Genomic DNA, 103,396 nt, shown 5'->3' with positions numbered 1-103,396 from the left:
GTCTTCACTTCGGAAGGACTAAAACCTGACCCATTGAAGGCTGCCGCAATCACCGAGATGCCGGCCCCCGCCGACGTGCTCGGTCTACAACGGTTCCTGGGTATGGTGAACTACCTAGGGAAATTTATACCCAATCTCAGCGAGCTGAGCTCGTCCCTGCGGCAACTGACCAGAAAGGACACCGCTTGGTCCTGGTTCCCGCAACACCAGCAGGCGTTTGACTGTCTGAAGTCCAAGTTGATCAGCACCCCGCACTAAGGTTTTCGACCTACGGCGCCCGATTACCGTCACCTGCGACGCCTCCAGGTTCTGGCTCGGTGCGGCCTGCCTACAGTCCTCTGATGATGGATCGTTGTATCCTGTCTCGTACGCCTCCCGCACCATGACCGACACCGAACAACGGTATGCCCAGATCGAGAAAGAGCTGCTCGCGGTTGTGTTTGCCTGCTCTAAATTTAAGGACTTCCTTTTTGGCACCGTTTTACGGTCGGGACCGACCACCAGCCACTGGTGACCATTTTAAACAAGCCGATCCATGTCGCTCCTGCCAGGCTGCAGCGGATGATGTTGCAGCTACAGCGCTTTGACTTTAAACTGGTCTACAAGAAGGGCATGGAGATGCACGTTGCCGACACTCTCTCTCACGCCCCACGAGCTTCCTGCGACCGCCACGCCTGCGAACAAGAGGATCTACTTGTGCTCGGCGTTAACTTTGCCCCACTAAGCAGCTCCAGTGCCTGGCCGAGCACACTGCGGCGGATCCCGCTCTGCAGCGACTTTCTTCCGTGATCAAACGTGGCTGGCCAAGCAAGCGCGCCAGTGCACCGGCTGAGGCTCAACCCTTCTTCCTGGTCCGCGACAAGCTGGTGATCCAGGATGGCATCATAGTTAAGGGCCACAAGGTCGTGATCCCTTCCTCCCTGTATGACCAGCACTTCAACGTGGATGGGCACCCTGGAGCTGATGCGACGATTGCCCACGCTCAGTGCCAATTCTACTGGCCTGGCATGGCCAAGTACATCCGCATCTCGTCCTGCTCTACCTGCAACAACCTTGTGCCCCACCAGCAACGTCAGCCACTTCTACAGCAACCTGCACCTGCCATGGCCTGGACTTCGCTGGCCGCTGACATCTTCGAACGGCGTGGCAAGCATTATCTCGTCCTGGCCGACTCATACTCGAACTGGTTCGAGGTGGACCTTCTTACTTCCCTCACGTCCGAGATGGTTATCCGCAAGCTGCGAAGACATTTCTCCACTTTCGGCTCCCCGGTCCGTTTGCAGACCGACAACGGCAGGCAGTTCACAAGCAACGAGTTCAAGGCATTCGCCAGCAAATGGAACTTCCACCATTTCACCAGTAGCCTGGTGTACCCACAGAGCAACGGTCTTGCGGAGCGGGCGGTCCGAAGTGCAAAACTTTTAATGGAGCAATCGCGCCTGCCAAACTCCGATTTTTACCTAGACCTCCTGAACCTGAGAAATATCTCCAGAGACCCGACCATGGGTTCACCTGCCCAGCGCCTGATGTCCAGGACAACCAGGCCACCGATCCCGATTGCTCAACACAAGCTGCTGCCTCCAGTGTTGGAGCCTGCCTCCGTCCAGAAGCGCATACAGGAAAGACATGACGTCCAACGGCGATCCCACGACAGGTCATGCAAACCTCTTAAGCCTTTGCTGCCAGGACAGATCATTCGGCTGCAGACTGCCAGCGGTTATTCCCGTCTCGCAACAATGGTTGGCGTGGCCGAGTCTCCCCACTCCTACCTGGTTGACTTTGAAGGAACTATTTATCGCAGGAGTCGTCAGCATCTGCTTGCCGTGAACGAGCCGAGACCGCCGCCCGAGGGTCCATATGCTCCGCCGCTGCTGTTCCAGCTACCGACAGCCGTCCCAGTTGCTGACCCCTGCATGCCCCAGACCCCTCGCGTGCCGCGATCTCCGCGTGGGTCGCCCTGTGCTGGCCGCGTTTCAACCCCTCCTGCATGTCGGTCCCCCCTACCGTTCTCGGTCTCCCCTGCGGCCTCGCCGTCTCCAGCTCCCGCTGATTCCTCTGTTCTTTCCGGTGAAGGGGGGAAGGCATGGTCCGTATGCACTCGGGTCGGGTTGTTAAGCCGCCTGTTCGTTACGGCGATTTTGTTTAATTTTGTTTAACTCTGTTGCCATGGTTCCGTGCCATGCTTGGTTTTCTAAGGGGAAGGATGTAGATGGTTTATGCATGCAACCAATAATATAGCTACCTCAATACCACTAACCACGCCTTAGTTACCAATTATAATAACGCCGCCTTCTCCTTCTGCGTAGTACAGTAGCAGACTGGAGACAGTGACTGCTGATGTGTGTTTAACCCTGTGTTCTCATTAAAGACTAGTGTAAAGTACAAGTGTGTTTGATCACCCATTTACAGATAGGTAAATAAATAACAATTTCTATCAATAGACCAAGTCTTTATGGAGAGGATCAGTTGCTAGCTGGTACATTGGCATATCATAATCAGTAGCATCATCATACTCCTCAGATTGTAACCAATAAGTAACTCTGTACACCTTGTTTTTCCTCAACTTTTCAATTGGGGGGACCAAGGACAATGGGGACCCGGCATGGAGGAACTGTTGGGGGAACAAAAGGAGGAGCCGGCATGCTTTGTAACTTTGTCAGCGCCGTAGGTGGCTGCTATTTGTATACATTGTGTATGCAAGCAAACAATCTCACTGTGCCTAGTCACATGTGACAATAAAGTATTCCTATTCCTATTAAAGCATTAATGCCCTCTATTCTCTGATATTTCCCACCTAGGAAAAGATTCTGACTAATCTATGTCCCTCAGAAATAGATATACTTGTGTCAGGTCTCTCCTCACCCTCCAATGTTCCAGAGGAAAAAAAAATAAATTTGTCCCACCTCTACTTACAGCTAAGGTAGACACAAAATGCTGGAGTAATGCCCCTGTCCCACTTAGGAAACCTGAACGGAAACCTCTGGAGACCTTGCGCCCACTCAAGATTTCCATGAGTCGCTAGGGGTTTTAGTCACTTGCCTGGAAAGCCTCGACCGAAGCGTGAGCTGCATCTACTGACCAAATATTCTACAGCATCTTTGCTACCGACCGCACACACACACAAACACATCGCGAAGGTGGGGGCCAGGGACAGCGGACGTGCGCTGTCTGCGCGATGAAGAGGAAGGCAAACGGCTGCCACAGAGCACGGTAAGTCCTTTAGAGAGCACGGGAGGGAGGGAGAGAAGGGGAAGAGCAGGGGAGAGAAGGGGAGAGAAGAGGAGAGAGAAGGGGACAGCAGGGGTGGGAGAAGGAGTGGAGACAGTTTTAAGAAGTTTAAAAAAGTTAGTGGAAATTTTACCTTCTGGCGGATCTTCTAGGTCCTGAAAACCAAAGATCCTACATGATTCCAAGTCTGAATATGGCATGACTGACAAATTCTATAGCCTTCCAGAATATAGGAAAAGTTGTTTGCAAAGTCATTCAGACTTGGCACCGAGCTCTTTCATTCCCTCGTTTTTATCAAACATGATAACATTCACATTCCTCGGTAGGTACAGACAATGGTTGAAAGCATTAGAGCAATGAATAGCAGAATAATAGAGCCATAATATATCACAGTACCCTAAAGTCCACCAAACCAAAGGTATGGATACCAGTTCAATAGTACCCCTAAGTCCATCAAACCAATGGTATGACAACCAGTTCTCACTCTTCATTGACAACCATCCTGATGAAGCTTGTTTAGGGTCGATGGATCAGGTGCCACCTGTAGGCGGTATAATCCTTTCAGCCGATATTGGGGTTGTGCCATAAAGTTCGCACCTGTCCGAGGGTGTTGCCAGTCTCTTCGGAGAGCGTTGCACAGGTGTTCCCCCTCCCCTCTCGGCCTGTGGTGGCATTCACCACCTTGAGTGAGACGCTAGAGTATCCATTGGTTTGGACAGCTTCTCCTCCCAGTAGGTTTTAGGTGGCCTGCTTGCACATCACCACGTAGATGCGGCTGCTGGACTGGAAGCCAAAGACAAAGCCAGCGTAGATTGTGGTCTGTGTTGACGTAGAAGGTGCCACTGAAGTTGATGGCGTTTAACTCCTCGAATTCGACAGCAAGGCCAGTGTCAGAGTTGGTGGTCTGCAGTAACTCCCTGCCCTTGTTGCGCACTACCCAATTAGGAACGATCTGCTCAGGTCAGTTTCAGTAATGGCGCTGTTCTCGGGGCACATGTCATAGATATCTGGGATGTTGTCAAAGTCGTCCTTGCAGGTGTGTCCTCTGCTGTCATCATTGGCATCGATCTGGTCAGGGTTGGGAACAAAACTACATCGGAGATGCCATCATTGCCATCCTCATCAATGTCCTGATTGTCATCACACTGATTACCCACCAGGTCTAAGTCATTGTCTTCCTGGATAGGGTTATGCATAATCTCTTTCAAGACGTCCATCTGTTTCAAAATGTTCAGCTTCTCTCGCTCTAGACCCTTGGTCATACGATAGAGCTCAAAATGCTTCAAGATTGTTGATCAAATGTGGTTTGTCTTTCCGAAGTTGTGACCAAAGGCTTTGCACTTCATCCTGATCTGTAAAGATGTTCTTTCTTCTGTATGGATCAGATTTACATGACACTGCAGATAGCGATCAATCAGAAACACCTTGTTACATCCTGGGCGGGGCCAAGGTCTTTCACGCACCTCTTCATGCTGCTCTTTTATGTGTTTCTTAAGTCCGTCAACTCCTCTGTAAACAGCACAGCAACCCTTATATTGACATCGATACATGGTATGGAAGTCTTCCCTTTCTAAGTTTGACTTTGGTTTCCGGCCACGTTTTTGTTCGGATTGTTTCTTCACATCCTTAATATTGCACTTCTTAACTGGTAACATACTCTTCTTCTTCCAATATGGTTGAAAAGACTCATCTGAAGAGCCATTCCTAACTTTCATTTCTCTGTCATCTTCACTTGATAAATACCTTTCAGAAAGGTCACTGGACTCCAATCCATCCACAACATCATTTCTTATAGAACAAGATGCTTCATTGCAATTAACTTTTTTTCACATTTCAAGTCAAGTCAAGTCAAGTTGATTTGTCACATACACATACGAGATGTGCAGTGAAATGAAAGAGGCAATGCTCGCGGACTTTTGTGCAAAAGACAAACAACAAAACAACCAAACAAATTATAAACACAATCATAACGCACATATTCTTTTACATAATAAATAATGGAAGGAAAAACGTTCAGTAGAGTTAGTCCCTGGTGAGATAGGCGTTTACAGTCCGAATTGCCTCTGGGAAGAAACTCCTTCTCAACCTCTCCGTTCTCACCGCATGGCAACGGAGGCATTTGCCTGACCGTAGCAGCTGGAACAGTCCGTTGCAGGGGTGGAAGGGGTCTCATGATTTTATTTGCTCTGGAGTTGCACCTCCTGTTGTATAGTTCCTGCAGGGGGGCGAGTGAAGTTCCCATAGTGCGTTCGGCTGAACGCACTACTCTCTGCAGAGCCTTCTTGTCCTTGGCAGAGCAATTCCCAAACCAGATGGTAATGTTCCTGGACAAGATGCTTTCCACCGCCGCTGCATAGAAGCACTGGAGGATCCTCGGAGACACTCTGAATTTCCTCAATTGCCTGAGGTGGTAAAGGCGCTGCCTTGCCTTACTCACGAGTGCTGAGGCGTGTGATGCCCATGTCATATCCTCGGAGATGTGGACTCCCAGATATTTAAAACAGTTCACCCTATCCACAGGATCCCCATTTATCCTCAATGGAGTGTACGTCCTCGGATGATGTGACCTCCTAAAGTCCATGATCAGCTCCTTCATTTAATGGTTGAGTTGCATCTTATACCTAAACTTTTTCCCAAGAGCACTGTATATTCAGGATCTGAGGACAAGAACATATCCTCTTCAATGGGGATTCCGAATTGTCCACATCCACCGACCGCAAAGTGGCTCCACTGTATGTACAAGGCTGAAAGTGTTAACACTGGGACAGTTTGATGCTTCACAATATTATCACCCTCACCATTTTCAGTCACTGTTCCATTCCGAGGTGAAACTCCCTCAGTAACTCCCTGCCCTTGTTGCGCACTACCCAATTAGGAACGATCTGCATCGTCCCCTTTGGAACTTCCTCAGGTCAGTTTCAGTAATGGCGCTGTTCTCGGGGCACATGTCATAGATATCTGGGATGTTGTCAAAGTCGTTCTTGCAGGTGTATCCTCTGCTGGTAACATGGACAAAAGGCTAGCAGATGTGTTGCAGCAATTGAACCATCCAGAACTTCCTCCATCAAGTCCTTATTTCTACTGGATGGGCACTGTCCCTCATTCAAAACAACGCTGCGATTTGAATATATGTCCAGGATGTAACTGTGGCCCTCTGGACACCCCCACGCAGCACCGACTACTCCTCGATACTCTGCTGTTAAAACACTCTGTACATGTGGCTGAGAACCGCAGCTACTACCATGATGGTGAGCCCAGGTGAGCAAAATCTGTAGACCCTGTGGGCTTGCAACCAAGAAACCGTCGTTTAACATCTGCTTAAAGTCATCAGACACAGAATTGCTTAATGGGGATGTTTCATTTGCTGCAACACATCTGCTAGCCTTTTGTCCATGTTGTACTGCAGCTACTGGTGAAGTATTTACTTTTTGAATTAAGTTTTTCAAGATAGTCCAACACTTATAAAACTGAGCGTGACAGTTCCTACAGATATACTGTGGCAAAGTGGAATCCTGCCTCACCACAACACCAACTAGCTTCTTCCCCTCTGTTATCAGAGTTCTGAACAGTCCTTCCAATTTGCTAGGATTCTGCCTGATTCACCTCTACCCCATTGCAGACATTGGACTTTGTCTCTGGAACTGGTGTGCTACAATGCTCAGAACTATATTCTCCACACTAACCTTTCCTTTGCTCTACCTTTTTTAGATGAGCATGGATTGATTGCATTTATTCATGTCAATCCGTTGTGTCTTGCTGACACTGAAAAAGGGTGCAAGATTCTTTAGACTCATTATTTAGCTGTTGAATAACTATTAACTGGGTTCCTGCTTAATTAATGTTTCTATACTTAGCTGACTTGATTCAATTTCAGTAGGTTTTTTTTTATATCTGTATTCTGGGTCAAGGGATGAACCATGGACATATGAACATTCAAATTGTGAGCCTTCTAGAACCGTTTCTCACATTGATCTCAAGCAAATTGAAGTTCAGCTTCTGCCTTGTGCCTGGTCATATGGTATTTCAAGGACGCTCTTTGCCTGCACTGGAAACCACAAACTTCACACTGCAAAGGTTTTGCTCCAGTATGGCGCATTTGGTGAACTGACAGGTGTTTCTGCTGTTTGAAAGTCTGTCCACATTCATCACAAATGTAGTTTATTTTCACAAATGTAGTCGTTCTTTCTCCCAAGTTGACCATCAGCGTGTGAAACCAGTATTCTTCTTCCTTCTCCATCAATGCAAACTGTCTGTCTGATCCATCCCAACTCAGCTCCTCACTTTGATCCCAGCTGGGATTTACCTCAATTCAGTTCTGTAACTGAGTTGCACTCCAAAATCAAGGCTTTTCAAACTCCACAACCTGATTGCTCTGCTTCAGCTGCTGTGTGTTGGAAGCGAGATGGTCATTTTCAGACTGGGCATTGGTGAGCACTGTTTCAGCTTGGTCTGTAGTTCCGGGATAAGCTGCCACATTTTTCTGGTTACTTCAAGAACCTGTGGAAATGGATCCATCTTGGGAAGTGTTATAAACGTCTTGGTGCAGGGGTTGTTCCCCAAGTCCAGCCCATCTGGGCCAACCTCAGGATAAAAATGAGGGTCAATAGCCCCATTGTTGTTTCTTGGTTCTCCTCCATTTACAGTCAATCGTATCAGATTTCTCCAACGGGGGTAATCTTCAATCTTCACGGCGGTTGGTGTCGTAGTAGCACCTGGTACAGTCCCCTCCAACATAGTCCAAATTTTGTCCGATCCCAGTACCTTACGTAGTCTCTCAGTAGTATGGACTGCGTCTGTGTTCAACTGGCAGTGGCTTCTGCGTTTTCAACCCCTGTGAATGCAAGACTGACAAGATTGTGCTTAATTGCTGTGTGTATGTAATTAATTCATCGCTGAGGGCCTGTAGGTCATAACTAACTTCCACACTCTTTAGTATCCTATTCATTCCCTCCACTAATCCAGAATTCTACGGGTGGTGGGGGGTGTGAGATCACTCTTTAACTACTTACAAGGCAGACCCTTTAAAAATAGGTCATTATTTAAAAAAAAAAAACAATTTAAAAATATTCCCAATTGTTCCAATCTATCTCCCCAAATTTACAATTTCAAATTAACAGATTTTGTTCTGAGATAAAGGCATCTCCAATCTAACTCCTACCTGGATGCCACGTGGCCATCGTGGAATTCAGGTCTCTATTTGAACCCAATTCAAAAGGTAAGAAATAGGAAGAAAATAAACTTAAAGTTAAGAGAAAACAAAGAATAAACAATTAATTTTCATAGATTGCAATCTCATTCAATGACATCCTATTTCATCGGACACGGACTATTTCATCAAAAGGGGCATATATATGAATATATAAATGTAGCCTGCAACTGGATGTCAAGTATCCCGATAGGCTTTGGGAGAAATGAAACAGACAGAGCGATATTCTGAACATAGAACTGCAAGTATTCGGCAGCTTGGCCTTGAAAAGAACAGTGAGCTCTCTAGTCTGATATGGGACAGAACTTGGATGAGTGACAACTCAAAAGAATATGAAGATCTATCAAGTCTGATAAGGCACAGAACTTGGATGAGTGACAACTTGAAAGAATATCCTAGAATATTTTGAGGGGTTTAGAACAAATACTTCCCTTCGAACTTTAAAGAAACATTAAACAAAAAGAAAACGTACAAAATACGGACAAAACATACATCAGGTACACAAATTTATCCGAGAGGAGTTAGCCAAAGTGGTGCAGCCCTCTCGTTTCCAAAAAAATCATGTGGCACATTGGAGACGTCTCTCTGTATTAACTTTACATTCCCCTCCCTTGTCTGATGAAGCCGTTCTGTTTAACAGAATCTTTGTTTTTGTGGGGACCAATTTGTAGAATTCACAAGCTAGGGCATTCCCCTGGGAGACTTTGTGAACTGGGACTGGGAGGGCTTGCAAAAGTTGTCTTCTTGTTGGAGTGAGAATTTAAAATGAACAAAGGGAGTAGTTTATTCTAATGGTGTGCGGGCTAATGTTCAAAATGGGAGTGGTCCGAGCTATGATTGGACAGTGATCCAGATTGTCATTGGCCACTTCCCCCTTCTTCTATAGACAGGGTCGCCATGCCCTCATATGGTCTATTGAGGTCTGACCGGTACTGGGTTTGTTCTCCGAACTCTTATCAGCGCTTTCTTTCTGTGCCTTAGCCCTTATCTCCTATTCCTCTGCCCACTGGCATTCCATCTGAAGTACTTTCCATCCTTAATAGTTCCGTCTTTATTCCTCAATTCAATCCCTCTTTTACAGACGTAATCCATCCGACTCCTATCTCGCGTCTCCACCCAATTCTTTTCTGCCTCAGTCTCTCTCTCTCTGCCTTCAATATTCTCCACATTCCATATTTCTCCTACTGGCCAATCTCCAAATCACTACTTACTTAGTACATAAATTGTAACAAACTTTTTCAGCCTGTTATGCCCAATCATTTATATTAGCAACAAACCTTTGCAGTCTGCAATGCCCAAATCCTGGCCACTCTCTGGTAGCAAAGCCACAACAGTCTTTTCAAAACACTGTCTCTTCAAGACACATTGGCTTTTCAGTACAATTCCTTTCAAGACACCTTGTCTTTCCAACACACATTTGTGACAAAACACAAATCCGGTCAACTGCACCCTCTTACTCAGTCATCTGTTGCTGGTCCCAGCGAGATCCCTGCCAACTACAGCCAAATGTCTTAAAAAGCAGATGGCAACAACATTGTTAAAGGAAAACCATGGCAATCTTTAATTGATTCATCAGACGGGAGTGGCAATATCTACAATGAGCACAAACGTTGCTCAGTGCTTCTCGGGCTCCACTCAAAGAACAAAGGAAAGTTAGCACAATTATACATTTTTCTTATGTAAAACACTCCCACCAAGTCTGAATATGGCATGACTGAAAGGTTCTATAGCCTTTCAGAATATAAGAAAAACTGGGTCCAAATCAAGCTCATCCAATAACAAGTTATTACTTATCTCTGGAGCGTCAGCTATTTTTTTCCATCTTGGCTTCTTTATGGCCTTGAAAGAGCACATGTTATTAAGCATCTTAATGTCTTTATTAAAAAGACAACCTGTCCTCCATATTATGTTACATATAATTTGCAAAGTCATTCAGACTTGGCACAGAACCATTCTTTTGTTCTTCTAGACCATGTTTTTGTCGAAGAACGACTCCATTTTTGATTTGACTATTAGCTCTTTCAAGGGTACCTTCTGCCACAAGTTTTCCGCATATTTTTCCCTTGCCAGGATACACTGAAGTGGCTGAAGCTTAAACTCTGGAACATCAACTCGAGTTGAGGTTCCTTGAGCTGAGGCATTCAACTGGAGATTACACCAGTTTTGTCTTAGTTTAGTTTAGAGATACAAAGTGGAAACAGACCCTTCGGCCCACCGTCCATGCCGACCATCAATCACCCATACACTAGTTCAATGTTAACACAGTTTTGCATCCTACACACTAGGGGCAATTTACAGAAGCCAATTTACCTACAAACCTGCACGTCATGGAATGTAGGAGGAAATGCACCTGCAGAAAACCCATGTGGTCACAGGGAGAATGTACAAACTACAGATAGCACCCCTGGTCAGGATTCAACCCAGATGCTCTGACGCTGTAAAGAATCTGAATCTGAGATCTCTGACGCTGTAAAGCAGTATCTCTACCACTGTGCCACTATTATCTGATCTGATTATTGGATAGCATGCAAAACTAAACTTTTCACTGTACCTCAGAACATGTGGCAACAATCAACCTAAATGTATTGTGGCTTCCTCAACTCCCATAAGCTATAGCCAGATAACATTACCTGCATGGTAATTAGTAATTACGATTTTGATTTATCATTTATAATTTTAAATTAATATTTGGCCTTTCATAATCTAGTTCTATTGTACCAGAATTACTGGTCTTTATTGTATTTAGTACTGAATCTAATATAAAGCAGCTGTACTAAAAAATCATCAATTAGCTCCTCTAAGCTACTTCTTCTCTCCAGAATATTTGATCATGAGATTAAAAGCACAATCCCATTGATGACTGGATTTAAATTCTGATGCTTTATCAATATGCCGGGCTAGCAATCCTCCTTTTAGAAATCTGGTGACATTTCCTCAGCTACTCAATTCCTCCATTCAACCAGTGTATTCCCTCTGGATGCCAATTTTTTGAATTCCTTGTACTTTTAATTTAAAACTATAATCACGGAATGTCAGTGATTCTATCCAAGCTTTCTTTTGAATAAACAACACCCTTCTAAATTCTCTCAGCCTTTACATTCTGTCCTAATTCATATCATGCTCCATTCACTTTTGTGACATTTTCTTCAGCCATCCAATTCCCCCATTTAGCTAGTATTTTCCCTCTTCATTACATTTTATTTTACATTTCTTCTAACATTAACTCCTTAAATAACATTTAACATCAAACATTGTTATTGTTAGATGCAAGTTGTGATGTTTGTGCTGAGACAATCTCTTGGATGTAGCAAGGATCTCTTGGCATTCCTCTGAATAACACATCATTTACCTGTACATACTCATCAAATTTCTTGTGGACATTCCATGTTCAGCTTTCTGACTCTGGGTGCTCTGATCACACTCTGTGAGAAACATGTAATACAAATCAATACAATACATTAAGTTTTATCACTACGTTTGTAAAACTGGGTACTTCAGGTTTCTCAGTGCATTTTTTTCTTTCTGCTGTGGATTTAAAGTGACAAGAATCTGTTGATTTTCTTTTTGACATTTTTATTTACAGGTATATAGTAGATTGTACAAATAATCAACCAATTTAAGCCTCTTGGTTGATTTGTAATGGTTGATATACATTGAAATAGGATTTTGCTATGGCAACATGAACAGTGCAATTATGAAAAAAAAGCATATTGATCTCTTAGAACTGTGAATGACTTATTACAAGGCATGGTGAAACAAAATATATTATTTGAACAGAAGAACTGCTTACACAAAGATTTTCTTAGCAAGTAATTAATGGAAGTATTCTGTTTTTCTTAATAGCTAGAATTCATGTGTTTTTGTTTTAGAAATTAAAAATGCAATCAAGCCAATAAAAAGAACCAACCACATTTTATTGGACACTTAAAAAAACTGTGTATTTCAAAGTATGCAAATTTGAAATCACCACACTGAACACTTTTCAATGGGATTCATTGGGGCTCCTTTCGGACAATGGAACACTCTTCCAAATTCATCAAGTTGGGAAACACTTCCAATAACCCTGTTAAAATAAAAAAGGAAAGTAACTACTTGTGCAAATATAACAGATTTTTCTAAATTTGTGCTTTTGCCAACTCCATGTTTATAAACAACAACAAACAAGATAGATACAAAGTACTGGATTAACTCAGCGGGTCAGCAGCATCACTGGAGAAAAAGGATGGGTGACATTTTGGGTCGAGACCCTTCTTCAGGCTTTAAAGACTCTAAAAAGTAGTCTGAAGAAAGGTCCTGACCCGAAACATCACCCATCCTTTTTCTCCAGAGATGCAGCCTAACCCACTGAGGTACCCCAGCATTTGTCTATTTTTGGTATAAACCAGCATCTGCAGTTATTTATTTCAACACACATACGTAGTTGAACAATGGAAACAAGAGAGGTTTCATCCTGATCTCTTTTGGTTGATAGGAGACGCATTACAATGGACCAAAGGAGGCAAAAGGCACAGCTTCCCAGTTCCCAGTGTTATTTAGTGACCTCTGATATAAGAGCTTATTATGTGGGAAGACGGTTGAGCTTGTGTGTCTTCCCCAGTCTGCTGACATGCAGACCTGTGTTGTGCTAACTGATAGCCAACAGGGCACCGGTGTTCAGTTAAACATGTCTCACCACATCCCAAATCACCACAAATGCATGGTGAAGAGCAAAGTTCTGAATCAAGCTGGAGGTCAGATACAAGCTCATATAGATCACTGAATTCACCATAGTTTTCACATACTTCATCTTTAATTGGTTAACCATTTGCATATTAATTATGCTCTACTGCCTGATCGTTTAGCCCCTTTGTAAAGTTTGCATGCTCCGATGAGATACTTCATTGTGTTTCAGACTGCTTAAGAAAAACAGATGGGGGGCAGCAGCAATGAAAATAAACTTGGGAAATATAAAATTCTTACAAAGTATAAATTGGTTATAGTTAAGTAATCTACTTCATGTTTTATTGTTGCAGGCATCAGTTTCAGGTTTCCCTGCTGTTAACGGGGGAAATTGGAATTCATAAAAAATTGGAGCGAAAAATTTACCTGAAATTTTGCACTGATTTTGTAATCTAAGACCGATTTTTTAAATTATAGGAGAATTAAAGTGAAGAAGCAGGTCACTTTTTCTTTCTTAATCTCAAACTGCCATCGTATATTAATATTGTCTAATGTCCTCTATGTTCTCCTTGGTGAAAACAGATGTAAAGTATTTGTTTAGTACCTCACCTACATTCCCTGACTCCAAGCACAAATTCCCTCCTTTAAACTTGAATGGGCCTACCTTCTCCCTGGTTCCCCTCTTGTTTTCAATGAAGATATAAAAAGCCTCAGGATTTTCTTTAATCCAATTTGCCAAATCCATTTCATGGCCCCTCCTTCTAATCACCTGCTTGTGTTGTTTCCTCCTTTCTTTATATTCCTCAAAGGACCTGTCTGATTCCATCCTTTTAAATCTTGCATTCGCTCTTTTTTCTTTTTGACTAAATTTACAACCTCTTTGGTCATCCAAGATTCCCTTCTCCATACTGGAACATGCCATGGAAAGTCCTGAACTTTGATCAACTGGCCTTTAAATGACTCCCAAATGTCAACTGTGAACTTACCCAATAACAACTGGTCACAGTATACTCTCCTGAGCTCCTGCCAAATAACATTGTAATTTGCCTTACGCCAATTTAGTACCTTCTCACAAGGAAGGTACTAAAGCCTTCTTACTATTCAAAACAATCTTAAAACCTGTGGCGTTCAGATCATTATCCCCAAAAGGCTCTTCCTCGGTCATCTGGCCAAGCTTATTTCCAAACACAAGGTTCAGCATGTTCCCTTTTCGGGTTGGACTATCCATGTACTGTTTCAAGGAACCCACATCACATGTGAGGCTGCATCTCCTTCCTGATCCATGATAATTCGAGGAGTTCAGAATCTGCCATTAGATTACATGAAGATGTTTTGTGTATTCGATGAAATGGTCAAATATATAATGACTGATACCTGTATTGTTCTGGGGCATGTTTGTCAGTGAGTAGCTGTAGGTAGATGGATGGTGATCGCCTCTTAATGCACCAATTCTAGAGAGACAATGAAACAATTTAAAACACAATCAAGATGTAATTGTGTAGCCTACATTAAATGCCATAATATCAATTAAGGAACAAAACAAATTCAAATAAGTTATTTCTGCATAAGATAATTATCAGTTGTATATTTACAGGCCCTCACCTGGTTATTAATGTTTAATTTATGGACATTATATTTACACGTCCTCACCGGTTTACCCATGCCCAGTGGACACCCCATACGTACAAGCAAGTGTTTGGCAGACTGGTGGGATGGATGGGGATAGATTTGCCAGCTGATGTGGGGCAGAAAAGCATCTTCTGCCGTGTGGGAATGGCACTTTCACTTACCTTTCCTTCCCAACTTAACCCCTTGAACTTCAACAGTTGGGGGCTGCGTGGGGCCGAGCAACGCAAGGAGTTCTGGTCAGACTCGCTCCTCACTCAATGAGTAAGGCCGATGACAGCTGCTCTTCCCACATCTGCTCACTCTCTCGACACTGATGTGTCTGTGATCCTCCCCACACACTGTTTTTATTAATTTCCCACTTATCAACAGTTGCAGTTATGAACAGTTCACAGGAACGGAACCTTTCGTAATAGAACCTTCACTTTAATGGGTAAAATAAATTGCATATTTCTGTACGCTCAGGTACTCCAGCACCACATGGTTGAGAGTATTACTGAAGCAGGTGGGATGAAGCATGGAATAGCTTGTCCTGCACTGTATTGTGCAATCTTATTTCAGGTAGTGTCTTATGATGGCCGTTCCTGGGTCAACCTAGTGAGGTTCTGATATTGCTCTGGATGTAGCAATGCGCCAGGAATGTGTTGGAAGGAACTGCAGATGTTGGTTTACACTGAAGAGAGACACAAAATGCTGGAGTAACTCTGAGGGACAGGCTGTATTTCTGGAGAGAAGGAATGGGTGCTGTTTTGGGTCGAGACCCTTCGTGGGACTCAAGAAGTCTGAAGAAGGGTGTGGACCCAAAAGATCACTCATTCCATCTCTACAGAGATGCTGCCTGTCCCGCTGAGTGCCCCAGGAATGATCATTTGCTACAACTATCAGACTGGAAAGTGCCCATCTATACTTCTGGAATGAAGTGAAGCAAGCTGGAAATTGTCATTAATGCGTCTCACTTGGTGATCGGTATACTTTCAATTACAAAGCACTTAAGTAAATGTCACTGTATGACCTCAGTTCTAGGCACATGATTGCACCTTCCAGATTTAACTTTTAAAGAGAACAAATCTAATCAATTTGTTGATATTCAGAGCTAAACAATGCTCGTTGGAATCAGTCATGTGGTGTTCTCTGTCTGGTCTGTACAGTGAATCTACTAGGCTAAAACTGGGCAAACGTTGCAAGATAAATAATAATGTTAAGTGCTTTACATCAAAAGTCAGTCTTCTTCTTTGTCAGCTGGAATTTCATACTTGTTTGATTTCTGAGAAGCCTATTACAGTTTAATTTCCTTTTACTATTCTAAATACCTTTGATAATCAAATTTATACAGATGGTATAGGACAACTAAATAAAAACAAAGATAAATGCAAAAAGCTGGATTAATTCAGCAGGATCTCTGGAGAGAAGGAATGGGTGACGTTTCGGGTCGAGATGGCTGCCTCACCAAGTCTGTCTCTCCCTTCCTTCTTCGTTGTTTTTTTAGTATGTGTTAAATGTATGTATTTAGTGTTCTTTAGCTTGTTTTATGTTGGGGGTGGGGGAGGGAGTTGGGGGAAACTTTTTCTAACCTCTTACCTCGACAGAGATGTGATTTTTTTTCCGTAACGTGTTTCCGCCCACACTGTGACCTAACATTGAGGAGTTAGCAGCCTTTGCTGGAGTCCGACTTTGAGAGCTCCACCACTAGAGCTTGCGGGACTTTAACATCGCGGAGCTCGCGGTCCCTTTGCCAAGGATCGACCTCTGAGCTCTACCGCGGGAGCCTGCAGAATTTAACATCATGGAGCTTGCTGTCCCCGGTTAGAGACCGACTTCGGGAACCAAGCCGCAGGAGCATCGATTGCCCCGATTCGGGAGCTTCGATCACCCCAACACAGGGGCTTCGGCTGCCAGCTGCGGGAGTTTCAATCCCCCTGACGGTGAGGGGCTTCGACCACCGGCTGTGGGAGCTTCAATCGCCCTGATGGATGGTTCGACTGCCCCAACCGCGGGAGAAAAATGAGGGAGGAAGATGAGACTTTATTGCCTTCCATCACAGTGAGGAATGTGGGCAATGCACTGTAGTGGATGTTTATGTTAACTTTTATGTAGTTGTGTGTCTTGTTGCTTTTTTAGTATGGCTGTATGGTAATTCGCATATCACTGTACCTTAATTGGCACACGTGACAATAAAAGACCTTTGAAACATTCGGCCCGAAACGTCACCCATTCCTTCTCTCCAGAGATGCTGCCTGTCCTTCTGACTTACTCCAGCATTTTGTGTCTATCTTCGGTTTAAACCAGCATCTGCAGTTCCTTCTTACACATAAATAAAAACAAAGCTCTGTTTGGATCACAAGTGTGTCATATAACAGGTTCCTCTCATTGCTCTGATGGGCCAACCCTTCTTGAACAGGGACTTCAAACATAAGTTAAAAAAAGGAAAAAGTTGTGTCCATCAGCCGACATTGCGCAACTTATCTCACAATGTGATTGGTTTTGTGTGCAGACATGCAGAGGTTCAGGGTAAAAATAATACCTGAAAATGTCAGAGCTACGGTAATAAAAGTTTAGCAGAAAACACATAATGCGAAAGACAAGAGAAACATACATAACAACATAGGCAAAGTGATGGACCAGTGTGGTCGCATGTGGACTGATGTCTGATCTTAGCTGCGATGTTGGTGGAAAGAATGGAGGAAGGTGTGAAGGGGAGACCAGGTGCTTCCTGGATGGAACATTTAGTGAGTCACCAATCATTGCTTTGACTCACCTCTCTGAATAGCCATTAATATTGAGAGGAGCGGGAGTGGGCTGCAAACAGATTGTCTGTTCCTGGGGGAGGGACACAATTACTTTTGCAGGTTTCTGCAGAATTTTGGTAAAAGGAGAACACAGAAGGATTTAGACTTGAATAAACATAGCTGCTACTAGTTTCCATTCATTTGAGGTTTTGTCCATGTTTTTCCTGGGAATTTGCATTTCCATGATCCTCCTAAGACCACTTAGCAAGGGCAGATTTTTTCATTTAAGGGCCAACCTCCTGTCTCTTGGCTAGGCAAAGGTGGAGAAATATTAAGATCTGAATAAAGGAAACTTAGACAATTTCTGCCAATCCTTTCACTGGATGAAGTCCTAAAACTGACTAACCTCAGTTCAATGATTGTACAGCATGCTCTTCTACCAAAAACGACAGCTGTAGATTTGCTATTGTGTCTAACAGTAGGACACAAGGGGTGTTTAGTTAAACATTGTACCTGTATGTCACTATACTCATGCATAGGATAATTAGGGTGGCAGAGTGGTGCAGCTGGTAGCCGCTGCCTCACAGTGCCAGAGATCCAGGTTCGATCCTGACCTCAAATGCTGTATGTGTGGTGTTTGTACATTCTCTCTGTGATGGCGTGAGTTACCTCCGGTTTCCTCCCACATCTCAAAGATTGACTCTAGTGAGGAACATTGGAAACCCCAGCAGTACATCTGCACTGCTGGTGTTAACTATATTCAAGGCTGTTTGAGTGTAAAGGAACTAAAGAGTATGTGGGTAAAGTGGAATTTAAACCAATCAACATTGCCTTGCTGGATGGAATAGCATGTTGAGGGGCTCTATCCCTAACTCTGTCCTTGGTTCTTCAAATTTTGTATCCAGAATTTCTCGAGGGGCAATTATTAGTTTCCTGACTTTCATTTTCCATCATATGACTACAATTGGCAACATGCAATGAGCACTCAACAGGTAATTCTGGTACTTTTTTAATCAGTCCTGGAAAAGTTTTTCACTGATTATTTTTTGTCTCCATGTGCGGACATTATGCCAGAAAGGATTTAATAATTTGAAAGAAAATTTGACTAAGACCTTGGTAAAAAAGCTGCCTTCTTTTATTGATGTAAGAGTCAGGGTCATTTCATAGGGCAGGCAGCATAGAGGCATAGCTAGTAGAGCTGCTGCCTCACAGCGCCGGAGATCCAGTTTTAATCTTAACCTCGGGTATTGTCAATGTGAAGTTTGTACGTTCTCCCTGTGATTGCGAGGAATTCCTCTTGGTTGAGCAGTTTCCTCCCACTTGCTAAACATCTTAACTGGACACTGTGATTTGCTCTTATTGTGTAGGTGAATGGTAGAATCTGGGGATCTGTAAAATATGTGGGGAGAATAAAAGAAAGTTAATGTAGGATTAATGTACAATGGATGGTTGATGGTGGGTGTGGGCTCGATGGACTGAAGAGACTGGTCCAAAGCTGAATCTATGACTCATAATTACCACCATTATGTTGATCAACTGGCCTAAAAGAAACTAATTCACAAAACTAGAAGAACTTCTGCTAGTTAAAAAACACCTTGGTCCAATGTCATCTGCTCCAAATAAGCACATGAAATGATGAAATGATTATGGGAAATATGAGGATTCTAGGTTTGTCAAACAAACTTTAATAGGTTTATCTCAAGAACCACGGTTGTTAAAATGAATGCAGATGGTTATGTGAAATGAACAATCCACAAGTCAGCTGAAAAATATATTCCACTTATTTTGCTATAAATACTGGAGTAGGCAGTACAAAAAATTACCAGGTTGCTGATAGTGAAGAAGAAAGCCATATACAATAACTGAAATTGGCAAAGAGCATGAGGCAATTTCTTTATGAAGGGGAAGTGAACACAGAAAAGGAATGTACTGTCAATGATTGGATACATAAATATATATACATTAAATGGGTGGTATTGTAGGTAGTTGCCATAAATTGCGGCAGGATCTTCATCAATTGGGCAGGTGGAGTGTGGATTGGTTTATCGAGTTTAATACAGAGAAGTGCAACGCGTTGCATTTTGAAAAGTCTAACCAGGGCAGGACCTACACAGTAAATGGTAGGGCTCTGGGAAGTGTTGTAGAGCAGAGGGATCTAAGAGTGCAGATACATATGTGCTTGAAAGTGGCATTACAAGTAGAAAGGATGATCAAGAGGTTTTTGGCACATTTCTCTTCAACCGTCATAGTATTGAGTAGACTGGAGGCCATGTTACAGTTGTATAAGACATTGGTGAGGCCACATTGTGTTGTGTTCAGTTTTGGTCACCCTGTTCATAAAGTCATAATGAATAGGAGTAGAATCCATAATTCATATAAAGGAAAGCAAAGAAAGAAAGACTTACATTTACACAAAGGCCTTCACACTATTTCTTGTTCCCCGAAGCAGATTATAAGATCATAAGTGATGGTAGTAGAATTAGGTCATTCGGCCCATCAAGCCTGCTCCACCAATCAATCATGACAGATCCATCTCTCCCTCCTAACCCCATTCTCCTGCCTTCTGCCCATAACCTCTGTCACCTGTACTAATCAAGAATCACAGAAGGCAGAAGAGGCCAATTCATTGGATGAATTTAAAAGAGAGTTAGAGCTCTAGGGGCTAGCGGAATCAAGGGATATGGGGAGAAGGCAGGCACGGGTTGCTGATTGTGAATGATCAGCCATGATCACAATGAAAAGCGGTGCTGGCTCGAAGGACAAAATGGCCTCCTGCACCTATTTTCTATGCTTCCATGTAATCTATCTATCTCTGCCTTAAAAAATATCCACTGACAGCCTCCACAGCCTTCTGAGGCAACGAATTCCACAGATTCTCATCCTTCTGACTAAAGAGATTTCTCCTCATCTCCTACTTAAAGGAAAAAGAGGGAGATCTACAATAATTATAGGCAGCATGGAGTAAATGAGGTGCTTGAGGAGTATAAAGAATGTAAAAAGAATCTTAAGAAATAAATTAGAAAAGCTCAAAGAAGATATGAGGTTGCTTTGGCAAGTAAGGTAAAAGTAAATCCGAAGGGTTTCTACCGCTATATTAATAGCAAAAGGATAACGAGGGATAAAATTGGTCCATTAGAGAGTCAGAGTGGACAACTATCTGCAGAGCCAAAAGAGATGGGGGAGATATTGAACAGTTTCTTTTCTTCGGTATTCACCAAGGAGAAGGATATTGAATTATGTGAGGTAAGGGAAACAAGTAGAGTAGCTATGGAAACTATGAGGATCAAAGAAGAGGAAGTACTGACACTTTTGAGAAATATAAAAGTGGATAAGTCTCCAGGTCCGGACAGGATATTCCTTAGGACATTGAGGGAAGTTAGTGTAGAAATAGCAGGGGCTATGGCAGAAATATTTCAAATGTCATTAGAAACGGGAATAGTGCCGGAGGATTGGCGTACTGCGCATGTTGTTCCATTGTTTAAAAAGGGGTCTAAGAGTAAACCTAGCAATTATAGACCTGTTAGTTTGACGTCAGTGGTGGGCAAATTAATGGAAAGAATACTTAGAGATAATATATATAAGCATCTGGATAAACAGGGTCTGATTAGAAACAGTCAACATGGATTTGTGCCTGGAAGGTCATGTTTAACTAATCTTCTTGAATTTTTTGAAGATGTTACTCGGGAAATTGATGAGGGTAAAGCAGTGGATGTTGTGTATATGGACTTCAGTAAGGCCTTTGACAAGGTTCCTCATGGAAGGTTGGTTAAGAAGGTTCAATGGTTGGGTATTAATGGTGGAGTAGCAAGATGGATTCAACAGTGGCTGAATGGGAGATGCCAGAGAGTAATGGTGGATGGTTGTTTATCAGGTTGGAGGCCAGTGACGAGTGGGGTGCCACAGGGATCTGTGTTGGGTCCACTGTTGTTTGTCATGTACATCAATGATCTGGATGATGGTGTGGTAAATTGGATTAGTAAGTATGCAGATGATACTAAGATAGGTGGGGTTGCGGGTAATGAAGTAGAGTTTCAAAGTCTACAGAGAGATTTATGCCAGTTGGAAGAGTGGGCTGAAAGATGGCAGATGGAGTTTAATGCTGATAAGTGTGAGGTGCTGCATCTTGGCAGGACAAATCAAAATAGGACGTACATGGTAAATGGTAGGGAATTGAAGAATGTAGGTGAACAGAGGGATCTGGGAATAACTGTGCACAGTTCCCTGAAAGTGGAATCTCATGTAGATAGGGTGGTAAAGAAAGCTTTTGGTGTGCTGGCCTTTATAAATCAGGGCATTGAGTATAGAAGTTGGGATGTAATGTTAAAATTGTACAAGGCATTGGTGAGGCCAATTCTGGAGTATGGTGTACAATTTTGGTCGCCTAATTATAGGAAGGATGTCAACAAAATAGAGAGAGTACAGAGGAGATTTACTAGAATGTTGCCTGGGTTTCAGCAACTAAGTTACAGAGAAAGGTTGAACAAGTTAGGGCTTTATTCTTTGGAGCGCAGAAGGTTAAGGGGGGACTTGATAGAGGTTTTTTAAAATGATGAGAGGGATGGACAGAGTTGACGTGGAAAAGCTTTTCCCACTGAGAGTAGGGAAGATTCAAACAAGGGGACATGACTTGAGAATTAAGGGACGGAAGTTTAGGGGTAACATGAGGGGGAACTTACTCAGAGAGTGGTAGCTGTGTGGAATGAGCTTCCAGTGAAGGTGGTGGAGGCAGGTTCGTTTTTATCATTTAAAAATAAATTGGATAGTTATATAGATGGGAAGGGAATGGAGGGTTATGGTCTGAGCGCAGGTATATGGGACTAGGGGAGATTATGTGTTCGGCACGGACTAGAATGGTCGAGATGGCCTGTTTCCGTGCTGTAATTGTTATATGGTTATATGGTAATATTGCTCACAAAATTCCAAATGCGGCCTTATACATTATAGAGCCTCAACATTACATCCCTGTTTTTGTATACAAACCATCTTGAAATAAATGCTAGCATTGAGTTTGTTTTCTTTACTACCAACATGACTTGCAGATTAACTTTTTGGGAATCCTGCAATGGCAGTCCCACGTCCGTTCACACCTTCGTTTCTGGATTCTCTCCCCATTTAGAAAATAATCTACGCTTTTATTCCTACTACCAAAATGCATGACTCCACAATTTGCTACACTATATTCCATCTGCCACTTCTCTGCCCACTCTCCCAACCTGTCCAAGTCCTTCAGCAGAGTCCCTGCTTTCTCTACACTACCTACCCCTCCACCTATTTTCGTATCACCCACAAACGTTGCCACAAAGCCTTCTATCCTCTCGTCCAAATCATTAATATACATCGTGAAGTGTAGCGGCCCCCAGCACCGACCCTTGCCGAACTCCATTATTATAGGGAAGATTATGTTAAACTGGAAAGGGTGCAGAAAAGATTGAAAAAAACCATTTTAAACAGGTACATGAATAGGATGGATTTAGAGAGATATGGCCAAATGCAGGCAGTTGGGACAGTGTAAATGGGACATGTTGGTCGGTGTGGGTAAGTTGGGCCGATGGGCCTGTTTCCACATTGTATGACACTATGACGATGATGATGATGCGGGAATGATTAGGTGGACATTCTCTTGTAATTCTAGTATCTGGTTATTGGTGATAGCCTGGACCCACTGTCTGAGGTTGTGGAGGCAGAACCATAGTTAACAGGTACTGAGGTACATGCACAACTTTAAACATACTGTGTTCTGGAGGGTAAGCGATGTATCTTTTAAATTATTGTGCATTAGATCACCTCAGTTTCTCCATATTAAGTGTGATGGTCATGGGGCATTAGGTGCAGTCCCATGGTGTGCATGGCCCTGGGAATATATGATGGTACAGAAGCTAAAAAGTGATATTAAGCTGAATGCCTCCTTTTTTTACCCAACACAGACAAGATAAATTCAAATGGTAACTCATCGGGTCAGACAGAGCATGAAGAAGGATCCCAACCCTAAACGTCAACTATCCATGTTCTCCAGAGATGCTGCCTGACCCACTGAATTACTCCAGCGCTTTGTGTCCTTTTTACTAAACTAGCACCTGCAGTTCCTTGTTTCTAAATTCAAATGGTACCTTTTGTGTAAAGATTTCCACAATTCCCCAAGTGTGTTCACTTGAATACAATGGGATATGACTTACCTCGCCTTGCCTGATGAATGGACCAGATCAATTCATATTATAAGTAACCTTCTGAACTTTTTGAAAATGCTCCTCTTGAATCCCCTAAAATCCTTTTTATTGATTCAATCAATAACACTCAGAACAATTCGGACATGATTCTATTAATCCATAGAGATGTAAACAATTTCTTAGCAATGCTTTTCATCCTCAAGGCATTTTTATTAATTCAACAAAAATAACCTTTTTTTTTACCTGAGCAAATGCAATAAAGAGAAGTTGGTTGTGGTTGTATTTAAGGCCTGGAAGAGGGCGTTCAGGACCATGATCTCGAATCCATTTCTGATAAGCCTGGAGTGCAAAGGAGAAGGCTGTTGGCTTGGGATTACACATTTAACAAAATTACCGCTTTGTACAGAGACTGCAACTGTACTTACATAGTAGGCAAGTTTAAGGCCTCCCATGTCAGCGATGTTTTCTCCAAGTGTGAGTTGGCCATTGACCTGCAGAGGGAGACAAAGAGTGCTGAAGAAAATAGACCCAGGAACATCCTATAATGTACAATTATTCCCTTTCAAATCCAAATAGATTTTTCAAAGATGGTACATGTATCCTGTAACTGTGTGTGTGGGAGACAGTTATTTAATGTTGACTCAAATTCCTAGTTGTGCATGATCATTTCCTTCTGTTATGAAGAAAGCTAGCAGATGATATAGGTGTAGGAAACATAGAAAGTAGGTGCAGGAATAGGCCATTCGGCCCTTCAAGCCATTCAACCTGATCATGGCTGATCATCCAAAATCAGTACCCCATTCTGCTTTTTCCCCATTATCCCTGGAAGGAACTGCAGATGCTGGTTATTGCAGAGTAACTGCAGTGTTATTCCAGCATCTATCTTTCTTTAGCAGGTGATAGAGATGGCTTTAGAGATTGTGGAGGTTCTGAAAAAGGTGGTTTAGAGATTGTGGAGGCATTAGCAGTGATCTTTTGGGGATCACTAGAGTCAGGAATAGTTCAAGAGAATTGGAAAATTGCAAATGCTACTCCACTATTCAAGAAAGGAGCAAAGCAAAAGAGGGGAAACTAAAGGCAGGTTAGCCTGACTTCAGTAGATGGTGAATCCATCATTAGGGATGAGATTTCAGAGTACAAGAAGCACAAAATGAAATAGGCCAAAGTCAGCGTGGTTTTGGGAAGCAGAGAATTTGCCCGCGAATCTATTGGAATTCTTTGAGAAAGTAAATACCAGGATAGACAAGAGAGTCAGTGGATGTTGTTTACCTGAATTTTCTGAAGGCTATGGATGCCAAGTCATTGGGAATGTTTAAGGTGGAGATCGATAGATTCTTGATTAATGGTTCTTGGGAGAAGGTAGGAGAATAGGTTTGGGAGGAAAAAGATGGATCAGCCATGATTGAATAGCAGAGTAGACGTGATGGTTTGAATGTCCTAATTCTGCTCCATGACGTATGAATTTATGATAGAATTTATGATTAGTATTTCATCGCATTGTTAAATTGTAATTAGCACACGCTTTCTGAATGAACTACCCCTACAATCATCTTAACTTACTCAGCAACCTAAAATACACAAGGAAGATTCATGGAAGTGATTCTAAAGAGATCAGCATGCTTCCGATTCAAGAGTGAATCAGGTAGGAATATGGATCCTGATACCCAGTGAAGCTCATACACGTTTCTTTTCAGCTCACATTCTTCTATAGGTGTTCGGTAGAGAGCATACTGGCTGATCACAACCTGGTTTGGTAAGCTGAACACCCAAGAATGAAAGAGGCTGAAGAAAGTGGTAGACATGCCCAGTTCATCACTGGTACTGACGTCCCATCCATCAAAGGGATCTACAGGTGGCACTGCTTCAAAAACGCAGCTAGTATCATCAAAGACCCACACCACCCTGACCATGCTCTCATCTTGCTGCTACCATCAGGAAGATGGTACAGGAGTCTGAACAGCTACTTCCCATCAACCATCAGACTCTTGACCACTGCATAACACTAACCACTACCTCAGTAATGATCTACTATAGAATGTTTACAGGTTACAATTCGTATTTCAGCTGTTATCTCGTATAATTGATAATTTATTATTCATTGCATACTTATTTGTTGTGTTGTTGCATTAAAGATGCTGCAAGTAACAATTTAATTATTCCAGTCCTGGGGCAGATGACAAACACCTGACTTTTTACATTATTGTTAAAAATAAACGATGAACAAATTCTATTGAAACTTTGTGACATCTGTATTCGATTATGTTTAATGTAAACAGAATACTGAGAAATTGGGCAATAATATTGTTTTACATTGAACTGTTTAAAAATCTGATATATGTGCCTTTTTTGGGTTAGGTAATAAATTGAGGCCCCACCCAATCTCTCGAGTGGATGCAAAGATCCCATAGATCTATTTCAGGGAAGAGCAGATGAGCGATCATCAGTGTCCTTGTCAATATTTAACCTTTAACCAAAACAGATTATTTGTTCATTTTCAGGTTGTTATTTGTGGGAATTCTCTCCTTACACTCAGACTCCCATATTTACAACAATTGTGAATAGACCTCCAGAAGCACTTCATAATCTGCTTTGGAGAACACGAAGGCCTCTGTATAGATGTAAGTCTTCCTTTCTTTGCTTTCCTTTATGTAAATGATGGATTCAGAATGTAAGCTCAGATAATGAAAACAATGCAATGAAGCATAGATTCCCTAATGTGCACTAGGACATGTATGGTGTTGATTCCAGGGTCATCTACCCACACTGGCCACACTAGACAATATATCAGGGAGCTAACAAAGTTCAGCTGAGATTAATGGGTTTGGTCATGGATGTAATGGATCCGCCTCAGAGAGAATATTATCATGACTATTATGATTTATTTATTTTTATGTATGATCTAAATCTTTGTGTTCTACCTCACTCTCCGTAGGTTGTGAGGTTGTGGTGAGGACTGTACGTTGGGGATAAGGTTGACTGCACATATCTCAGTAAAACTGACGTCCTTGACAGTGTCTTGTTGGTTGTTTGCCTTATGCCTGCAACATACAGGCCAGAAATGTTTTTTTACTGGTTTTGGAGGGATAACATTGTCATCCATGCCATGCTGGGTATGTACACATTTGAGTTAATAATCTGCAATACATGAAATTAAATTTTTCTAACCAAAATCCTGAAAACATTTAATTTGCACAACCTAATCCATGGAAGCCATCATAACGACCACACCTAAAAAGGCAATTGCCTTAGAACCTGTTCTTGAGACTATATTTATCTCTTGGGCATCCTAGATATCTCAGCATTTGTCGCTTACTTTACCCTTGGATGAAAATTGTACGACACATGGTACAAATATATGTTTGTTTTTTAAGAGTAGCCTCTGTAAAATGCATGGGGTTAATAGACAAGAAGAATTTATGATTCACATGAAATAAACATCATACCCTTTGGTCATAGACAGTAAAGCTTTCATAGAGATTGGCAATGCAAAGTGCTCGTTTTATAAATCTCTCGTATGATTCTTCTGTCCACCATTTTTTCAGATTGCCATATTTATCATAATGACTACCTGAAATCAAAGATTTGTAATGTTACATCTTTACAACGCATGTTCCATTTTATTACTTGCAAATTTATCATTAGGAGCTCCTTACCACCATTTCAGTTACCCCACCCACCCTCTGTAAAGTTTACTGCCCCAATCAAAGTATCTATTTAATATTTTATGTTTAACCAACAAAACTGTCACAGCTAAAGTTCATGGAATGGCAATTAGATCCAGAATCATTCAGGAGACAGTTATATTATGGCTTGATTAATTTACAAGATACATTTATTTGTCACATGTGCCAGTTGGCACAGTGAAATGTGATCACCATACAGCCATACAATAAAAATAAAGAACACAACACACGATAGAGTCAAACATAAAACATCCCCACACAGTAGAATCAAACGTTTCCCACTGTGAGGGAAGGCACCAAAGTCAGTCATCTTCCTCTAATGTTCCTGATGTTCACCCGTGGTCGGGGGCCCCCTGATCCATCCGCAGTCGCTGCTACGGGCGGCCCAATGTTCAGGCCCGCTCGCCGGGGTGATGGAACTTCGATGTCGGGACTGGAGGACCTCCTCAGCAGCCTGGACATCCGAGTCGGGCACCTTCTACCGGAGTCCACGGCTCCCAAAGACCGGAGATGCAACGCTGGCGGCCCTCGGCAAAGGGTCTCAGGTCTCTGCGATGTTTTTCAGCGCCACCCACACTGGAAGCTCTCCCAAAGCACAGCTCAGTGATGTTGGAGCAGCGGCCCAACGCTCCGGAGCTCCAAACGGCGATCCAGGTAGGTAACGCCCGCTCCGCGGTGAATCCAGCACTGCGCCGCCGCTGTTGTAGCTCAGGTCCGGTTCCCGGTCCCAGGCAGGAAATGCTGCGCCAAACCAGGTGGTAGGCCTCGAGGAGGAGGATGAGGACGCGACTCGGAGAATAGTCGCGTCCCCACCAGGAAGCGACTGGGAGACAGTTTCCCCCTTAACGTTCCCCCTCCCCCACATAGACAAGTTAAAGATTCTCCCAAAATAGACTTTAAACTGACTAATTTTTTTTTTTAAAGATTGAAAAACAAACGGGCTGTAGGCAGAGGCTGCCATCAATGTGGCAAATGACGCCCAAGTGGTGACCGATTAGGAAAAGGGGAGATGCAACGAGACCTGGGTGTCATGGTACACCAGTCATTGAAAGTAGGCATGCAGGTGCAGCAGGCAGTGAAGAAAGCGAATGGTATGTTAGCATTCATAGCAAAAGGATTTGAGTATTGGAGCAGGGAGGTTCTACTGCAGTTGTAATGGGTCTTGGTGAGACCACACCTGGAGTATTGCGTACAGTTTTGGTCTCCAAATCTGAGGAAAGACATTCTTGCCATAGAGGGGGTACAGAGAAGGTTCACCAGACTGATTCCTGGGATGTCAGGGCTTTCATATGAAGAAAAACAATCTTCTAAATTATAGCGAGTAGAAGCCGAGTCTATCCAGACTCGGTTTGTACTCGCTATAATTTAGAAGCTTGAGGAGGGATCTTATAGAAACTTACAAAATTCTTAAGGGATTGGACAGACTAGATGCAGGAAGATTGTTCCCGATGTTGGGGTAGTCCAGAAAAAGGGGTCACAGTTTAAGGATAAGGGGGAAATCTTTTAGGACCGAGATGAGAAAAACATTTTTCACATAGAGAGTGGTGAATCTCTGGAATTCTCTGCCACAGAAGGTAGTTGAGGCCAGTTCATTGGCTATATTTAAGACGGAGTTAGATGTGGCCCTTGTGGCTAAAGGGATCAGGGGGTATGGAGAGAAGGCAGTTACAGGATACCGAGTTGGATGATCAGCCATGATCATATTGAATGGCGGTGCAGGCTCGAAAGGCTGAATGGCCTACTCCTGCACCTATTTTCTATGTTTCTAAAGTGGGACAGGCCCTTAAGAAAGTGCATTAACTCGGTTTCAGATTAGAGACTGTTAACAGAATGCTATTGGTTTATTATTGTCATGTGTTCAGAGATACAGTGAGAAACTTTTGTTTGCATGCTATCCAGTCAAATCAGATCATACACACATGAATACACAAAATACCAGAGTGCAGAACATAGTGTCATAGCATTGTAGTGTTACAGTTACGGAAAAATAATCCAACGTCTACAATGAGGTTGGTTGGAAGATCACAGATATTCTCTTTATAATATTAATCCCTACCTTCTCTGCAATTTTCACATTGAATGACAGGGCTCTGGGAGGTGTTGCAGAGCAGAGGGATTTAGGAGTGCAGGTAGATAGTTTCCTGTAAGTGGTGTCACAGGCAGATAGGGCAGTCAAGAAGAATTTCAGTACACTGATCATATCAGTCAGGGTATTGAGTACAAAAGTTTGGATGTAATGTTGCAGTTGTACAATATGTTGGCGAGGTCGCATTTGGAGTATTGTGTTCAGTTTTAGTCACCCTGTTATAGGAAGGATGTCATTAAACTGGAAACACTGCTGAGATGATTTATGAGAATGCTGCCAGGACTCAAGAGAGAGGTTGACGCAGTCTAGGACTTTATTCCTTGGAGCACAAGGAATTAGAGCATACCTTACACTTGAGAGAACAAATCAACTCCTACCTCGACAAAAACCTGGACCCACTGCAGTTCGCTAACCGCCACAACAGATCAACGGTGGATGCGATCTCGCTGGCCCACCACTCCGCTCTGGACCACTTGGACAACAAAAACTCATATGTCAGACTGTTATTCATCGATTACAGTTCGGCATTTAACACAATCATCCCCTCCAAGCTGGTTACCAAACTCGATGAACTGGGTCTCTGCGCATCGCTCTGCAATTGGATCCTCGACTTCCTCATTCATAGACTACAGTCTGTTCATATTGGTGGAAATGTGTCAGCCTCTATAACAATCAGCACGGGAGCACCTCAAGGCTGCGTGCTCAGTCCCCTGCTGTACTTGCTCTATACTCATGACTGCGTAGCCGGTCACAGTGCAAACTCCATCATCAAGTTCGCTGACGACCACTGTTGTGGGACGTATCACTGATGGGGATGAGTCAGAGTATAGAAGAGAGATCGAGCAACTGTCCATATGGTGCCAGCACAATAACCTGGCCCTCAACACCAGCAAAACCAAGGAACTGATTGTGGACTTTGGAAGGAGTAGGATGGGGACCCACAGCCCTGTTTATATCATGGTTGAAAGGGTCAAGAGCTTCAAATTCCTGGGCGTGCACATCTCTGAAGATCTTTCCTGGTCCAAGAACACTAATGCAATTATCAAAAAAGCTCATCAGTGCCTCTACTTCCTGAGAAGACTACAGAGAGTCGGTTTGTCAAGGAGGACTGTCTCTAACTTCTACAGAGAGCATGCTGACCGGTTGCATCATGGCTTGGTTCGGCAACTTGAGCGCCCTAGAAAGGAAAAGACTACAAAAAGTAGTAAACACTGCCCAGTCCATCATTGGCTCTGACTTTCCTTCCATCGAGGGGATTTATCGCAGTCGCTGCCTCAAAAAGGCTGGCAGTATCATCAAAGACCCACAACATCCTGGCCACAGGTAGAAGGTACAGGGGCCTGAAGACTGCAACCAGGTTCAGGAATAGCTACTTCCCCACAGCCATCGGGCTATTAAACCTGGCTCAGACAAAACTTTGATTACTAATAACCAATTATCTGTTCTTTGCACTTTATCATTTTATTTATTCATGTGTGTATATATTTATATTATAGATTATGGACACATTGATCTGTTTTGTAGTAAATGCCTACTATGTTCTGTGTGCTGAAGCAAAGCAAGAATTTCATTGTCCTATCAGGGACACATGACAATAAACTCACTTGAACTTGAACTTGAACTTGAACACTCATTTAATTTATGCAAACTCTCCTAATAATTTAATCCTATCAATGGTTTGGTAATTTTTTGTTGTACATCTCCAAGAAGAATATATCTTTCTTGAGCTGCTTTGCACATAACTACTTGTTTCTACAAGTCTAACTAGTGTTCTGTAACACTTACCCTGTTGTACTGCAGATCCCTTGAGATAAAGACGAAGCTTCTGATAGTTTTAAAACTTACTAGACCAAGCTGTTCCCCCAACGCGTATTTGGACGGGGCGGCATGTGGCGTCACACACACTAACCACCCCCACACACACATTAATTTTCTCCTTTTACCCTTGATCTTTCTGTGCCTTTTGGGTGGCGAATGTACCTCGTGGAAAACTGCGCATGCGCATTGACAGCAGCTGCATTAATCCACAGCTTCGTGGGGCGGGGCCAGGAGGCAGGTGAGCCTCGATTGGTGGACATGTGGGCATTGTGACGTCAGCAGCTGGCAAGCGGCGATTATTTTTTACAAATTGAGATTTGTGAACAACTTTATTCAAAATCTGGGGAAATAATTGACCGAATTTAGAGAGAAGTTGATTCATAAGTTAAATCCCTACCGAAATAAGTAAAAATCTCCGCGTTTTTGCAACTGGTTTTCAAGGAAATACGTTTCAAAGGCAAAATGACACACACACACACACACACACACACACGCACACACGCACACACACACACACACACACACACACACACACACACACACACACACACACACACACACACACACACACACACACACACACACACACACACACACACAGTTTTAAAAGTATATAGATTTTGTCATTTTGCCATGAACCTTCAGTGATATTCTGATAGGTAAACAGTAGTCATAGAGTGATAGTGTGGAAACAGGCCCTTCGACTCAACTTGCCCACACCAGCTAACATGTCCCAGCTACACGAGTCCCACCTGCAACCATTTGGTTCATATCCCTCCAAACCTGTCCTGTCCATGTACCTTTCCAACTGTTTTTTTAAATGTTGGGATAGTCCCTGCCTCAACTACTTCCTCTGGCAGCTTGTTCCATACACTCTTTCAAATTCAGTCAACGGCTTCTGTTTTCCAGATCCATATTTTTGATCTTGTATTGCTGGAGTGCTCGAGTATTTTCATTCATTCTCCGTTCCAGTTTTTCAATCTTCAAATCTCCTTCCTGGCCCGGGAGAGAGATCAATTTGTTCCTTCTGTTCACGAGATTCATCATTAACACAATCAACTTTTCTTGAACTTCCTTCAATTTGCTCGAAACTCCTTTCATCATTTCTTCCAAACTGCAAAATCTTGTTTTCATTTCATTTTTCAGTTCATCGTTCATTTTCAATATTGCTTCTAAAATACTGGGGTCGGAAGCTGTGGCTGTGGCTGTGGCTTTCCCACGTTCCTTCCTTGGGGAGCCTCCTTTCCCTCATGTCTCCATCCTTTTCACGATTAAGGTGTATAAAAGTGTTATCAACACTTTATGAAAGATTAGACTGTGCCTTGAAGTCAAGTAATAATAAGTAACATTGAAAGAGTGGTAAGTGAAGGTTAAAAGTTAACGTAGCAAATGAATTTGCAACCTTTACAGCATGCTGCCACTAGGAGATATTCACTGTCAACCTTGGCATTTCATCACAGCACCACCATGTACATTGTCATCTTGCTTATGTGCAAAAATGCGACTATAGTCAACAAAGGATTTAATGATCATGCATTCCCAGAATCTTACAAAAGAAGTGGACGTTACTTGATCCAATCATACATCTCAGAAAGACAATGCAAGATGCTACTAAAACTTACCCCAGTCATCATAGCCGTGGGTCAGCTCATGCCCAATGATAGTCCCGATACCTCCATAGTTAAGGGACCTGTAAACAGATTTGTTGGATATAAAGCAACTTGAACATATTTTAGATGATTATGAAAATTAATGTATACTGTATTTATACTGGAAATGTTTTGAACTTGTCATACTTACTGAGGAAATTCAGGATCATAAAGCGGAGGCTGCAAAATTCCAGCTGGAAATACTAGGAAAGAGAATACACATTCTGACTGCATCAGCATATTACATCTTGGCATCTTGGTTCTTGATAAATTTTACTTCTGTCACTAGAATTAAGTTACTTTCCATTTTGTCAGTATGCCCGCAGCAAGTGTGTTCCCAGGATAAATACACTCAAAGGGAAGTAGATTGGAGAAAGAAGAATATGAAGATGTCCTATTTTTGTCTTATTCTGCATTGGAGCAAATATTTAGTTGCACCAAGATGGAATCACCACAATGTAAAGGTTCATTGTTGAAAACAATAGCTGTTCTATAAAATAATGGCAATTTAGAACAATGAAATGTTCGCGTGTGTTTGTGTCAAGTAATACGGAAGCAGAACCCTGATAAATGTAAGAAACAAATAAGAAACAAACAAATAAGAAACAAAATCCGTACTTAAAAACATTTTTTATTCTATGTGAAAATCAAAAGACTGAAGCAGTTGGTAGTTTGAAATAAATCAGAAAATACTCGACGAGTCAGACAGCATCTGTGGAAAGAGGAAGTGAGCTATGTTTCAGGTCCAAAACACTACATCTCAACTGGGAATGTAAGAATGCAAGTAGTTTTAACTTACAGAGAGGGTGGGGAAGGATGGAGAGACTCAGGGATTCTCTCATGGGGTGAAGCCAGCTTTGTCAGATTATTCCAATATATATATATGGAGCTGTTAATAACTTAATGAAGGAAGTCAGAAAGGGAGAAAACAAATGTAAAAACTGTGGAATACAGATTTGAGATGAAGATGAAGTCTGAAATCGAAAGGAGAAATCAGGTAGTGGAGAAGATAACCTAGAATATAACACAATTAGCCACTTCTGATACAAACAGAAGAAGCAAGTTACTGATCTAAAACAAAGCACAAAGTGCTGGAGGAACTCAGCGGGTCAGGCAGCATCTACGGAGAGAATAGACCGATAAGGTTTTTGATCGGGGCCCTTCAGACTGATGTTACCTGATCTTTTTGAATTAGATATTGTCCATACCTTCTTGAAGACATGCTGTGTTCTTTAAGCTTACATCGGGTATCTAGAACAGAACTGGATGCCACGGGGAGCTAGGTCAGAGTGGGATGAAGAATTAAAGTGATGGGCGAATTGTCGTTCAGATGTCCTGCAGAGCATCGCCCAATTTGCATTTAGTTTCTCGAGTGTAAGGGAGACCACTCCGTGAATTCCAAATGAAACACTAAAAGAGTGCATTGCAAGGGAATCACTGCCTCACCCGAAAAGACTATTTGAGATTTGGGATGGAGGGAAGGCACAGGGTTAGTGTGGCATTTCCTGCAACAATGAGGCCAAGTACCATGAGAGGGAGACTGGTTGGTGGAGATACAAGGTAGACATAAAGGGAATGGTCCTTTTGCAATGCACAAAGGAAAAGGAGATGTGTCTAGCGGTGGAACCTCTGAAAGTGATGAAAATGATAAAGGATGATTGATTGTAAAACGTGTGGTAAAAGGCGAGGACCAGATGAACCCTCTCCTTGCATTTATTCTATTTTCTTATCATCTGAGAAGAAACAACAGGAATGTGTGTGGAGAAAAGAATGCAAATTTCATCTGTGTAACAATAGCTGGTGATCAACTGCCAATATAACAAATGCTGTCTGAACAATTGTCATGTAATTTATCGGAGGCAGTGACAACCCTGTGTGGCTGTGGTGTGTACTTTGATGTTCATTGGGCACGATAAATTTCCACATAAAGTTTCTTGATAATCTTAAATCTGTGATATTTAGGAAATGTAAGGGCTTGGGAATTATTATTAATGAAACGGTTTAAATGAGATCAATGTCTTCTTAAATGTGCTCTGAATTAACTGCTTCATGTTGTGTGGATGAACTGCTCCTTGAGAATTGATGCATTTGAAAGATTTCAGTTAATAAAAAGATTGATCCAAGAAGAGGTAACAGCGATATGCATCCAATACAAATAATAAAGAAATTGAAATGATTTACAGTATTTCACAAAACAATAAAGGTAGAGGCACAGATCAACCATGTATATCGACTCACAAATATAGTACAAACTAAATCTTTATTCATTACCAGTACAATGAAATATTGATCTGTTTTCACTCACCCATTTGATTTTGTGTCGACAAGTAATAAGCATTTAGAGTTTGAGGAGGAAGCAGCCATCTATAAGCAAAGTTATATTGGATTATAAATGTTACAATTCTGCACAGAACTATTTCAGTGACGTTATGATCTTGAGAAATGAATACAACACAAAATGTTACAATTATTATACCCAGACATTAGGATTGTAAAGTGTGGCATCTGGTTTACTCAGTACTTCTCCACCTTCTCCAAAGATTGATGGGATTCAAATATCAATTTCCTTGCATCACTATAGACGGCACCACCACGACTCTCCCAGCAGTGTGGCTTTTATTACGCAATGTTTGAAAAAGTAAATGAGTTGAATACTCACGCAGTTTTGTCCACTCGCTGCCGGACCTTTCTTACTGAGAGTTGGATGTTGTACTTTATGCTGTTAAGCACATTTTTAAAATAGGTTTTCTCATGCACTTCAAACTAAAACAAAAGAAGAAAAGTTGGGATTTATATAGGACTGAAACTCTTTATCTTAATTTTAAAGTCACTTTTTAATGAACATATGGCTGACAGGACTCCGGGAGTGTTGTAGAGTTGAGGGATCTAGGAGTTCAGGTGATTCCTTGAAAGTGGCATCACAGGTAGATATATGATCATAAAGGTTTTTGGTAAACAATATAACCATATAACAACTACAGCATGGACATAAACATAGAAACATAGAAAATAGCTGCAGGAGGAGGCCATTCGGTCCTTCGAGCCAGCACCGCCATTCATTGTGATCATGGCTGATCGTCCCCAATCAATAACTCGTGCCTGCCTTCTCACCATATCCCTTTATTCCAGTAGCCCCTAGAGTTCTAACTAAAGGCCCTGTCCCACTTACTTGTCCTTGGCACGCAAATTAAGCGACCTCATCGTCGCGTTGAGGCGCATGAGCATCGTGTGGCCGCGCAGGGCCGGTCCCACTTACAAGCGCAGAAGGGTATGGAGTTGTGTACAGTATCGCACGATGTTCCGGGATTTTTTTGCCGAACAAAATCTTTGCGCGCCACCGGCCTGTCGCGAAACAGACAGGCCCAAGACCCTGGTGCGACACAACATCTCACCTCGAACAGCAGCAGAAGCAGGCAAACAATCGCCTGGGGCTCACGGCCGTTGCGGATCCGGATCTGTCCCCACTTCTACTCCCAGAGTGGGGCCAAAGGGCTGCTCCTCAAGTTTTGGCTACATTTTAGTCCAACGCTATTAATTTATGGGCACCCGTACAGAGGGGGGGGGGGGGGGGGGATGGATGGGAGGAGGAGGGGTCTCCCTGTCGGTCTGCTCATGGGCCTGGCCAAGATGGCCATTCGCGGGTCCAGGCAGCGGGCAGTCGATGGCCGCACAGCGGTCGCCTGCCTGCCCCTTTTCCGGGGTTACGTCCGAGCTCGCGTGTCCCTGGAAAAGGAACATGCGGCGTCCATGGGGACTGTGAAGGCCTTCTGTGAACGCTGGTCACCACAGGAGGTTGAATATATTACAGGTGCACAACCTTTTATCCGAAGTTCCAAATAACGAAAAGCTCCGAATAGCGGACATTTTTTCGGTCCTTGAAGAAAGGTCCTTGAAGACGTTCACCGAGGGCGGCCCGCAGAGGTGACAGCGGATCCTCCGGTCAGTCCTCGAAGAAAGGGGAACTAAATCCCCATTCCTAAAAGAGAAGGTGAGGGTATATTGCGCGGGAGGGTTAATAATTGACAATCTGCTGCTGCCTGCCCGCTGAGTTAAAAAGTTCCCACGGTAGACTCACGATACACAGTGTATCGTGAGTCTTGCGTGGGAACTTTTTAAAGTCAGCGGGCAGGCAGCAGCAGATTGTCGCTCCCTTCAGTTTCTCCCCACCTACACCCCTCTGCTTCCCGGCCATGTGTGTGACCCCTTCCCTCCCCTCTCCAGCTCCCCGCCCATTGCACCGGCGCGGGGGCTTTGCACTGTCTTCACGTCGGCGATGCCAGCAGGTCACTGCCAGTCACCGGAGACGTCAGGACCAACGGGACACCAACCCCCAGGCCCACTGCAAGCACGGAGATCCCAGAGACCCACAGCCAGCAGCAGCCCAGCCCCATTCCAATTCCAGAGGAACACGCTGTAGGGACAGAAGCTGATGGTGTGCAAGGTACGTCTTGGTCTTGGGGTTGCGGATGAGGCGGCGCAGCTCGGGCTGTGACGTCTCCGGCCACTCCCCTGTACAGGAGCTGAGACTGGGAACTGTGGGGTGTTTGCAGTTGCAGAGGGAGGGGGGCAAGGGCGGTACAGTTCTCAGTCTCAGCTCCAGTCCAGGGGGGTGGCTGGAGACGTCAGGACCAGCGGGACACCGACTGCAAGCACGAAGATCCCAGAGACTCACAGCCAGCAGCAACTCTAGCCCAGCCCCGCTCCAACTCCAGAGGAACCCGGCTTGCGGATGAGGGGGCGCAGCTCGGGCTGTGGGCGAACTGCCACTTGTCGCTGTAGCGGCTCATCGGGGAGCGGGTTCCTGTTGGTCCTGACATCTCTGGTCACCCCCCTGGACAGGAGCTGAGAGACGTCAGGGCCACCAGAAGCCGCTTCCCGATGGGCCGCTACGGCGACGTGGCAGTTCGCCCACAGCCCGAGCTGTGCCCCCTCATCGGGACACCGACCCCCAGGCCCACTGCAAGCACGGAGATTCCAGATCAGCAACTCCAGCCCAGCCCCGCTCCAACTCCAGAGGAACACGCTCCCCGTAGGGGCAGAAGCTGATGGTGTGCAAGGTACGTCGTGTTCTTGGGGTGGCGCAGCTCGGGCTGTGGGCGAACTGCCACTTGTCGCTGTAGCGGCCCATCGGGGAGCGGATTCCTCTGGAGTTGGAGGAACAGGGAGACACAGCGGCTTTTGAGAATGGTGGGCAATCACTTCCAAAGTTCTGCCCACACAGTCAGTACACCTCTCCTACACTTGTCTCCCGCACTAAGATCATCTCCCAGAGAATGATCCCAGCCTAACCCTCCTTATTCTCTCCTATTCTGCAAGAAAAAACTACATTGAAGACTCAAGCTCGCGATTGAGTAACTGCCGGGATCTAGGCGCAAACTCACGATCTTGCGGATATGAGCCGAGCACTCTACCACTGAGCCAGCCGTTAAAATCTACGGTAAAAATCTTCCATTCCGAAAGCCGAAAAATTCTGAATTATGAGAAGTGTCTGGTCCCAAGGCTTTCGGATAAAAGGTTGTGCACCTGTATAGATAAAAATGTTAATATTTTAATTTGATAATTTTGTTTAAATTGCTTGAGCTTTTTCCGGGTCTACGTCCGTGCCCGCCTGTCCCTGGAGAGGGAACACGCGGTGTCCGTGGGGACTTTGGAGGCCTCCGTGAATGCTGGTCGCCGTTGGAGGTCGAGTGTTTTGTTGATAAAGTTGACGTTATATTAATTTGATGATCGTTTGTTTGTAGACTGTCAGTCTTTGATTGTGTTAATACTTTATGTTTATTTTTATTTTTTGAATAAATTTAGTTTCATAATAAAAAAATAAATTAAAAAAAACAGTAATCAGAACACTGGCAGTGAATTGTCTTTTAAGAACACAATTCATTGCCAGTGGCCATTGAAATTTATAATAATTGCTTCCATTGACACTTGTGCAATGATACTCTGTCAAACAATGTCGCATACAGCCTTTAGTATTTTTAGCTTGCAGTAACAAAAATAATTTGTTGCTAAATAAAAATATATTTATTTTTGAAAATCCTTGAAGAGAAAAAAAAAGAGTGGGGCCAAGAAAATTGAAGATGGACACAAAATGCAGGAGTAACTCAGCGGGACCGGCAGCATCTCTGGAGAGAAGGAATGGATGATGTTTCGGGTCAAGACCCTTCTTTCAGACTGAAGAAGAGTCTTGACCCGAAACATCAACCATTGCTTCTCTCCAGAGATGCTGCTGGTCCCGCTCAGTTACTCTTGCATTTTGTGTCCATCTTCAAATGACGTCACGCTCTCCAGACGGCTGTGCGGGCGCATGATGACGCGCGCGACTCTCGCGGGACCGTTGTGCCTCAACGCGACGACGAGGTCGCGTAATTAGCATGCCAAGAATACGTAAGTGGGACAGGGGCTTAACTCTCTCTTAAATCCATCCAGTGATTTGGCCTCCACTGCCCTCTGTGGCAGGGAATTCCACAAATTCACAACTCTCTGGGTGAAAAAGTTTTTTCTCACCGCAGTCTTAAATGGCCTACCCTTTACTCGTAAGACTGTGGCCCCAGGTTCTGGACTAGCCCAACATTGGGAACATTTTTCCTGCATCTAGCTTGTTCAGTCCTTTTATAATTTTATATGTTTCCATAAGAGACCCCCTCATCCTTCTAAACTCCAGTGAATTACAAGCCTACTTTTTTCAATCTTGGCTTTTCAATCACTCAGTCTATTGAGTATAGAAGTTGGGATATTATGTTACAGTTGTTCAAGGCGTTGGGAAGGCCAGTTTTGGTCACCATGCTGTAGGAAGGGTGTTGTTAAGCTGGAAAATTGGAGTGCAGAGAAGGTTTACGAGGATGTTGCAGAACGTTAGGACCAGAACAATAGGGAGAGGTCAGGCAGGCTAGGACTTTATTCCTTACAGCACAAGAGGCAGAGGGGTGAACTAATAGTGGTGTATACAATTTTCAGCCAGCTATTTAAATGTCACCACCTCCCAATGCTGAGTGCAAGCACAGGATCATAGGGCTTTGATCCATTGTTTGAGACATTAAGGAGATCTGCCAATGACATTCTTTAGTCTGAAGAAAGGTCTCGCCTCAAAACATCACCCATTCCTTCTCTCCAAAGATGCTGCCTGTCCAGCTCAATTTCTCCAGCATTTTGTGTCTACCTTCTGTAAATAACATTCTACATGTTGTAATCTCACACAGATGGCATTGTTGTTTAGCTGCTCAATGCTGATCTGCTATGCTCTTCCGAAAACCTTACTGAACCACAGTGGTGGTTTGGCCTCACAGTTATACAGCACCGAAACAGGCCCCGTGGCCCAACTTGTCCATGACGACCAATATGCCCCATTTCCACCAGTCCCACCAGCCCACATTGATCCATATCCCTCAAACTTTCCTAACCATGTACTATAAATATTGTTATAGTATCTGGTGTTATAGTACTTGCTCTGGAGGCTTGTTCCATGCACCCACCACCCTCTGTGTGAGAAAGTTGCCCCTCAGGTTCCCACTAAATCTCCCCTCTATCTATGTAGCAATGTTACAACATTTTGAGATTTAAAAAAATCAAGTCTGCAATTTATCCCATCAGATAAAGCATAAAAATAAGTTTAATTTGACACCTAATTCACTTTCATATCTCAAGTAATAAAAAAGTTATGGCCATTTTCATACTCGGAAATTAGCATCTTGTTCCCTATTGATTTTCTATGGACATAACAAAAAAGCTGTGATCATGGACAGTCAAAAGCCCATAACCTTCTTAAAAATTAAGAGAACTGAATGAAATTCTCAGTTATCATAGATTGAACCATTCTGAAACAAATATAAAATAATCTTACTTGGATGACCTGAAATTAAAGCATATAATTAGTTAGTTACCCAATTGTAGCTAATTTCAAACTTCAATTACTAGATCTAAACATCTATCCATTTCTTAATAAATGATTAACATTTTTAAATAGCCTAAGTATCCAAATAATATTCACAAATAATTCACAATAAAACATGATTTTTAAATCTCATTTACATCAATTTATAGGCCAAATGGAAGGAATTTAGTGTTCAATTGCTGTAAATTAAAGTCCATTTTAAATCGGCTTTCTAGTGGGTTCCTGTGAACGCGCTGGTTTAGAACGTTCACATTGCGCTGGATTTGTGCCCTCAAATGCCCAGAAAACTACTGCGGGATATAAAGAGCCCAAAATGAACTACTCGCTATAGAAAACTTTAATTACAGGGTTCTTAAGAAGCCCCTTTTAATGTAAAAATAAGGTACATACCTTTAATTGTTTGCTTTATAAAACCCTGGGGCTGCGAGAGGTTGCGGGTTGAGAGAGTGATTTTTAAACTACTATAACTATTATACAAGGCCATAAAAACTAATAATACCTTTTGCGACGGGGTCTTTCAGCGATTTTTCGTTAATGATTTACTAGGCTGAACATTTTCGATTTCAACAGCCTAGTAAAAATTGCGTTTTAAACCCGCCCCCTCTAAACAGCGCCAAAATCGCGCACGCAGCCTGGGGCAGATTCTCAATGACGATTCAGGTAGGTTTTGTAACATACCTAATCTATGTCCACTGGTTCATAATTCCTCTACTCTGGGTAAAAGACCCTATGCACAGAGCCTTTACCCAGTGCACGGGAATCAAGAACTAGAGGACATAAGTATAAGGTAAGACAGGCCCATAATCTCCACCCTCCACGATGCAGAGAGCACATGGTCTGACTCTGCTACAGAGCGACCTCGCAGGGCCGATGACCGTCCGCTGCGCCTCTCGCCTCTTCCATTGGCTGTCATTTGCCACCCTCGGCATGAAATTATTCTGCCGCCCACTAGTGGCGGGTGGGTACCGCCCAGGTTGAAGAGCACTGGGTTCATATTTGCATGATTAGGCTTGCTTTTTTATTATTATCACTAGGGTGAAATGTGCCATTTCTAATCATTTAATGCGCCACTTTTGGAGCAATGCGCCATAGGTTGGTCATCCCTGGTTTAAAGGGATATGGGCTGGCAGGTGAGATTAGTGTAGATGGGGAATGTTGGTTGGCATGGGCAAGTTGGGTAGAAGGGCCTGCTTCGGTACTCTATGACATTGCCGGCTGCGTTTCCCACATAATTACAAAGATTACACATCAAAAGTGCTTTATGTGCTGCATGTGTCTTGGGATCATGTATGAAAGGTGATTTAATTATCAATTCTTTAATTTTTATCTATAATTCCAAATCCAAATCATATTTAACATTGACATTATTGATTGCCATTACATGCAGGTTTGAAGATAGTTCCAATTGTTAAAGATATCCTATCAATGATGCAAGCTTAACTTTCCAAAGGAAGACCAACCACATATTCTGTCTATCCTTACAAAAATTAATGTCAAAATATAATGATTTCTTGGGGAATGTACTCCAGTATTACTTTCCTTCAAATAATGTAAAATGTCATCACATATTGTACTTGACATTACTTTTAATCATCTCAATCCTTAATCTTGTACATTTCATTGAGGTCAACTTGGAGTTGTGGAACTTTAACAAACCCTAATGAAGTAAAAATTAAAATAACATGAGACCGTCTGGAAACAGCGGACATCAATGAAGAAATTAACGATAGCTTTCCAAATCTTTGGTCCATTGTGGACAAGGATATTTGAAGGTAGAGATCTCTGGCAGAAGATTCCTAAACTGGGCGGCAGTGACACCTGCTTGCCTGTAAACCTCTGAGATCTGCTGTACCTGCAGAAGGTAACATGAGGCATTGGTAGGATAAGTGAAGCAATGTTACTGTCCTCTCCCTGACCCCTGGAGTACTAATTACAGTCAATTGGCCATTCTGTTTCCATGCTTGTCATTGGCCTCCCGAGCAAACAATTTACTTTGAGGTCGGTCTTGGGGAGAGGTTACCGGCTGGATATAAGAAAAGATTCAAGGATATGCTCAAAATCTCCTCGAAAAAATGTAACGTTCCCACCGATTCTGGGCCATGACTGCTCAAAGTGAAGAAGGAGATTTGGAATGGTCTGGGAAGCTCAAGAACATGCATGAACAACACACAGATGCCCTTCAGAATTAGCAGAGAAAATCTCCCCTCAGAAAATTGAGATGCCTTATTAACCACCTCAGTTCCCACAGAACTGATTCTCCATAACAACAGGCTGCTCAGAGAATAACATGGTTAATATGACATATTTATCTAACTAGAAAAAATACATTCATGTTAAATCAACTTGTTTTTCTTTGAAATTCTTAAGGAAAATGTTTCAGTACTTACACCATACTCACTATCAACAGCATTAGTAACGAGCAGGAAGTCTGGGTAGCCTATCATGACCATCATATATCGCAGCTGCAGGCAAAAAGGGAGATAGTAAAAACAGCCAGGCTCGCAAACTTTCCCGTCTCAAGCAAGGAAATAGATCCTAATAAATATTTTCCAAGGATTTAATTGCAGAAACCTTCCATCAGCTGCAAACTATCCTCATGGGTCGGAGCCCAGGCCAGAGCCCCTGGGTCGACGGAGCCCGTGGCCGGGACCTGAGTCAAAGGGGCCCACGACTGGGGCCTGTGTCAATGGGGCCCGCGACTGGGGCCTGGGTCAATGGGGCCCGCGACTGGGGCCTGGGTCAATCGGGCCCGCGACTGGGGCCTGGGTCGACGGGGCCCTCAGCCGGGGCCTGGGTCAATGGGGCCCGCGACTGGGGCCTGGGACAATGGGGCCCGCGACTGGGGCCTGGGACAATGGGGCCCCGGCCAGGGCCTAGGTCAATGGGGCCTGGGTCAAAGGGGCCCACGGCTGGGGCCTAGGTCGACGGGGCCCTCAGCCGGGGCCTGGGTCGACGGCATGGAGGCATCAGGAGGGGACCTGGTGGCGATAGTGGAGAGGTTGGTACGACGGTCGATGAGGGCGCAGACTGACGGACGAGGACGGACACACGAGAGTGAGGGGGAAGGAACAAAGGAGAACCCGGTGTGGAGGGACCACGGGACAAAAGGGGGGGGTGGGGAGTGGGAGGGAGAACAAAAGTGGTCCTGGCACACGATACTTTGTAAGCGCCCTTGATGTAGTAACTATTGCATACCTTGGGTAGGCAAGCAAAGTCTTTCACTGCGACTTGTCACGTAACAATAAGCATTTATTAATTCATTCATTATTACCCACTCTGCCAAAAGCCTAAGTCGTATTTACTGCACAAAGATACTCTGAAGAATATACTAACTATAATCATATGACATGTGACTCTGCTCCATTGATCAACCATTGAAGGACCAATCTCTGCATGTTAGATGTGAATAAAGAATACAAAATGCTGTAAATATTCAGCAGGTCAGGTACAACCTTCGGGGCTTGTCATCTTGGTTGACATTTTGCAACTTCTATGTCCCCACTTTAAATTAACCTGCGTTTGAATGGACATTCAGAGCCAAAACCATTTGTCACTGCAATAGTGTTTAATTCTGTCTGCTTTACCAATGGTATTAATAAGCATAATGTGTTATCCTAGCACTGAGCTAGGGTAGGCTGATAGGTGTCCCCCTCTTTTCTTCTCCCCTCTCTCCCTCCTCCCCTTACTCTCCTCCAATGGATGTCCTCCTCTCTCCTCCACCTCTTCTCCTCCTCCCCCTTCCCAACGTTTCCTTCTTCCCCCTCCCCCCCCCCCCCCCCCCTATTTTCTCCTTCCCTTTTCTCCTCGGTTGTTAACAGAATACGTGCTGAAGAAATTATTGTTGGTAAAGATAGAGAGTGCAAGCAAACCATTTCTCTGTCAGGACAGGTATAAGTAGCAGCTGTACATGTGACATGGTAAGGATGATGACCATTGAGACGGACGTTCAGAGAGCCGAGACCACTTGTCACTGCAACAGTGTTTAACTCTCTCTGCTTTGCCATGGTAAACATATTGTGTTATCACCTAGTACGGAGCATATATGTGTAACATTGAAGGTTTTGCTCATATCCAGACATATTGATCTTTACATGAGCAATAGCACGTCCTACTCTTACTAATAAGATGTCAAATTGAATCATTAAGTGATACCCCTCATATCTCAAAGTAATGTCAGATGCCGAATACTCTGGCACCGACCTGCTCTTGTAACCACACATCTATGCAGTTGTGCAGAGAGGTTTCTGAATCACGATGGCCCGCAATTGCCTCACCTCCTCAGGGTTAGCAAAGAGTATAGTAAAAGGGATACTGTTGAATGTCATGGAGAGATGATTACACTAATTGTTGGTGGAGACCGATATGGCCTGGTACCTGTGGATACATGTTGCATACATACATATAATGGGATACAATTTATTCCTAACTGTTAACATCCCATCACCCACTAGAGAGCGGTTGTGAGCTACCATCTACCTCATTGGAGACCCTCAGAGTATCTTTAATCGGATGTTACTGGACTATCTCGGACTAAACTTTATTCACTTTACCCTGTATCTGTACACTGTGGATGGCTTGATTGTAATCATGTATAGTCATTCTGCTGGCTGTATAGCACGCAACAAAAAAGGTTTTCACTGTACCTCGGTACACATGACGATAAACCAAACTAAACTAAATATTGGCATAAATGCTAATGCCATGTATCATATTAAATATGCTATTGTCATGCATCACATTAAGCCTGAATGTTAACAGATTTTGCCCCAATTAGTCTTGATCTGCTTTATTATATGAGCTGCCTGTGGAATCATGCAATCATCAGCCAACAACTGCTGGGATCTAATGAACTTGGAAAGTCCAGGAAGAACCCACTGAAGAGACTTGGGTCTTGGATGCTGTCTGACAAATTTCCAGTGATTTTTTGGAGAGACTGCGGTTTAGCCTTCCACAACAGTCATCTTTGTTCTGTATTTAACTATGACTGATGACTAACCAGTGGAAAGCCTTGGCATTGAAACCCAGTAGCTTAAGTTTTACCAGGGTTCCTTGATACCACAGTCTGTCAGCTGTGACTTTAAAGTCAAGGACACCTCAGCTCTGGAATTCAGCTCTATCTAAGTCTGAAGACTTGTTGCGAGAGCCAAGTGGTGCTGGCAGGAACCCAAATTGAGCATCAGTAATGAGTTTATGGGAGAGTTAAGTATTGACACATCTTCCATCAAAGCTGAGGACACGTCGATGGATGGAGTGATAATTAGATAGATTAAACAGAATGTACCTGGACAATTTTCTACATTGCAAACAGATCTCATTGTTGCAGCTGGTCAGGACGTTTGGCTAGTCCTTGCCTCAACTACCACCTCTGGCAGCTTGTTCCATAAACCCACCACCCTTTGTTACCCCTCAGATTCCTATTAAATCTTTTCCCATTCACCCTAAACTAATGCCCTCTGGTCCTCGGTTCCCCTACTCTGGGCAAGAGACTCTGTATCTAAACGATCTATTCCTCTCATGATTTTATGCACCTCAATAAGATCACCCCTCAACCTTCTGCGCTCCAAGGAATAGTCCCAGCCTACTCAACCTCTCCCAATAGCTCAGACCCTCTAGCCCTGGCAACATCCTTGTAAATCTTTTCTGTACCTTTTCCAGCTTGACAACATGTTTTGTACAACATGGTGCCCAGAACTGAACACTAAATGCGGCCTCACTAACGTCTTATACAACTGCAACGTGACCTCCCAACTTCTATGTTCAATACACTGACTGATGAAGACCAATGTGCCAAAGCCTTTTTGACAACCCTATCCACCTGCGACTCCACCTTCAAGGAACCATGCACCAGTACTCCTAGATCCCTCTGCTCTACAGCACTCCCCAGAGACCTACCATTCACTGTGTAGGTCCTTAGGTAGTTAGACTTCCTAAAATGCAACACCTCACATTTCTCTGTATTAAATTCCATCAACTATTCCTCTGCCCACCTGGCCAATCGATCAAGATCCAGCTGCAATTTTTCACAACCGTCTTCACTACCTGATCCCTATTTGATTTGATCCATCTATATTACTAAAACTCTGTTCTTGACCGGTTTTGGCGATCTGTGTTGCGATTTCCGAGAGAACGCCGCCACCTACGGCCGTCATTTTTGGCCACCTCGCTCAGGGCCCCCCTCCGCCGTATGTGTGCCGAGGATTTTTCCCGTCGATGAAATATGACAGAGATATTAATGATTTTACAAAATTCTCCATTCTCTCTGCTGCCCCCCGCTGGCAGCAGGGGGGAGGGACTATAAAACCAGGAAGTGGTGTGCCTCAATCAGTCTCTGCAAGTGCTGTGCCACAATCAGAGCTCTGAATGACACTGACAAATGTCTACAGCACTGTGAGTACCCTTAATTTGGTTTGAAAATGAAAATATGGTTAGAGGTAAAAAAGCACTGCCTGCAAATGCTTGTTTGGCTTTGGCTTTGGGTTGAAGTAAAAAGGCACTCTCACTCTCTCTCCCTTCCTCTCTCTCCCTATCCTTCTCTCTTTCTCTCTCCCCCGTCTCTCTCGCTTTCTCTCTCTCCCCTCCTTTCTCCCTCTCTCCTCTCTCCCCCCCCCTCCTCCCCCCCCCCTCCCCTCCCCCCCTCTCCTCTTCCCCCTCTCTCTCCCCCTCCTCTCCCTCTTTTTCTCACCCTCCTCCCATCCATCCCCTCCCCTAAACCCCCCTCCCCTCCACACACCCCCAACCTCCACCCTCCCTGCCTCCCGTCTCCTCCCCCCTCCCCTCTCTCTCTCCGTCTGTCTCTCCCTCTCTCCCTCTCTCACTCCCTCCCCCTCCCTCTCCCCCTCGCTCCCCCTCTCTCCCCTCTCTCGCCCCCTCCTCCCCCCTCTCCCCTCCTCTCCCCTCCCCCCCCCCCTCTTCTCCTCCCCCCCCCCCTCCCCCCCTCCCCCCCCCTCCCCCCCCCTCTCCTCCCCCCCCCCTCCTCTCCCCCCCTCTCCTCTCCTCCCCCCCCCCTCCCTCTCCCCCCTCTCCTCTCCTCTCCCACTCCCCCTCTCTCTCTTTTTCTCCCCCTCCATCCGCTCCCCCACCGTCCCTCCCCTAAACCCCCCTCCCCTCCACACACCCCTACCCCTTCCCTCCACCCTCCACCCTCTCCCCCTCCCTGCTCCCCCACCTCTCCCCCTCCTCTCACCTCACCCCCCTCTCGGCACACACCCTCTCCTCCCCCTCCTGTCCTCAAATCCCTCCTCTCCCCCGCTCTCCTCTCCCCCTCCTCTCCCCCCCCCTCTCTCTCTCTCCCCTTTTTCTCCCACTCCTCCCCTCCATCCCCTCCCCCACAGTCCCTCTGCTAAACCCCCCTCCCCTCCACACACCCCCCCTACCCCCCCTTACCTCCACCCCCCCCCTCACCCCCTCCCTTCACCTCTCCCCCCCCCTCTCTCCCCCCTCTCTCCCCCTCACTCTCACCCTCTCTCTCTCCTCCCCTTCACTCCCACCTTTCCCCTCTCACCCACCATCCCTCTTCTCCTCCTCGCCACCCCCTCTCCCTCATGCCCCTCTCTCTGTGTCTCTGCCCCTTCTCTCTCTGCCCCTCACTCTCTACCCCCCCCCCCCCCCCCCCCCCTCTCTCTAGGTGTGACTGCAAGTTGGGGGCTATGCGTCAGTAGATAGGGTGGTTATGGGGTAAAAGGAGCAAATTAATATTAATATAATATCAAGGGGGGTAATTAGCGTGAGTGCGGGGGGGGGAGATAGTTAGTGTGTGTGACGCTGCATGCCGCCTCCCCCCCCCCCCCCCCCCCCCCCACAACCGCATGTTGGGGGAACAGACCCAACGGGTCTGCACTTGGTCTAGTATTCCTCTAAAACTTTCCTAACCATGTATCTGTCCAAAGGTTTTTCAAATATTGCTATTGGACCCGTCTCAACTGCTTCCTCTGTCAGCTTGTTCCATACACTGTGTAAAAAAGTTGCCCTCAGATTTCGATTAAATATTTATTTTCTCATCTTAAACTAATGTTCTCTGGTTCTTGATTCCCTACCCTGGGTAAAATACTGTGCATTCATGGTATTGACAGAATGAATGGTGCGCTCAGTGAAGAGTTACAATGTACAAACAAGTATAATTTCACTGTTGATGGTGGGTAGTACTTCACAGAAGCTCTATCTGAAGCTGTTAGATACAAACCTAACTTGTGTCATATATTGATGATGCCACATCAAATGATGTAGTATCCTCACAGAACACTCAACGATCCTGTAAGTCTTTATCGAGCTGTTTAGTTTAATGCGTGTTGGCTAGCTTCCCAATAGCTGGCACAAGACTGCTAGGATAGTGGAGGAGAGTGCAGAATTGATTGGGCTGGGTGTGATGCTGTTTTGTTGAGTCTGAGGCCAAGATCAATGCTTGGTGATGCATTCAGCCTATTCTAATTATTATTTGTAACAATGTTTTTTCTGGATTGGATGTTCAGAGAGTACTTGTAGTGCATCTGGGATACTACATAGGCAGATAGGATTTCTTCTCCTGAGAGAACGAGATGGGATCTTATATGCCCTGTTTATTTTTCTAGATGGTTCTATCTTGTTTTACATTCCAGACAGATGCTCATAATAAGTCTCTTGATTCAAAGTCAAGACCTCTGAACTAAGGAACTGGAGATGCTGGAATCTTATGTAGAAGTAATTCCATGGGTCAAGCAGCATCTCTGGAGGGCATGAACAGGCAACATTGCAGGTCGAGACCCTTCTTCGGATTGACAGATGGAAGATAACTGGCAGAAAAGGGTGGGCACCCTTCTTCCCTAACCAGGCTGAAGGAAGGTCTCGACCTGAAACGTCACCCAGAGATGCTGCCTGTCCTGCTGAGTTACTCCAGCTTTTTGTGTCTATCTTCGGTTTAAACCAGCATCTGCAGTTCTTCCTTACACATGGATAAGACAGGTTTGGATGGATACGGGCCAAACGTGAACAGGTGGGACTAGTGTAATTGGGACATGTTGGCCGGTGTGGGCCAGTTGGGCCGAAGGGCCTGTTTCCACGCTGTATCACTCTGTGACTCTATGACTCTAACTATGCCATATTTCTTCATTCTTGCCACTTGTTATTAAAAAACAATTTTTATGCAATTTTTTTTTCAATGTCATAGGAAAGGCAGAACTCAACAAACTGATATTGTGTTTACAATATTGAGATCTGCTCTAGTAGAAAGTGAAGTTGTCTCTGTGTAACAATGGTACATGCACAATGTAACTCGTATGTGGGAAGCACCATAGACTATACAACAATGAGCTCTTTCTTCTTCACATGCAAATAAGTTGTAATCTAATTATAGACACAGACCGGAACTGATGTTTTGTCATAGATCTTCCGCTGTGTTTCATGTCAAAGCTAATTAGATGATTTAAAATCCAATATAAAAACCCAATATTATTTAGTGCTGCTTAATGATATTTCAGATAGATTTCTGGAACAGACCTTTGCTCTTGCTGCTTCTTTTGTCTCTTCATCCATCCAATCTAATTCATCTAGCCGATGATCAAATGCATGTTTAATGTCTTCAACCAGTTGTTGAACCTTATCAGAATAAAAATAATAATCGTTTTACAAGCTGATGGCTTATTTGCATGATAATTCAAATAATATTGAATTAATCTGCTGTTAGAATCTTAATGGAAAATACTTACTTTCATTTTGCTGGAAGATGAAAAGTATTCCTCAACAAAAAGAGCTCCCAGTGCCATTCCAAACTGCTTGTTGGCTTGGTCCAAGCACATCTTACCCAGATCAAGCTGCTTCTCGGTACCATCCAATTCTTTTGAGAAGTTATGAATTGCATCTCTGAATGGTGTGGACAGATGCTCACTCAGGGCAACCACGATACGCCAAATCATATAATTATGCAGCACCCTGAAATCACAGATAGATGATCGCAGGTGTCACGTTACACATTCTTGAATTAATTCTGCACTTTATTTACTTCTGTTGTTAATATTTTTACATGAACACAATGAACCATTCAGAGCCATACAGAACTGTTCGACATACCTGGTGAAATTTCGACACATTTAACACCAGCTTTACTTTCTTCTTTGGGAAATGAATCCTTCAAGTTACTTTCAAATAATAGGATTTATACTAGGATTACTTCTTGCATATTCGTTCGTGGATCTCTCTTCATCTCAGGGAGTCAAAATCTTCTGCAAATCTACAGACTCTCCCCCCCCCCCACCTCCACTGCATCTTTTCCCACTCTGTCTCTTGTAAGGTTGCCAACCATTACTCTCAGTTTCTCCATCCCACCCACATCAGGATGACGTTTTCTACACTCGGACTGCCAAAATGTCCTCCATCAGGTAACATGGCTTTTTACCTGCCGTTGTTAGTGGAGCCCTCACACACATTGTCTTGGTTTCCCTCACATTTGCTCTCCCAACCACGTATCCAGACAGAACAGAGATAGAGGTCCTCTGTCATCTCCTTTCACCTCACCACTTTGCATCTAGCAGATCATCCATCATCACTTTCACCTGCTCCAATTGGATCTTGGGACATAAACAGCTTTGCAGGTGAGGCGGAGATTTGTATGCACCTATGTCGAAGGGACCAAGCACAAACCAAGCCACTGTATTACAGAGCACTTGTGTGCTGTGAGGCCAAACACCAACTGGAACAGTACCTCATATTCCATAGACTACGAGGTACTGTCTCGTATTCTATCAAGCTAGAATACGAGGTAGTGTATTCTTGGGTAGCCTACAACCCGATCTATAAACTTTTCAATTTCAGGTAACCCACTCCCACTGGCTCATCAGGTTCTCTTCCCTGTGCTCATCTTTTCTATTCCTTCCACTCTCCCACTCCCACCCTTCACTCTCATCACCAAGACTCATTGTGCTCCCTACCTGGTTCCATCTCCCCATCACCCACATACCCTTCTGCTGGTCTTTTCCCCTTGCACCATCTTTCCTATTGCCTCGCCCCCTCTGTTGGTTCCAACTGTCACCCACCAGCCTCTGTCTCACCTCTTCTCACTTATTTGTACCAGCTTTCTATCTTCTACAAATACCAAAACAATAACCACCTCTTTGCCCATAGATGCCGCTTGACCTGCTGAATTCTTCTTGGTGATGCATTTATGATGCAGTTTATTTTTTGCAGTAGGATCCCTAAGTTTAGAAACATAGAAAAATAGATGCAGTAGGCCATTCGGCCCTTTGAGCCAGCAGCGCTGTTCAATATGATAATGACTGATCATCTAAAATCAGTAACCCGTTCCTGCTTTTCCCCCATATCCCTTGATTCCTTTAGCCCTAAGAGCTAAATCTAACTTTCTCTTGAAAACATTCAGTGAATTGGCCTCCACTACCTTCTGTGGCAGAGAATTCCATAGATTCACCACTCTCTGGGTGAAAACATTTTTCCTCATCTCAGTCATAAATGGCTTACCCCTTATTCTTAAACTGTGACCTCCTGGTTCTGGACTCCCCCCAACAGCGGGATATTTTTCCTGCATCTAGCCTGTCCAATCCTTTAAGAATTTTATTAATTTTTATAAGATTCTCTCTCATCCTTCTAAATTCCAGTGAATACGTTAACTATGGCTTCTTCAAGCTCAGCAGAACTCTCGAAGTGTTGATTGAGATTTCCCAGGGAGGTGACTCACCAAGGTACCTCTGGGTTAGCCTGGACAAACTCTAGCTCTCACCCTTGTAGCCAGATATAATGGAAGAGACTGCCAAGAGTTATTGCAGAGAGTTGTGCATGTAGCCCAGTCCATCATTCATCACACTGACCAGCCTCCCCACCACCAACTCCAGCTACACTTCACACCACCTCCGGAAAGCAGGCAATATAAATAAGGACCTTTGTCATTCCCACTTCCATCGGGCAGCTTGAAAGCATGCACCACCAGATTCAGGAACAGCTTCTTCTCCACTATAATCAGACTACTGAATGGTCCTCCTACAAGCTACGGTGTAGTCTCCATCTTCCAACCTACCTCATTGTGGACGGTGGACTTTTTACTTTGTAACTGTAATGCTACATTCTGCACTTTGATGTTTTTCTCTTCTAGTATGATCTGGTCTGACTGGATAATGTACAAACACAGCTTTTCACTGTACCACGGTACATGCACAATATACCAATACATGCTGGGATACAAAGTGCTGGAGTAACTCAGCGGGTCACACAAAGTGCTGGAGTAAATCCAACACTTTGTGTCCTTGTGTGAAACCAGATCTGCCGTTCCTTGTTTCTACCAATACAGGCTCATTAAGGTGTGAGAGAAGGTGTCCCACCGAATGTCCCTGTCTTGGACAGTGGATATCAGTGTGGTGAAACCCAGCATTATACTCCCACTCATAGACATCTGCAGTTCCTTACTACAACTCCCCTGCCTTTTAATCAGAGCTTTGACCTGATGTTTTTAATCAGTCTCGGAGATCTTGACACGCCCTCTGTCCCCTTGTGCCAGAGCGACTCTATGAGAAGATGCAAACACACTTGTTTTTATTTAATAAGTCATGCCCGAATATTTTCTGCTGGTTTGCCTTTTACTCAACAATCAGATTTAAGAATCGGTCATAGACGCAAGTAACAAGTGCTGGAGTAAGTCAGCGGGTCAGGCAGCATCTCTGGAGAAAAGGAAGAGGTTGTAGCGGGGACTCTCAGGAATCCAGTCAAAAACCAAGCGGAACACAAGTTGTGTGTACGAGACATATTTTATTCTCTCCAATACAGCTCCCTACTCCTCCCTGGTCACGGGCATTGCCTGGCCTTAAATACCTACTCGGGTAAAAACCCTGTGACTAGCGCCTCCCACACCGAGACGCCTCCCTCTAGAGCAGAGGGTTCGTTGCGCCCGTGGCTTGCCACCAGGTGCTGCCGCAAGGTGACGTTTCAGGTCAAGACCTTTCTTCAAACTCGGTCTATTGCTTCACCGAAGAAAAACTTTTGCTCTTAAAACTAACACATCCACCTGTGAAGCCAAAACTCTGCTGGCAACAAAATGGTAAATGGGTCAAACGCGAGTTAACGTCTGCTTTAAGTGAATCAACTGCGAGTGAATCTGTAATGTGTTTAAACCACTTGTGTATTCCGAGGTTCTGTTTGAGTGCAAACATTTGGAATGATCATTGATGGCCTGTCATGGGGTGTGAGAAAACAAATATAACGCTTCACTGTCGGCTGTCAGGATACAAGCTGTGTAAATAAACATTATTACATTACGACAGTGTTCATAAACCCCCTTATGTTTACCATTGTTTAATGTCATTTGTTTAGTTATGTTCACTCACCATCAAAGCTTTCCTTTCTGCTTTTGATTCTGGAGGCAGGCAGGAAGCCTCTACCATGAGAGGCGGCTTCTAACACAGTCTCTAATGGGAATCGTGCCCAAGGCACAGGCAATGCACACGGGTTCTTTGGACAGTGACAGTCGGAAAAATAATGGGCATTATGGAAAATGAATCCAAAAAACGTCCTCAGGGATATTCACCCGTAAATTTATACTGGGAATGCAAAAGATAACTACTATGAGTCATAGGACTCCATTAAATTAACATCAGAACATCCAGCCATCACAAGCCAGTGGAGTTGGAGGCTGGGTTTAAATGTAAAAATATTAATTATTTTAAAATATGTCAATTTCTGGTACAATCAGAGCAATGTTTAGGATTCAGTATGAAACTGGTTCTGGAGATACTAATTTACTCCAATGTGCCAACGAGGTCATGTGCCTTCAACTCAAACACATTATTGGCCATAGGAACTGCATGCGCAGTTTCCCAAATTTCTGGAAAACTCTGCAATTAAAGTGAAGCAGGAAGGCAGAGTTTATCCCTGGGTCTGTGCAAAACAATACCAACTTGCATCATTCATTTAATCCACAGCACAAACTCTTCAATCGTCCAACCATCCGGGCATCCCATAATTTTCCACAGGTGCGGCTGCATTCTGTCCCTCAGCATCACTCCAAATATATGGGAACCATCACCTCTTCCACTTCCCAAAAGGACAAGCAGTAAAACGGATGAAAGGTCACAATCTGAAAAGTTCAATCTGTTTCTTCCTGCATGGATATGGTCTAATCTCACGAATATCTCCGGTCATAACCTCGACTTCCAGTCCAACCTCATATTAACCAACATTAATAAAGTTTAAAAAAAAAGTAAAAATATACTTGTAGTGAGATGCGATGTGAGACAATTTATCAATTCTGAAGGCAGTGCCCAGAACTACAAATGCTCCTCCCATCCAATGTGGCAAGTTATGTTTCCTTTCATCTGATGTCGTCTGCTCCTACATGAAGGCAGCTACTGAATGCTCCATCCTATCCACAAGCCAGACCTTGACCTGTATTAACCCCCTCCTTCAACCCCATTCTGCCATTGTTTTCCCAGTAATGTTCTGTCCAACTGCACCCGCAGGTTTTGGATATGTATTTGGACAGGTGCATGGATAGGAGAGGTTTGGATAGCTATGGGTCAAGTGTAGGCAAGTAGGATTAGCTCAGTTGGGTGACATTATGGTGCCCTGAAATGGGGGGCATTATGTATAAACACAGCTGTAATTTCACACAGAGAGTGGTGAATCTCTGGAACTCTCTGCCACAGAAGGTAGTTGAGGCCAGTTCATTGGCTATATTTAAGAGGGAGTTAGATGTGGCCCTTGTGGCTAAAGGGATCATGGGGCATGGAGAGAAGGCAGGTACGGGATACTGAGTTGGATGATCAGCCATGATCATATTGAATGGCGGTGCAGACTCGAAGGGCCGAATGGCCTACTCCTGCACCTATTTTCTATGTTTCCATGTTTCTAAAAAGTGATACCAAAATGTATAAAAATACCCTTTAATAAAATTTGACAATGTGCACTTTAACCACACGTGATTTTTTCTATTACAAATCTCAAATTGTGGAGTACAGAGGCAAATAAATAAATGATGAGTCTTTGTCCCAAACATTATGGAGGGCAGTGTACACCATGCTTTGCCATAAAAGACGGAGTATTTCTGGCATGGCACCAATGTAGGGGATCGGGTATTAGAGTTCCTGATGCTGCTTCTTGATGTCTAGTCCTGGAATGAAATTCCCATTTGAGTCATAATTTCTTCAGATATTTAAACAATCTTAATTTTTTAAGTGATTTTATTTTTATAGGTTTTAGCATAATTCAGTTTCTCCCTTAACTTTACTTCCTGATGTGTGAACGATTTCATGTTGTGCTGCTGCTGGGATGTTTCACCTGTGTGGACTCAGCTCACTGGATGCCCTCTGGCAAATCTACAGAGTTAAAGGTGAATTGGTTAGTGTTTGCGATAAAGGTCTGTCTTAAACCTCCAGTCAGTGCAATCGTTCTGAATCTACACTGTCTATTTTCTGTTTTTGCATGCCCAACAAAGTTTCTCACTGTATCTCAGTACATGTGACTATAATAACAAACTAAATTAAACCAAGATCTTTGACAGTATATACTGAATTGAGAAACATCTGCCACAGAGCTGCTACTGAAAACAGAATCATTCGTATTTGGAACAAATGATTGAAATCCCTATACTGAAAGCAGATTATAATTTTAAAATGGAATGCAATCACGGCTGAATTTTACATAAATGATGCCATTTTATAAAATGAATCCCAGTTGTCATTTTATAGAGGGGCTGTGAGACCTAAACTCTGCACAGAGCTCTGGGGCACAGAGGACAAGGCTCTGTGCAGATGCTTCGGTGCAAATCCTCTTGCAGTGAAGTCTAACATATCATCTGTAAACGTGGACTCATGACATGCAGTTCCCTCAGCTGATTCAGGGCCACGACGGCATGGTTCCCTACCTCGCTGGTCAGTGGTGGCCAATGGGAAATGACCACTTCATTGCAACTCTTCTTTTCCCTGTCAACCAAGTCTTACTCTGCACAGCTTATTATTTACCAAGCCGAGATGCTTTCATTTTGAACATTAACCTCTCCCACGGGATTTCATCAAAAGCGTTTGAAAGTTGAAATGTGCCACATCTGCTGGTTCTTCCTTATCTATTCTATGCATTACATCTTCACAAAGCCTCCAACAGATTTGTTAAGCATGATTTTCCTTTCATAAATTGAAGCTGACTTTGTCCAATCCAATTAATGTTTTCCAAGTGTTGTGTTATTACATCTTCTCTTACTGACAGGATGTTTGGAGGGGGAGGGGGGGAGTGCTGAGGACACGCGGTATTACCCTGCAGAATTAATGTATACACACAATCCTGGTACAATGTTGCAGAGTCTGTTACCCTGCAGAGTGAATGAGCACACAGCCCTGACTTCTTCCACGACCAAATGTTGATTCAACAATCTATGTCACAAGAATCTCAAATTAAATTGCATAAAATATATACTTTCTGTGCAATCCCTCCAGCCCCAAAGCCCCAGACTGAACAAATAACTGTAGTTGTACAGGAATGGCAAAACCTCTGCAGAGCCTGGAACGTTGCACCAGGGAGCCCCACTGATACAGAGGATGGGGTGGGTGGGTGCTCTCTGGTTGCCAGCAGCTCACTGTAGGTCTGGTGGGAGAGTGAGAGACCCAGGAGAGGCAAGAAGATTCAGAGGAGTCGTATTGTTCAGGGACCACTCCATGGCTGGTAAACCCAGCTATCGTTCTAGAGAGCAACACTTAAAGTTGTTACCAAAAACTGAAAGTTTGAGAAATGATGCAAACGGCTACCTTCTGTGGTCATAAAGACAGCAAGTTTCAAGGATGAGATTGAAGCAGTGAAAGAAATTCTCTGAGTTTCAGTAAAATGTCAACATTTTGTGTTTTGTCTTGAATGCTTTTCTTTAATGAGTTATCTGTAGAGATAATGCCATTTATTTGGAATGGATATCAAACTGCTGTGAAATCTTTACTTCCTGTGAATTTGTAAACTCTGACAGATAGTAAGGGTTTTATGGTTTATTTTTTATCTTTGTAAATCTAATGCAAACAGCTCGACATAATGAGCTAACCAGGAGAGAAATATCCGAGCAGCCTGCTGGTTCACAGTGTCAGTGCAACTATCACTTTCCGTGTGTGGTGCATCAGGATAACTGAAATCTGGAGTGTTCTTCCATTCAGTGTCGGTGCTGTTTCAGGGCAGTCCGCGGTGCCGGACACCTCACCACACACCCCACACCCCCACACCCTCTCACCCCCTCATCCCCACACTCCACCTCCCTCACCCCTGGCCCCCACACTTGCGGCCCCACACCCGTGGTTCGACATCTCACACCCCTCACATACTCCTCACCCTATGCCACTTACCACACCTCTCCCCACCTCCATCACCCCACCCCTTGCCCCCACCCCACCTCCCTCACCCCACCCTCCCTCACCCCTCGCCCCACACCCCTACCTCTGAACTTCTACATCTGAGGTGTAATCCTTAAATAAAATGCTCCTTAAATTAACCTCCTTGCGAACTAAACTCAGACTTAATCTACACAAATATAGCAAGAGGAGAGGTCTACTGGATTGGGAAGTATCAAAAAATTCTGCTCAAATTCTATGGTTTTACATCATGTGTCAAAAATTCAACTCTCACTGAAAGAGGACATACCCAGTGGAAGTCAGCAGAATGTCACATTCAATTTGGAAAAAAGAACTCATCAATGAATCTCATTGTAACTCATTTTCACCTCTCACACAGTTAACAATAACCTGTTTCCTTTATCATTGTTTTTGCATATCTTCCATTCAATTGTTCCATATCTCTCTCTATCATCATCAATATCTCTTGTTTCCCTTTCCCCTGACTCTCAGTCTCAAGAAGGGTCTCGTCCCAAAACGTCATACACTCCTTCTCTCCACAGATGCTGCCTGACCCACTGAGTTACTCCAGCCATTTGTGTCTATCTTCGGTTTAAACCAACATCTGCAGTTCCTTCTTATACAATTTGTTAATTGATTTGATTTGTATCCCAGTTTCTACAAGCTATATTGACCATAATTTAATCCACAAAGCACAGTTTAGTAAATATACTGAGAATAACAAGAGAAGCATGGGAATTAGGTTACATAAAATTATATAGATTTCATATTTAAGAAACAGTTTACCTTGGAGAAGACTTTGATATGAGTTCTGAAACTTTATGCATGTACTCAGTGGCAAATACGACAATTTCTTCATCCTCTGAAAGATTATCGTGAAATATTCGGTCCAGTAAATACTTCCATTGAACCTGTGAAATTAAATTAAAGATAATTCCCAGTTAACAAATTTGATATAAAGGTGAGTAGATTATCTCTACCTTTCACAAACAAGCGAGCGGCTACTCACGGCGGGGGCTGTCCGCTGCAACTCCCTGATGGTCACCTTGTTGTACACGCTGTTGATGTCTCTTCTCACAGAATCAGACTCAGACATTGTTATCTTCAGCCACGTTTTTGAGGAAAAACACAGTTAGACAATGTGAATGGTTGCAAGATATTTTACTTAAAGTGACCTGTTACTCACATTGAAACATTGAAGAAAACAAGGTGACAAATCACTGCTGACTGGCACTGGAGATCTTGACAAAGTAGTAACGACAAAAACTAAACGCCTAATGAAGCAATTATTCTTACAATCCAGGTGTAATCTACCAACTGTGTTGTTCAACCTGTTAGGTCTTGCATGGAAAACATCAAAACAAAGGTACAAGATTGTGGCAGTGTCCCCAACATGACTACTTTGATTTGTGGAAGTTTTAATGCTTACAACACACATTTAAATTAAATGCTACACGGAAGAAAGGATTCAGAGTGCTGGAGTAACTCAGCGGGTCAGGCAACATCTGTGGAGAACATGGATAGGTGACATTTCACAGTGCTGGAGTAACTCAGCAGGTCAGGCAGCATCTGTGGAGAACATGGATAGGTGACATTTCACAATGCTGGAGTAACTCAGCGGGTCAGGCAGCATCTCTGAGAACATGGATAGGTGATGTTTCAGGTCGGGACCCTTCATTGAGATGCTGCCTGATCTGCTGAGCTACTTTGAGCTAGCAGCGCCATTCAATATGATCATGGCTGATCATCCAAAATCAGTACCCCATTCTGGCTTTTCCCCCCATATCCCTTGATTCCCTTAGACCTAAGAGCTAAATCTAACTCTCTCTTGAAAACATCCAGTGAACATCGACTGCCTACTGTGGCAGAGAATTCCACGAATTCACAATTCTGTGGGTGAAACAGTTGTTCCTCATCTCAGTCCTAAATGGCCTACCCCTTATTCTTAAACTGTGACTCTTGGTTCTGGACACCCTCATCGGGAACATTGTTCAATCCCTTAAGAATTTTATATGTTTCTATAAGATACCCTCTCATCCTTCTAAATTCCAATGAAAGCAAGCCCAGTCGACCTATTCTTTCATCAAACTTCAGTCCTGCCAACCCGGGAATTAAACTGGTGAACATACGCTGCACTCCCTCAATAGCAATAATATCCTTAATTAGGAGACCAAAATTGCACACAATACTCCAGGGCGGTCTCACCAGGGCCCTCTACAACTGCAGTCGAACCTCCTTGTTCCTAAACTCAAATCCTCTCGCAATGAAGGCCAACATGCCATTGGCTTTCTTCACTGCCTCCTGTACCTGCATGTGTACTTTCAGTGCACAAGCACACCCAGGTCCCCTTGCACCTCCCATTCTCCTAATCTGACACCATTCAGATAATAATCTGTCCTATTCTTGCCACCAAAGTGGATAACCTCACATTTATCCATATTATACTGCATCTGCGATGCTTCTGTCCACTCATCCAAGTCACCCTGCAGCCTCATAGCATCCTCCTCGCAGCTCACACTGCCACCCAGCTTTGTGTCATCCGCAAACTTAGAGATGTTACATTTAATTCCCTCGTCTAAATCTCTGCTGCGGTGCTCCGGACGCAGAGCCACCGCATTGTAGCCGGGGATAGAAGTAGCTCGGGTGGCTGTGAGCGGCCGCTGGGCTGGACAGCGGAACTGGTCGCCACCTCAGCGCCTTCTCCTGACCCCGCTCACCTCTGGCAGCTATCCGTCTAAAAACCTCTCTCCTGCCGCTCGCTGGCCTCACTCATGTCAGCTGCATCCCGCAAATCCTTAAATTCCAACAGCGCGATTAAGGTTACTGTGACATCCAGACCAGACCATCCAACACATCGTGAGTGACTGTTCCCTGGGGGCATCAAAGCCATCCACCCAGTAACTGATGCTTTCCTGGCCTGGATGTCTACCCTTGTTCTACAACTTTAGGCTGTGCACGCCATACGCAAGAAGAAGTCTGATAAAAACCTCATCTCATGCACATTCCTCCTTCACAGATCTCAGGAAACTTCAGCCATATTTCACTGATCTTTGAAAACATTGCTATCGTTATCTGTATTAATTATATTCTCAATTTGATCCCAAGAAAATTCCACAGTTTCACAACTCTCTGGGTGAAAAAGTTTTTCCTCATCTCCATTTGAAATGGCCTACCCTTTATTCTTAAACTGTGGCCTCTGGTTCTGACTCCCCCAACATTGAGAACATGTTTCCTGCCTCTAGCTTGTCCAAATCCTTAATAATCTTATATGTTTCAATAAGATCTCCTCTTATCCTTCTAAACTCCAGTGTACACAAGCCCAGCCGCTCCATTCTCTCAGCGTATGCCAGTCCCGCCATCCCGGGAATTAACGTTGTAAACCTACACTGGGCTCCCTCAATAGCAAGAATGTCCTTCTTCAAATTTGGAGACCAAAACTGCACGCAATACTCCAGGTGTGGTCTCACTAGGGCCCTGTACAACTGCAGAAGGACCTATTTGTTCCTATACTCAACTCCTCTTGTTATGAAGGCCAATATGCCATTCGCTTTCTTCACTGCCTGCTGTACCTGCATGCTTACTTTCAGTGACTGATGAACAAGGACCCCCAGATCTTGTTGTACTTCCTCTTTTCTCAACTTGACACTATTTAGATAGTAATTTCTAATGATTGTGATTAGAAGTAAAACAGGCAGAATAAATCTTAACCAGTTTGGCAGTTAGTTTGGTGCTTTACTTACATTTGCTAACTGTATTTCAAACTGTAATATCTCTTCCGTCTTCTTTTTGGCATTCTGTCCTCCAAGGAGACTTATTAATTTCTCCATCAGGTCTTTATATGCAATTAAAATCTGTGCAATGTAAAATATAAATTGACAAGAAATGAGTTGAGTTTGTTGTTATCAAATCATAATATTTAGCTAATTTTATAAGTTTCATGCCGCTTCCAAAAAAGAAGAGGTAATGACAAATGCCAAAGGGGAATTATTGAGATTTAAATTGATTTTCCTTCTCGAAAGGTTCTCTGACAAATCAATAAAAAGACATTGGTATGCTGCCACATCTGGAAATCGCTAATAGGAAAGCAGACACAAATTGACTGAAATGGCCATGGTGTTAAACAGACTGTTGGAGAAGTCAAACTATTTCCTTCAAAACACAGCAAAGAAGCCAACATTTATTTATTGTAGCTTTATTGTTTTACACAAAAATCGGTTACTTGAATCTATCAAATGGCAACATCTGAAAAGGGAGGCAGGAAAATGACGGATTTATATTATTTTCAGTAACAGCACAATAAATTAAACAGCACCTGAGTTTGAAGGCAGACTGTTTTTTAAAACAGCAGATGAACCGTTCTTTTGACCGATATTTGTAAAAAGTGTAGTAAAACTGGACATTCTAAAATGACTCGTGATTTGCAAAGAAACCTCAGGTAATGACATTCAGGCAAGAGACCTGCAATGACATTGCTTTACAATAGATTGCACTCTCCACTTCAGCTGGTGCCTCCACTACTGAGGAAGCCTGGCTGGAGGTTTGGAACTCACATTCACCCACAGGCAAACGGTGAACGAACCTTTTACCTTCAGCCATGGGCGGAAATCGCTTTTAAAACATGGGAGAGACACAATTTCCTGGCGGCCCGATAACAAGTGTGCATGACAACTAACAATTTTATCTCCTCCCATTGCCCCCCCCCCCACCTTGAGGGCTCCGCTCGCAGAGCCTGTGGACTTACCATCACGGAGTGCACAAACTAACAAGAAACTTTTGATAAATTAATAAAAATAAACATACATTAAGGGATGTTATATGAAGTATGTTTATTTTTGTTAGTTTATCGAAAGTTTCTTGTTAGTTTGTGAAAAGTTTATGTGTGTTTTCTATCTCTCTCTCTTCTCCAAAGTTAGTTCTGTTTGCCTTTATTTGCTTCATCGTTTTATCAAGTGTTGTCTATCACGTTTTAGCTTTTGAAAGATTTAAACAGGTATTGGACAGTCATTAAGGGCTCCAGACTGCGAGCACAGGCTTCCTGGCATGCAGGTACAGTCCCTTATTCACCCACGTTATGTAGTAATTTTTACCCATCATTTAGGGGTATTATATGAATTTTAAACATTAAGTATGTTTATTTTTGTTAGTTTATCAAAAGTTGCTTCATGTATGTTTTGTTACTTCGTGAAAAGTTTATGTGTGTTGTTTTCTCTCTTTGTCTCCCTCTCTCTCTCTCTCTCTCTCTCACACACACTCTCTACCAAGGTTAGTTCTTCTGTTTGCCTTTATTTGCTTCAGTTTTATTAAGGACAGTGGTGGGTAAAAATTACTAAATAATGTGGGTGAATGAGGGACTGTACCTGCACGCCAGGAAGCCCGTGGTCGCGGTCCGGAGCCCTTAATGACCGTCCGATATCCCGTTTAACTTTCAAAAGCTACAACGTTATAAATGAAACTAAATGAAACTGAAGCAAATAAAGGCAAACAGAAGAACTAACCTTGAGAGAGAGAGAGAGAGAGAGAGAAAACAACACACATAAACTTTTCACAAACTTACAAAAACATACATAAAGAAACTTTTAATAAACTAACAAAAATAAACATCCTTTTTAAAAATTCATATAACATTCCTGATGGGTAAAAATTACTACATAACTTGGGTGAATGAGGGACTGTACATGCACGCCAGGAAGCCCGTGGTCGCGTTCCGGAGCTCTTAATGACCGTCCGATACTCGTTTACATCTTTCCCATGACATCCACCAATACATCCAAAGTTAAAATGTTAATTGTAACCACATCAGGTGAGTTTTAAGAATTTCGCCCGTGAATTCTATTCAAAGGAATGCAGCGTCAGTAATATTGAAGGTCAAAACACAATTATATTTACTGAGGAATGCATATCGATGTATTGGTGACACATCATACAACAGTGTAAATACGATGTTAACTACTGGCAATTAACAAGCGCTAACAGTGGCAGTTCTGCAGTACTCAAGACCTTTTAAAGAATTTAGAATTACAAGGCAGTTTTGCTGCAACATGTTTCACAAAACATGGGGGGATTGTCCCGTTCCTCTCAAAACATTGGGGGGGACAGGTCCCCGTCCCCCCAGGATTTCCACCCATGCCTTCAGCTGGAGATCAGGCAGAAGCTGATAAAAAATTATAATGAGTCTACGTTATTTATTTCTGAAATTCCAGCTGACATTGGCAGATTGTCACCCATTGCACCTTCCATTATATAAAAACTTTAATCCAATTATGTGATACAACAAACGCTAGATCATTTTTGATCCATTGTCAGTTTCAGATAGTGAGATCATACACTGGAGGGAAACTGAAAAGTACACAACACATCCGAAATGTCCTCATTCTTTAGGGAATGGGGGGATTCCCCTCTTCAGGCACAGATGAGGCCCTCACGTGTCTCCTCGGTACCTCGCTGCTCAGCGCTTGCTTGCCCACCCCCGAGTCACAACAGGAACAGAGTCCCCCTAGTCCTTATCTTTCACCCCATCAGCCATTGATGATACAACTGCTGATGGTCGTAACATAATGAATTCTGAAGTGTATAGACACATCCTATCTGCTCAAGTTGAAACAAATGCCTCAAAACTCATTGGCTGGCAGTTCATTCTACAGCAAAACAATGCTCCCAAGGATATATAAAAAGCATGCTCAATTGGGTTCAGATAGGGTGATTGATTTGGCCACTCAAGAAATGACCAATTTTATTCAAAGCTAAAAATTGGTCATTTGTTGAGTGGCCACATCAATCACCCGATCTGATCCCAATTGAGCATGCCTTTTATATGTTGAAGAGAAAACTGAAGGGGATTAGCCCCCAAAACAAGCATAAGCAAAAGATGGCTGCAATACAAGCCTGGCAGAGCATCACCAGAGAAGACACCCAGCAACTGGTGATGTCCATGAATCGCAGACTTCAAGCAGTCATTGCATGCAAAAGATATGCAACAAAATACTAAACATGACTACTTTCATTTACATGACATTGCTGTGTCCCAAACATTATGGTGCCCTGAAATGGGGAGGACTATGTATAAACACTGCTGTAATTTCTACCTGGTGAAACCAAAATGTAGAAAAATGGCCTTTATTAAAATCTGACAATGTGCACTTTAACCACATGTTTTTTTTGTCTATTACAAATGTCAAATTGTGGAGTATAGAGGCAAATAAATAAATGACAGGTCTTTGTCCTAAACATTATGGAGGGCACTGTGTAGCTCTCATTCCCCTTGCCCCTGATTCTCGGTCTGATGAAGGGTCTCAACCCGAACATCATTTATTCCTTTTCTCCAGAGACCCGCTGAATTACTCCAGCATTTTGAGTATCTTCAAAATAAAATAATGATTTTCCACATTTATCCTAGAAAATACTCAACGGAAGGGAGAAGGGCCAATTCTCAATGCAATGCATCCATGCCAATCTTACCTCCAAACCCAATTATTCCAATGCTTTCTGGGATGGTCTTCTGTAAGGAACATAAAAAAGTTCAGAAGTAGGTGTAGGAGTCTGGGCTAAGACCCGATCCTTTGATCAACATGATCATGGCTAACATCAACATGATCTTTGGTTTTTTTCCTGCCCAAGCCAAATCATTTTTTTTTTCTTCAGCATCTATAAATCTTTGATATGAATGCAATCAATGACTGATTCTCCACAACCCTTAGGGGTAGAAAATTCTAAAGATGTGTCACTGTTTGAGTAAAGACATTTCTCCTCACCTCAGTCATCAATGGCCAACCCATTATTTTGAGTTTGTGACCTTAGCTCCAAATTTCTCAGCCTTTGTTACATCTACTTGGTTAAACCCGAAGAATCTTGTTTGTTTCAACCAGATCGCCACTCACTCTTCTTGTCAGAGACTAATAGATCATTGGATCATTAGACTAATAGATCATTAGATACTGAATAAACCAAGAGTTGAATTGCTACACTTTCTCCAATCATCATGTAGGCCACCCATGATAGTTTATCTGGGTTCTCACCAGAGCCTGGTGTAATTGTGCACAAGATTACCCTGAACTCGCATCCTGTGGCAACAAAGGCTAATGTATTGCCTTCCTCTTTGACTGCCGTTCTACCTGCTTGGTATTTTTCAGTGATGTGTACACACGGATACCTGATCCCTTTGACTGGTGACACTACTCAGGTCTCACCTTTTAAAATAAACCTCTGCATCCTCATCACCTCTCACAGTTCCACTTTGTATATTTGGTTCCATCACACAAATCACTGATAGATACCATGAACAGCTGATGTCTGAGCATTGAACCTTGCAGAATTCCACTATTAAACCTCTCACCCTGCAAAATATAAGTTATCCCGACGCCTTATTTTTTCACCTGTTATCGATCTCTCAATGCATGTTGCTCTATAACTTTCAATGCTAAGTTCTCTAACCTTGTACACCAACCTGGTACAGTTTCTACCATTCATGCCCCGGTAAATCCCCGGTAAATCCATTAGCCCTGTGCCTCTGGTCTGCTCCCTCTCCAGACCATCAGTGCTTCAAATAGGAAGTTCTCATTCTTATTTTCAAGCCCCATCTTTGGAAATTTCTGCAGCTCCATGCCTCTTTCAAAACTCTTCACTCCCCTTTTCTGCGTTACACCTCTGCAGCTTGCCAGGACAAAATTGAAGAATAGATTAGATGGGCATTGAACAAAAGAGGGATGAAGTGATGTGGGAACACAGCACATTTTATTATGTGGAGACACTTTCACCAGAAGGACAGCAGAGATTGAGGAAAGCTTCCCAAGAGAAGGTAAGGATTGGTGACAAATATCAGCTTGCTCGGTGAAGCCGACATCCTATAAATAAAACAGTGGTGGAGGACCACTAATGCAGACTGGCAGTTGCAATAAATGGCCTGTTTCTTTGCTGTTATTTCTAACATTCCAATTAATTCCAAGTTGTCTGTTACTCAAGCATGCTAGAGTATTATTTCCTGTGGGTTGACATTTAAAAATACAACCGCTGGTTGATGGAAGCCTCCCTTTCCTACAGATCACGAGAATTAAATCAAAATTGGAAATAAAACAGGGAATGCTAGAAATACTCAGAGGGTTGGGCAACATAAGTACATAAACTATGTTCATCTTTAATGTCAATGACCTTTCGTCAGGAAATGTTAGAGACCAATCATGTTTCAAGTTGCAGGGATGGGAGCAAACTAGGGGACGGACTGTCTGTGTAAAGGTAGAGAGCACAAAGCTGACTGACCGTTGTCCCTGGGGCTGACTGAGGGAGGGTGAAGGCCTGTTAATGGCAGCAGACCGTCAAAGGGAAGTGAGAATAGGAGATAAATGAGAATGTTCTCGTTAAGAGTGCATGTATTCATGAATCCCTTTAAGAATCAGTCATATCTACAAGCAGCGTAATTGGAGTCATAGAATCGTACAGCACAGAAACAGGCCCGTTGGCCCAACTCGCCCGTGCTGACCGAGATGCCCCATCTATACTAGTCCCACCTGCCTGCATTTGGCATGTATCTATCTAAACATTCCCTATCCATCCATAACATGAAAAAGATTAGAAGATGAATTTCCTCTCCAAGGAGCGTGTGAGCATTGGGACAATCGCCTCTTGTCCTTCCCGCGGCATGAAGAAACCTGTGCGTTAGGCAAAATGCTTCAAAAATGATTCCTCATATTCTACTTCAGTAGTCAATGCCCATAGAATGGACACTGAATCCTCCAGTTTCAGGTACCTCTTACTTCCTGTGTTCCCCCTCGCTCTCCTTTTACAGTAATAGAGTGATACAGTGTGGAAACCGGCCCTTCTGCCCAATTTGCCAACAATGTCCCAGCCACACTGGTCCCACCTGCCTGCGCTTGGTTCATATCCCTCCAAATCTGTCCTATCCATATACCTGTCTAACTGTTTCTTACCCCTTGGGATAATTCCAGCCTCAACTATCTCATCTGGCAGCTTGTTCCATACACCCACCAGCCTACTCAACCTCTCCCTATAGCTCACACCCTCTAGTCTTGGCAACATCCTCAGAAATTTTCTCTCAACCCTTTCAAGCTTGACAATTTCTTTTCTGTAACATGATGCCCAGAACTGAACACAATATCCTAAATGCGGTCTCACCAACGTCTTATACAACTGCTACATGATCTCCCAATTGTATACTCTATACTCTGATTGATGAAGGTCAATGTGCCAAAAGCTTTTTGATCTACCTGTGACTCGACCTTCAAGGACCCATGCATCTGCACTCCTAGATCCCTCTGCTCTACAACAGGCACTGTGCAGGTCCTGCCCTTGTTAACGTCCCAAAATGCAACACCTTCTCTGTATTAAATTCCATCAATGATTCCTCCGTCCACCTGGCCAATCGATTCAGATCCTGCTGCAATCTTTCACAACCATCCTCACTATCTGCAAAACCACTCACTATTTTATCATCAACAAACTTGTTAATCTTCATCTTCAGCATCTGCAGTTCCCTCTGAAGAAGGGTTTCAGCCCGAAACGTTGCCTATTTCCTTCGCTCCATAGATGCTGCTGCACCCGCTGAGTTTCTCCAGCTTTTCTGTGTAACCTTCGATTCTCCAGCATCTGCAGTTCCCTCTTAAACAACTTGTTAATCTTGCCTTGTATGTTCTCATCCTAATCATTGATGTAGAGGCCAAACAGTAACGGGCCCAGCACCGAACCTTGAGGCACACCACTAGTCACAGGTTCCAGTCCGAGAAGCTACCTTCCACCATCACCCTCTGCTTCCTTCCATGGAACCAATTTGCTATCCATTCAGCTATCTCTCCTTGAATCCCATGCGATCTAACCTTCCAGAACAGCCTACCATACGGAACCTTGTCAAATGACTTACTGAAATCCATGTCTACAACATCTGCAGCTCTGCCCTTTTCGGCCTTTTTGGTCACGTCTTCAAAAAAATCTATTGGATTTGTGAGACACGACCTTCCACATAGAAAACCATGCCGACTGTCCCTAATCAGCCCTTGCCCATCCAAATGCCTGTATAATTTATCCCTCCGAATACTATCTAGTAACTTTCCAACTACATATGTTAAGCTCACCGACCTATAGTTCCCAGCATTTTCCCTGCAGCCCTTCTTGAAAAGAGGTACAACATTTGCCACTCCAGTCTTCCAGCACTTCAAAGTCTAAGTATCCTTTATTGTAATTCAAACCTTTTGGTCTGAACAAAATTTTGTTGCCTTGCAGTCATACATATAATAAAATAACAAAGCACACAATAAACAGAAATTTAACATCCACCACAGTGAGTTCACCAGGCACCTCCTCATTGTGATGGAAGGCAAAAGTCTTAAAGTCTTTGTCTCATCCCTCCTTGTTCTCCCTCTGTGCTGAGGCGATCCAGGCCTCCGATGTTGTGACCCCACCGGGTGATGGTAAGTCCCGCGGCTCAACCATGCTCCGCGAACGGGCCGGTTCCAACTCCGTGGCCCGGGGTGGTCGAAGCTGCCGAAGCTGCCGCCCTCCAGTCCAGCGGACGAAGCTGTTGCCGTGGGAGCTCCGGAAAAACAGGTCACCAACCTGTGACCTGATAGCTCCACGATGATGTCGTCCACTGGGCCCGCAGCCGAGCCTCCGAGGCTACGAAGTCGGGTCGCCTCCACCGCCGGAACGCCTCTCCTGTATGTATGGACGACTCGTATGTTTCAACCAGGGCTCTCGCAGTTTCCTCTCTGGTTTACCACAATGTCCTCGGATATATCTGATCAGGCCCCGGAGATTTGTCTACCTTCATACATGATAGTACCTTCAGTAGTTCTTTGACGGTAACTCTGACTGCTCTCAAGACACTTCCATTGACTGCCCCAAGTTCCTCCGTCCTACTGTCTCTCTCCTCGGTAAATACAGAGGAGAAATACTTCTCATTCTTGTTCTCTTTCCCATTCTTCCCATCCCAGCCCTCTGTATTTTCCAGCCGGTTCCATCCGCATGCAACACAAACACAACCATCCCGACCCTTCCCACCTGGTCCCCTCTGCCCTGTGTCTCTACTTTAATGGTTTCCATTGTCACCTTATAGCAGATTACCAACTGAGACTCTGTGTCTTTATTTATCTCCTTACTCCACAATCCCCCTCCCTCACCTTGCTCCTTCTACCTATCACCCCTTACCCCTCCTCAGTTCACCCATCGGCTATCAGTCCCTGCCTCACCCCCTCCACCTCTCCTCTTTCTCGGCTATCTTCCCTCTCCACTCCCAGTCTTGAGGCAGTTTTTATCTCCTGCAGATGCTGCTTGACCTGCTAAGTTCCACAACCTCATTCAGTATGCCCTTCCTCCAGAGAGCCAAGCACCAATCAGAAAGAGATTGCCCCCTTCAATGTTGACCTACTAAAGGCATGGTCACCTTTCAACATTAGACCCCTGTTAACTGGAGCTGCAGAAAGCTTCAAGACAAACAAAGTAATTGCTCTGCAGTATGGGGGTCGGATCAAATCAATAGCAGCTTAAGGAATTGCTGGAATCTAAAAACAGGTTACTTTTGAGAAATCTTTAATTTAGCAGCAAATTCATCAGAACACAAGGACAAAGCAAGGAAGGATTATATGCTCCAGCTAGCTCTGAAATATTCAGATTCTTGCCCAGAAGCTGATGTAATCGTCCATTTGAAGAAGTAATTTACCTGTCTCTTGACAAATCCTCTTTGTCCACTGAATATGATTACCTCCTCTACATATCAGTGGAGGATTTACATCAGCTGGTTCCATAAATCAGTGGTGAAGGTTAAACTAATAGCTTGCTTAGTTAATGACCACGTTCCATTGTGCTTTTACATGAAGTACCTTGATATATCAAGTTATCTGTTGCCCTGAATACTGGAAGAAATTGAGTCATATCAACCTTAATCATTTTCGTAATGGAATAGGTTTAAATTGCTTTTATATAAAATGTGGAATATTTTGTGGCTCTTCTGAATCATTTCCACTCAATATTATCTTTATGTATGAAATCATACCTTGACACAATACTCATCTCTAGCTTTTCTAATCTTTTATAAAATGTCAGAATCACTTCTTTACATTTATATTCCGTGGAGACGTTGGATAACAGGTTGTGTTATTTTTCTTTGCAGCTGCTGTCATACATTTTACCGATATCTATCAACTCATATTTTTGACATTAAATGCCATTTGCACTCCAAGTGATGCAGGTTTCAGGATTGAACTCTGGAACACTGCTGACCAGAGCCAGATGACCACTACTGACCAGTGGTGGCCAATTAGAATTACTATCTTTGGTTTACAATTATGAACTCAGTTTATTATTCAACTTGCAATATTCTCCTTTATTGTAAGAACTTTCATTTTAACCACATCTCGAATGGGATAAAGAACTGAATTTTCAGGAGGCAATTGATAACATTTCCTTTCATCAGTTCTTGTTCATTATCTCCAGCAGTCTGCATTTTGTAACTGCCATGGATGTACAGCTGTAATGCGTTAATTTAATGTTAATCATCAATTCATCTTCAAGATTGTGGTGCATTGGATTTTGCCTTCAGTGCTGGCTGAACACATTTAAATAATCAGAGAGAAGTCGGCCCAATGTTCACCCTTCACCTTAAGGTCAGCATATCCTGAGAATACATTCAACCACCAAAAGTTCACAAAGCAATATTTTCATGTATGCCATGCAGGGGAGGCTATTGTATCTATCCAGCTCAAGGAGAAGACCTTAAAAGTGGCATCACGGATGGATAGGGTGATCGAGAAGGCTTTCAGCACATTGACCTTCATTAATCAGAGCATTGAGTATAGATGGTACACAAAAATGCTGCAGAAACTCAGCGGGTGCAGCAGCATCTATGGAGCGAAGGAAATAGGCAACGTTTCGGGACGAAACCCTTCTTCAGACTGATGGGGGGTGGTGTGGAGAAGAAAGGAAAAAGGAGGAGGAGTCCGATGGCTGAGGAAGGGGAGGAGACAGCAAGGGCTAACAAAATTGGGGGAATTCAATGTTCAAAACATTGAGTATAGATGTTGTGAGGTCAGGTTTCAATTATATAAGACATTGCCAAGGTCACATTAGAGTATTGTGTTCAGTTTTGGTCACCATGTTATCTGAAATATGTTGTCAAGCTGGAAAGGGTGCAAAGAATATTTACAAGGATGTTGCCAGGACATGAGGGCCTGAGATATAGGGAGAGGTTGAGCAGGCTAGGACTTTATTCCTTGGAGCGCAGGAAGATGAGGGGTGATCTTAAAGAGGTTTATATGATCATGACAATAGACAATAGGTGCAGGAGTAGGCCATTTGACCCTTCGAGCCAGCACCACCATTCAATGTGATCATGGCTGATCATCCCCAATCAGTACCCCGTTCCTGCCTTCTCCCCATATCCCCTGACTCCGCTATCTTTAAGAGCCCTATCTAGCTCTCTCTTGAAAGTATCCAGAGAACCGGCCTCCAGCGCCCTCTGAGGCAGAGAATTCCACAGACCCACAACTCTCTGTGAGAAAAAGTGTTTCCTTGTCTCCGTTCTAAATGACTTACCCCTTATTCTTAAACTGTGGCCTCTGGTTCTGGACTCCCCCAACATCGGAAACATGTTTCCTGCCTCTAGCGTGTCCAAACCCTAAATAATCTTATATGTTTCAATAAGATCCCCTCTCATCCTACTAAACTCCAGAGTATACAAGTCCAGCCGTTCCATTCTCTCAGCATATGACAGTCCCGCCATCCCGGGAATTAACCTTGTAAACCTACGCTGCATTTCCTCAATGGACATCCGTGATCCCAGGCCAGTTATTAATAGCTGTGACATGTGTATTGAGAAGGAGGCAGCCTTATAAAGCTCACGTGTTTAGGTCTGAACAGGGGAAAGGGAGCTGAATAATGTCCGTTTTTTGGACCCAGTTTTTAATGTGAACTCCATGAGAGACACGGGTTCCCAGCTTTGGAATTAAGATTACTCAGGGCTGTATTAAAGTACGCACAACCAGCTGGGGGTCCTACACGTGGCATGTTGCTACTTGATGGGCGCAGAATGCCATATTAACAGTTCCATAGCATCCTTCCTTAAAGCTTCTTGTTTTGATAAAAAATATCCATGTATGCTTTTGTTGAGTTCTGTCACATATGCTGATTGGAGTCAATATATGACTCTCGGGAAATCTGAAAAGGGATCATAAAATTCGGTTTATGATCTAAGTTGACAGGGTGTTTCCAGTGTCAGCTTAACTTACTGCTAGAGAGATGTGGGAGACTTTACCCCAAAACATCAAGAATGTACACAAACAACCTTTAGCCTGGGAATGATTAAGTGACACATGGGTTTCGGAGCAGGCACAAATGCAGGCAGAGCAGATGAAAGCAGCCGAGAACATTGCTATTGCTACTCTCAAGATGACATTTTCATGCGGGTGCTTCCAACATGGTTTCTGCACCTTACCAAATCAGATATTCCTTGAAGATGCACAGGGGATATTAAATGAAGATTGATTTCACTCATAATATCTAAATTTAAACTTGGATCCCAGCAGCGGCAGTGGAATGCTATAAACCAGTGTAGCATACTTTCCCAAATTAAGTTAGTTCTTTAAGATGTGCACTGCAGTATTCTGATTCATCAGTTCTGTAAAATTGAACCCGTTATCGTGTGCATATGTACAGAGCCCAATTGAACCAGCACAGGCAGTTTCCTTCCAATTATTTTGTTATGTTAATTTCGCAGCAAAAATTATTTAAGAGGTTTAGGATGACATTACCTTTTCACTTTCTTCATCCTCACCAAAATAAAGTGTACGCTCTGGCAGAGTGAGTCCATCTTGATCAATCTATAAAATATGGCAAGAGATTAATTCCATTTTTAAAGTGTTTGTGAACTGAAATGTTACATGGATTGTCTTCAGAAAGACACAAGCCCCAGTTAATCGCTTTTGAAACAAATGTTGCTGCAGACTCGGGGCATTTACACTGAATATTGAAATGACTACAATGGTTTGATTCAAATGTTTGGATTTATCTGTGATTTCTTTTCTGACAATTGACAATAGACAATAGGTGCAGGAGTAGGCCATTCGGCCCTTCAAGCTAGCAGCGCTCTAATTGTCGCTGAATTGTTGCTGGATTGTCATAAACGGGGCTGCTGAGGAATGAATAAGGTTTTTAATTTTTTTAGTTAAGAGATACAGTGTGGGCTCTTTGGCCCACCGAGTCCGCGCCGACCAGCTATCACCCCGTACAGTAATATCATCCTACACACGCCAGGGACGATTTTACCTACAAACCTGCACGTCTTAGGAGTGTGGAAGGAAACAGAAGATCTCGGAGAAAACCCTTGCAGGTCACGGTAAGAATGTATAAACTCCGTACAGACAGCGCCCGTAGTGGGGATCGAACCTTGGTCTGTGGCGCTGCATTCGCTGCAAGGCAGCAACTCCAAGGCAGCAACTCTACCGCTGTGCCAGGTATCGTGTGTATGTTTGGATTTACAATGTTACGGTAGCACGACACAGGGCTGAGAATACATGAACAATAACAGCATGACAAAGATCATATCTTTCGTCTTCAAGCTGCTGAAAATAAGAACTAACATCTAACACCAACTATAAACCTATCTGATGAAAATCTCATTGCTGCTCACTAGCTCAGAGTGGTCAGAGTGGTGCAGGAATGTCTTGTTCATTGTGGGTCCCTCTGATAACATTACAGTACAAATATAATCAGATAACAAGAAGATTCAGATTCAGATTCAGATTCAACTTTAATTCGGAGATGTTGACCCCCAGGAACCTGAAGCTGGAAACACGTTCCACCTCCGTCCCGTTGATGTGAATGGGGGTGTGCGTGCCGCCCCTAGACTTCCTGAAGTCTACAATGAGCTCCTTGGTCTTCTTGGAGTTAAGGGCCAGGTTGTTGTCAGCGCACCATGCTGCTAGGAGCTGGACCTCCTCCCTATAGGCCGACTCAACGTTGTTGCTGATGAGGCCAATCAACGTTGTATCATCTGCATACTTGATGATGGTGTTAGTACCATGTACAGGTGTGCAGTCGTAGGTGAAGAGGGAGTAGAGGAGGGGGCTCAGCACACAGCCCTGTGGAACGCCAGGTGTTCAGGGTGAGGGTTGAAGAGGTGTGCTTGTCTAACCTAACAGACTGGGGTCTGTTGGTTAGAAAGTCCAGTATCCAGTTACAGAGGGAGGGGTCGATGCCCAGGTTACCGAGTTTGGTGATCAGTTTAGAGGGTATAATGGTGTTGAATGCTGAGCTGTAATCGATGAACAGCATTCTTACGTAAGTGTCTCTGTTGTCGAGGTGGGAGAGGGCGGAGTGAAGTGCCATTGAGATGGCATCCTCCGTACTCCTGTTCTTGGGGTAGGCAAACTGATAAGGATCCAATGTGGGGGGTAGGCAGCCTTTGAGGACCAGGACCAGCCTCTCGAAGCACTTGGTGATGATGGGAGTAAGTGCAACTGGGCGGAAGAACTAAAGCATCTCAATAGTGTCAAAAGAGAACATTCTCTGTGAAGACCAAACTATGCCTAAATATTTAAATAAATATTTAGGCATAGTTTGGTCTTCACAGAGAATGTTCTCTTTTTACATTTTATTGTGTGTTAATCAAATGGAAATCGCTGAGTGCTTGTTTCTGACAGGTTAAAGAAATACGAATCTGGTGCTTCACTGGTAAAACCTGGTCAATGACAAAGCACCTGCAATTAGACAACTTTCACCTTCATCAGCAGCCCATTAGTTGCTTAATAGCTCTCAGACCACTGTGTGATGGAGTCTTTCACCAAACTAAGTCGCTGAAACTTCAGGCTGAGCATCTGGAGATTGTGATGTCCTGTCTGATCGGTGGCTGCTGCAGAGATGGCCAGTGACCACTTTGCTTCCCTTTCCACCAACAATAACAGCAGGGAAGGGTGGGGGGGCGGTGATCAGATATTGTGGTTAAAAAGGAAGGTTAAATATTACACATAATAAACACAAATGAGAGGATAGATTAAGTTTAACCTCTTAAAAAGTAAATACATTGCCTGGTCTGGGTATATAATATTTCAGGCAAACATGGGACAAAATAGTATGACATTGTACAAAATAATTGAACACTACTGTTGTGAAAGGGTTGTATAAAATGGCAGAATATTGATCCATGACATTTGCTTGGCATGATGTTCAGCAGACATTGTGAGCCAAAGAGCCTGTTACTGCACTGTTTGTTCTATGTTCTAAGTACTTGATCCAAGCCTCACCATGCTGTGTTCTTATAAACGAAACCTCCAACACTGGTTCATTAGTCAAACACGTCTCACTCACAAATTAATAGCATTTGTACGTGATGTTCATGACATCATAGTATTGGAAAATGGTTAATAGATAATGAATACATTTATAATTGAAGTCACTAGAAAACAAGACGTGATAGCACTTCCCACACTCACATTCACACAGGGAGCAGTGTGAGAATGGCAAGAAATGTTGTAATGCTTCAGTAATGTTGATGGAGAGGTAAATATGAAATATAGAAAGGTACAATAAAGGAACAGACTCTTCAGCCCACAATCAGCTATCAGTTTAGTTTATTGGCACGTGTACAGAGGAACAGTGAAAAGGTTTTGTTGCGTGCTAACCAGACAGCAGAATGCTTATGCCAAACATGAAGCCAATTGAACTGAAATCATCTGCCTGTGCATGATCCATGTCCTTCTGTTTGCCCATCCAAAAACCTCTTAAATGCCACAATCATATCTGCCTCTACCACCAATCACAGCAGCCCCCACCTTTCTCAGTGTACAAAATTTAACCTGCACATCCCCATTAAACTTTGCTCCTCTTACCTTATACAGTAGTTATGCCCTCTAACTATTGGACATTTCCACCTTGGAAAATGGTTCTGACGATCTATGCCTCTCATTATTTTATATACTTCTATCAAGTCTCCCCTCAACCTCCAACATTCCAGAGAAAACAATCCACGCTAAAGAATATTAGCCAGGCCTTTTCATGGTCAAAGTAATATTGATATTCAACTAAGATAGAACACTGAGCTTCACTTTAACATAGAAACATAGAACATAGGTGCAGGAGGAGGCCATTCGGCCCTTCGAGCCAGCACCGCCATTCATTGCGATCATGGCTGATCGTTCCCAATCAATAACCCGTGCCTGCCTTCTCACCATATCCCTTGTTTCCACTAGCGCCTAGAGCTCTATCTAACTCTCTTAAATCCATCCAGTGATTTGGCCTCCACTGCCCTCTGTAGCAGGGAATTCCACAAATTCACAACTCTTTGGGTGAAAAGGTTTTTTCTCACAGTCTTAAATGGCCTCCCCTTTATTCTAAGACTGTGGCCCCTGGTTCTGGACTCGCCCAACATTGGGAACATTTTTTCTGCATCTAGCTTGTCCAGTCCTTTTATAATGTTACATGTTTCTATAAGATCCCCCCTTATCCTTCTAAACTCCAGTGAATACAAGCCTAGTCTTTTCAATCTTTCCTCATATGACAGTCCTGCCATCCCAGGGCTCAATCTCGTGAACCTACGCTGCACTGCCTCAATCACAAGGATGTCCTTCCTCAAATTAGACCAAAACTCAAGTCAAGTCAAGTCAAGTCAAGTTTATTTGTCACATACACATACGAGATGTGCAGTGAAATGAAAGTGGCAATGCTCGCGGACTTTTGTGCAAAAGACAAACAACAAAACAATCAAACAAATTATAAACACAATCATAACACACATATTCTTTTACATAATAAATAATAGAAGGAAAAACATTCTGTAGAGTTAGCTGATTAAGTACGCAATGTGTACGCACTGTACGCAATACTCTAGATGTGGTCTTACCAGAGCCCTATACAACTGCAGAAGAACCTCTCTACTCCTATACTGAAATCCTCTTGTTATGAAGGCCAACATTCCATTAGCTTTCTCCACTGCATGCTGTACCTGCATGGCAACTTTCAGTGACCAGTGTACAAGGACACCCTGGTCTTGCTGTACCTCCCCCTTATCTAACCTAACCCCATTGAGATAATAATCTGCCCTCTTGTTTTTCCCACGAAAGTGGATAACCTCACATTTATCTATATTATACTACATCTGCCACGCATCTGCCCACTCACTCAACCTGGCCAGGTCACTCTGCAACCTCCTAACATCTTCTTCATAGTTCACACTGCCACCCAGCTTTGTGTCATCTGCAAACTTGCTAGTGTTGCTCCTAATTCCTAATTCCCTCTTCCAAATCATTAATATATATGGTAAACAGTTAATATATATGGCCCCATTAATTAATATATATGGCCCTAACACCGAGCCTTGCGGCACTCCACTCGCCACTGCCTGCCATTCTGAAAAAGGACCCGTTCACTCCTACTCTTTGCTTCCTGTCTGCAAACCAATTTTCTATTCACGTCAACACCAATACCATGTGCTCTAATTTTAGTCACCAGTCTCCTGTGCGGGACCTTATCAAAGGCTTTCTGAAAGTCTAGATACACTACATCCACTGGCTCCCCTTTGTCCATTTTACTTGTCACGTCCTCAAAAAATTCCAGAAGATTAGTCAAGCATGATTTTCCTTTCATAAATCCATGCTGACTTGGACTAATCCTTTTACTGCTATTCAAATGCCCTATTATTACCTCTTTAATAATTGACTCCAGCATCTTTTCCACCACCGGTCAGGCTAACTGGTCTGTAACTCCCCGTTTACTCTCTCGCTCCTTTCTTGAAAAGTGGGATACATTAGCTGTCCTCCAATCCACAGGAACTGATCCTGAATCTATTGAACATCGGAAAATGATCACCAATGCATCCACTATTTCTAGAGCCACCTCCCTGAGGACCCATGGATGCAGCCCATCAGGCCCCGGGGATTTATCATCCTTCAGTTCCATTAGCCTACCCAATACTATTTCTCGCCTAATGAAAATTTATTTCAGTTCCTCAACCCCCTTAGATCCTCTGTCCTCCAGTATTTCTGGGAGATTGTATGTGTCTTCCTTAGTGAAGACAGATCCGAAGCTCAAGCCCATCTACTTTACTTCTTATACTTCGCCCATTCAAATACAGTACTTAATTCCTTACGCATCTCACCATTCACATCGATCCCTACTACATTTGGCCATACTCTCCTATCCCTTTGTGAGCTTTCTTTCCCATTAATTCTGGGGTCATTAACTACCCCTTTACTCCCTTTCCCTTTAACTCCGTCCTTGACTATCCCATTTGACACCCCCCCCCTTATTTAGTTTAAAACCACCTGTGTCGCAGTGACAAAACTGTATGCCAGAATGCCGGTCCTCCACCTGTTAAGGTGCAATCCGTCCCTTTTGTACAGTTCTCCCTTACTCCAAAACAGATCCCAGTGGTTTAAGAATCTAAATCCTTGCCCCCTGCACCTGTTCCCCAGGCAAACATTCAGGTCCTGTATCTCCCTGTTCCTGCTCTTGCCAGCATGAAGAACTGGAAGCAAACCGGAGATAACCACCCTGGAGGTCCTGCTTTTCAGCACTTTTCCGAACTCTCTAAAGTCACGCTTCAGAATATTCATTCCCTTCTTTCCGACATCGTTTGTGCCAACATGCTGATTCAGAAGTCAATATTATGATGACATTTTGGAAATAAATTCAATTAGTAAATTTATTTTTATTATTGAGTGATTCCGAAACTGCTGCAGGTTTCCTGGAAAATATTCTTGCTTCCTGAAAAAAATTGGAAACAGCAGTCAGAGAAAAGGAATTTAAATTCAACAACCTGCCTCAAGACACGCCAGTCAAGCTGCCGCGAGGAACGGCGCATGTTTGTTAGGAAAAGAGTGTAGGGAGTGAGGTGATGGCGTGTGACAGCGGTGGCGTGTGAGGTGAGGTTAGGGTGGTGGGAGAGGCTACACTTGTGAATCATGGTATTATTTCAGATAAACCCAAAACATGCCCTTTAATATCAACCCTGACAAAGGTTTCAGGGGGTTGACCAAGTTCTGCTTGACCAACTGCCTTGAATCATTTATGGGGGTGACTTTCTGAGGAAGCTGACCAGAACGTACACGGGTTTACGTTGAGACTTTCAAACAGCATTTGGCAACACTTGCACAGAAATCATATCCTTAATCTTAAAAATGTTTAGAAATATGACATATTTGCATGTGAATTTTGCAGAATGATTTTGTTAATACGTTTTGAGAATCAGTATTATTTGAATGCTGACCCCCCACCCCCCACCAGGCACTCCCTGTTCTAACTGACCACACCTTGGGCATTCCCTGTCATGGTGACGTCATTGACATTCAGCGGCCGTTGGTTACTTGCTGCCTGAAGGTTGTTACATACGACAGTTGCAATAAGCAACAGGTATTTCAACTGCGTATACCCACGTCATAGGTCACTCGAGATAAACATTCTCGGCAGAAGACATGTCATTCCGTCTGGTCAATGGAAGACTGGTCATTCCGCCTGCTATCCTTGGTGGAGAAGGTAGATAAGTCAGTCACTCAAGCCTGAACAGTGCGATCTTAAACCACCTGCAGATGTGGAGGGAACCTCCAGAAATGAAGACTCCTTCAACACGTCTGATTAATCGGACTGGATTTTGTATTAAATTGGAATGGGATTTCATCCATAACCTGATTCCAAGGTAACCAATTCACCAATTCACCTGAGCTGGTGCAAAGCAACAAAATCAACAATTCAAATAAAATAAAAAGAAGAAAGCACTAAACCTGGCATTAAAAATAGAATTGCAATAAATGCCCTGCAGGTGAGTTAAAAAATGCAAATAAAAATGAACGCTTTCAGCAAAGATTACAGTTGGAAATCTCAGAACCTGCCCTTTCTATTTCGGGATGTTATTCGGTCGGCCGTGCATTTCCAGCAATTTCCATTTTGATTTAAGCAAATAAAATAGCAGATCAAACAGTCAGAAGCATAAATACAAGGCAGGGGTGGTGCATAGATCTATGCAAGAAAGGGAATAACACAGTTTCAACATAAAATATATGAAGGACTGGAAGCAAAGAGCTTGGATTTGTTTAATAAACTATCATCATGTGCAAGCTGGTGAATTATCAGTCTAAGTCTGCCCAAATGTGTTTTTTTCTGATCTAAGTTGTATTATCTTATTTTAGTCTGAAATAGTTAACATAAGCAGAGTTAGTTGGACTAATTCATTTGGTACAAAATTATGTTACTGTACACAAACCTTGACTTAAATCTTTCCATTACCACACTGCCTGTGAAGTTCAAGTTATTGTCTTCCACCTCCTTCTCTCTTCCACATATCTTTCCTTGTCCACTACTGTTATGTTTGGATCAGTTATAAAAAAAAAATATTTTTGCCAATATTCTCCCTGCACAATCTCCATTGTTCTGTTGAAGAGTGTTACCCCAACATATGTCCAGGAAGATGTACCAGAACTCACCCAGCCTCCTATTAAGAAAGATACATCACTGAAAATCTGACAAATGTTGACTGCTGCTGCTTATTAAATAAATATCTCTCCACCAAACACAGCTCATTACACTGCACCTAAACATCACCGTCTTAGATCTGAGCCGTTCCAAGTGTATCTTTAACAGCGCAATCCCTGGGACACCAGCCTCATAGATTTGACAGAATACAAAAGATAAAGCACAGACCTGATATAGCTCTAATTTTAAATCTAGAGTAAAATGCAGGATTCAGTTCAGTCCTGTGCTAAGTTGGCACTGGGATGAACACTTGTGGAGACCTTCTCACTAAGTGTCCAGGAAAACTCAGGATACCTGAGAAAAACAGAATCTGCCATAAATATATTCTTGTGTTCAGTGGCACTAACACAATTTAGTAATAGTAATTTGGGTGTCCTGATCCTTGGAGGTAATTCATATTGTTTTTATAAAATGATGCACCTCAGAGGATTGCATATATGTATCTGCTGGCATCTGCATTTCCGCAGTTATCCAAAGTTGAGACATTTGGCAGATGAAGCCAGATACAAATAACAAGGCATGTATTTCAGAGGAGGATGAACCAGAGAAATAACGGTTGTGTTCAAATTCATTTAATTAGGACTGAATGACTTAATTGAATGTGATCATGTAAAAAATATAATAATGTCAAACATGTCAAATGCGTAAAGTGGATTATTGGCATGGTTCCTGGACCATGATACTGAGACGTGAACTCAAATGCCACCAAATCTGCAGAATTTAAATTCAAATAATTAAATCAATCTGGAATTAAAGCTGGTCTCAGTGACAATACCAAGGAAACTGGTTCACTAATGAGCTGAGGAAAGTCATCCACAAGAAACCCACCAAATGGTTTGCCCTTAACTCCTCGATTTAGGGGCAAGTTGGAAAGGGCAACAAGTACTAGGATTGGCAACAACATCCACAACTTACAATGGATAAAGAGAAAAGTTCTTCCCTGTGTCGGCAAATTGTCTTATATGACTGACACAAACAAACCTGGCCACAGACTTCCTTACTGATTCTTTTTAGTCTTTTGCTGCAAGATAAATCTGTAACATGCTGCATCTAAAATTCTGTTTGATTATCTGTCTCCATATGTGTTGAATGTGGATGTTCACAGTGGAAGTGGTTATTAATTACTGAGCGTTTTGTTTACAATCCACAAGGAAAAAAAAAATTCTTTAGCAGCTTAATCTTTCATGATCGCTATCTAGCTTCTTTAAGACATTGTATGAGACACTTTCAAAGAACAATTTTTTTTTAAATCATACCTTTTCCCCAAATCCTCTCAATAAAATAATTAAAAAATGTAAAATGTGACACATGTTTAAAATAAAACATACAATTTAAGTAATGTTTGGATATATGATGTTAGAAAAGGAACCAGTCAGAGAATTCCATATGGGGTAGATGGAACGGAGGTAGAATGAGGAAAGAGGTTCTGCGAAAGGAATTTGCGCAGCTAGGTACCAAATTGAAAAGCAGCACCAGGGAGGGAGTAATCTCTCGGTTGCTACCTGAGCCGTGTGCAAATTGGCAGAAGTTTGAGGAGATTGGAGAATTCAACGCGTGGCTCAAAGACTGGTGTGGAAGAAGCGGTTTTGAGTTTGTGGGACATTGGCACTAGTATTGGGGCAGGAGGGAACTGTAAAATGTGTGCAGGATAGTTTTTGCAGCAATACATAGAGGTGCCTACTAGAGAAGGGGTGGTGCTGGACCTCCTGTTAGGAAATGAGACAGGTCAGGTGGCAGAGGTATGTGTTGGGGAACAGTTCGGGTCCAGTGATCACAATACCATTAGTTTCAATATAATTATGGAGAGGGTCAGAACTGGACCTAGGGTTGAGATTTTTGATTAGAGAAAGGCTAACTTTGAGGAGATGTGAAAGGATTTAAAAGGAGTGAATTGGGACATTTTGTTTTATGGGAAAGATGTGGAAGAGAAATGGAGGACATTTCAAGGTGAAATTTTAAGAGTACAGAATCTTTATGTCCCTGTTCGGTTGAAAGGAAATAGTAAAAATTGGAAAGAGCCATGGTTTTCAAGAGAAATTGAACACTTTGTTCGGAAAACGAGAGAGATCTACAATAATTATAGGCAGCATGGAGTAAATGAGGTGCTTGAGGAGTATAAAGAATGTAAAAAGAATCTTAAGAAAGAAATTAGAAAAGCTAAAAGAAGATATGAGGTTGCTTTGGCAAGTAAGGTGAAAGTAAATCCAAAGGCAATACAACAGCAATATTAATAGCAAAAGGATAACGAGGGATAAAATTGGTCCATTAGAGAATCAGAGTGGACAGCTATCTGCAGAGCCAAAAGAGATGGGGGAGATATTGAACAATTTCTTGTCTTTGGTATTCACCAAGGAGAAGGATGTTGAATTATGTGAGGTAAGGGAAACAAGTAGAGTAGCTATGGAAACTATGAGATTCAAAGAAGAGGAAGTACTGACACTTTTGAAAAATATAAAAGTGGATAAGTCTCCAGGTCCGGACAGGATATTCCCTAGGACATTGAGGGAAGTTAGTGTAGAAATAGCAGGGGCTATGACAGAAATATTTCAAATGTCATTAGAAATGGGAATAGTGCCGGAGGATTGGCGTACTGCGCATGTTGTTCCATTGTTTAACAAGGGTTCTAAGAGTAAACCTAGCAATTATAGTTAGTTTGACGTCAGTGGTGGGCAAATTAATGGAAAGGATACTTAGAGATAATATATATAAGCATCTGGATAAACAGGGTCTGATTAGGAACAGTCAACATGGATTTGTGCCTGGAAGGTCATGTTTGACTAATCTTCTTGAATTTTTTGAAGAGGTTACTCGGGAAATTGATGAGGGTAAAGCAGCGGATATTGTATATATGGACTTCAGTAAGGCCTTTGACAAGGTTCATCATGGAAGGTTGGTTAAGAAGGTTCAATTGTTGGGTATTAATGGTGGAGTAGCAAGATGGATTCAACAGTGGCTGAATGGGAGATGCCAGAGAGTAATGGTTGATGGCTGTTTGTCAGGTTGGAGGCCAGTGACTAGTGGGGTGCCACAGGGATCTGTGTTGGGTCCACTGTTGTTTGTCATGTACATCAATGATCTGGATGATGGTGTGGTAAATTGGATTAGTAAGCATGCAGATGATACTAAGATAGGTGGTGTTGTGGATAATGGAGTAGATTTTCAAAGTCTACAGAGAGATTTAGGCCAGTTGGAAGAGTGGGCTGAAAGATGGCAGATGGAGTTTAATGCTGATAAGTGTGAGGTGCGACATCTTGGCAGGACAAATCAAAATAGGACGTACATGGCAAATGGTAGGGAATTGAGGAATGCAGTTGAACAGAGGGATCTAGGAATAACTGTGCACAGTTCCCTGAAGGTGGAATCTCATGTAGATAGGTTGGTAAAGAAAGCTTTTGGTGTGCTGGCCTTTATAAATAAGAGCATTGAGTATAGAAGTTGGGATGTAATGTTAAAATTGTACAAGGCATTGGTGAGGCCAATTCTGGAGTATGGTGTACAATTTTGGTCGCCTAATTATAGGAAGGATGTCAACAAAATAGAGAGAGTACAGAGGAGATTTACTAGAGTGTTGCCTGGGTTTCAGCAACTAAGTTACAGAGAAAGGTTGAATAAGTTAGGTCTTTATTCTTTGGAGCTCAGAATGTTAAGGGGGGGACTTGATAGAGGTCTTTAAAATGATGAGAGGGATAGACAGAGTTGACGTTGATAAGCTTTTCCCACAGAGAGTAGGGAAGATTCAAACAAGAGGACATGACTTGAGAATTAAGGGACAGAAGTTTAGGGGTAACATGAGGGGGAACATCTTTACTCAGAGAGTGGTAGCTGTGTGGAATGAGCTTCCAGTGGAGGTGGTGGAGGCAGGTTCGATTTTATAATTTAAAAATAAATTGGATGGTTATATGGACGGGAAAGGAATGGAGGGTTATGGTCTGGGTGCAGGTAGATGGGACTAGGGGAGAAAACAGGCCATCTCAGCACGGACTTGTAGGGCCGAGATGGCCTGTTTCCGTGCTGTAATTGTTATATGGTTATATGGTTCCAACGGGTCGGCCTACACTTGAACCCGATTGGAACCAGACTCCTGGCAAACCGTATAACCAGGGACGTAGATCGAGTTTTAAACTAAATAGTGGGGGGGGGGTCAACAAATTGGAAGTGTAATGGTGGAGTTAAAGGGAAAGAGAGTGCAGGAAAAGTAACAAAAGTCTCCCAAATCAATGGGACAGAAAGTTGAAGAAGGGGTAAGAGAGTGCGGTCAGGCAAAATGGGGACCAGTGTGAGAAGGGAGGTGGATACCGATTTAAATATGTTGTATTTGAATGCGTGTAGTATGAGAAACAAAGTGGATGAGCTTGTAGCACAGTTAGACATTGGTAGGTATGACCTTGTGGGAATTACAGAGACGTGGCTGCAAGAGGATCGGAGCTGAGAGCTGAATATTCAGGGTTATACGTCATATAGGAATGACAGGAAGGTGGGCAGAGGGGGTGGGGTAACGCTGTTGGTTAGGAATGAAATTCAGTCCTTAGTGAGGGGTGACATGGGATCAGAAGATGTAATTGTGGATGGAGCTGAGATTTATAAGGGTAAAAAGACCCTAATGGGATTTATTTACAGGCCCCTAAACAGTAGCCAGGATATAGGGTACAATTTACATCGGGAGATAAAATTGGCATGTAAAAAAGACAATGCTATGGTGGTCAAGGGAGATTTCAATATGCAGGTAGACTGGGAAAATCAGGTTGGCACTGGACCCCAAGAAAGGGAATTTGTAGAGTCCCTCAAGATGGATTCTTAGAGCAGCTTGTAGTGGAGCCTACCAGGGAGAAGGCAATTTTGGATTTAACGTTATGTAATGAACCGGATTTGATAAAGGAACTCAAGGTACAGGAACTATTAGGAGGTATCGACCACAACATGATAAGTTTTAATCTGCAATTTGAGAGGGAGAAGGTGATATCGGATGTGACGGTATTGCAGCGAGCAAAGGGGACTATAGAGGCATGAGGGAGGAGTTGGCCAAAGTTGTACTGAGCTGAACGAAGTGCAGTTTTGGTCTCCTAATTTAAAGAAGGACATTCTTGCTATGGAGGGAATGCAGTGTGGGTTCATCAGGTTAATTCCCGGGAAGGGGGCATGACATATGATGAAAGAATGAATAGACTGGGCTTATATTATATTCACTGGAATTTACAAGGATGCGAGGGGATCTTATAGAAAAATATAAAATTCTTAAATGATTGGACAAGCTAGATGCAGGAAAAATATACTTGATGTTGGGGAAGTCCAGAACCAGGGGACACAGTTTAAGAATAAGGGGTAGGCCATTTAAGATTGAGATGAGGAAAAACCTTTTCACCCAGAGAGTTGTGAATCTGCGGAATTCTCTGCCACAGAAGGCAGTGGAGGCCAATTCACTGGATGTATTCAAGAGAGAGTTAGATATAGCTCTTAGGGCTAACAGAATCAAGGGATATGGGGAAAAAGCAGGATATTATTAATGATAAGCCATAATGATCAGCAGGGTCATTCCGGATTATTCCCAGAAATTCCTGCCATTGCTGACAGTGGAACAGCAATGGCAGGAATTTCTGGGAATAATCCGGAAGATGTAGGATCTTTTCATTCCAAAGAGGAAGAAAGATTCTAGGGGGAGAAAGAAGGCGACCGTGGCTGACAAGGGATGTCAAGGACAGTATAAAACTAAAAGAGAAGGCGTATAACATAACAAAGATTAGTGGCAAACCAGAGGATTGGGAAGTTTTTAAAGAACAACAGAAGGTAACTAAAAATAAAATATGGGGAGAAAAGATGAAATATGATGAGAAGCTATCCAATAACATAAAAGAGGATAGCAAGAGTTTCTTCAGTTATATAAAGAGCAAGACGGGATGTTGGACTGCTGGAGAATGATGCAGGAGCAGTGATAATGGGGAATAAAGAAATGACAGAGGAGTTGAATAACTTTTTTGCATCGGTCTTCACAGTCGAAGACACCAACAACGTGGCAGAAATTCACGAGAGTCAGGGGTGGAAGTTAGTGGAGTGGCTATTACTAGGGAGAAGGTGCTTGGGAAGCTGAAAGGGCTGAAGGTGGATAAGTCACCTGGGCCAGATGGACTGCACCCTAGGGTTCTGAAAGAGGTGGTTTTAGAGATTGTGGAGGCATTGATAGTGATATTTCAAGAATCACTAGAGTCAGGAGTGTTCCAGATGATTGGAAATTTGCAAATATTACCCCGCTGCACAAGAAGGGAGCAAGGCAGAATAGTAAGAACTATAGGCCGGTTAGTCTGACTTCGGTGGTTGGTAAGATTTTAGAGTCCATTATAAAGGATGAGGTTACGGAGTTCATGATAAAATAGGATAAAAGTCAGCGAGGTCGCAAGGTCAGCAAGGTTGAAACGTCGCCTATTTCCTTTGCTCCATAGATGCTGCTGCACCCGCTGAGTTTCTTCAGCATTTTTGTGTACCCTCTGTCAATTTATGTTCATTCACGATCTATGTTCATTCACCGTCTATGTTAATTCATGGTCCATGCTCATTCACCGTCTATGTTCAATCATTTAACACCTTACTGCATGGCATTCATTTCTCAGCCACACCACCTGCAGCCAGTTCCATTCACTGTTTCTTCACTCACCTTTCCACACACCCACACTTGGGGAAACATCTAATTAGAGAGCTTTATCTTTTAAATATAAAGTTAACCTGATGTCCATGGCACACAGTGATAAAGAGAAGATGCCCCTTGGCCAATAATTACCCTTCAATCAGCAAATCTCTCAGCAGAAACAATGCTTTGGGGCTCAACACCTCCCTGTGTGCCTGGGTCCTGGACTTTCTCACCGCCAGGCCCCAGGTAGTCAAGATGGGAGGGAATACATCGAAGTCCCTCACCCTGAGCACAGGATCGCCCCAGGGTTGCGTCCTCAGCCCCCTATTGTACTTCCTGTACACACATGACTGTGTGGCTAGGTTCAGCTCCAATTCAATAATTAAGTTTGCTGATGACACTGTGGTGGTGGGCCTGATCTCAGACAATGATGAGAGGGCCTACCGGGAGGAGGTGGCTGATCTAGCACTCTGGTGCCAGGAGAACAGCCTCCTCTTGAACATCACAAAAACGAAGGAGCTGATCATGGACTTTAGGAGGGCACATCATCCGAGGACGTACACTCCATTGAGTATAAATGGGGATCCTGTGGATAGGGTGAACTGTTTTAAATATCTGGGAGTCCACATCTCTGAGGATATGACATGGTCATCACACGCCTCAGCACTGGTGAGTAAGGCAAGGCAGCGCCTTTACCACCTCAGGCAATTGAGGAAATTCAGAGTGTCTCCGAGGATCCCCAGTGCTTCTACGCAGCGGCGGTGCAAATCATCTTGTCCGGGAACATTACCATCTGGTTCGGGAATTGCTCTGCCAAGGACAAGAAGGCTCTGCAGAGAGTAGTGCGTTCGGCCGAACGCACTATGGGAACTTCACTCACCCCCCTGCAGGAACTATACACAACAGGAGGTGCAACTCCAGAGCAAACAAAATCATGAGAGACCTCTTCCACCCCTGCAACAGACTGTTCCAGCCGCTACGGTCAGGCAAACGCCTTCGTTGCCATGCAGTGAGAACGGAGAAGTTGAGAGGTTGAGAAGGAGTTTCTTCCCAGAGGCAATTCGGACTGTAAACGCCTTTCTCGCCAGGGACTAACTGTACAGAACGTTTTTCCTTCTATTATTTATTATGTAAAATAATATGTGTGTTATGATTGTGTTTATAATTTGTTTGGTTTTGTTGTTCCGCGAGCATTGCCACTTTCATTTCACTGCACATCTCGTATGTGTATGTGACAAATAAACTTGACTTGACTTGACTTGACTTGGCTTTGCGTTTATGGAACGCAATCTTGTAAACGGCTGCTGCATTTAGTGTAAAAAATCAGGAACACATTTCAGAAATAATGAACTGCTGTAAAGTAGCTTGGCTTTGTCTCAGAATATAAAATCATAAGAAATAGGGGGAGAATTAGGTCATTCGGCCCATCAAGTCCACTCCGCCATTTAATCATGGCTGATCTATCTCTCCCTCCTAACCCCATTCTCCTACCTCCTCCCCATAACCTCTGATCAAGAATCTATCTATCTCTGCCTTAAAAATATCCGCTGACTTGGCCTCCACAGCCTTCTGTGGCAAAGAATTCCACAGATTTACCACTAAAGAAATTTCTCCTCAGCTTCTTCCTAAAATAACGTTCTTTAATTCTTATGAGGCTATGACCTCTTAATGAGGCTATGACCTCTAGTCCTACTCTCCCACTAGTAGAAACATCCTCTCTACATTCACTCTATCCAAGCCTTTCACTATTCTGCTTCAATGAGGCCCCCCCTCATTCTTCTAAACTCTAGCGAGTACAGGCCCAGTGCCGACAAACGCTCATCATGGGTTAACCTACTCATTCTCCATACTCAATACCCTGACTGATGACCGCCAAATTGCCAAAAGCCTTTTTGACCATCTTATCTACCTATGACTCGACCTTCAAGGAACCATGCACCTGTACTCCTAGATCCCTCTGCTCTACAGCACTACCCAGAGGCCTACCATTTACTGTGTAGGTCCTGCCCTTGTTTGACGTCCCAAAATGCAACACCTCACACTTCTCTGTATTAAAGCCCATCAACCATTCCTCCGCCCACCTGGCCAATCGATCCAGATCCTGCTGCAATCGTTCACAACCATCTTCACTATCTGCAAAACCACTAACTTGTGTATCATCAGCAAACTTGCAAATCTTGCCCTGCATGTTCTCATCCAAATCATTGATGCAGATGACAAACAGTAACGGGCCCAGCACCAAACCCTGTGGCACACCACTAGTCACAGGTCCCCATTCTGAGAAGCAACCTTCCACCATCACCCTCTGCTTCCTTCCATGGAGCCAATTTGCTATCCATTCAGCTATCTCTCCTTGGATCCCATGCGATCGAACCTTCCAGAGCAGCCTACCATGCAGTACCTTGTCGAACACATTACTACACATCATCTACAGCTCTGCCTTCATCAACTTTTTTGCTCATGTCTTCAAAATAATCAATCAGATTTGTGAGACAGGACCTCCACGTACAAAACCATGCTGACTGTCCCGAATCAGCCCTTTCCCATCCAAATGTCTGTATATCCTATCCTTCAGAATACTCTCCAGTAACTTTCCAAATACAGATGTTAAGCTCACCGGCCTATAGTTCCAGGCATTTTCCCTGCAGCCCTCTTAAAAAGAGGCACAACATTTGACACCTTCCAATCCTCTGGCACCTCTCCTATATTTAAGGACGACTCATAAATTTCAACCAGGGCTCCCGCAATTTCCTGTCTAGTTTCCCGCAATGTCATCGGATATATCTGATCAGGCCCCGGACATTTGTCTATCTTCAAAAACGACAATACCTTCAGTACTTCTTTGACAGTACCACTGACTGCTCAAATGACACTTCCAGTGACTGCCCCTATTTCCTCCAGCCTACTGTCTTTCTCCTCGGAAAATACAGAGGAGAAATACTCATTGAGGACCTTGCCCATCTCCTGTGGCTCCACACAGAGGTGACCGCTTTGATTCCTGAGAGGTCCCACTCTCACCCTAGTTACCCTTCTCCCCCTAATGTATTTATAAAATCTTTTGGGATTGTCTATGTTTCTATGTTTTGGGATTGTCTTTTATGCTACCTGCCAGAGCTATCTCCTGGCCCCCTTTTGCCATTCTGATCTTTTTTAGTTTGCTCCTTAGTTTGCTCCCGAAACTCCTCCAGGTTGCACTTGAACACAGCTGCCTATACCTGTCCCATGCATCTTTCTTGTTTTTGACTAATGTCTCAATTTCCCTTGTTAGCCAAGCTTCCTTACGTTTGCCTGCTTTGCCCTTCACTCTAACGGGGATGTGCACATTCTGAGTTCTCTTCAGTACACTTTTAACAACATCCCACTTGGCCAATGTTAATTTCCTCTCAAATAACCTGCTCCAGTTAACTTGAGCGAGACCTTCTCTCATACCCTCAAAGTTGGCCTTACCCCAGTTGAGCATTTTAACATGTGGACCCTCTCCGTCCTGATCCATAACTATCTTAAACCTAATCGAACTGTGGTCACTGGACCCAAAAGGCTCCTCCACATACACTTCATTAATTTGCCCTTCTCAATTTCCCAATACTAGACCCAGCGTTGCCTTCTCACGTGTGGGGGCCTCGACATACTGTTTAAGAAAACTCTCCTGAACACTTTTGAGGAATTGCACCTCATCTAAACCCATCACGCTATGATTTTCCCAGTCTTTATTGGGAAAGTTGAAATCCCCTACTACAACAACCCTATTTGACCTGCAGCTGTCTGTAATCTCCCGGCACATTTGCTCTTTTAATTCCCGTTGACTATTCGGGGGTCTGTAGTACACCCCCAACACAGCAATTCGTTCTTCCCCCGCACAATTAAAGCATGGAATAATCTCCACCCAACTATAGTTACCCAACCAGATGCAACTAAATTTAAAGTAGCTCTTTCTTCCCAATAACCCTTTCTGGCTTAAGCCCCCCCTCCACCACCTCCAGTTTAAATTCCATTTGGAATATTTTGGAGGACCAAGAAACCAAGAACCAAGGTGATCATCCCTTTCTTGTTCCTCAGCTCCCCCCATATAGCCTCACTAGACGAACCATCCGTAATATCACCTCTGAACACAGCCGTGACATCCTCCTTAACCAACAATGCAACTCCCCCTCCTCTTTTTTCCTCACCCCTGTCTCTCCTGAAGCTCCTGTACCCCAGAACATTGAGCTGCCAGTCCTGCCCCTCCTGTAACCAAGTTTCAGTCATGGCTACAACATCCCAGTGTGTGTCCAAGGGTCTGTTCTTGTGTTGTGCTGGTCTACATTCGAGTCATATTAATACCAAGAGCCAATTCTTATTTTATTATATAAAGAATCACTGGACTTAGACCTCTCCTTCCAACTGGGACCTGCGCCCTTTCCATCCATCCTACAGCAGGGCAAGCAGAACAGCACACATTGCTTAATAAAGACCTCAGTGTCTTTGAGCTATGCTTGGAGACCTTTTAGGAGTTTATATACTTATGAAGGGCATGGAGAGGGTGGACAGTCAGAAGCTTTTCCCAGGGTAGAAATGCTAGAGGGCATAGCTGTTATGTGATCAGAAAAAAATATAAAGGAGATGCGCATGGCAAGTTGTTTTTTACACAGAAGTTGGTGAGTGCCTGGAGCACGCAGCTAGTGAGTGAGTGAGTGTGTGAGTGAGTGAGTGTGAGTGTGTGGGGGGTGGGGGGAGGGGGGGGGAGAGACAGTTGCGATTGTGCGATTTTGGTGATTAAGAAGCTTTTGGTGTGGAAGAAATGAAGAGATGAGAATTATGTGCAGGCAGATAAAATGTAGTCTTGGTATCATGTTCGGCAAAGACATTGTGGCCAAAGAGCCTGTTCTTGTGTAGGAAGGAACTTCAGATGCTGATTTCAACCGAAGATAGACATAAAAAACTGCAGTAACTCAGCGGGACAGGCAGCATCTCTGGAGAGAAGGAATGAGTGATGATTCAGGTCAAGACCCTTCTTCAGGCTGAGAGTCACGGTATGAAGAAGGGTCTCGACCCGGAACGTCACCCATCTTTATTCTCCACAGATGCTGCCAGACCAGCTGAGTTACTCCAGCACTCTGTGAAACATCACCTATCCATGTTCTCCACAGATGTTGCCTGACCTGCTGAGTCACTCCAGTATTTTGAGCCTGTTCTTGTGTTGTAATGTTATATGTTCATTTAAAACAAATCTATTTTATTTCAAAATTGTTTGTCAGCATAACAATCTTTCAAAACTTTAAACTTCAGAGATACAGCGTAGAAACAGACCCTGCGGCTCACCGCGTTGCGCCAACCAGCGATCACCCCATAGGGGGGTTGCACGCAAGGTCACTGGAACATAGGGCTTGATGCACAGAGCCGCTCAATCCATCTGGAGGACATCCGTAACTTCCGGTATATGTTATTAATGCAAGAAACGCATACTTTCCTACCTGTTAAAAACCGCCAAAATGTTTAATTTTTGCGCTGAAAAAAATTGTGGAAGTCAGGGTAAGTGTGAGAGACATGTACCCAACTTCAGAATTCCAAAAGTGAAGCGAAATGAAGGTAAAGAGAAGCAGAGCTGAAGGGACCACAGCAGATAAAGTGCTTGGCGAACATTGGCTGTGCAGATATCGGAATTGAAATATTGGGAATTATCGCGTTTGCTCACTGCTTTTCATCAACAGTAAGGCATTATTTGTGTTTTTTTCTTGATTCCTTTGGAATCTAAAAAGTCTCAGAAGTGATCAATCTGGCTGTAATTTTTTCTTCAGATGCGTTTTCATTTTGTATGTAAAAACCCACTTGAGAACCATGGCCGATTTTTAAAAAATTGCAGCCAGATTTATCACTTCTGAAACTTTTTAGATGCCAAAGGAATCAAGAAAAACCACAAATAATGCCTTAGTTGATGAAATGCAGTGAGCAAACGGCCAACGTTCGCCAAGCACTCTGGTTGTTGTTGTCCCTTCAGCTCTCGTTTCTATCTACCGTCATTTCTCCTCACTTTTGGAATTCTGAAGTAGGCTAAATGTCTCTCACGCTTATCCCGATTTCCATAATTATTTACAGCGCAAAAATGGACAATTTCAGCGGGTTTTAACGGGCCCGCTACGCTGGAAACAATGGTAAGTGCCTACCTGCAGTTCATCGCGTGTACTCCACTTGGAGTAACGTAGCAACAGTACGGGTCATGGGTCGTGACCCGACTGCCGTGAAACCTCCCTATACACTAAAACCATCCTACACATTAGGGACAATTTTACCGAAGCCAGTCAAACTACAAACCTGTACGTCTTTGAAGTGTGGGTGGAAACCAGAGAACCCGGTTAAAACCCACACGGTCACAGGAAGAACGTATATAGACAGCACCCGTAGTCAGAATGGAACCCGGGTCCCTGCAGGCAGCAACTCGAACCGCTGTCCTACCAATGAAGGCGACAACTTGCTCGTTGTCCCTGGTTGGCGGCGAGGATGGCAAGGCCAGCGCCTGATGGCCATCACTATTTGTGGCCATGTGATGCAGCAGCGTGGATGTGGACAGCCATGGTCGCCGGAGATCTGCCGCCCGGCAACCCATGGCGTGGGATAGCTTCGCGGCCACCACTCCCGAGAGGTAGCCTCGTATTCCAGAATGTATAGGATGGCTAATTCAGTAGCTGGCGCAATGGGATTGAAGCCCATCTTCCCAGTCACACTGTTAGTCCGACATGAATAACTCATCTGCCGAAGGCAACGGATTTCATATCAAATCAATTACAATCTACTCTTCAGTTTAGCTAACACTTTTATGTTGTGATTTATTTTCCTGTTTATTCGCTTTTCATACTTGAGTATATTTTATTTCGGCATTAGCGCGTTTAAAATAAAGTGCCCAGTGATTCACTTCACCGGCGGTGAGTGGTGGCGGTTATAAATTATTTTTAAAGGCTTGTCTTCCGTAAGTGGCAACATGAAGCTAGATATTTATGAGATAGGAATAAAGAAGAAATAGCGGGGAAAGGTTTAGTCGGATGCGGAACATGTTCCGAGGTGCGAGCCCGGTGATTTGTGGAGAGTTTATCCTTCAGCCTGGCGGAGCCGGGACAGCGACACCGAGATGGGCTCGGTCTAGAGCCATAGAGAGTCAAAGGGTCACTGGTCATTCTACAGAGGGTGCGGGAAAAGGTGCAAGGAGGGACCACAACAGGGTCACCAATGGTCAAAGAGAAGAACAGACAACTCGGGACAAGTGATGAGTCGCTCCCGGGGCGGAGCAGGTTGTTGCCGTGACGGGGGGGGAGACTATTTCATCCACGACATTTGTACCTGGCAGAGTTGGTATCTTGCAACCGAGGGATGTGCCACGGGTGGGGAACGTCAGTCAAATGAAAAGCCCAGCGTCTGTGAAGAATCTTCGGCATAAATGACAAATTAAAAAACAGAGCACAATAAAGAGAGGAATATGATTTGTTGCAAACACCTCGGCCGATATTCTGTTGGCGGAAAAGATCACCATATCCAATATCTGGTAGTGTTTCTAAAAGCGGGAAAGAAATCACAAAGCCGAAATTTATTTACTTTAAACTGTGCGTCAATTCCACACAGATCCGTGTCATACCGCTTGTGAACTATTTTGTTACACTTATTTATAGGAGCAACGAGAGCCTTCTGCAGTTGTACAGGGCCCTGGTGAGACCATACCTGGAGTATTGTGTGCAATTTTGGTCTCATAATATGAGGAAGGACATTATTGCTATTGAGGGAGTGCAGCGTTGATTCACAAGGTTAATTCCCGGGATGGCGGGACTGTCGTATGCTGAGAGAATGGAGCGGCTGGTGCCACAGTTTAAGAATAAGGGGTAGGTTTTAGAACGGAGACGAGGAAAAACGTTTTCACCAGAGAGTTTTGAATTTGTGGAATTCACTGCCTCAGAAGGCGGTGGAGGCCAGTTCACTGGATGCATTCAAAATAGAGTTAAATAGAGCCCATAAGGCTAGCGAAATCAAGGGACCTGGCGAGAAGGCAGGCAAAATTACAGCACATGGCATTGGTGGTAGGATACTGACATGTATAGAAAATTGGTTGGCAGACGGGAAACAAAGAGTAGGGATTAACGGGTCCCTTTCAGAATGGCAGGAAGTGACTAGTGGGGTACCACAAGGGTATGTGCTTGGACCGCAGCTACTTACAATATTCATTAATGATTTAGATGAAGGGATTAAAAGTAACATTAGCAAATTTGCAGATGACACCAAGCTGGGTGGCAGTGTGAACTGTGAGGAGGATGCTATGTAGATGCAGGGTGAATTGGACAGGTTGGATGAGTGGGAAGATGCATGGCAGATGCAGTTTAATGTGGATAAATGTGAGGTTATCCTCTTTGGTGGTAAGAACAGGAAGGCAGATTATCTGAATGGTGTCAAGTTAGGAAAATGGGAAATAAAGCGAGATTTGGGTGACCTTGTTCATCAGTCAATGAAAGTAAGCATGCAGGTACAGCAGTCAGTGAAGAAAGCCAATGGCATGTTGGCCTTCATAACGTTGAGTATAGGATCAAAGAGGTCCTTCTGCAGTTGTACAGGGCCCCACTGAGACCACATCTGGAGTATTGTGTGCAGTTTTGGTCTCCAAATTTGAGGAAGAACATTCTTGCTATTGAGGGTGCAGCGTGGGTTCACGAGGTTAATTCCCGGGATGGCGGGACTGTCGTATGTTGAAAGAATGGAGTGACTGGGCTTGTATTCACTGGAATTTAGAAGGATGAGATGGAATCTTATTGAAACATATAAGATTATTAAGGGCTTGGACACGCTGGAGGCAGGAGACATGTTCCCGATGTTGGGGGAGTCCAGAACCAGGGTCCACAGTTTAAGAATAGGGGATAGGGAATTTAGAACGGAGATGAGGAAAAACTTTTTCACCCAGAGAGTTGTGAATCTGTGGAATTCTCTGAAGGTAGTGGAGGCTAATTCTCTGGATGCTTTCAAGAGAGAGTTAGATAGAGCTCTTAAAGATAGCGGAGTCAGCCGTGATCCCATTGAATGGCGGTGCTGGCTCGAAGGGCCGAATGACCTACTCCTGCACCTATTTTCTATGTATCTATGTATTTCACAAACATTAAATCCTTGTCTCCGGGAGCGGTGGCGGGATGGGGACTGATCGCTGGCTGGGATGCGGGAGGTCGCGGCTGCGCGACTCACCCACTCGGTTACCACACAGACTGGAGACTTGAACAAAACACAGCGGGCAAGGCAGCGTCTTTGGAGGAAATGGTCAGGCGTCGTTTCTTCAGTCTGAAGAAGAGCCCCACCCCGAAACGCCGTCTGTCTATTCGCTGCACAGACACTGCCTGACCCGCTGAGTTCCTCCAGCATTTTGTGTTTTGTTTAAGATCCCAGCAGTTCTGAGGCCAAACCACTGTCAGTGTCTGAGGCCAAACCACTGTCAGCGGGCAACAGCAAGAGAGTGGTTCATGGTACAGACATAAGCGGGTAGACGCTGCCACTCCCACTGCCCGTTGACCCAGGGTTGTCCCAACACTGTGACCCGGCGACACCTGTTCGGCATTGACCGAGTCCCGCGTCGGTAAATAATGCCCACAACCTTCCCCGTCCTTTATAAAGTTACCAAGACTTACTCTGATCACGTTCCGCGAAGAGTTGCTGTCGTCCACGTTGACACTGAGTGAGAAGAAGGCGGCGGTGCTGTACAGAGCCTGGCTTCTGTAGAGCAGTTCACGGAAGCGGCCGTCAGCGCCGTCCCAGCCGCCGCACTGGCCGATAATGTGCAGCAGAGGCCCGGCTCCCAGCCGCTCGATCTCGCCCAGGTCGGTGCAGGAGCGGTAGAACTGCTTCACCTTCCTCTCGGCGGAGCGGCGGTGGGGCCGGCGCACAGGTTGTGTGAGGAGCCGCTGTAGTTTTTGGCGGTTGTTGTGGGCGATGGCGGCGACCGTGCCGTAGCTCAGGGTGTCCTCAGGGATGGCGTGTCTGCTCAGCCAGCCGCCGCACGAGAAGCTGTAGAAGTCGCGGCACGGGTCGATGCTGGCGTCGATGTTGCTGGCGATGAGCCGCGCCGCCTTGGCGAAGCCCCCGCGGCGCCCGCCTTCCTCCCGGCAACCGGCGTCGGACGCGGGCCACAGGTACTTGAGCAGCAACATACTGCCCAGGATAACGCACAGTCCCGCCGCAAACACCAGCGCCGACAGCAGGCACACCTCCCGCCGCTTCCAGCCGCCGCCACCGCCACCGCCGCGCTGCCCGCCCCGCTCCAGTCTCCGCGGACCCAGCTGCAGGTTCAGGCCGCTGTGTAGCGTCCCCGAGCTCAACCTGTTCACGTACTTCACCTCCTGAAACTCATCGTAATGGGCTGTCAGCGAGTACGTTGTCTCCATCGTCCCCACGAACCGCGCCAACTCCTGGGTAGCAGCCGACACACAACTTCGCGCCGGGACAGGACAGGACAGGGGTCCGGGCTGGGCTGGGGTCGAGAGAGGGTGTCCTGGCGTTGTAAGCTGAGCCGGGCTGGTCTGGTCTAGGAGAGGGGGTCCTGGCGTTGTGAGCTGAGGCGGGCCGGGCTGCAACACCTGCCAGTCTCGCTGCAGCGGGTTAAATACTGAGCGCAATGGTTGACATCCCTTCCATCTGGCACCAAATGTGACGAGATCGGCGTCTCACGGCGACAGCGCGGGGCTGGCACCAACATCGGCTCCGTACCGTTTTAAAAATGTACAAACCCCCTCCGGCGCCACTTTAACACCTGACAGGGGTAGAATCGCGAGCTTACAATTTGAACCAATTGATCGCGTAATTGTTTAAAGTGTGCACGAAATATTTTAGAAAATACTCACCGAGCGATTTCATTCGATAGCTTCACGTTGTCAGGTAGATTCTTGTTCTCATTGACTCCAGTAAGACTTTGTGAAAAGGGACACAGAGTGCTGGAGTAACTCAGCGGGCCAGGCAGCATCTGTGGAGAACATGGATAGGCAACGTTTCGAGTCGGACCCTTCTTGTGAAGTGGGGAACATTCAAGTGAACCGATAGCAACAAGTATCGCATTTATACCTAGAACATCGGTCACTTGTGGAACGCTTCGCAGCGAATTCTAACAATTATCAGTGTAGTAAATACAGAAAATAAAACTTTAGTGCTCCAAGCGATCATTGTTTTGGAGGCATTCAGACGAAAGGCAATCTGTAGCTGTAATTATGAAAATGGCATGCATTATTCATGGCCCGCCATTGTAGTCGCGTTAATTGTTTCTGGTTAATTGAGTATTCCTTGATTTAAGCGAAGCCGCCAGCGGTGACCCGAGTGGACCTGTTCACATTAACTCCTGTTAATAACTGGTTGCAGCAACAGTTTGAGAATGAGAAGAGGTTTTGGAGTAAGACTTGAGAGGAGGAATGAGCGACGGGAGAGTGGAGGGAAGATAGACACAAAATGCTGGAGTAACTCAGCGGGTCAGGCAGCATCTGTGGAGAGTAGGAATGATTGACGTTGTGGGTCGAGAGCAATCTTGATCTGATACGTCACCCATTCCTTCTCTCCAGAGATGCCGCTATATTTAAGAGGGAGTTAGATGTGGCCCTTGTGGCTAAAGGGATCAGGGGGTATGGAGAGAAGGCAGGTACAGGATACTGTTGGATGATCAGCCATGATCATATTGAATGGCGGTGCAGGCGCGAAGGGTCGAATGGCCTACTCCTGCACCTATTTTCTATGTTTCTATGTCCCGCTGAGTTTATCCAGCACTTTGTTTTTTTACCCCTCAAGATTCAGCTACTGAGGTTCCGTGTGTCTACTGTAATATTGGAAGCGCTGCGGGTGAACCAAAGGGGTGAAGATGACGGACTCCGGGTGAAATCAATTCATGCCGGCGCTGGGATTCCGTGGCTTCTGATTCCAGCTCCCAATAAGGAGCGATCACAGACCAGACACCAGTCAACAAGGTTGACCTTTTCTGCAATAAATGTAAAATTAACTTTTAATAAATAAAGTTACACTTTGTTGATCGGGTAAATAATACAACTTTGCGCGTCGGGTTATGAACTTGAGGAAGTTAAGACACTTCAGCGGCTATGAATCAGCTAAAGAGAGCTGCCCCGGGACTTTCCCATCGCTCATGGTATTAGATAGCTGGACGTGTCCTGAGACCCGCTACCGGGCGACCACCGCTCTCCACACGGGCGGCTTTGCGAGCTGGGGACGTGTCGGAGCGCGGAGAGCGATGCCCGAGGGAGGGGCGTTGGACAGTTACAAATGTTTCTCTGCTCAGTTCACATCGCTTTAATGGCAAAAGGCTTTTACTTTCAAAATTATTATTTACTAACTCTAATTGAATCAAACTCAATTGCCCTGAAACGTAATTTGAATTGCAAATCTCGGGGTCTCGGGCGACACATTCTTCATTTAGTGGCATCTCCTGCTTTCTTCTAAACCTTCCATAAATAATTATAATAATATTAAAGCTACCCAGCCATGAAACAACGAAAACAAAGTTGTTTTAAAATGTGACAAATGCATTTCATGCTGCTCGGCGCAATCATAGATCAAATGCTATAATTGTGAGCGGCGCTGCCGAGGCGGTTACGAAACGCACCGTGTATTTGGGAGCGGACCCGGGAGCTCCGGGAACCTGTTCACGGACCGGAGCGGCGCAGTCGCCGGACACACGGAGCCGCAGCACCGGACCCGAGGGCAAACGCGTCGGCTAAAGACGGGTTCACTTCCAGCCGGTGACACGGAGCTGAAGCGGTTACAGATTATGCTCAGTTATAGCCTACAGGTTATTCTCAGGTTCATTACTGTCACGTGTACCGAGGTACAGTGCAAAACTTTGTTCTGCACGCTATCCAATCAGATCAGATACGTAAATACAATCGCCAAACTCAAAAAGGTGGAGCAAAGGGGAAGATAGAGTGCAGTATATTGTTGTCAGCAATGTAGTGCATCAGTTCTATAGACAACGTCCAGAGTTCGCAATGGGGCAGATGTGAATCGGACAGTATCCTCGCTTATGGAAGGACCGTTCAGAAGCCTGATAACAGAGGGGAAGAAGCTGTTCCTAACGGGAGGAAGAGCGGCTTTGAATCAACTCTGTAGAGGAGGATGAGATGCGCTTATCAAGTCAAGTCAAGTCAAGTCAAGTTTATTTGTCACATACACATACGAGATGTGCAGTGAAATGAAAGTGGCAATGCTCGCGGACTTTTGTGCAAAAGACAAACAACAAAACAACCAAACAAATTATAAACACAATCATAACACCCATATTCTTTTACATAATCAGGAAGGAGAAGATAAATTTCTTTAGCTAGAGGGTGGTGAATCTGTAGAATTATTTGCCACAGACGGCGGTGGAGGCCAAGTCAGTCGATATTTTTAAGGCAGAGATAGATAGATTCTTGATTAGTACGGGTGTCAGAGGTTATGGGGAGAAGGCAGGAGAATGGGGTTAGGAGGGAGAGATAGATCAGCCATGATTGAATGGCGGAGTAGACGATGGGCCGAATGGCCTAGACAATAGACAATAGTGTAGGAGTAGGCCATTTGGCCCTACGAGCCAGCACCGCCATTCAATAATAATAATCATATATTTTATTGTCATTGCACAAATGAGATTTGGTATGCAGCTTCCATCCGATGTAATAACTTAATCAACTAAAAATTTAGATACCCAGAAACAAGATTAAAAAACCAGTAAAACAGTATAAAGTGCAAATAGGTCTGTGCCGGGTCGATGTGCCATGGGGGGGGGGGGCACTCAGCAGGGCCGGTTCAGAGCCGCTATAGCTCTGGGGATGAAGCTGTTCCTAAGTCTGGAGGTGCGGGCGTAGAAGGCCTTGTAACGTCTGCCAGAAGGTAGAAGTTCGAATAGACTATTGCAAGGGGGTGAGGAGTCTTTGTGAATGCTGACGGCCTTCCTGAGGCACCGTGTATTGTAGATGCCCTCCAAGGCTGGTAGCTGTGTCCCAATTATCTTCTGTGCTCTGTGGACGACGCGCTTCTCCTCCCCGCCTCCATGCGGTTGAGATACCACACAGAAATGCCATATGTTTGGATGCTCTCTGTGGTGCAGCGGTGGAAGGTTGTCAGCAGCTGTTGGGGCAGACCAGTCTTTTTCAATGTTCTCAGGAAGAACAGTCATTGCTGTGCCTTCTTGACCAGCGCAGCGGTGTTGGTGGACCATGTGAGGTCCTCTGAAATGTGTGTGCCCAGAAACTTAAAGCTGGGCACTCTGTCCACACTTTCCCTGTTGATAAAGATTGGAGTGTATTCCCCATTATGTGACCTTCTGAAATTGATAATCAGCTCCTTGGTCTTAGAGGTGTTTAGGGACAGGTTGTTATCTGAGCACCAGTCCGCCAGGTTCTGCACCTCTGCTCTGTATTGTGTTTCATCACCATTGGTGATCAGCCCGATCACCTTTGTGTCATCTGCAAACTTGACAATGGTGTTGGTGTCGAATGCAGGAACACAGTCGTGTGTGATCATGGCTGATCATCCACAATCAGTACCCCGTTCCTGCCTTCCCCCCATATCCCTTGACTCCGGTATCTTTGAGCTCTATCTAACTCTCTCTTGAAAGTATCCAGAGAACCGGCCTCCACCGAATTCCAAAGACTCACAACTCTCTGTGTGAGAAAGTATTTCCTCATCTCCGTTCTAAATGGTTTACCCCTTATTCTTAAACTGTGGCCCCTGGTTCTGGACTCCCCCAACATCAGGAACATGTTTCCTGCATCTAACGTGTCCAAACCCTTAATAATCTTATATGTATCAATAAGATCCCTTCTCATCCTTCTAAATTCCAGAGTATACAAGCCCAGCTGCTCCATTCTCTCAGCATATGACAGTCCCGCCATCCCGGGAATTAACCTTGTGAACCTACGCTGCACTCCCTCAATAGCAATAATGTCCTTCCTCAAATTTGGAGACCAAAACTGCACACAATACTCCAGGTGTAGTCTCACAAGGGCCCTGTACAACAGCAGAACTGTACAACTTCGCTCCTACACTCAACGCCCAATACCCCAATCACTTATGATCTTATGACTTCACGTTTCTTCTTCCAAAATGTGCACAAGGAGGTCTGTGACTCGATGTGAAACTCTATTCCTTTTTCTCCAGAGATGCTGTCTGTCCCGCTGAGTTACCCCAGCATTCTGTGTCTATCTTCCGTATAAACCAGCATCCGCAGTTCATTCCTACAAGATTTAGGGGAATATGGGCCAAACACACAAAGGTGGGATTGGTGTAGATGGGGCATGTTGGACGGCAGGGACATGTTGGGCAGAAGGGCCTGTTTCCGTGCTGTATGACTCTGTGTA

At 43.9% G+C, this 103,396-nt stretch overlaps 2 protein-coding genes across 2 annotated transcripts; both read right to left on the bottom strand.

Annotated features, from left to right (window-relative positions):
* Nucleotides 1-3,307: 3,307 nt before the first annotated feature.
* LOC129703156 (zinc finger protein 276-like) lies at nt 3,308-7,465 on the bottom strand. Its single transcript, XM_055645323.1, has 2 exons — nt 7,338-7,465; nt 3,308-6,822 (listed from the first exon to the last, which is right to left on the bottom strand). Exons 1-2 carry the CDS (start codon nt 7,463-7,465, stop codon nt 6,198-6,200), a joined length of 753 nt encoding a protein of 250 aa, XP_055501298.1. The 3' UTR covers nt 3,308-6,197.
* Nucleotides 7,466-11,910: 4,445 nt separating this feature from the next.
* LOC129703604 (endothelin-converting enzyme-like 1) lies at nt 11,911-98,863 on the bottom strand. Its single transcript, XM_055646204.1, has 17 exons — nt 97,703-98,863; nt 73,759-73,827; nt 61,756-61,866; nt 59,025-59,117; nt 58,802-58,926; nt 50,411-50,633; nt 50,202-50,300; nt 43,121-43,195; nt 35,505-35,608; nt 35,151-35,209; nt 32,997-33,048; nt 32,819-32,886; nt 27,053-27,177; nt 24,035-24,100; nt 23,853-23,948; nt 14,468-14,544; nt 11,911-12,497 (listed from the first exon to the last, which is right to left on the bottom strand). Exons 1-17 carry the CDS (start codon nt 98,453-98,455, stop codon nt 12,398-12,400), a joined length of 2,295 nt encoding a protein of 764 aa, XP_055502179.1. The 5' UTR covers nt 98,456-98,863; the 3' UTR covers nt 11,911-12,397.
* Between the last annotated feature and the right edge of the window lie 4,533 nt (nt 98,864-103,396).

Source organism: Leucoraja erinacea, chromosome 14, assembly GCF_028641065.1.
Source record: "Leucoraja erinacea ecotype New England chromosome 14, Leri_hhj_1, whole genome shotgun sequence".
Classification (NCBI taxonomy): domain Eukaryota; kingdom Metazoa; phylum Chordata; class Chondrichthyes; order Rajiformes; family Rajidae; genus Leucoraja; species Leucoraja erinaceus.
This window is presented reverse-complemented; position numbering and strand designations above follow the sequence as displayed.

Excerpts from the sequence above, each read along its gene's own strand:
- LOC129703156 (XM_055645323.1), bottom strand. The coding sequence starts at position 7,465 with ATGGAGAAGGAAGAAGAATACTGGTTTCACACGCTGATGGTCAACTTG. Across the intron at positions 6,823-7,337 it reads TTCAAACAGCAGAAACACCT|GCAGAATCCTAGCAAATTGG; the intron begins GTCAGTTCACCA and ends GAGGTGAATCAG.
- LOC129703604 (XM_055646204.1), bottom strand. The coding sequence starts at position 98,455 with ATGGAGACAACGTACTCGCTGACAGCCCATTACGATGAGTTTCAGGAG. Across the intron at positions 58,927-59,024 it reads TGCAGCGGACAGCCCCCGCC|GTTCAATGGAAGTATTTACT; the intron begins GTGAGTAGCCGC and ends TTAATTTCACAG. Across the intron at positions 32,887-32,996 it reads TATGATCCTGAATTTCCTCA|GTCCCTTAACTATGGAGGTA; the intron begins GTAAGTATGACA and ends ATCTGTTTACAG.